Source organism: Silurus meridionalis, chromosome 21, assembly GCF_014805685.1.
Source record: "Silurus meridionalis isolate SWU-2019-XX chromosome 21, ASM1480568v1, whole genome shotgun sequence".
Classification (NCBI taxonomy): Eukaryota; Metazoa; Chordata; class Actinopteri; order Siluriformes; family Siluridae; genus Silurus; species Silurus meridionalis.
Window position 1 is genome coordinate 8323694 of NC_060904.1, and position 144179 is coordinate 8467872.

At 38.0% G+C, this 144179-nt stretch overlaps 4 protein-coding genes across 5 annotated transcripts in view; 3 read left to right on the forward strand and 1 right to left on the reverse strand.

Annotated features, from left to right (window-relative positions):
• Window positions 1–34300, forward strand: part of tmem108 (transmembrane protein 108) — a 72494-nt gene extending 38194 nt beyond the window's left edge. Inside the window, exons 3-6 of the mRNA XM_046834064.1 lie at window positions 6457–6540; window positions 25603–26664; window positions 30162–30316; window positions 31817–34300. Coding sequence (XP_046690020.1) covers window positions 6501–6540; window positions 25603–26664; window positions 30162–30316; window positions 31817–31933 — 1374 coding nt within the window. The 5' untranslated portion in view covers window positions 6457–6500 and the 3' untranslated portion in view covers window positions 31934–34300. The remainder of the gene's footprint in view (window positions 1–6456; window positions 6541–25602; window positions 26665–30161; window positions 30317–31816) is intronic.
• Window positions 34301–56033: 21733 nt separating this feature from the next.
• cdv3 (carnitine deficiency-associated gene expressed in ventricle 3) lies at window positions 56034–63753 on the forward strand. The gene is made up of 5 exons (XM_046877733.1): window positions 56034–56685; window positions 58285–58361; window positions 58459–58589; window positions 61039–61201; window positions 62315–63753. The coding sequence occupies exons 1-5, from the start codon at window positions 56461–56463 to the stop codon at window positions 62439–62441; spliced, it is 723 nt and encodes a 240-aa protein (XP_046733689.1). The 5' UTR covers window positions 56034–56460; the 3' UTR covers window positions 62442–63753.
• A 362-nt stretch (window positions 63754–64115) lies between these two features.
• Window positions 64116–111143, reverse strand: vps41 (VPS41 subunit of HOPS complex). Its single transcript, XM_046877732.1, has 29 exons — window positions 110912–111143; window positions 109481–109519; window positions 99979–100086; window positions 95104–95181; window positions 94865–94939; window positions 90339–90401; window positions 89867–89932; window positions 82154–82273; window positions 81347–81493; window positions 81189–81255; window positions 80977–81074; window positions 78298–78427; window positions 77797–77912; window positions 77653–77709; window positions 77500–77561; window positions 77339–77420; window positions 76815–76907; window positions 75197–75324; window positions 72821–72965; window positions 71849–71890; window positions 71699–71749; window positions 69769–69906; window positions 69626–69680; window positions 68509–68649; window positions 68143–68279; window positions 66470–66569; window positions 66340–66384; window positions 64650–64729; window positions 64116–64302 (listed from the first exon to the last, which is right to left on the reverse strand). Exons 1-29 carry the CDS (start codon window positions 110930–110932, stop codon window positions 64222–64224), a joined length of 2565 nt encoding a protein of 854 aa, XP_046733688.1. The 5' UTR covers window positions 110933–111143; the 3' UTR covers window positions 64116–64221.
• Window positions 111144–136329: 25186 nt separating this feature from the next.
• The window catches only part of pou6f2 (POU class 6 homeobox 2), an 83916-nt gene continuing 76066 nt past the window's right edge, over window positions 136330–144179 (forward strand). Inside the window, exons 1-2 of one of the 2 annotated variants that reach the window (XM_046877493.1) lie at window positions 136330–136491; window positions 137463–137622. In XM_046877493.1, the coding sequence (XP_046733449.1) occupies window positions 137469–137622 (154 nt within the window). In that variant the 5' untranslated portion in view covers window positions 136330–136491; window positions 137463–137468. Of the gene's footprint in view, window positions 136492–137377; window positions 137623–144179 lie in introns of those variants that run through there. The other variant, XM_046877494.1, reaches the window with a different exon arrangement.

Here is a 144179-nt window from a genome sequence, read left to right on the forward strand (position 1 = left end):
TGCTGTAATAACCGACAATAACTGATGTGTGAACGGGCAGTTTTTATGGTCAGAAATACGCTGAAAGTGATTTAGACTTGGCCTCAACTGTACATTCCACACAGCTAACCACTACCATGTAACATCCTTTTACACACACAGCAACAGGAAACACATGCACAGGGGTGCTTTATAACCCTCACATTATCAGCTTATCTACAGGTCAGCATTACAAATGCAGAGCCTTCTGTGGTGACCCCTTGGGATGCAAAAGCCCAATGTGTGTTTTCCCTCCAAATCTTTTTGCCCTGATGTAATAAATTGGTTATGCTAACATTACAAGGGTTTAAAATAGCATTCATAGATGTTTTTGTGATAGCTAAATGGGTGTGGGGGAAATTCTCTACAATTGCTAAAACCTCTTTGGAACATATTAGCTTAACAGTATTCTTGCTTATCTGGACTTTACTAACCATGTTATTTATTTTAGACATTTGTCTGGTGAACTGCAACACTACAAAATGGAGGAAATGTTATTTCCAAGTGCTGGGAACATGTTCATTAAGAAGAGACACAGACCTAATCTTTAACTCAAGAGGATGTTATTTAACATACAGCACAGTAATTCTGCTATTAGTTCAGTGTAATTTGAATGATAGGCTCCTGTAAACAAGTTAGTGGTGAATGCGATCAATGCAATTGATTAGTCATCTGAGATTACAGGAAACAGGATGTGGCTCCTGTCACTGCAAAATACCAACATTTCGTTTTTTCTAAATACTTTATTTGTCACTAGACAAGCAAGTGCAGTCGTATTTCAATGTTAAATCACTACGTAATTCCTTACATAAAATTCTTCAATTCAAAATGGAATTTTTGGAATTGTGTTGTATGAAATAAGTGTCTACAGGTTGTATACTGCATTTACTACTAGTGGCAAAGATTCTTCAGAAACTATGAACATTACACAACTGACTCCTGAATATAGAACATATTTAGGAAGAACAATAATGTATTTTTTAGCATTCTGTCGCAAAGCAGTGGAAAGATTAAAGTATATGGGCCTTTCATCTAATTTCCTCTTCTCAGAGAACAAGCAGCTCTTGAGGAGCATCGTCATTTCGTAATTCCCATCTAACATAAATACTTTGGAAACAAAATTCTGTTCCTGAATTAATTTACTGCTGATATTAACATAACTAAATGAACCCAAAGTAAATAACATTTTACATTTTACACTTATCTACATCATAAAACAAAAGTGTTCCTGAAGACCACCAAGACTTGGACCAAAAATGCAAACACAACTAATTGTTTTCTGACCTAAAAGAGAAACACTCTGATTCAAGATCTCCTCACGTACTGTCTGCTGCAATAAAACATTATTTTGAGAAAGTAATCTAGACATTTTATGATTAATCACAGCAGCAATAATACTAATTTCCGTCAATATTCATCTAATGAATGCATTATACAACCGAACATCAACAAATAAGAAATGCTTTTAAAGACTGTAGATAGACATGGAATTTATAGTAAGTCTTTTTTTTTTTAGATTTGCCTTGCAGTTGCCATCATGAGGAGATGCGAGTATAATGCTCTGTTAACGTTGCCATGGCAACAAAATGTGGACTCTGCATGTGTCAGCTTCCATAAAGTGATTTGTCAGCTAGCATAAAAGGACCTGGGACTACAATATTTTTTATGTTATAGAGCAGAAAGAATGGTTGAAGCAGAGGTGAAATAGGGTTAGTGAGTTATTCTGAGTCTTTTTTGTGTGATTAGGTTCGGCTGAAAGGGCAGGAGGCACTGCAAGACACAGCAGTGTCACTGAAAGAGGGCTGCCCTTTGACTTACCTTCATAAAGAGCAGTAATTATGAGCATCATGTTGAATTTTATTTAGCTAATCTGCAAACTAAACAAAATAGCTTTATTTCTTGTACAGTTGTGGGCTAGATTATTATTATTATTATTATTATTATTATTATTATTATTAGTAGTAGTAGTAGTAGTAGTAGTATATTTATATTTAAGTTTATTTATTACATGTACATGGATTATTTTTGCTTCTTTGTTTATGTATTAATTGATATAATTAACATATAACTATAATTATATATATGTTATATTGTTCATTTCATATTAATTCATTTAGTCAAGTGCTTGACTCTGGTCAGACAGAGTAACAGAGTAATAAATAATAGTAATAAACAGTATATATAAATATATACACAGTATCTCACAAAAGGGACTACACCTCTCAAATTTCAGCAACCAGTATTTTATGTAGTAGTCAATGTGCGGTTTGTATAGCAGTACAGATTTACTGTCCTCTAAACATTATTCAACACACAACCATTATTGTCTTAATATCTGTCAACACTTCGTATGAGTACCATTGATATCCAGCATCCAGCCGTAATCCTCCTGGGCATGGAATTTACCAGAGCTGCACAGGTTGTTGCTGGGATTTTCTTTCACTCCTCCATAATGACATAATGGAGCCGCTGGATGTTAGACACACAGAGCTTCTCCACCGTCCGCATGAGGATGCCTCACACGTGCTCAACAGAGTTCAGATCGGGAGACATATTTGGCACAGCACAGGAGTTGTCATCTTGGCAGTGTGTATATGGTCCTTATTATGTTTTAAAAACTGCCATTCGGACCAGTTTCTGAAGGGAGGGCATCATGTTATGCTTCAGAATGACACAGTACATGCTGAAATCCATGTTTCCCTCAACGAACCTCTGCTCCCCAGTACCAGCAGCACTCATGCAGCCCCAGACCATAATGCCACCACCACCATGCTTGATTGTAGGCAAGACTCAATTTTCTTGGTAATCCTCAGCAGGGCATCAGAATACATGCTGGATACCAACTGAGCCAAGAAAGTTTATCTTAGTCTCATCAGACCACAGGACATGTTACAGTAATTCATGCTTTTGGACAGATTGTCTTCAGCAAACTGTTTGCAGGTTTTATTGTGAGCCAGCTTCAAAAGAGGCTTCTTAAATCCATAAAGAATTCTTTGCCATGATCTGCCATGTTGAACATCCAGTGGTCAGGATGAGAGAATTTTACTCAAAGCACCAAATTTTAGCTGCTCTAATACAAGATATACAGATTTGTATGATCCTGTCAAACAGACAAAAACATGAACATGATGAATGGGGCTTTCAATTTTAGGGCTCCTTATTTTTCTCTATGCTGATATAGTTCTTAATGACAGTGGCTGTATATTTGGGATTGTTGTCATTGTCCAGAATACATTTGGGGCCAAACAGACGAATCCCTGAAAATGCCGGAAAAAGCCTTTATTTCTCAGCACTGAGGACACTGTTATTCCTGACCTAATCTCCAACTCCATTTGCAAAAATGCAGCCCCAAACTTGCAAGAAACCTCCACAATATTTCATTATTGTACCACTCTCCAGCCTTTCAGCAAACAAACTACCTCATCATGAGTCCAGAGCACCTGCTGCCATATTTCTGCACCCCAGTTTTTATGTTTTCATGCATAGTACACCACATAGCCTTATTTCTACACCTTCATTCTACAATGAAGACCACTTTTGGCCAGACTTCTCCAGACAGTAAATAGGTATACCTGGATCCCACTGGTTTCAGCTGATGGTTTCTTTGCTCATGGCACCTTGCTGGACATCTTCCGATGTTGGAGGGAAGTAAGCATGATGTGGCTTTCATCTGCTGCAAGTTTTCTTAGCTGACCACTGTGTCTATAGTCCTCAACATTTCCTTTATGTTTGTGCTTATTTAAAATAGCTTGAACAGCATCTTGAAACCCCAATCTGCTTTGAAATCCATGCCTGGGAAAGACCTTGCTGATGCAGTATAACTTCCTTGTGTCTTATTGCTGTGTTCACTCTTGCTTTGGTGTAGGACCTGTGACTGTCTTCCACTACCTCATCTTAGTGGCAGAGTTTGGCTGTTCCTCTAACAGGTTTAAGCCTCTTATTCATCTGTTTCTCTTTCAGTTAATGACCATGTTTCAACCTACATATGAAATTGATGATCATCAGATAAAAGTTCACCTGCTTGATATAATTGGTTAATCATACACTTGACTCCAATACTTCAAAATATATAAAGTATAAAAAATAATAATAATTTATATATATATATATATATATATATATATATATATATATATATATATATATATATATATATATATACACACACACACCGACCCACACACACACACACACACATTTATGCAATTCATCTTTATTTGTATAGTGATTTTAACAATGAATATTGTCTCAAAGCAGTTTTACATAGATATGAACAATAAAATAATGTACTGTATAAGTTTTTCTTTATTACTGTGGTGAGGAAAAGCTCCCTGGGATGGCATGTGGAAGAAACCTTGAAAGGAACTGGATTTATTAGGGAACCCATCTTCATCTGGGTGGAACCAAATGTCCATTCAAATATATAAATTTTTTTGTCTTTAGCCATACATTTACTTCTAAGCATTTTCTGTCTACCTCAGCACCTCCTATCTTCTCAACTTCACTGTAGCGGATGTGGGCGTGCCCCAAAACGTATTCTATTATGTGGACATGACTCACAAACCTCCTCACTTCCCACACACAAAATCACCATTTAGTCATGCATCACAAAAGCAGCATTATTGGTGAGTCATTGAAGGGCTTTTTTGCAGGTGATCTGAGATGACCCTCTACTTTCCTCAGCCATACTAATGATGTGACACACACACACACACACACACACACACACACACACACACACACACACACACACACGCTGCACTTTCTCGGAGTAAAGTGTAGTTCTGCCATTGATTCTGCCAAACAATAATTGAGGAGTGTGTATTGTAGGCTGAGTGGGGAGTATACACCATGTTCAGGGTGATTACACTGGGAGAGAATGTGACTGAAGGGTTTTCCTCTTTAAAGCCACTACTTGCTTGGAAGACCTGTGGACATAGTATAGCCAGTGGTGTAATTATATAGTAAAGCAGTGAGAAATGATGCATTTATACTCAAAGAGGAGCTTGCATGTGTTTAGCTATGTGCTATCATTGTAATACTTATGTTTAACCTCAGAACAGAAACCTTGTAACTTAGCTAGCAGGTTTCTAAAGAAAAAGCACTTTAAAAAAGAAAAAGCTTTTCTCTTACATGTGACTAAACGTCTCTTTGCAAAAAACAAGGCACAACAAAACCCATATGAACATCTTAACTAGATAGCTATCGAGCCTACTGAGGTAAAAGCAGAGGTACAAACTACATCTGGGGTTATTAAATGTTTCGCACACGAAGTGACCACAAAACCAATCATTCAATATTCACATCTTTATAGTCCAATTCTCTTTTTTTATTTTTGTAATTTTCCGACAACCAAATTTATTGAGTTGATATTATTCATATGCCCACTTGTTTTTGGAGTGAACTAAACCCACTCAATTCAAGTGTCCAGACTATAACCAAACAATAAATATAATAACTTTGATCACCATGAATTTTATTTCCAGGTCGCAAACATTGCAGACCTCTTGCCTATGTTTCATGCACTCTAGAGAGCTCCTGGACCTCACTTCAAGAACCATTGATCTACAAATCTGCTTGTTCTGAATACTGAATTTATTATATATTAATAGTGTATTTAGGATCTCCCTCATTAAGCACTCGAAATATAACTGCTTACAAATACCCCAGTTCACATAATCATTTACTCTATATGTACATGCTATTTTTAAGATTATACATCTGTTAGTTTTAGTAATACTATAATATTATATATAACATTTCATATTCAACCTACTCATATTTAATATAAACTGTTATTTAGAGTCCTTTTGCAATCTTTATCAGTTATCTGTATATTTATTCAGGGGTGGCTGAAGCAGGCTTGTGGTTATGTCACCTCTACCCAGAGGGACATAAATCCTATTTCACATCTGCCAGCCACTTCATATTTATTATAAAGTGGGTCCAGTATAGATAGTGAATCCAAGTAGCCCAAGGACACAATGACATGACAGTTGTGACACTTAGATTATCAAGTTTTTACACACATGCATGCACACACAAAGCTCTCTTCAAATAAAAGCAACATGTATGTGCTTACTGTTTTTATATGGTGTTAATAATTATATGGTGGGTTGTCTGGAAGATTAATAATGTATAGTGCTATAAACTATATATGAGATATTGACACATACGCAGGAAGAAATAACTGACATTCTTGACATTATACTTTATCAGTGTGATTTCGAATGTCTAGATCGGTTTTGTAGCTGTCAGAGAAGATTTAAATACAGCATGTCTGGCACATGCGTTTGCAGTTTGACGACTGTAATCGGGTGTCTAAATTGCAATATTTGGTGGTAACACTGACTGATATCTTTAATTTCCAATCATGATTTAAGCAGGAATATTGATTGGGATTGACGATTGCATGTGTGTATGTTTGTTTGTCCACAGAGAATCATGAGCACTGTGGAGGAAGACCCGGATCACATGATACCATGAAGAGAAGCCTGCAGGTCCTGCCTAACCAGCTTCTGAGTATGTTTTTTTCTTTGCTCTGCATGAGCTTATTATATTCAATTGTATTTCATGTATTCAATTGTTGAAAATAATCCGTGCATCTGAAAAAAAATTTCAGTACACACAGAAAGTGTAGCTAAAAGACTAATAAGATAGAGAAATGAAAAAGTAAATATCCAGATTAAACCAGAAGTGATGATGACACGTCCTATCATTCAACAGTCCATCTGACGTTCATTGTCATTTCTACCTTTACTCTATTCATTTTTATTTGTTGCACTCTTGAGTCCGCACTACTTTCAGTATTTTAACAACCATGGCTGGCTGCACATGCACCACACGAGCCTGGCAGACCTCCAAAATGAAAAGTGCAAAATGGATCAGGAACACGAGGTCAAGCGATGATGTGTCTCTCTGAAGTAAATTCGCTTTTAGGACATATCCTGTCAAAGGCCTTATCGTTGTTATGAGAAGCTACCTGCAAGGACGGGCCTAAGAGCTAGCGAAGGAGACTTGCTCTAAAGATTTAGATGAAGAGCTGGTACATTTTCTCAGGTGCAGATTGTTGAGATGTGGTTCACCACCTAGAGATTTCAAGCATTCTTTTTATTCATGTATGCATTGCATTTTCCATCTGATATCTGCTTTAAAGGAAGCTATTTGGAATCACTTGTAGTTTAGGGGGATTTTTGTTCTATAATATTGCTACAAGTAAATAACCACAATTCCCCAATATTTTACACAAATGGACATTGAATGATTGACAATGGGATCTACATGTTAATAAAATCAAATGAATCTATATTCTTGAAAGAAATTGTTTTCAGAAAGTGTTTGGAATGCCTTGAACAGATTTGCTAATTATTAACATGAAGCAGGTTGCATTTATTTGTTTTATGCATTTTATATGTTCATTTATGTTTGAACTACCTGCATTTATGACTCTTGTTATGAATTTTGTCATGGAAATGGTCTATATTAAGATTTTCAGAAAATCGAATGAACATAATAGTTAAACTTCTGTCTTTCACAGGTTTTTTGGTCGATAAGTCAAAGTCATCTTTGTGGTCATAAGTTTGTCATCTGTGTTTGAACCACTCCTTTAAAATAGATTCTTGACACAGAAGAAAGTTGAAAAATAACTCAGGGAATAGAAAATGTAGGCCGATAAAGCAGTTTTGCTAGAATTTAGTAATCTAGTAATTTTCCGATTAGTCCATCGATTAATTAAGTATTTTTTTTCTTAGTTAAAGAGCAATGCTACATGTACAAGAGAAAATAAGACTCTTAAAATGAACAAGTAATTTGTTTCCTTTTTTAGAAAAAATAAAAGTTTTATTGCTGAAATAGCAAACAAGAATATCTTTAAAAACTAAACCCATTTAATGCATTTAATTGCCAAATAACATCAAAATGCAAATACAAATATATAAATAAATATATAAACCATAAATAAAAATATCAAAATACATTTCAAATTACTTTTAAAAAAAGGTAAACGCATAGAATGGTGTTTTCTTTATGATTTTGTTTGAAATTTTTCCAAACTTTGGAAACTTTCTATTGTGTTCTTTGGCCTGAATCTTCTCCTCGCCCCTCGCAGTTTTCTCTTCGTTCCTCCATTTTTCATTCTGCAGCATCTTCTGTGTTACTTGTCCAGGGAAACGTGCGTACACCACTTTCAACACAAAGGTTGTGATTTATGACAAAAAAAACTTGACAGGAGAAATTGCACATCTGTAAGTAAATTCTGAGCCTGCGTACACACAACGTGGAAACACAGAAGGTGAGAAGGGGAATTGGTGACACCGATAGTACACACAACCTTTGAGTGGAAAGTGGCATACGCACAAAATGGGGCTGGAAATGTGCGTACGCCACTTTCCACTCAAAGGTTGTAAATGAGACCCCAAAACGATAAACGAGAGTTTATCAGGTGGTGTGTCTGTAATAATGGTCTGTGGGGAAACACAGTGCTCCAGGTTTAGTTAAATGGACCAAACCAGTGGTCCCCAACCCCTGGGTCAATTGGTACTGGGCCGCACAGAAAGAATACCTAACTTACATTATTTCTGTTTTATTTATTATCTGATTCTGAATGATGTTTTATTTTGGAAAATAAGCGGATTCTCTTTGCCATCTGTCTATGACTTACTCTTAAAACATGTGAAGATGCCTCAGTCATGTCTTCACTTCATCCACTACCTTCTTAAAGAGGCTGCTCCGGCCACTAACGCATAATACATTACTGCTAAATTGAAACGCCAAGCTAGCAAAATTAACAAAAAAACAACACAGTGGATTCGTGATTATTATTATGTTTAGAAAATACCAGTTTTTATGCAGGTCATGTCATTTTATTTTGTTGTATTTATCCGCCACACCTTAAAGGCCCGTCTGTGATAATATTGTCTGACATTAAACCGGTCCATGGCGCAAAAAAGCTTGGGGACCGCTGGACTAAACGAAGCATTGAGGCAAATAATTTTCTGTCAAATTCAAATGGCATTTGTTGTGGGTTTTTTTTATTCTCCAATCTTACTGCAGTTGCATACATTGAAAATGTATGTATTCTTGTCTCTTTATTGAGGCAGATTAGCCACCCTAATGTTGTTAGCTCCTGTAAGAAATTGTAACAAAATGGGATAACCAGCAGTCATCAGTACTTAATACATAATGCTGCAATTCTGAATTTTAAAAATCCTTTAATCGTACGTATTTATGCTGCATGTTTACTTACAGATATTATTTAAAATATAGGTCACTACATGAACACCACAAACACAAAACTTACTCCCCTACACACAGCTTCACAACAAAACAAATGTTAATTCAAAACTGCTTTTTAACTTTAGACTTTAGGTGTAAAAAAAAACTGCACTGCAACTGTTTTCTAAATAAGTAAATTCTCTCAAGATTTATATATTTTTCAATATTATATTAATTGTTTTTGCTTAAATCTTACAATATTTTAGTAAACTCTTTAGTTATATAGACGTGTGCTTAAAATGTGTGTGTTGTCTGGAGAAAATGGATGACACTAATGATACCATTTTTCGTTTTTCTCAGGCTTTTGTCTGTGCTGCTAAATAAGACCCAGTACCATGCTGTAAAAGAATTCCTACTGGGTTGTGAGAACGGTTTGGTGAAATGTTTATAGACTTAACATTGTATTATTTATTGTGTGTTTTGCTCTTTAAGAGCCACTATCTAAATTTACATACAGCGTGATTTCAGAGAACTTTATATGCATACTTGTAAGAGGTTCAGCTAATCATTAGCATGAATGTTAAATAAACATCCCTCCAAAGTATCTTTAGTGGAGGTGGTAACTTTAGTGGAGGTGGTAAGAAACGACTACATGATAGCAGAGCTAATAACGAGGGGGAAAAATGCCTTTAACCAAAAATATGAAGATGTGTTTATATTATTGTTTTGGATAATTTGCATACTTCAAACCCATGTGTGTAATATGTGTAGATATTTGGACTCATTTGCTAATTAGTCGATGAAGCCCTCAAAATTGCTTCGACGTCTTGTAATGGAGCGCTCAGCATTGAGAGGCAAATATTTTGTTTCTTACCTGATATACTGTATGTGTATATATATATATATATATATATATATATATATACACACCCCACCAGCAGGTGTGAAAAAGTTTGGAGACCCCTGTAATAAAGCATCAGTCATATTTTTAATTGGTGATTAAAATGAAAGTAAATTAGGTCTCACCATCTCTGGTCTCTGCAGTGTTTCCCTGAAGTGCAGACATTGAGAAGCAGTTGAAACATAGTAGGAGTTCTGCTCTGAAACACCAACACTCCAAATGTGTCAGCAGTCCTGAAACTGCACCATCACTGTAACACTCTAACACTGTTATATTAGTCAGTATATTGTTTCACGTCCCTAAATATTGTATTTTTATAATGACTTGCATGTTTAAAGTAAAGACTCAATCATCTGTAGTACTGTTTAACATTTATTTGAAATCTCTAATGGTAGTACATGATTAAAGTTTTACAACATTCAGTACCTTTTTTGCAGCAGGAAATGCTAAAATTTTCTTTGTAACTTTGGACCAATACCATAAACGCAACACTTTTGTTTTTGCCCCATTTTATATGAGCTGAACTCAAAGATCTAAGAATTTTTCTATGTACACAGAAGGCAAATTTCTCTCAAATATTGTTTACAAATCTGTCTAAATCTGTGTTAGTGAGCACTTCTCCTTTGCTGAAATAATTAATCCACCTCACAGGTGTGGCATATCAAGATGCTGATTAGACAGCATGATTATTGCACAGGTGTGACTTAGGCTGGCCACGATAAAATGTGCAGTTTTACTGTATTGGGGGGTTTAGGGGGTACGGGAGGGGTTCTGAAAACCAGTCAGTATCTGGTGTGACCACCATTTGCCTCACACAGTGCAACACATCTACTTAGCATAGAGTTGATTAGGTTGGTGATTGTGGCCTGTGGAATGGTGGTTCACTTCGCTTCAATGGCTGTGCGAAGTTGCTGGATATTGGCAGGATCTGGAACACACTATCGTATACGTCGATGAGGACGACGAGCATGCAGATGAGCTTCCCTGAGACGCTTTCTGACAGTTTGAGCAGAAATTCTTTGTTTATGCAAACCGATTGTTGCAGCAGCTGTCTGGGTGGCTGGTTTCAGTCAATCTTTGAGGTGAAGATGCTGGATGTGGAGGTTCTGGGCTGGTGTGGTTACACGTGGTCTGTGGTTGTGAGGTCGATTGGATGTACTGCCAAATTCTCTGAAACGCCTTTGGAGATGGTTTATGGTAGAGAAATGAACATTGAACAATTAACAACATTAACAACAATTAATTAACAACATTCACGGGCAACAGCTCTGATGGACATTCCTGTAGTCAGCATGCTAATTACACGCCCCCTTAAAACTTGCGACATCTGTGGCATTGTGCTGTTTGATAAAACTGCACATATTAGAGTGGCCTTTTATTGTGGCCAGCCTGAAGCACACCTGTGCAATAATCATGCTGTCTAATCAGCATTCTAATATGCCACACCTGTGAGGTGGAGGATTATCTTGGCAAAGGAAAAGTACTCACTAAAACAGATTCAGACAGATCTGTGAACAATATTTGAGAAAAATAGGCCTTTTGTGAAGTTCAGCTCATGAAAAATAAAAAAAGGAAAGTTGCATTTATAATTTTGTTCAGTGTATACATTTATTTTCTTTTTTAAAATTAGTTTCAGTCAAAAGTGTCATTGTCAAGTGTCAGGTGTCAATCATGATACCTGGTCCTGGTATTAAAGTGAAAATCCTGGTGTTATGTTAGCTGTAGTTAGTTAATATTGTTTTCTTAGCTGTTACAGTAAAGCTGTCCCAATAGAATGGTATACACGTCCTCTTGTGCATACCAATCTAACAGAAAAAACAAACATCTCAACATTTCTGTGATGTTAATTATGCGTCTCAGTAAACAAGCCCGAACTGTGTGTTTTTTCATTACGGTAACCATAGACATAAAAAGGCAACGCAGAAATGATCAGAGCTCAACAAACACGAACAGGAAGGCATTATCAGATGGGCATACTGCTTCCCACCTTATCTTTAAGCTCACATCTGTCCCACCCTGACCCTCCCTCAACACAGGAAGTGCTGCATCTGTCCCACAATCCTTTGAATCAGCCACTGTGTCGGGCTTTGCTGCCTGGCCCTCCCCAAATAGGAACCAGTAGAAAGGACTATTGCTGTGATTCATTGTAAATATTTTACGTTTACAACCCGGGATATTCTCCTGTGGGATTTTTGCCGGCTGTCTTTTGTTTTAGCATGTTAACACCAGAAATATTCAAGGGATTGTTTTTCAGTAAAAACATAAATACAACTATTAGAGTTGCTTTTCTTTTTAGATGAGGACCAATAACCAGGATTTATCACTAGCATTGTTAGACTCTAAGGACAATTTGCACAGTCCTTCTTCTTTTAAACATAGTCAGTGTGACATGGAGTACAATATACAATCCACTGAAGGAAGCTACCTCTGACTGGGTTTATTAATAACTCTTCTGAGCAAAACTCTGGTTGAGACAAATAAAAGTGATGCAGCTGAGACTGAGGAACTGTCAGATACAGTCATTGTCATTGTATTATACCCCTGAAGTTCAGAAATATTCTTAAAGTATCAACACATTCTGGATGTGCGCAGTCATACAGTGAAGGCATGTGAGCTCTAAATACTGATTAATGGTGTTTTGCCCTATTTTGGAAATGTTTCCTAAAATACGGTCGTGTTTATTTGTGGGCATCTTGTTGCACAGCTTAGTCACATTTGTAATTTTTTCCCCCGTGCCATTTTGCTGTATATATTTTTCCTTGAGGAAGCCAATGCTTACATTTGGTGTTTCTGGAATTGATCTTTAGGCACCTTGAGGGAGCACCTAGAAATCTATACTTCACCAAGCGATAAGTGGACTTCCTGGGTTGATTGATTGGGTCAGAGATCTCAGGCAGTGTTGGCAGCCAAGGCCTAGTGCAAAATGAATTAAATAAGTCAAGCTATTTCAGGATCCAGGCTCCCTGGCAGTTAAACATAGAAACAGTAGGCCATTTTCAGTGCCAAAACCATACGGGTTATAATTATAATACAAGTAAAACACTAGGGAAAGATGTAGGCAATGATTAAGTTTCTATCCCTAAATTATTAACTTTAAATACTAAGATTTGACATCTTTTCCAGGTTGGTGTGTGTTTAAAATGGGGGAAGTCAAATAAAACCTTCATCAGACAAGTTATTTTTTTTTTGCAGAAGAATTTGTTGAATTTGAATGATCAGAAATGAGTAAAAGATTTTGGGTCTTTGACCAAAGATTGATAACTTGGCAAATCATGAGTTACTCTGATCTACACAGGATTTCAATTGAAGTCTGAACTTAATACAATACATGTGATTGTTTAACACAACCAGACCCGATTCGACTCAACCCAGTCACCCAGTTATATGTTAAGCCCACTTGTCATATTTCAACCCAACCCAAAATCAGTTTCTTACAACAAATTTTTTTGCAATATACAGTATTTTAGGATTAAATCATGCATGGAAACAAACACATATACAGGTGTCAGCATGCCACAGCAGCCCACTCAGCACACAAGAGCAATAGGGGGAAAAACATGCAATTACCAGTAATGAAACTTTGCTGAGTGCATTACAGGTGTAAAATCACATACATTCCTCCTGGAACCTGAACTTCTTCAAAACAAAGTTCCACAATAAAAAAAAACTTCCATTGTACTCATATATTATTTAATTTACCTTTAGTGTACTTACAATAAATGTTACACTATAAATCACTTTAAGATACAGCTATTTCTGTCTGATCATGTACACTAAGAATCACACCATTTTCTTATCTGCCCTGACCTTTTCATGACACACTTCAATTTGTCTACAGTTTCTAACTTGAGGCTGAAAACTGCTGGCCCTATCTTAGTAAAATGTGTGCTGGAGTGAGCATCCATAGAAGGCATAAAAGCAATCTAATCTGATAAAGAATTTAAGTAAATTATGCTCATTTTATAGCTTATTATATGGCTAAATTTACTAAGTTTGGCTAAAGGCAGTAGTCAGATGGTAAAATGGTTTTAACAAACAGGTTTAAAACAAAAATATTGAAAATATTGACAACAAAAGTACTAAAAGAACACCAAAAACCCAACTGTTAGCCATTAGCCTAAGTTACTGCACTAGCTAAAATAGTTTAGAGGGTAAATAGACACAAGTGATTTCAATATTACAGATGCCAAAAACAACCAAAAATTAATAAAAGTAATCAATTAATTATTGTTCCTCATCAATAAAAAAATGCAAAACACTAAAACCTTTATCCTTTTGTAGTTCAACATCAGACTCCTTCAGCCTCTCATTGTTAAGCTGGCACTATCACATGCAGTATAAAACTGATTAAACTGAGCAATTCTGAATGTATTGACAAGAAAATTAAGAACACAGAGATCCTGTGGTGAATGTTTTTTGTTTTAATTGTAAAAATGAGCCAAACATTGAATACTAAGTGGTAACCAGAATGTACTGAATGTTCCTATTCACATGAGTTATTGAAAGCATATTATTGCAAGACTTTATAAATGTCACAGGCTGCTTATATATTACATATTCTATACTGCATGGGTTTCTCTTCTAATAAAAATGTTCTCCCTGTGCTATGAATATGGGTTGGTCCAATTGGAAACATAAATCAGGTTGTAATTTAATCTCTGCATGAAACTAACACATTGGAACATGCTATTTGCCAAGTTTTTAAAATATAATTGATCCTCAGTATGTGTTTTATTATACCCTTTTTCACTTATAATGGATTTTAATTATGGCTGTCAAAATTTTTGCATTAATAACGCATTACGCAAATTAATTTTAACAGTACTAATTTTATTAATACGCGATTAATGCAGCATGAATTTCTGTGACCATTTTTATTTTAAATATAAATATAAAAGAGGTGAAATTAAAACCTTCAACGCAACACACATTTACTCACGACATTCTTTCTTTACTCAGATATAAAATATTAATAATAAACTCCACCGAAAAATAATTTTTAATCAGTTAACATTTGTTTTACTGATGCACGAAGTCTCAAATCAAGACCAATATCTGCATGATGCACACATCCGGCAATTATAAATGTCCATGTGGAAACATAGCAAAAGTTAAGTACGGTGTCCTGATGATTTCTGTAATGTAAAATACCATAATTACTTTGACAATCGTGCCATTAATTGCGATTAAATATTTCAATTAGTTGACAGCCCTAATTTTAACGTAAAAGCTTGTTTATTACCCCTGGCCACAGCTGTAATCACACTCTGATCTTTTTTTACTACATAGTTTTCTAATTTTCCCAGTACACCTTCATATACAGTCCCCTCAGAAAATATTAGAACAGTAAAGCTAATAAAAAAAATTCTTTTTTTGCTGTACATTAAACACATTTGATTTTTTATATCATAAGATGATATATGTTAATGCAGTAGATCGAAATTTCAGCTTTCATTTCCCAATAATTACATCTGGATGTGGTATATAAGCTATAATTTTAGCACTTTTGTTGTCCCCACCTTTTTTCAAGTTAATACAAAAATTCTACTGTGTTTCTTGTTGCCCGGGTGTGACCTGTTAGATGAATTGTATAAACAATTAAGAGCTCTGAAAGTCTCTTATTGGTTTGGGTCTTGGTTTCACCTGTGAAGACTGCATTTGTTGTTGGAAAGGATAAACCCATATGAAGATCAGTGAGCTATCTTTGGGAAAATGGCAGGCATTGTGACACTGAGAAAAAATAGATAAAGCCAATGCAAAAATCAACACAATGGTTTTGAATTTGCTGAAACAAACTACAATAATTGCCATTTATCGTGGTGGTTACGTTCCAAAACCACCCGCGATAAAAGAAAAACCACCCCAAAACTGCTATTTTATGTATACAGTACTGTACTGTATTAACATTTTACTTTATTTTATAATTAATAATAATATTTTTATTAATACATTTCATTGTTTCCACATAAAACTCCATAAAAATAACTACATATCCAACAGGTAATACAAGGAAAACAACAGTTGTTGTAAGAACATAAACAATCTTTGAAAGAGAAGAAATGCTAAACTGCATTGGTAATATGGATTGGGAATGGTGCATGCATTTTTTATTTTTTTATTTTACATTTACTTATTATTTCACTTAACAGTAGTACTGTTGCCATGGAGATGCCTAAAGCCCCGAGAAATATCTTTCCTCGCAACCTTCACAGTCTGATGTAAGGGTCAGACATGACTAATCAGTAAACGCACTTGTAGTGTTCAGGGACTGAGTAAGCACTCATTTTTTCTACCTCCCCCATAGTACAGGGAACATGAGTCAGAGGTGTGTGAGATAGTGTAGCTCCAAATGGCAGTGTTGGCACTGGAAAATGAGTCAGCCATTGATGGATGAGAGAGAGAGGTTTTATGCTTCAAAAACTCTCTATTTCTCTCTCTCTCTCTCTCTCTCTCTCTCTCTCTCTCTCTCTCTCTCTCTCTCTCTTTCTTTCTTGCTCTGAAACACACATTCACACACACAGAAACATGCAATCTTACATCCATACACTGACACCTTGTTTCTGCTAATTCTGTCTCTTGTACAGAATTTTGGGTTCTGGTGTCACTTTGGTAGAACAAATTGGATTAGGTTGCATGGCAAATTCTAAATGATGAACAACATTAGAGTTATGAATAATGCTGAATAACATTATACTGTCACCTGGTCCCAGATGTTTTTTGAGACCCATGGGGTTGAAAGTGATTTTACTCCCTTTAACTAGATGCATTTTTGTTAATGAAACATGATTTTCCACATGGGATGCGACAATAAATATTAATACGTTAAGCATTAGTTACGACATACAGACATAGGATATTTCACAGCTTTCTACAGACTCCTGGCTGGACCTCAGTATCCCATGTGGACAGATTGTTTAAACACTTGTTGAATCAGTGGCATTCCATACACAGGGAATTTAGCTGACGTTGTGTGTCCTGATATATATATGCACCACTTTGTTGTGTATTGAGGAACGTTTTATATTTTATTCATAGAGCTGATGTTTTATTGATGTGGTTTCGGATTTCCAAGTATATGGAGTAAGAGCTAGAGGGAGTTAGTGCACTGATTCAGGTCAGAACTGTAATGTAGCCAGCAAGACTGGCTCTTATTTACTAATATAAGGTGGGACATAGACAGCTGAAATGATACGTTATCAACATAAAAGCGTGTTTCACACAAAAGTATCTTCTATGTGACCAGTGAATCCTGTCAGTGTTTTGCCTAGCAATTTTTTAATTTTGAAAATGAACTTAATCAAATTAACTGGACTGGGTTTTAATTAGTTAAGCTGTCATAGACCTTTTTATGTATAGCCAAAAAAATGTTTAGTGGTATTTCATCAATTATGGCTTCTTTCAATTAAAAAAAAAAACATTTTGGGCTTTCAGCTTGTGCTTTTATAAGCAAATAGTGAACTAGTTGAAATGGGTTTAGTAGAATGAGAGTTGTTTCCCTCTCATTTTATACACTGATATATTCTTATTTATTTACTTATTTATTCTCTTATTTTGCACTGTTTTTAACTTATACATATAAACCCAAAACTTTTTTTTTTTTTGCACATTTTATTTATTTTATACATATATAAGAATATATATATAAAAATAAAGTTGAACATCTGTGCATTTGTATATTTGTTTGGTCAAAATTCAAACTGTTGGTTCCCAGTTTGTTACATATAAACAAAAGGAAAATGCACGTGTCTCAAAAACAATGAAAGACTAGGTGTTTTGATCTGTTTGCTTTAAATAGATAAATGTATGGATTGAATTAGATAAATGCAACCTCAGGTGAATAGCACATAACATATTACACTGTGTTATTACACACCAACACACATCTAAATACTGTATCCACAAAAAAAAAACACACATGGCTGAAAATGTTTCAGTACTTTTGCCCATATAGTGTAGTTCATAACTGCAATGTATTTACATTTAAATAAACTTTAAATTAAGAATTGTGCGATACTATGGCCCCTTTTAAACAGTTGCTTTATTTGTTCGATTTTGTTTTATAAAACCTTTAAATCACAAGTGTTGTTAAAACTTCTATTCCATGATATTTATTACTGTCATCATTTTAACTTATTTGGACGCAAAATTCCTTGATATGTATATCTTTTTATTACATTTATATGTTATTTCCACTCCTAAGAATAAATGAAGACAATTCCTTAATATTCATATCAGGATCATATTCAGATCATATTTTGATCATTTGAATTTGTACTGTAACTGTATGCACTTCGGTGTATTAGCAGTCATTTATGATGTTTCAGATGACTTCCACTTTAGCTTACTGGCTAAAGATACAGCTACCATCTCAGATACAGTTTTCAAAATAGGATGCATAATCTAATATCAACTAAATAAACTAAGCCTGTTTAATTGACATACAGCATACAGTCTTTAGCCGGGTTGAGAAAAAAAAGGTCTTTGAAATTTCTAATGAGGATTTAAAGTGACTAAATAAAAGTGTACGTTAAAAAGTGTAAGTAAAAATATCTTGTTTTTTGTCCTTGAAATGTAATTATTTAACAGAACAAGTATTCAAAAATATTTACAAATATACACATATAGATATACAAAAAAAAAAAATACTTATGTGACAAAGTGAAAAACTTGTGTATTTTACACCCTTGTATTTTACAGCCTTTTCTGTCCTCTAGATCTAACAGTAGATTTCTTGTTACTCATACCCAAACACCAGCCAGTAGAACATTTATTGTTAATAAAGCTTGGTGATTCCCAAATCTTGAAATTCAGTATTTAAATCAGCATGGCTTCAGTATTTATATACTGTACTTATTACAGAATGTGGCAAAATATTTATTGCATTTTTGGATTTGGTATTAAATTCCTTTGAAATGTTTACTGTAGAAACAGTTGCCATACATCCACCAGGGATAACATAATGACATTACATAATGATTAATGACCGAAGACTTGAACACAATGAACACTGATTATTACTTCATCATGGCACATGTTAGTGGTGGGATATATTAGACAGCAAGTGAACATTTCGTCCTCAATGTGCAAGTGTAAGGATTTCAGTTTGACAAGGGCTAAATTGTGACGGCTTGACGACTGGGTCAGAGCATCTCCAAAACTGCTCTTGTGGGGGGTTCACAGTCTGCAGTGGTCAATATCTTTCAAAAGTGTCTCAAGGAAGAAACAGTGGTGAACCTGTGAAAGGATCATGGGTGGCCAAGGCTCATTGATGCACGAGGGGAGCGAAGGCTGGCTTGTGTGGTCTGATCCAACAGATGAGCTCCTGTAGCTCAAATTGCTGAGAAACTGTTAATGCTGTTAATGCTTTACAGATCAGGACTGTTCTGGCAGCAAAAGGAAGACCAACACAGTATTAGGCAGGTGGTCATAATGGTGTGCCTGAACGGTGGCCATAAAGTTATGCCTGCTCAGTGTATTTGTCCCTAATAAATAAATAATTCTAATGAAAAAGTTCTTATGTAAAGTCAACCACTGGATTAATCATTTTGTGTGCTAATATGCCATAATTTAGGCCGTATGAGGTACGTTTGGCCTTTGATAGCAAAATGTAAAAAACATATGACATGCAAGTTGCTGAAAATTTTACTGCATATTCTATTTGTAATGTTTAATGTCAGTAAGTTTGGTATGTTAATATGATAACACTAATATTTAAATGTTTTATTTTAGTATATAATTAAAGCCGCAAGCAGCATTTTTTGGGGCCAAGCACCCAGAGTTGGTGAGCCACACATTCACAGATGTGCTACAGCTGTTGCCTTATCACAGGAAAGCAGAACCATAATTTTAGGCGAAGGAATTGAGGTTTTACTTATGGTGCGTATGTTGTGACCACAGACAGTGTTGGAATTCTCTGATAGCAGTAGGAAACGTGTAGCTAAACAAGCAGGGTGTCAAGATGATGAGGAGAAATAGCATTAAAGACAGTAACATGTAAGCATTTTTGGCAAATTAATTTTGACCAGTGCCATACACAAGAACTTTGCCTTGGGTTATAGTCCTGAAGATGCTTACCAGGCTTTGTGTCAGTGTGTAAAATTGTTGCTGAGATATCTTTTAAAACATTTGTTAAATGTATTTTGAAGATGATATGTGCCACATTTGGTGGTGATTAGAGTAAATTAGCTGGAAATTGATGTTATATGGTGCATGAAACTCGGCTCAACAAAGAGATTTGGACAGACAGTGTAAAAGTTATGATTATAATGTACAAATTTGACCCACTGATAGAGCTAAGAGTGTTAAAAATTGGTCAATCTCTGTGGCAAATTATACGTTTTGTTTTACCTAATGATTCTATGGGCTAGACAGGTAGAATTATAATAGGCCCCTATTGCAAGTTTGATGCATAGCCCCCTAATAATAATACCAATAACATTAACAATTACCACTCCATTTATATGAATAATTGCTACATGGATTTAATCTTTGCCTATAGTCAGAGAGTAATGTGCTTATCAAGGTGTATGGAGTAAAGGCTAAAACTGAGCTTGTTTCTCTTTTCTTAAGGTGGCAGGGATGGACAGGGTAGTGCTGAGGCTTGGGGGTCATTTTAAAGTGTCCTCGCTTGTCTGTGTGTTATCTCTTGGCTACAGACCTGACCCCAGCCTTAAGTATTACCAACCTGACAGCTTCTGTAAATAGTACTCCAGCACACACACATACAGAAAGAGAGAGGGGAGAGAGAGAGAGAGAGAGAGAGAGAGAGAGAGAGAGACACTGAGAATGGCTGATCTCTTTGTGTTTTTGTGTATAAGTGCTCAATTAGAGATTTGGGTATTTGACTTTGTGTTTTAGTGGATTCTCTACCGATACACATTTTATCAGGAGTGAGTAAAGCAACACAAAGATGAATGATGATAAGGGTGGGATGTTACCTGACCTAAAGCTGGAATTTTAGTAGCATCAGTAAAAATAGTTTGACAACCTAATCTCAGCTCTCTAAATTTTGTGGTTACGAGAGAGTTTCTTCCTTTTTTAAGTGTTTCTTCTGGAATGGCTACTTTTGCACGCATAATAAAATTTCCTATTATGTGCAAATAAATCATCATGGTCAGAAGTATACTATGAGTTATTAGAAATAACAATGCATGTGGGAATATGTGACAGATATGTGAACATTATTGGTTCATAACCTTTGATAAAATACAACTTTTTTTGTGTCTTATTATAATGTTTTCAGAATTTTCATGAGCATGTATTCATCCTCTGCCTTCAATGCCATCCATGGCTTTAGTAGCCTTCATGCCTTCTTCACCTTTTTCTATAAAATGTTTTCCTCTTTTTCAAATCTCCTTCTCTCTCCTCCTCTCTCCTCCTCCTTGTTCTACTCCTCTGAGAGCCAAGGCTTGGTCTCCATAGCAACTGAGGGATCTCGATTAAACAATAGCATAACTCCAGGGTCACGGCTTTGGGGATGTGTATGAACCCACGCATGTCTGCGTATATCAGTGTATGTGTTCCTTTAATTATCCTAAAGTGCTTTTCTCTTTGCTGAGGGATTCGCTGTAACATAGCAACTCTTGTAACATTCGGATGTCATTCAAAGCCTCTTTCATTCCTCTGGATTGCTTCTCTTAGTTCTCTTGTGTCCAGAAGCCACTGAATTTAAACTTCGGTTTTAGATGCAGTTGCATGTTTCAACACGTTTCGGAGCACAGCTTGCTGGAGTGCTCCCTTTCTGTTCTTTTGTTCTTTCGAACTTCTCTTCTGTATACGCCAGCTGTCCTACAGAGTCCTTTCTCTGTTTCCTGCATTTATTACAGTAAATTACATATATGTCCAAAATTGAGAGATGGCATTTCACCATGTTGTTAAATTGGCTTGAATAGTCTATACACAAGAAATATCAGCTAAATATTTTTGTACTAACATGACCATCAGTGGCTCAAGCCCATGGATCTCAAACTGGCAGGATGTTCAAACTCTGCATTACATCTAATCAATTGAAAATATTATTGAATATTGTGATCTATCTATCTATCTATCTATCTATCTATCTATCTATCTATCTATCTATCTATCTATCTATCTATCTATCTATCTATCTAATTATATATTTCATTACAGTAGATATGAAATTATTAAACCAAAGACCTCAGGCTTAGAATTTTTTTTATTTTTGAGCATTTACTTCTAGAAAGAGGCAAACTTATCTGCAAAAAAATTTAAAGCCTGAAATGTGTCATTTATCATTTAATCATTGAGACCTGTAGCATTGCTAAGACACTGTAAACACACAGTCTCGGGTCCTTGTAACATCAGTAGATTCACAATAGTACCAGCTCACTGCCAGCCACTGTGTTCTTCTTTCTTAATGTGGTGTTGCACCACTAATAACCTTTTTCTCATTTATTTTTTATTACTGTCAGGTGGCCAGGTGGCATCCAATTATTTTATTGTGGGGAAAAACCTGTTACAGAGAGAAAATCTACAGCAAAATATAATTCAGTTCTTTTAGGCTTTACTTATTTGGTTCAGTTTAATTCAATTCAGTTCAATTCAGTTTTATTTGTATAGCCCTTTCAACAATGGATATTGTCCCAAAGCAGCTTTACAGAAATAAAGAGGTTATAAGTCCAAGACAGATAACATTACAAACATCAGGGTTCAGAATAATAATTAAAAACATCTGTCAGTTTGGCAGGTAGAGAACCAATAGGTCAAGTATATTGTACAAAGCTTGTGTGCCACCCCAGCACAGAATTTCACTAAAGCTAAATTTGATATGCTATCTTTTTATTTATGTTATTTAAAGCAGTAGAAATAAAATGAAAAAAAAAAAAGCTAGTTCTATAACTTTGATGCAGTCTGTCTTTGGCCTTATATAATAAATTCAATTAACAAAAACGTAATACTGTATATCACTTATTGAACACGTATTGAACAGCACTGCTGCCTCCATGCCTAAAATGCATAAAAAGCATTTATATGTATTAATATTTATGTAGGTTATGCTAAATTCAAAGCAAATTGCACATGCAACAAAGTTCATTATAAATATCGTATATTTATATCATATACTGCATTAAACTTGGGAGTATGCCTATAAAATGCATTGGTCAGTCCTAATACCAACCTGCAGTCTGGCTTAGCTTTTTAAGCAGTTTCTCTTCTATTTTTCCATGTTTTTTGTTCATTTATTGTTATTTTGCGTTTTGTATATATTGTTCAGGTCATACATATATTTATCTGCATCCACACCCTGCTTACTTGTACCATGTATTACATGAATGGAAAATGTTTCTAATTACAGTGGAACACACTTATCTCGTCCTCGGTTAACTCGACAACCCTATTAAGTCGACGTTTTTGAACTGGAACCGCCAAATTCTCGCTTTGTCTAAGCATTTTTAATCGGTTATGTCGACTTTTTTATGTCGACGAACCCTAATATCTCGAGCACAAGGGGGGGAAAAATTTGCCATTTAACGTCAGTTATGTCGATCGGCGCTGTGCAGCCGCAGAAGAAGTCGCGAAAGTGGCAGAAAAATCAAGCCTTACAGATGCTACAGGTGTCGTATTGTATACTGGTGAATCTCTGCTGTTAGTGCACATATGCCTTTTGTTGTTAAATGTTATGCGATGAATGGGAGGCGAAAGCCGGGCTTGGTAGGAGCGCAGCGCGGAAAGTGGAACGGACAGCAAAAGCATAGAATGAACAACGGCAGGATCAGGGAAATCCGCGATGCGCTTTGGGAAGAAAAGCGCAGCCATTGAGAGAGTGCCGGTGTTAAGGCACGTACCGGGATACGCATGAGCGATAACAACGACCACCGTGAACCAACATACACCAACAATAACGGACGGTGAGAGTGTGGAAGTTTAAATAGGAGCTGGTGATGATGCTAAACAAGCACCATATGTGCACGATTGAAGCCGGGAGCTTCAGAGAAAGCGGCTGAGAAAGCACCTGCTACGCGGAAGGGGGCGCCGAAGGGGGTGTGGCAGGTGGATTCCTGACAGTTAACAAACATGTACTGTATGTATTTTTATAGCATGCCTTCATCAAACAAATCGCGGCAACGCTGTTGTGTAAAAACCCCTCCAAAAACACGTGCATGCACATTCTCATTTATTAACGCACATCATGTACATAAAGAAATTTCAAGCACGTTAATATATTGCCGCCATATTGATTTTCGTTTATCTCGATCATCGGTTATCTCGATGCTTTTTGGCGACCCCCTAGGACATCGACATAACCGGGTTCCACTGTATATACAGTACTCTACCTTTTTTTTCCAATTTAAGGGCCATTCTGTATTTATTAATTGATTGGTCATAAGTGATAACGATAATGAAATAATTAATGAAATTATGAAAATGTACAATACATTAATTACATTTTCAATTAAACAGCCGTGCAGTTCTTATGTATACAGGCCAATGTTAAGCTCAGTATTACAAATACAAAAATTATTTGACGTAATGCTTAATTGTTACAGACCTTTGTTAAAGAGATTTGTGTTGCAAATTGTGTTTTTCATATATATATATATATATATATATATATATATATATATATATATATATATATATATATATATATATATATATATATATATAGTAGTTACTACCAGTATATAGAATTTTAAAAGCACTGTAGTTCACAATTACAAATCTTTATTATCCCTGCAAATAATAATATTCAGTTTAAATTTTCAATGAAAAAGTTTTCCTACAGCTCAAGACGACTGTGTTTCACTGTCAGTTAAGGTTTTTTTTTTCAGAGATTGCAGAAATGGATATAGGTTAAAGATGGAAATACAATTTTAAATCAATGTCCATTTCTAGCCAAAACTGTGAAACTTAAACACATTCCAAAAGCTCCAGTTAAACCACAAAAAATGTGCAGCTGTTGAACATGCAAATGTTTATACTTTTGATACAATTTCTGCATACATCTGTATAAAAAATATAAGACTTTTTTAATGTAATTACTACATAACGTGCTCCTATAAGTTCAAATGATTTGTCTGCTGACACCGTGACAGTATATAAAGAACAACAGTGGTGCCATTGAAAGTAGCACAGTGCAACACACAGTGGTTGTGCTGGTAGTCTGCAGTATTCAAAGGCAAAAATAGAACAATTGAAGTCAATGCTCATTGACATCTGCAATTAAATATAAAAAATGCTCAGTTTGACACTGTTTAAACATAAAGCCTTAATAATATATAATATTTAATCAAATTCGCAAATGTAAATATTTTTCGGGTCAAAGTTTTGGTGAATATTGAATTTGGTGATGATTGCATTATAATATAATATAAATATAATGCATATAATTATTAGATTTTTTTTGCTTAGTGATACGAGAAGAGTTGTACTGCACAGGTCATTATTTAAAATATGATTATTATTCCAATGTTTTTCTGACTTCACCTCTCTCTCCATTGCCCCTTTAGGCATTCTTCTGATCCTGTCAGTACCAGAGAAGCTGGTGTCCTTTGCAGAGGAGCTCTCCCCAAGTTGGAAACCACGGAGCCTTGTCTCCATGTTACATTCTTCAAACCCTCCTGGCTGGTGGAAGGAATCTAGTAATGGAGACCAGCCCACTTTCATGGGTCATGATGCCTCCATGCCTCGCATGGGTCACACTACAACAGTCAAGTCTAGTTTTGGACTAAGTCCAATGCTTAGTATTAAATCAAGAGACCATTCTTTGATTCAGAACTCTGTTGGACCTGATTCTAAAAGAACCAGCTCCAGATCCATGACTGCATTATCCATGTTGTTGAATTCCAGTGCTGTTTCTGAGAATCTGGCTGCTGAGGGGCTTCAAAGAACTGAGCATTTCCAACCAAGGTCCAAAAATAATTTTGAGCAATTGAGGTCCACTGAAAAGACCCAAGGGATGAGAGTTGAAGAGCCAACCGAGCCCAGTTATGCCTACTCTTCAATGATGCCATCAGGGACATCCATCCATGCTGTGGCACTGGAGAAAAACCATGGGCACCGTGCTCATGCCATCACACTACGTGATGCTCCTGAAAACCTTGAGGTTTTAGAGAACGTGCCTGTGTCCACATCAGAGTCTCCCAGTCTGCCCACCTATGTTCCTCTTGACACAACTAAGCAGTCAAAAACAAATAAAGTTACCTTCTCAAATGGGGCTGTTAGCATTTCTGTAGATGGCAGCTCAACAAAGACATTAGGTGGCACAAATACCCCTGTCACCATAACCAGTGATGGTTTCATCTCCCAGACTATTGTAACAGACACAGGCACTGGCTCCATTAATAGCAGTTTAAATATATCAATGAAACTGTCTCCCCGTCTCATAAATGATTCACGTGCCAACGAGTTAGTCTCGAGTAGACCACCTCCCACCCCAAGAGGACACTGGGGCTCAGGGAACCAATCACACCCTGATCTTGACTCAGCCGAAAACCCTGCCACCATTTGCCTGACCAAAATGGATATTGTATGGGTGGTGCTTGTTATCAGTGTGCCTGTCTCCTCCTGCTGTGAGTATCTGAGCATTGGATGCCCCTCAGTAAACTACATTGACTCCACTGGCCTAATACTGTGTGTGTGTGTGTGTGTGTGTGTGTGTGTGTGTGTGTGTGTGTGTGTGTGTGTGTGTGTGTGTGTGTCTGTTTGTGTTTGTGTGTATATATATATATATATATATATATATATATATATATATATATATATATATACAGTGAGTAAAATAAGTGTTTGAACACCCTGCTATTTTGCAAGTTCTCCCACTTGGAAATCATGGAGGGGTCTGAAATTGTAATTGTAGGTGCATGTCCACTGTGACAGACATAATCTAAAAAAAAAAAAATCCAGAAATCACAATGTATGATTTTTAAACTATTTATTTGTGTGATACAACTGCAAATAAGTATTTGAACACCTGTCTATCAGCTAGAATTCTGACCCTCAAAGACCTGTTAGTCTGCCTTTAAAATGTCCACCTCCACAACATTTATTAATTCTAAATTAGATGCACCTGTTTGAGGTCATTAGCTGCATAAAGACACCTGTCCACCCCATACAATCAGTAAGAATCCAACTACTAACATGGCCAAGAACAAAGAGCTGTCCAAAGACACTAGAGACAAAATTGTACACCTCCACAAGGCTGGAAAGGGCTACGGGGAAATTGCCAAGCAGCTTGGTGAAAAAAGGTCCACTGTTGCAGCAATCATTAGAAAATGGAAGAAGCTAAACGACTGTCAATCTCCCTCGGACTGGGGCTCCATGCAAGATCTCACCTCGTGAGGTCTTAATGATCCTAAGGAAGGTGAAAAATCAGCCCAGAACTACACGGAAGGAGCTGGTCAATGAAAAGGGCTGGGACCACCGTTTCCAAGGTTACTGTTGGTAATACACTAAGACGTCATGGTTTGAAATTATGCATGGCACGGAAGGTTCCCCTGCTTAAACCATCACATGTCCAGGCATGTCTTAAGTTTGCCAATGACCATTTGGATCATCCAGAGGAGTCATGGGAGAAAGTCATGTGGTCAGATGAGACCAAAATATAACTTTTGGCTCATAATTCCACTAAACGTGTTTGGAGGAAGAAGAATGATGAGTACCATCCCAAGAACACCATCCCTACTGTGAAGCATGGGGGTGGTAGCATCATGCTTTGGGGGTGTTTTTCTGCACATGGGACAGGGCGACTGCACTGTATTAAGGAGAGGATGACCGGGGCCATGTATTGCGAGATTTTGGGGAACAACCTCCTTCCCTCAGTTAGAGCATTGAAGATGGGTCGAGGCTGGGTCTTCCAACATGACAATGACCCGAAGCACACAGCCAGGATAACCAAGGAGTGGCTCTGTAAGAAGCATATCAAGGTTCTGGCATGGCCTAGCCAGTCTCCAGACCTAAACCCAATAGAGAGTCTTTGGAGGGAGCTCAAACTCCGTGTTTCTCAGCGACAGGCCAGAATCCTGAATAATCTAGAGAAGATCTGTGTGGAGGAGTGGGCCAATATCCCTCCTGCAGTGTATGCAAACCTGGTGAAAAACTACAGGAAAAGTTTGACCTCTGTAATTGCATTGACTTTCTTAGGTGTTCAGGTGCAGCTGTAGCATACAAATAGATAGTTGAAAAATCATACATTGTGATTTCTGGATTTTTTTTTTTTAGATTATGTCTCTCACAGTGGAGAGACATAATTTAAACTGTGTCCACTGTGAGAGACATAATCTAAAAAAAATAATCCAGAAATCACAATGTATGTTTTTTCAACTATTTATTTAATTGTATGATAAAGCTGCAAATAAGTATTTAAACACCTGAGAAAGTCAATGTTAATATTTGGTACAGTAGCCTTTGTTTGCAATTACAGAGGTCAAACGTTTCCTGTAGTTTTTCACCAGGTTTGCACACACTGCTACATGATGCTACCACTCCCATGCTTCACAGTAGGGATGGTGTTCTTGGGATGGTACTCATCATTCTTCTTCCTCCAAACACGTTTAGTGGAATTATAACCCAATAGTTATATTTTGGTCTCATCTGACCACATGACTTTCTCCCATGACTCCTCTGGATCATCCAAATGGTCATTGGCAAACTTAAGACGTGCCTGGACATGTGATGGTTTAAGCAGGGGAACCTTCCGTGCCATGCATGATTTCAAACCATGACGTCTTAGTGTATTACCAACAGTAACCTTGGAAACAGTGGTCCCAGCTCTTTTCAGGTCATTGACCAGCTCCTCCCGTGTAGTTCTGGGCTGATTTCTCACCTTACTTAGGATCAATGAGACCCCACGAGGTGAGATCTTGCATGGAGCCCCAGTCCGAGGGAGATTGACAGTCATGTTTAGCTTCTTCCATTTTCTAATGATTGTCCAACAGTGGACCTTTTTTCACCAAGCTGCTTGGCAATTTTCCCATAGCCCTTTCCAGCCTTGTGGAGGTATACAATTTTGTCTCTAGTGTCTTTGGACAGCTCTTTGGTCTTGGCCATGTTAGTAGTTGGATTCTTACTGATTGTATGGGGTGGACAGGTGTCTGTATGCAGCTAACGACCTCAAACAGGTGCATCTAATTTAGGATAATAAATGTTGTGGAGGTGGACATTTTAAAGGCAGACTAACAGGTCTTTGAGGGTCATAATTCTAGCTGATAGACAGGTGTTCAAATACTTATTTGCAGCTGTATCATACAAATAAATAGTTTAAAAATCATATATTGTGATTTCTGGATTTTTTCTGGACATGCACCTACGATGACAATTTCAGACCCCTCCATGATTTCTAAGTGGGAGAACTTGCAAAATAGCAGGGTGTTCAAATACTTATTTTCCTCACTGTATATATATATATATATATATATATATATATATATATATATATATATATATACAGTACAGACCAAAAGTTTGGACACACCTTCTCATTCAAAGAGTTTTCTTTATTTTCATGACTATGAAAATTGTAGATTCACACTGAAGGCATCAAAACTATGAATGAACACGTGTAATTATATATGGAATTATATACATAACAAAAAAGTGTGAAACAACTGAAAAATGTCATATTCTAGGTTCTTCAAAGTAGCCACCTTTTGCTTTGATTACTGCTTTGCACACTCTTGGCATTCTCTTGATGAGCTTCAAGAGGTAGTCACCTGAAATGGTCTTCCAACAGTCTTGAAGGAGTTCCCCGAGAGATGCTTGGCACTTGTTGGCCCTTTTGCCTTCACTCTGCGGTCCAGCTCACCCCTAAACATCTCGATTGGGTTCAGGTCCGGTGACTGTGGAGGACAGGTCATCTGGCGCAGCACCCCATCACTCTCCTTCTTGGTCAAATAGCCCTTGATGCCTTCAGTGTGACTCTACAATTTTCATAGTCATGAAAATAAAGAAAACTCCAAACTTTTGGTCTGTACTGTATATATATATATATATATATATATATATATATATATATATATATATATATATATATATATATATATAATATTTATGACTCTCTTCTCCCTCATAGCTGTGTTGCTGACTGTGTGCTGCATGAGAAAGAAAAAGAAATCAGCCAGTCATGAGAACAACCTGAGCTACTGGAACAACACCATCACCATGGACTACTTCAACCGCCATGCTGTGGAACTCCCTCGCGAGATACTGCCACTGGAAACTGTCGATGTACGATTCTCAAACCAGTTGCACAACTAGAACTACACATTCCTACTTACATCTTTCCTTAATCTTAAAAGATTAAAGTAATATGGTGAACTAGTTTAATGACTATAAAGGTTACATAGGTTTTGTAGACACGACTATGTGCATATGCATAGGTTCTGTGGACACAAATTTCTTCCTAATCACTAGCTTCTCTAAATCACTAAAAAGTGTATATTTCTAATAATGTATATGAATTCTTGATTTTTCATAAGTTCATGTCCTTCTTAAGTACATTAATTGTAGCCGACTGGCAAGGTATTTAGAGAGATTGGTATGAATTTGATTGGAATGTAAATATACAGTAGTTCATACATATAGTTCATACATACATGTAATTCTCTCCTGGGTTTGATTATCGGAAATAACTTTTTTTCTAAGTGTACATTAATTTGGGTAATGGTACGTGAGCATGAATTTAGACTCCAAAATTACAAGGTGAATTTACCCTAGCTATGTTGCTATGCCCTGAAAAAACTGTAGAACCTGGATGAAAAGCTTTTTATTAAGTCCTTGATCACTAATTCCCAGGTGACCCTGCGCTGCTCCCAGGTTGAGCATAGTGAAGATTGCTGGATTGCTCCCATACAGTGCCCTTCTATAATAAATATAGTAAATATGAGCATGGATGTCTGCTAATTTGTCTGGGTTTTTTTCAGTTTTTGATCTTTTGTTTAAATTAAATTACAAAAAATTACAGTTTTATTCACCATTCCTCTATATTTTGGTTTTTGCCTATTCATCCACAAGAGCATTAGTAAGGTTGCGCGCTGGAGTCAGTTAAGAAGGCATGGTGCAAAGTCATCATTAAAATATATTCCAGAGGTTTTCAGTTGGGTTTAGGTCAGGGCACTTGTAGTGGTAATTCAGTCGATGTCTGATTAGAGGGTTGTAAGTTTAAATCCCACCATGTCCAGGCTTCTATTGCTGGCCCCCTGAGCAAGGTTTAACTCTTAACTGCTCAGTTGTATATATAAATAATACAATTGTTATTCACTCTGGATAAAGACGTCAGCAAAATGTAAATGACTTGGGCAACTTGGATTTTTCTACACCATCATGCTGTGTAAAAGGGCATTCTCTAAGGTTTGCTGCTCATATTGAAGTGACGTGAAGGCAATTGTAATGCTACAGCACATAAAAGATTTATTATTACTCTATACATTTTTATTGTACATATTATCTACTGTACATATTTGTGTGATAGTCTATTTTAATGACTTGTCTTGTGGCATGTTTGTAGTGTACAAGGAACTGAAACAGACTGTAAGCTCGCTTTTAGGATTGCTCTCCTGGTCTTTAGCACCACCTACTGTACATGCTGCCATCATCTTTCCCCTCCATATTCTTATCCACAAACCTTCTTTAATCCTTGGCAATCTACGTGTGCATACACAGCCGCAATGTCAGTCAACACCCCTGAGTTTAAATGCAATAACTGAATATTGAACTCCTATATTTCAGGAGCGGGAGACATGCTTACCCCCTAATGGTGACTTCAGCGACAGTGGGGTTGTGCTGGTTAACCCTTTCTGCCAAGAGACTCTCTTCATCAACAGAGACAAGGCCTCTGACATCTGAGCATGTCACCATTATCAAAGCTTGTCTGTTTTCTTTTTTTTCTTACTCAAAGTTTTTTTTTTAATATTATATATATTATATTATAAATATATATTCTTTGGTGAACCTTCAGAGACTGAGCTTTATATATATATATATATATATATATATATATATATATATATATATATATATATATATATACACTAAGATATATATACAAGTTTAAAAAGACAAACGAATGAATTAAGAGCACTCTTGCTGTAAGGGTAAGGCCCCTTGCATATTTTTTCCTGATGTACATTTTCTACAGATGCTTAATTGTGATAAGGGTTTTTATGTCTTTTTTGGATAAAAGCAGTGTGTGTGTGGTTTCTGTGGTGTTCAAGTGGCTTGGAATATAAAGCAATGCAATGTATGCTGTAAAGATGTGTGTGATCTTACCCAAAACACTTAAAAACTTAAAAGCCTGATGAACTTGAATTGCCTGTGTGTGCGAGTCGATGCGAAAGCAGGTGGCATTTGGTATGTGCCTGGGTTCAGGGAGGCACCTAAACCTTGTGGTGTCGGAAGAGGTGTAGTATGGAGTGTCATGAAATAAAGAGAATTTTAAAGAGATTTTGTCCTTATGAGTCACCAGCGCAGGGATTATTTGAAAAGTCTATAGTCCCCTTGTAGACAGCACTGTGTTACTGTGTCCATTTGCATGTGGCATCACTGGTTTCTCACATATTTATTCAGTCCATTTTTCGTAATTGTGCCTCTGTATGGCCACAAAATAGGTTCGAAGTGAAGCGGTCAAGATGTGATTGACGTGTAGACTTTGTTAGCTTTTTTTCAAGGAGTTGAAAAAGTATTGCATTAACTGATTATGAAATATCTGCATTTATATATTCAAGTTTCAATTCTTATTTATATCTATAGCGCTTTTCACAATGGACATTGTCTCAAAGCAGCTTTACAGAACAAAAAGTTTCAATATAAGTGAATTATGTGTATTAATCCTCGATGAGCAAATCTGTGGTAATCTTAGATTGTATTAGAAACCTTGATAGGAACCAGACTAAAAGGGGGAAACCATCCTCATTTTGGTGATATCAAGAGGTCTTAAAAATATTAAAAAGTCTTAAAAAAAAAAAACAATACAATACACCGGTGAGTGAGAAATACCCTAAGCACCAGAGTGTGTGATTATGAGAAATGTCCTTTCTACAGTCTTATACAGTCAGTTGTGTGACATTTAATGTACATGTAAAGTAATCAGATGAACTAGCAATGCTTTGCTAAGCATTCAGTTGCTTACTTCACAAAATGCTAAGGATTTGAGTTATGGTCTCCACTTCAATCACATCTTGCTTGCTTAATTTCAAACCCACTGTGATGGTGTATAGCGGCAAAATCACATAAAACATGTCACCGTCTAAATACGTATGGACCTGGCTGTAGGAACGTGTGACAAACCTGAGATCATGTCTGTCAGAGAATACATCTGTCTGTGTGTGATTAGGGATCATATTATGTGTTGCAGCATTCGTGGATACCACTGTTCTAAATTGTTCCTATAAATTTCATGTTTTTAACACACAATGATATTAGCTTGATAGGTTGAGCTTAGCTGTGTTGGCAAATTTTGTATTCTTACATGCTTAGTGTATTGTTTCTGCTGAGCCATTAAACTGGGTTCCTTTATCAATACAGTGGCACTCGTATTAGCTCAGAAAATGGTGGTAGATAGTGTCTGCAATCCCTAATGACAAAAAGCAGGTGCTTTTAAAAAGGAAAGCTCCATAATGTGTGGAACGAGGAAGCCGTTTTGTCTGTTCATGTATGTCTTCTGCCTTTAAAATTGTTTTCTTGTGAGCGTTGAGGTTTGTCCAGTCTTGGACAGCATTGTTTTATGCTGAAAGAATAAGACCAAAAGTTGTCACTCTGTAGTTCTCCTCTGGTGTTTATTGCTGTATTGTACAGGTTTTTTCTTTTGGATGATTATGAGTATTAAACAAAAAAACACTGGATGTAATAGAGTAAAAGTATTAGAATAAACTGATCAAATCAGAGAAAAATATTTTATACTGCAATATTTACTTTGAGCATATGTATGAACATGGTATTCAGTCAGTCTTTTAGTAAATGTACCACATATTGAGTCAGCTCAGTAACGGTTTCTGTTGTCATATACCGATTTTATTGTCTGTGTTTTTCTTTTAATCTTTTATCATCTTGTTATTTTCAATTTTACATTTAGGAAGGATTCGTAGGAAAAATATTGGGTTTATCGTGGACTGCTTTACACAGTTTTTAGGAGAGGGAATCACATGTTCAACTTATTTTGTATTGTAGCACATACACTGTACTTTTTACTGCTGAGCAATAAAAGGAAAAATGCTTCATGCTGTTTTATGTCTGGTTTCTCTTCCAGCAGTCATTGTTGTTTCTATGCATTTTGAAATGCATGTTGTTAAACATGCTAAGCAGACTAGTTATAGCCTCAGACAGGCAAATATTGTAATTTTTACTTACTGTAATTTCCGGAATATTAAGCGCACCCAAATATAAGCCGCACCCACTGAATTTTACAAAGATTTTTATTTTAAACATAAATAAGCGGCACCTGTCTATAAGCATGTCTACACTAACACTAATGAACTTTACACAGGCTTGAACGAAAGACAGTGTCTGTTACATGGTATAACGGGTGAAATAAGTTTATTTGACTAACCCGTTACGCTGTTGCCAAGAAAAATAAAAAAGCACGAGTTTTGGAAACCTGTCTGTGCTTATATGATTTCTGTTGCAACTGGAGTTCTCTTTCAAACATTCGTTCAGTATCTCACTATGGGAAACACCTCGGGCGTGACCAATCATGGAAGCATCAATCACACCACGTCTGTCGGCTGACAGACCAATCACGACAGTGATGCGGGAGTCCCGCCTCCCTATATACGCCGCTGCTGGCGTATATAGGGCGTATATCGTTATCTTCCCCGTGAAGATCCTTTTAGAAAGCTATCCTCAGCAGATCCTCTGGGGGCGGTCGCTTAACTGTTCACAGACAGGCCGTTAAGGTACGTCTCCGAGCGCGGCTGCTTCTTGGGGAAAATATCCACTGTCAAAGCGGATATTCCCTTCTGCTGTTTTCTTTTCACATTGCGTCAAGGGAGTATCAGAATTATCGTTCGAGACCCGTTTCGAGAAGCACGTCGTGGTGATCTTGTTGTTTCCTTTTTTTTTCCGGTGATTGCACCTCCGTTATGGCGACTGCGAGTTCATCCGGGTGCACGGCGGGGAAAGTTCAATCCCGACCGTGTGCATGCGGGTCTACGATCTCGGCAAAAGACTCTCATCCCCTGTGCATCGTGTGCTTAGGAGTTCGGCACGCTCAAACCGTGCTCGCTAACCCTGAGTGCTGCCCGCACTGCACTCTTTTCCCGTCAAGGGTTCGGGAGCGCCGCCTGTGAGTCGCGGCCGCGAATAAAGGAGACCCATGTCTCTCTCCGCTCCCTGCAGAGAGGGACGAGGCTGCTTCGCAAGCACAGTGCAACTGGGGAGAGTTGATGGACGAGGTTTCTCCTGTCCTTCCTTCACTCTTCAAATCAAACTCTCTACTGGATAACAAGGGTGAGGAAGAGGAAGATGATGAGGTCGCTCATTTTTTGGAGGAAGATTTGGAGGACGATGAGGAGGATGCTATCCTCCCTCCTGATCTTCTCTCCAGGCCTGGAAGTGCTACGGGCCCTTCCCCCATGCCAGGTGAGCTGGACCTTGTGGAGGTGTGTAGGAGAGCAGCCAAAAAACTTTACATCGAAAGGCCATCTCAGCAGGTGCATCCCGACGCTGAGAGGGATTTATATGATGGGAAGAGGCTGCCATCGCGCACTTCCCCAGTTAAGCAGCTGATTCCTGCTGTACCGGCGTGTGTCACAGAAATGCGTCGTTTTTGGGACAAACCCTTCTCGCATAGAGTGCCCGTTAAGGGTTTCTCTAGACTGGAGGTGCACGATATGGAGGCTTTGGGGATGTACAAACCCCTCCCAAGAAAGCCTCCTGCTCGCCCTCCCCAACCCGCACAATCATATTTCGCCCCTGCATCCAGAGAGAGACAGCCTGGTTTCAGGGCCCCTAGGCAACCCCCACCCCAGCAGTCAATGCGCGGGGAGGCTCGCCAGAAACAGCCCCAGCCCAGGAACAAGACCTCTTTTGCAGCGGCAGCTGCAAGGCATCGCCCAGCGGACCCTCAGGGAGGGAAGAAAAGGCGGGCGACCTAACCTGTGGTCTGATTTTGGGTCAAAAGAGAGGTGGCAGCACTCTCGGAGTTTCTGTAGCACCCCTTTACTCATCTCAGGAGTCTTGTCCTCCCCCTCCAGCGAAAAGGCGTTGGGGAGCGTTTCAAAGACTGTGTTCGACGAACAAAATTTCTCCGGTTGGAGTGTTGGCACCAGTTCCCCCAGTGCCCGGAAAGTTACTTCTCCCCTCTCCACCTGCGGGGTTATGCAAGAGAGAGAGCAAAATGTGTCATGTTTGTTCAAAAATATTAAAGATTTGTTCTGTGCATCCAGGCAGTGGGCTGAGGGCACAGATGTGTGTAATAAAGGGAAAAGTGAAAAAATCCACACACACAATAAAAGAACTCGAATCAGAGTTGCAACCCCCGGCTCCGCCGCCAGATGGTGCCACCGCGCCGTCTGTAAGCGAGAGCCACAGAGGCCCGCTCTCTGCTCGCGCGGAGAGTTGGCGCGCAAAATCTGCTCAGGATTTGAAAGATGAAATAACCTCCTTACTGAGCAAAGGGGTAATTCGATCAGTGCTGCGAGAGGACAGCTGGCTCGGCTTTTATTCCCGGTACTTTGTCGTTCCCAAGAAAGGGGGGGGGGTCTCCGTCCCATTCTGGATTTACGGAACCTCAACAAACACCTCAGAAAGTACAAGTTCAAGATGCTCACATTGAAAGCTTTGTACAGTGTTATTCATCCCAGAGACAGAGGTTTACGTCAGTGGATCTGAAGGACGCGTATTACCACATAAGCATTTATCCGGCACACAGGAAATATCCTATCTCCTTCTCTGTGCTCCGTCACGGCAGCAAGCGGAGGTGGATACGAGTGTGCTTCTGTCTCACCTGACTGGCTTAGGTTTCAGGATAAACGAGACAAAAAGCTGCTTGGTGCCCACACAGGAAATAATATACCTGGGTCTCAGATTGAACTCAGACCTGTATCAGGCTTTCCTATCAGAAGAGCGCATCAGGTCGATTCGCAGTTGTCTCTCTCTTTTCCAGAGAGGAAGGAAAGTTCCATTCAGACTCTGTTTACTCCTGCTGGGGCTGATGGCTTCGGCAGTGTCTGTCATACCGTTGGGACTGTTGCAAATGAGACAGTTTCAGTGCTGGGTTACGGCACAGCGCTTATGTCCGAAGCGCCACCTCAATCGCAAGGTGATCGCTCTGTTCTTTTCTCTGGCGAGAAACGGTGCACCTATGGGTGTGGATGCGTTAGCCCACCCGTGGCCAAACATTCTGCTTTACGCATTTTCTCCACTAAGTTTGATCGTGCCGACTCTACAAAGAGTAAGAGAAGGCGGTCACTCTGTCATACTAATTGCTCCGAACTGGCCAGGGAAAGTGTGGCTGACGGAGATATTCCAACTCCTGCACGATCGACCCTGGCCTCTCCCGTTGCGCAGGGATCTCCTCTCGCAAGCGCTGGAGAGATTTTTCACCCGCACCGACAGAGTAGCTCTCTGGGCCTGGCCCGTGAGAGGATGAATCTCAGAGTCACTGGTTTGCCTCCGAGGGTGATTAAGACGATTCAGAATGCAAGAGCAGCTTCGACGCGCTCTGCATATGATAGGAAATGGAATGTGTTTGAACTATGGTGTGCTCAGAGATATATCATCCCTTTTCACTGTTCTGTGGCAGATGTGTTGTGCTTTTTGCAAGAACTTTTGGATAAGGGCAGGGCTTTTTCAACCGTTAAGGTTTATCTCGCCGCTGTTTCTGCATGCCACGTAGGGATTGACGGTAATACTATTGGTCATCACCCGCTCGTGTGCAGGTTTATGAAGGGGGTGCAGCGCCTGAGGACGTTCTCAAAGCCACTGGTTCCGCCATGGGATCAGTCAGTGGTCCTGAGCACGCACTCTCAGTCTCCTTTTGAGCCGATAGGGAGTATTGACTTAAAGCTCCTGTCGCTTAAGGTTGCTTTGTTATTGGCTCTTTCTACCGCGAAGTGGGTTAGTGAACTTCATGCTTTGTCAGTTCATAACTCCTGTATGCGGTTTGCTTTGGATTTCTCGTGAGTGGGCTTCGCCACACACTTTTGTCCGTTTTTAAAGGCTGGATGTCACGGAGATTTCGCTGGCTCATTCCGTCCTGAGTGTGTAATATATATTTGTGTATATATTGTATGTATGTATGTATGTATATATATATATATATATATATATATATATATATATATATATATATATATATATATATATATATATATATATATGTATGGATATGTTTATATAGATGTATTTTGGTCATGTATACGTGTATATGAAAGGGAATGACAACAGATGATGGAAACATCGTGGATCGGATGTTTGTCATTTCTCTCATTTTTCCACTCTCTTCAGTGAGAGGGATTGTCTCTTTTTATCACATCACTGAGTTGGTTGACACCTGCTTCGGACAGCATATCTGCAATACGGGAGTTGTCTATATCCCATAGTGAGATACCGAACAATGTTTGAAAGAGAACTTTAGGTTACTTACGTAACCCCGGTTCTCTGATAACAGGAGTGAGGTATCTCACCACACTTCCCTCCTTGCAGTGCACGGAGAAGAGATATGTGAGAATGAGGCAGGGACCGCCAGCAGCGGCGTATATAGGGAGGCGGGACTCCCGCCAACAGACGTGGTGTGATTGATGCTTCCAGGATTGGTCACGCCCGAGGCGATTCCCATAGTGAGATACCTCACTCCTGTTATCAGAGAACCGGGGTTACGTAAGTAACCTAAAGTTAGCGAGCTATCCCTTGACCCAGACTCAATGCGTTACAACGGCTTGTATCTAAACAGTAGCCTACCAAGAAAGTCATTGTTCACTGTCTTCCTACTTCCTTTCACAACAATTTATCTCGAGAGTTTATCTTTTGGCATAGTCGTGCGTTTAAAAATCACCATCTGTGAAGTTTTTTCTCCCGATGGCGTGCAGCTCAGAACACAGGTGAAGTGTGGTTTTTCTTTTCCATTCGGAAATTTCATTGGTCTAATGTTATGTCGCTCAGTTTTTTGGCTTGAAGTTTATGAAACCAGGAAAAACCCAGGAAAAATTCATAAATTAGGCGCTTCGTTGTTTAAGCCGCGGGGTTCAAAGCGTGGGGAAAAAAGTAGCAGCTTATAATCCGGAAAATACGGTAACTACATTTTACAAAATCAGTCGTTCTTTTTATTTATAAGTGGATACAAATTTAACTGGTCAAGCATGCAACAAGCCACCAATCAGGGTAGAGTGCATACTTGGTTCTGAACTTGTATGTACACTTGCTGAAACATTTTGAGAGCAATAAAAGATGGAAGAGGCTCCTGACTCTAACTTGCCACAACACCTGTCAACTTATTTGCGTGATTTTTCTGAAGTAATAGAATTTCATGGAATAAAAATTTAATGGAAATGTAAATATGTATATATCAATCAGTGTTTGACTCATTAATATCATTCTATTAATAGATTGGTGTGCTAAGAGTAACTTTAGAGTCTTTTCACATACAGTGAGTTGATTAAGCAACAGTCTTGTGACAAAAATAATTAGTAATATTTAACCTACTGTAGTTTATGTCCTTCGTCCACCACTGGAAGGAGGCTTAAACCTCGGTGAGGGACAGCCAAACTCTGCTACAAAGGTGAGATTATGGAAGACAGTCACAGGTTATACACCATTGCAAGACTGAGCACAGCAATTAGACACAAGGTAACAACATAGACAGTATCCTCACTAGCACATTAGACAGCTCCCACTCGATTAAAAAAGGTTAGAGAAAAAACACCTGCACCATGGTATAATAGTTATACGCATGCCCCCAAAAGAGCAGTCCATAGTCTGGAAAGAAAATGGAGAAAAAATAAATGGTAGGTATTTATAATTGCATATAAACACAGTATGCTCAGCTACAGACAGGTGCTAAACGCTGCTAGAGCTGAGCACCGGAGCAAACTCATAGAAAAACAACAAAAACAATCCCAGGTTCCTTTTCAATCTTCTTCTTCTTCTTCTTTCGGCTGCTCCCATTAGGGGTCGCCACAGCGGATCATCCGTCTCCATACCACCCTGTCCTCTACATCTGCCTCTTTCACACCAACTACCTGCATGTCTTCCCTCACCACATCCATGAACCTCCTCCTTGGCCTTCCTCTTTTCCTCCTACCTGGTGGCTCCATCCTCAGCATTCTTCTACCAATATAATTCATGTCCCTCCTCTGCACATGTCCAAACCATCTCAATCTCGCCTCCCTCACCTTGTCACGAAAACATCCTACATGCGCTGTCCCTCTAATAAACTCATTTCTAATCCTGTCTATCCTCGTCACTCCTAACAAAAACCTTAACATCTTCATCTCTGCTAACTCCAGCTCCACCTCCTGTCTTTTACTCAATGCCACTGTCTCTAATCTATACAACATTGCAGGTCTCACCACAGTCCTATAAACTTTCCCTTTCATTCTTGCTGATACCCTACTATCACAAATGACTCCTGTCACTCTTCTCCGCCCACTCCACCCTGCCTGCACTCTTTTCTTTACTTCTCTAACACACTTTCCATTACTTTGCACTGTTGACCCCAGGTACCTGAACTCCTCCACCTTCTCCAGCTCTTCTCCCTGCAACCGCATCACTCCACTGCCCTCCCTCTCATTCACACACATGTATTCTGTCTTACTCCTACTGACTTTCATTCCCCTTCTCTCCAGCGCATATCTCCACCTCTCCAGGCTCTTCTCAACCTGCTCCCTACTCTCACCACAAATCACAATATCATCCGCAAACATTATAGTCCAGGGAGACTCCTGTCTGACCTCGTCCGTCAACCTGTCCATCACCACTGCAAACAGGAAAGGGCTCAGGGCCGATCCTTGATGCAGTCCAACCTTCACCCTGAACCAGTCTGTCGTACCTACTGCACACTTCACTGCCGTCACACTGTCCTCATACATGTCCTGCACCACCCTCACATACTTCTCTGACACACCTGACTTCCTCATACAATACCACAACTCCTCTCTTGGCACTCTGTCATACGCTTTCTCTAAATCCACAAACACACAATGCAATTCCTTCTGTCCTTCTCTATACTTCTCCGTCAACATCCTCAAAGCAAATAAGGCATCTGTGGTGCTCTTCCTCGGCATGAAACCATACTGTTGCTCACAGATGGTCACCTCTTCTCTCAGCCTGGCTTCCACTACTCTTTCCCATAACTTCATGGTGTGACTGATCAACTTAATTCCCCTGTAGTTACTGCAGGTCTGCACATCTCCTTTATGCTTAAAGATCGGTACCAGCACACTCTTCTCCATTCCTCAGGCATCTTCTCACCTTCCAAAATCCTGTTAAACAATCTGGTTAAAAACTCCACTGCCATCTCTCCTAAACATCTCACGCTTCTACGGTATGTCATCTGGTCCAACCGACTTTCCACTCTTCATCCTCTTAATCGCTGCTCTCACTTCCTCCTTACTAATCCTATCTACATCCTGCTTCACCAACTCCACATCATCCAACCTTCTCTCTCTGATTTTCCTCATTCATCAGCTGCTCAAAATACTCCCTCCACCTTCTCAACACACTCTCCTCACTAGTCAACACATTTCCTCTCCATCCTTTACTGCTCTAACTTGCAGTACATCCTTCCCAGCTCGGTCCTCTGCCTGGCCAATCGGTATAAATCCTTTTCTCCTTCCTTAGTGTCCAACCTCATACAGCTACTCATATGCCTTTTCCTTGGCTTTCACCACATCCCTCTTTACCTGCTGCCGCATCTCCTTGTACTCCTGCCTACTTTTCTCTTCACTTTGTCTATCCCACTTCTGTTTTGCCAACCTCTTTCTCCTTATGCTCTCCTGCACTTCCTCATTCCACTACCACGTCTCCTTGTCTTGCTTTCTATTTCCAGATGTCACACCAAGTACTTTTCTAGCTGCCTCCTCATCACTCCTGCAGTAGTTGCCCAATCATCCAACACCTCTTCAACACCACCGAGCCTCTGTCTGACCTCTTCCCTGAACCTCACACTACACTCTTCCTCCTTTAGTTTCCACAATCTTCCTCTTCTTCTTCGCCTCCAAAACATCCTACAGACCACCATCCGATGCTGTCTAGCTACACTGTCCCCTGCCAACACCTTACAGTCTCCAATCTCCTTCAGGTTGCATCTCCTGCATAGCACATAGTCCACCTGTGTGCACCTTCCTCCACTCTTATATGTTACCCTATGATCCTCCTTCTTCTTAAAATACGTATTCACCACTGCCATTTCCATTCTTTTAGCAAAATCTTCCACCATCTGCCCTTCCACATTCCTCTCCTTAAAACCATACCTACCCATCACCTCCTCATCCCCTCTGTTTCCTTCACCTACATGACCATTAAAGTCTGCCCCAATCACCAATCGTTCTTTCCTAGGTACACCATCTACCACTTCATCTAATTCACTCCAGAATCTTTCCTTCTCCTCCATCTCACAGCCAACTTGTGGAGCATAGGCACTGATGACATTTATCATCATCCCTTCAACTTCCACCTTCACGATCATCACCCTATCAGAAACTCTCTTCACCTCCACTACACTCTTACTGTACTCTTCCTTCAGAATCACCCTACACCATTTCTCTTTCCATCCACACCATGATAAAACAGTTTAAACTCACATCCAATGTTCCTGGCCTTACTCCCTTTCCACTTGGTCTCCTGAACACACAACATATCTACCTTTCTCCTCTCCATCATATCAGCTATCTCTCTTCCTTTACCAGTCATAGTACCAACATTTAAAGTACCAACCTGAACCTCCACTCTCCTACACTGTTCCTTTTCCTGCCATCTCTGTAGACGTCTTCCTCCTCTCCTTCTCCTCCTTCGGCCAACAGTAGCCCAATTTCCACCAGTACCCTGTCGGCTAATGATACCTGTGGCGGTCGTTGTTAACCCGGGCCTCGACCGATCCGGTATGAAATTCTCATTCGTGATCCGCAACCCTCCCAATTTACCCGGTCTTGGGACCGGCACTAAGAGTGCACTGGCTTGTGCATCCATAATGGCTGGGTTCCAGGTTCCTTTTCAATACTGTGGCTAAATTAACAAATCAGGTATCTGAAAAATGTATTCCATCACAGTTTAGTAGTGAGGACTTGAATTTCTTTACTGAAGAAATTGTAAGTATTAGAAAAACAATTGTGGAGGTCCAACCTGTAACCGCATCTCCTGATTCCAAGCTCACCTAAAACTCCACAACTATACTGCTTTACACGTATAGGACAGGAAGAGCTGTATGATGTTATTACCAAAGCCAAATCAACAATATGTCTGTTAGATCCCATTCCAACTAAACTACTGAAATAAGTGTTACATACAGCTGTTTAAGCCTTTTCTCAATATTATTAACTCCTCACTATATTTAGATCACGTCCTTAAATAACTTAATGAGTTATTAAGCCCCTAATTAGGAAACCTAATTTGGATCCAAATAAACTTGCGAATTACAGACCCATTTCCAATCTTCCGTTTATGTCAAAATTTTAGAGAAGATTGTGTCTGCCCATGTTCCTTCTTACAAGAAAACAATATATTTGAAGAGTTTCAGTCAGGTTTCCAGCCCCATCATAGCACAGAAACTGCTCTAGACAAATGACCTGTTTTTAGCTTCAGAAAAAGGCTATATTTCTCTGTTAGTGTTACTACATCTTAGTGCTACATTTGACACTATAGGTCATGACATCGCTTACAGAATTACATCAACATTCAGGGACAGGCATTAAGCTAGTTTAAATCCTACCTGTCTGATCGTTACCATTTTGTAGATTTGAATGGAGCGCTAGCCAGGGTTCCCTGGTGGTCTAGTGGTTAGGATGCGGTGCTCTCACCGCTGCGGCCCGGGTTCGATCCCCAGTCAGGGAACCAACCCCAGCCATTAGGGTTGCACAACCCAGTGCACTCTTAGTGCCAGGGAGTGTTGCGTTAGGAAGGGCATCCAGCGTAAAACGTGCCAAATTGAATATGCGGTTTATGAATACGGATGATCTGCTGTGGCGACCCCTAATAGGAGAAGCCGAAATAAAGTATAAATGGAAAACTATCCAGGTTAATGCAAGTAAATTATGGGGTGCCACAAGGTTCAGTTCCAGTTTAGCTCATCCTTGCATTCAGGACCTCCAGACTGGACTATTGTAATGCATTACTAGGTGGTTGTCCTGCATCCTTAATCAGGGTTGAGAAAATATGACTATTTAACCCCAATCTTATCATCCCTACACTGGCTACCTATTAAGTTTCGAATCGACTACAAAGTATTGCTACTTACCTATAAGGCCCTAAATGGTTTAGCTCCCATGTATCTATCCAGTCTTCTAACACGCTACAATTCGTCATGCTCCTTGAGATCTCAAAACTCTAGACTTTTAGTAGTTCCTAGAATAGCAAAGTCCACAAAAGCATTCTTACATTTAGCTTCTACACCTTGGAATAGTCTTCCGACAGTGTTCGGGATTCTCCAAGTTTAAGAGCAGATTAAAAACTTATCTTTTTAGCCAGTCCTACAAATAACACATATCATAACCTTGTGCTCCTGTACATCTGATCAAATGCACATGATCAACTTGTGCTTGTTAATATTATATTATAAACAGCAGCTATGCTTTTTTTCTCTACCTATCTCAAAGCATCATGAGGTTACCCCTGCTCCAGTTGTGTGCCACCTCATGTAGATTGTGGACCTTTATAGAAGTAGATGCCGACCCCACAAACATCACAAACCATCTAGACACGTACCAGCGCTATTTGGATTTCACTTCATGTAGTGTTTGGACATTGGACCTCTTTGAGTGTTTAAATGCTCTGGCATGGAAAAGCTGGTGTTGGATCTATGATGATCTCAAATGTTGTGCTATTTTTTAAGTTGCTCCTGGTTACAGAAACAGTACAGTAACTGACTGTATAAGACTATAGAAAGGATATTATTTACAATCTTACATTCCAGTGCTCATGTTAGTTCTCACTCTCCGGTGTTTTGTATTGTTTTAAAGATTTATAATCACACTCTTGATCTCACCCAAATGAGGATGGTTCCTCTCAAGGTTTCTTCCTCATAACATCTAAGGGAGTTTTTCCTTGCCACAGTCGTCCCAGGCGGCTCATCAGGGATAAACACATGATTCACCTTAATTCTTAAAATTCTGTAACAATGCTTTGAGACAATGTCTATTAAGAGAAATGCTATAGAAATAAACTTGACTTGACTTGAAACTTGACAAGGTAGTTACTGTGTACTGCATCAGCAAGGTCTCTCCCAGTCTATGATTTTAAAGCAGACTGGTGTTTTAACATGTGCTGTTCAAGGTATTTTGAAAAAGCACATACTGCAGAAACAGGCAATGTTGAGGACTGGATGGACTGCATCTACAGGACTGTTATTATCTACAGGATTGTAATTCAGTAGATAAAAGACACTTATGTACACAAAGAACTGGCAAAAACAATTGGTACCCATCTACACTCATCTACCTCCTTGAGAAGTTTTACAATAAGTGGTCTTAATGGAAAAATCGCAGCGAAAATGCCATACTTCCGAAACATGAAAAAAGTAACTGGGTGCAGAAAAATGGTAGCAGATTAGCATGGACAAATGAGTCAAAATCCAAGTGTCTGCAGGCAACAGTAAAGTAAACTTTCCAATACGTAGCATCTCTGGACGGTCTTTCTGTCTCAGTGCGTACAGCAGTCAAAGACCTTGGTGTGATTACACTCAGTTTTTTCTTTAACTTACTTTTACATATTTAGTATTTAGTATTTTGTAGTATTTATTGCATGCCTTATTGCCTAGCAGAGTGGCTCAAGCTTGAATCCTGGTGTCAAAACTGTAAGAGCTCGAATCAGAGGAAAGAGCAGAGACGTAAGATGGTGCAACCAAGACCAGGCCCAGTAGCAAAGCCTAATCTCGCTTCTGTTCTGCATGGAGCTGACCGACCCCCAGAGGCAGCTCCTCAGGTGCTGACCAGCACGGAGATTTGAACAGTTCAGAGTTCTGTGCCCATACTGAGACACTACCGAACATTACTCAAGCCAGTGTACCACTTTCCAGGTGTTTAGTACAGAGCAGATAATCAAATGGATCAAAGACAACAAGCGTTGTTGGAAATGTGGGCGATCACACGTAGCTAAAAATTGTACCCTAAAGAAGCCCTGTCGTCTGTGCAGAGGGAAACACTTTCAAATCCTTCATGAGGTTAATAGCCGATGTCAAACAGAGATTAACTTTCTAGTGAGTTCTATGGACAAAACCCTGTATCTAGACAGGCCAGAAGGTTCCAAGCATGTTCTGCTGAAAGCAATTCCTGTTGTATTACAACACAATAATGGAACCCTAAACACCTATGCAGTACTCGATAATGGATCCGAAAGGACCATGCTACTCTTGGATCCGAAAGGACCATGCTACTCTTCAGAGATTAGGGCTTCAAGGACAGACAGAGGATTTAACATTAAGAACAAATCGACAAGATGTAAAGAAACTCAGTGGGGCAGCAGTTTCCTTTAGAGTACACTCTACATCGCAGCCCCAACAGAGTTACCAGATCCAAAATGCCTTTAAACACTTAGGTTTGGCTGAGCACTATTATCCCATTGCAGAGATATCAACACCTGAAAGGCATTCCTTTACAGCCCATTGACAAAGTACAACCCCTTCTGTTAATAGTAGCAGACCATACTCACCTTATAACACCTTTTGAGCCTGTACACCTTGGGCCCCCTGGAGGTCCAGCAGCAATCAAAACTAGACTAGGTTGGACATTACAAGGCCAACACACGTTCTGCAGCAACAACAGCCTCAGCAATGTTTACATATCTCTATCACCTCTCAAATTTAAGGACTATCCCAGAACGTAGAGAGACTTTAGCAAGGTGATACTATTCCACACAGAAATGAGAATTTTGCCACACGATCAAAGCAGAATGACCAGGGTGATGGTAGATGGAGTAAATTGCTATCCAACACCCCTATTAATGAAAGCTAATATGCCACAACTTTGTACCTCTAAGGACTTCGTTATGCCGAAGTTAAGAAGCACAGAGCGACAGTTGGAAAAGGATTCCATAAAGGCAGTTGCATATAATTAAGAGATTAAGAAAATAAGTCAAGGCCCACCCTTCTTCTCATACTTCAAGCTCAATTAGAGTGGCCAATTCTGCAATCCCTTAAAACCCCTGAAGATAAAGTGGAAAGGAAAACCAGTCTATTCTGTGGTGTCACACAATCATCAAATTCCTTAGATCCCAGTGAGTACAGTTCCTGGAAAGACCTTGTTGAAGACACAGTTCAACAAATTCAAAGTGATTTAAATCAAACTAGTTTACCTACAGCTAAGAACTATGTGACAGCAGAACATCTTTTGTTCCGTAACATCCAACAAGACAGCTTTCCTGAGGAATATGAACAACAAAAGCCTGGTAAGCATGTATACACTACAAGCAAATTACTCACTTTAGAATTTGACAAAGCCAGTCAGCTTATATGGGTCGAAGGGAATCTACGTCTTGCCGAAGGCTTGGAACCCGAGACAGTTCACCTATTATCCTTGATCCTCATCACTGAGCCACCAAACTTCTCATTCAGGACTATGGTAGTAAGTTGTGTCACCCAGGACCGGAACGAGTATTTGCTGAAATGAGGAGAAGTGTCTGGATACTAAGAGGTCATGAGGCAATTCGAAAATCCCAACATAACTGAATGGAATGTCGTAAGTGGAAGGCTGAACCTAAAATTGCTGACCTTTCTCCAGCATGCTTGAGACTCCACAAACCACCCTTTTACAGTACTGGTATTGATTGTTTTGGGCATTTCCAAATAAAAAATTGTTCCATATCCAGAGCCTTTGGTCTCTGGGTCCAACTGCACAGTGTCCTTAACTTTTATACAACAATAATACTTAATAATTTATATCTTGCTTTTCCTGTCACCCCTCTTCTCTCTCTCGGTTGAGTTAAACATGTTCCTGAGGTACTAGTGACCAATGTTCCTTGTCCTCTCCTCTCCTCGGATCTGTCCGAATGGTGTCCTCTTTGATTGGAGGCCACTCAGTGCAGCTGGGCATTCCTTCAGTTTCTCTCTGTAAATGTAGCAGATTTGGGGGGCTCATCGCCTCCCCGGAGGCTCCTAAAACAGCTTCAGGGCACTTTAGGCATACCAGAGATCTGTCTTGAGAGACTGATACCATTAAGAGATTGAGAGAGCCTGGAAACTCCTGCCAAACATGTCTCCATGGGTCATGCGCTCTGTAGAAAGAGGCTACACTATTCAGTTCGGGTCTCGTCCAACTTGATTCAACGGGGTGTGCCCCATTCTGGTAGGGCCCGAGTAGGCTCTGATTATGGAATAAGAAGTAGAAACTCTCTTGAGAAAGCAGGTCATCGAGATTTCTCTCCCCCTGACAGAGAGTCTGGGTTCTACATCCAGTACTTCATAGTTCCCGAGGAGGATGGGGGGCTGCATCCCATTTTGGATCTGCGTTAGCTGAGACGCTCACTAATAAGGCTCAGGTTCAAAATGCTCACACTAAAACAAATCGTGTTTCAAATAAGTCTTGAGGACTGGTTTGTCACGTTAGCTCTGAAGGATGCGTACTTCCATGTAGACATCCTTCCTTCACACTGGAAGTTCCTGAGGTTTGCTTTTGGAGCTGAAGCTTACCAATATTGGGTCCTTCCCTTTGGCCTTGCACTCTCACCCTGCACCTTCACGAAGTGTGTGGATGCGCTCTGGCTCCTCTGAGACTTCGAGGCATCCGCATACTGAACAATATCGACGATTGGTTGATATTGGCTCAATCAGAGCACTTGGTGACGCAGTACATGCTCGCCCACATGCATGAATTAGGGTTAAAACTGAATGCCAAGAAACCATCATGCAGGAGCAGTTCCTGCTCAAGTCAAGTCTTTCCTCACAGCCATCAAGAGAGTGAGAGAAGGCGAGTCAGTCACTATAAAGCAGTTTTAAAGACTGCTGGATTTGTTGGCAGCTGCAGCCGATGTGGTGCCACCTATACATGTGACCCCTGCAGTGGTAGCTCAGGACCAAAGGGTTCTCCTGAAATGGATCCTCCTGTGGGCCCAAGGAAAGCTGCTTTCACTGAGGGCAGTATACATCCCAGAGCACTTGAACCAAGGAGCAAATGCCTTTTTGAGGCAAAGGCTAAGGCCAGGGGAGTGGAGGCTCCACCCTGATGTGGTGGAGCAGATATGGGGGAAGTTTTGTGGACCTCTTTGTGACTAGAGAGACTTCACATTGTCCCATCTGGTTTTCCCTCACTCACCCAGCTTCTCTCGGACTGGACACTAAGGTGCAGGCATGGCCGAGGCTACCCATGTATGCCCCCCCTTCTGGAGTTCCTGGGAGTGTTGGCTGGGATGTAGTCCGTCTCCTCCTGGTAGCTCCATGCTTGCAAGCAGGAGGTATGGACCATGGTTCACCGACCTGGTAAACCTTCTCAAACACCCTTCCTGGGAGATTCCTCTCAGGTGGGATCTTCTGTCTCAGGCAAGGAGCGCTTTGCTTTACCCCTGCCCTGAGCTGTGGTGGCTGTGGCTCCTGAGGGTGTACAGCTTTTAGCCACTGGTCTCGCAGCCGAGGTGGTAGAGACCATTCTCCAATCCAGGGCTCCCTCCACGAGGAGGTTGTATGGCTCCTGTTCACTATATGGTGCGAAGGTCACCAGTTAGATCCAGTTAACTGCCCAGTGCTGGAATTTCTACAGGAACAGTTCACCAAAGGGTTGTCTCCTTTAACCCTAAAGGTTTACGTGTCCGCTATTGCGGCTTATCATGCTATGCTTACTAAACAGTCGCTAGGTAAAAATCCACTGGTGACATGTTTCCTCCACAGTACCCTGAGGCCTCAGGTGCCAACTAGAGCAGGGCCATAGTTCTTGAGGCCTTGTCTAAGCCTTCCTTTGAGCCCTTACCTTTCTACTGGCCATCCTGTCTCTAAAGAGAGCTGGGAACCTTCACACACTTTCCATGATGATAATTGTTAAAACCGCTATAGAAATAGAAATGAATTGATTTTAAATTGAACGACCCCACACATACAGCCGATGTCATTTCAAACTATCTTGAGCATAGAATGAAACAAGAAGTCCTAAAGGTGATTGATTTGGTCCTCACAAATTTCAGATCTCAACATAATTGAGTCTCGCTGGGATTAGATGAAGAGACATAAAGATTTGATGCAACCTACATCCACACAAGATCTCTGTAAAGCTGCTTTGAGACAGTGTCCATTGTTAAAAGTGCTAAACAAATAAAAATAAATTGAATTGAATCTGTGGTTAGTTCTACAAGATGTTTGGAACAACCTACCTACCTTCAAAAACTGTTTTTGTATGCTGTTTTGTGTGTTGTTGTGCCAGCAAAGTGTAGGCACACCAGTGGAGGCTTCTTAAATTCAATTTAATTAATTTTTATTTGTATAGAGCTTTTAACAATAAACATTGTCTCAAAGCAGCTTTACACAGATAATGTGTGATAAAAATGAATAAGATAAGTTTTGTAAGTTTGTGCCTGATGAGCAAGCCGGTGGCGACTGTTGCAAGGAAAAACTCCCTGAGATGGCATAAGAAGAAAACTTGAGAGGAACCAGACACAAGAGGGAACCCATCTTCATCTGGGTTGCACCGAATGTCCATTTATTACAGACTACAGATATCACAGATTTTGCGGGGTACAGTGATGATGATCAGAACAAACTGTAGTCCTGAGTCAGTGTAGCAGACTGTTGACATTAACTACAGTCCAAATCCATCCTCAAAGCTCCTGTTCTTACTCCGGTATTTCATGGAACCGCATTGATGAGAAATCGTCCCCAGCTGCAAAGAGTGGCCTCCAATCGAAGGGGACACTATTCAGAGGCAGGACTGGACAAAGTGGGAAAATCCGCAGAGGGAAGAGGGGCAGGAACAGTGGTGACTGGAACCTCAGGAGTATGTATAACTTGACCAAGAGAGAGAGCGAGAGAGAGAGAGAGAGAGAGAGAGAGAGAGAGAGAGAGAGAGATCAAATCAAATCAAATCAATCAAATCAAATTTTATTTATCACATCCACATACATACAGGGTACGACATGCAGTGAAATGCTTTTTACGACGGTTCGGCATGAGGGAATAGAATGGGGAGAAAAATAAAACAAAGAAAAAGAAGGCAGATAAATAAACTATAAAAACTATAAGAATATATAAAGAATATATAAAGATGTATATGAGAGAAAAAGATGTATATACAAAAATATGATTATGGCAGTAAGCAGTAAAACAGTATACAACAGTAAAAGATAGTAAAAAATAGTAAAAAATTTAAGGTGGTTTTTGATTGTCTATAAAGTGTCCGTGTGCAGTATGATGTGGTGTAAAGTGTCCGTGTGCGGTATAGTGTGGTATAAAAATAAAAAGTGCACTGTGCTGTGCGAGTCCAGAGTTTAAAGTGTCGTAGTGCGAAAAGTGAGATATGTGCAGAGATAAAGTGTGATGATTGAGAGAGTGGGCCAGTTTTTAGATCCTTGGTGTTTCCTGGTGTTCCGCCGAATGGCCCGCGGGAAGAAGCTCCTCCTCATTCTCTCTGTGTTCGCTTTCAGGGAGCGTTTCCCTGAACGCAACAAAGAAAAGAGTACATTGTTGGGATGGCTGAGGTCCTTTATGATCTTCCTGGCTCTGGACCTACACTGCATGCTGTAGATATCCTGCAGGTTAGGGAGCTCGGTGTGGATGGTACGTTTAGCTGAACGCACCACCCTCTAGAGGGCTCGCCTGTCCTGCATGGTGCTGTTCCCGAACCGGGAAGTGATGCTACCCTCTCAATGGTGCAGGTGTAAAAAGTTTTTCGCTCCTGAGAGGGTAGTTTAAAGTCCCTTAAGCGTCTCAGGTGGTACAGACACGGCCGGGCCTTCTTCACCAGGGTGTTGGTGTGACAGGACCAAGACAGGTCCTGTGTGATGTGAACACCTAGGTACCCAAAACTGTTCACTGGGAAGAAACTGGGAAGGTTGTTCTCCTGGCACCATCTCTCCAGGTTTTTAACCTCCTGTCGGTAGGCTGTCTCGTCGTTGTTGGAGATCAGGCCCACCACAACAGTGTCGTCAGCAAACTTGATGACGGTGGTGGAGTTGGAAGTGGCCACACAGTCTTATGTGTACAGTGAGTACAGCAGGGGGCTCAGAACATAACCCTGGGGAGCTCCAGTGCTGAGGGTGAGAGTGGATGAAGTTTGTTTGCCCACCCGTACGGCTTGTGGTCTGTCTGTCAGGCAGTTAGAGATCCATTGGCACAGCGGCAGGCTGAGAGAGAGAAGAGGAGTGACAGGAAAAGAAGGATATGGATTATTATGTCTCCTTATTGTTTATTAAAGTTAAGGACATTGTGCATTTGGGGACTTCAGCAAGATTTGCTATGGCAGCATTAATAAAAGGGAGAACCAGAAGGTAACACAAACATGAGGGATCTCTGGGAAAAGAGATGACCCACCACACCACCATCAACAAACCTAAGTGAACGTGTGAGAGTGAGGGGACGACAGCATACAAATATCCCAGTTCACTCTCTATAGCCATGATCCCTCCAGATCTGCTTCTTTACCTAAGAAAACTATACTGATTAAAGACATGACTAAATAAATATGTTTTCAGCCTTGACTTGAACTCTGAGACTGTGTCTGTGTCCCAAACACTGATTCCATAACTGTGGGGCTTTATAAAAGAAAGATCTGTCCCCTGCTTTAGTCTTCATTATTTGAGGTACCAACAAATAGCCTGCACCTTTTGATCTAAGTTGGCATGGAGGATCATATGGCACAGAAGTTCACTCAGATACTGCAGCGTGAGACCGTTAAGTGCTTTATATGTCAGTAGTAGTATTTTATAATCAATACGAGATTTAATTGGGAGCCAGTGTAGACTGATTAGAACTGGTGTGATGTGGTCATATATTCTAGATCTAGTAAGAACCCTTGCTGCTGCATTCTGAACTAACTGAAGCTTATTTATGCATTTACTCAAACACACAGACAATATTACTGTCATTACAGTAGTCTAATCTAGATGTAACAAAAGCATAAACTAGTTTTTCTGCATCCTGTAACAACATCATATTTCTAATTTTAGCAATATTTCTAAGGTGAAAGAAACTTCTCTGCTGGCCTAAACTCTCTCAGAATCACTGACATTTAAATATATTTTTAAATTGGTATTACCTGTACATTATTACAAATACTCTATTCTCTTCTCTTCCTAGCATTTCTCTTGTGTGCTTCTTCAAGGAGCAGCAGTGTCATTTTATGTTGAAAATTCTATTTGTTTATTTAATTTAGATTTAAGCTGTCACATCACATATTGCTGTAAAGCCAGCAGAAAAGAACAGCGCATACTCTTAGTTGCTCCGAATCTATGTTGCTTAATGCTTTTGCTTTAACCAATCAGATTGCTACTTGCTGACTCCAAGGCCTCTAAAGGCATAGAATCATGTAAGCATTTTACCAGTCAGAATTCGCAACGAGCAACTGAAGAAAACCGCACAAGCTCATATATATTTGGTGGATTTAATAGCTATTTTTTCATTCCACAATGGCTCATAGAGAAGAAGAAATTGATTTGATATATTTACAAGACATTGTGAGAAAAGGTCAGCCAAAACTGGTTAAAAACAGTTGTTGAGCTTTTTCTTGAACCATTTCTACTTTTGCATTTTCTCTTTTAGATAACTGTTTGTGATGCAGTTATCTGTTATATTGTGTTTCTGTATAAAATAGATTGTTTCTATAGCTGTTGCTGGTGGATTGATTTAGGTAGGAGACCACTGAAGAATTGGCTGTGAAATGCATGACCCATCACTGAATCAGGTTCAAGTTCAAGTTTATTTTTTAGCGCTTTTCACAATGGACATTGTCTCAAAGCAGCTTTACAGAACTTTAGAATTAAAGAGAATTATATGTGTTTATCCCTAAAGAGCAGCCTGGGGCGACTGTGGAAGGAAAAACTTCCTTAGATGTTATGAAGAAGAAACATTAAGAGGAACCAGACTAAAAAGGGGAACCCATCCTCATTTAGGTGATATCAAAAGTGTGATAATAAATCTTACAAATAATTGAAAAAACCAAAACACGGTAGTGAGAACTACCATGAGCACTGGAGTGTGAGATTATGAGTAATGTCCTTTCTACAGTCTTATAGAGTCAATTCACATTGTGGAACCAGGAGCTACTGAGCAACTCAACATCTAAAATCATCATAGACACAACACCAACTCCTTTATGCCAGAGCCTTTAAATGTTTAAAGTCCAATCTCCAAATTCTGGATGAAGTGGGATCCAAATAGTGCTGTTACGTCTCTAAATGGTTCGGGATGTTTGTGGGGTCGCATCTACTCTTTAAAGGTCCATAATCTTTATGAGGTGGGACACAACTGGAGCTGGCGCAACCTCAGGATGCCTCGGGATGGGTAGAGAAAGAGAAGCAAAGGAGATGAATTAGCAAATGTGCATTTGATCAGATGTACTGGAGTACAAGGTTAGGATTTTTGGTGTGTGGTATTGCTAAAAAGATAGGTCTTTAATCTGTGCGCAAACTGGGAGAGTGTGTCTGAGCCCAGAACACTGTCAGGAAGACTATTCCAAAGTTTAGGAGCTAAATGTGAGAATGCTCTACCATTTTTAGTCGACTTTGCTATAATGGGAACTACTAGGAGTCTACATTTTTGAGATTTCAAACAGGATTGTAGCATGTTAGAAGACTGGATAGATATATGGGAGCTAAACCATTTAGTGTTTTGTAAGTAAGTAGCAATAGTATGTAGGTGATACCAAACTCAAAGGCAGCCAGTGTTTTTTTTTTTTTTACTTGTATTTACTAGTATTTACAGTACATCCTTCTAAATGCAAGTTTAATTGATGGAGCTTCTATCTACTGGTTCTTGGGCCGATGAGCAAAGTCTCTGTCTTATCAGAATTTAATAATATAAAGTTATCTTCTAAATATATTTCCCAAGGGAAGCATGTATATTGTGAAAAGGAGAGGTCCTAGAACTGAGCCTTGAGGCACCCCATAATGTACTTGCATTAGCCTGGATTGTTCTCCATTTAAATCTACAAAATGGTAACGAATAGAAATGTAGGATTTAAACCAACTTAATGCCTGTCTATAAATGCCATTTTAATTCTGTAAGTGATCCAGGAGAAAATCATGATCTATAGTGCAGCAATAAGATCTAGTAAAACTAACAGAAAGATGTAGCCTTGGTATAAAGATAAAACAGGTAATTTGTGATTTTAACTAGCATTTGTGATTTTTCTGTGCTATTATGGTGCGTGAAACCTGACTGAAACTTTTTTGTTTTTGTTATATTGTTTTCTTGTAAGAGGGAGCATAATATTTTCTAAAATCTTTTAAATGGGTCTGTACTTTGATAATTAATTTGGGTTTAGGGATGTGACCTAAAGACCTCACATAAAATATTGATTTATTTAATTTTTTCCCCATTTTGTTATTTGATAAAAATAAACTATTAACACTTCTACTTTTTAAAGCATTCTCACTTTCCAGCATTTCTTCAGCAACTAAAACTTTTGCACCGTATTGTATGATATAATAACAACAACAGTAGCAGCAGCTATAATGATAATAATAATAATAATAATTATTATTATTATTATCTTTATTATTATTATCATTAAACGTGCTAAATGCACATTAGAATAATCCAATCGATTTATAGCAATAAATATATTTTACATTTTAGGTGGATGTGTTTGGAAAAGTACAATTTCAGATTACTTCCAAGATTCAGCTTTTAAAATAATTTAAAATTTTTATTTATTTTAATGTAATTTGTACTCTCTGAATCTATGAAAGTCGATAGCCAGTCACTTTTCCAATCCGGGGTAATCCGTTTTGGGACGAAACTCCATCCGGTTGGCTCGCTGGATAAATGGTTTCGTCCAAAACCGCGTACTAGCGTGCTAAAATGTGTATAGGCGCACTTCGGTCTCGCGCTGTTTTGGCGCACTTTGTAGTAGGGTAGATTGCGGTTTGAGTCGCGAGTCAAACAGCAGCGTCAAGTCCCACTTCCAGCTGGTCAATGTGGCGGCAGCAGCGCGAACCGGGGCGTGTTTGACGATTTGAGTGTGTGACATACGCGTGCGGTGGAAATCTATTTAAAGAAATCGCCTTTTCCTGATGTAGAAAGCGCTGCCTGACAGCCGATAGTTTTGGCTCGGTGAGAGAAATTGAAGTTGAATTGAGATTGAGAGTTCTTTGAGAAAATGGCGGAGGTTGCGACACCCGGTGCGGAAAAGAGCCTCGACGACTTCTTCGCGAAGCGAGATAAAAAGAAGAAGAAGGAGAAGGGAAAAGGAAAAGAAGCAGGCCCGGTGAGCGCCCCGGCCTCGGCCTCGACTTCGGCCTCGGTTTCGGCTTCGCTCAAGAAGGCCAAGAAAGACAGGGAGAAGTCGACGAAAAACGAGAACCAAGACGCGAACATTGAGAAGGTAAACTCGGTCGTGTCTTCAGTCCCGCACGCGTGTGGCGCGGTAGTACCGCTGAGGCCGGCGCTAGCTGCCACTCGATGAACTGGTTGCTAGCGAGTTAGCTTCGGTTCTAAGGTTAGGATCAGGCTAGCAAGCTAATTCAAGAAGTCCACATGGCGGCTGCGCTCGCCACGTCCATTTCCATCTCCATGTTCATGTGAGAGTTCGAGTGTGGACACTGGGCCTTTTCTTTCTCCTGATCTCACCCTGGCTGTCCATCACACCGCCTGCTGCAGAGTCATCGTGTCATTTTTACAGCCTCGCTAGCGGGGGTTAGCAACGTGATTTAGGCAGGACATGTGGACGGACATCTGATCTGATTCAGATTCCTCACAGGTTACTTCACACTGTCTAAATCCGAGCACGTTTTATTCCTGCTAGATTTCCCCCCGATTATGACTCACGTGTTAAATATTTAGCTCTTTAGCTCGTTTATACATGTTCGAGAAGTGGAGCGATCATCAGCATACCGCGTTTACACCAAATACATCCATGAAAGAAGTTATGAGATCATTTTTAGAGTAATTATTAAGTCGAAAAGTAAAAAAAAAAAGCTATTTATTAAAGAGAGTTTGTAATTTGTCATGGGATGCTAATGATCTAGCTGATTACTCAATTATAATATTTGTAATATACATGTGTATGTATGTATGTGTGTGTATATACATATCTGTAAGTGTTTTGTTTATGAACATACAGAAATGTTAAAATCACATCTTAAAATCACTGATAGTGTTTTTTATTTTATGTAACCATATGGTTGTGCTGGAAGAATCCCTCTAGGTTGCCAGGTCTCAGAAAAATGTACAGCTCCATTATCTCTCTCATACAGCACAAAGAGCTGAAACTGTCCCCCAGAAACCAGATACTGAAAAAAAGAATAGTGTTTTCTTTGTGTTTTGCATATTGATCTTGTTTTCTAGTTGTGTTTGTGTGTTTGAAAGCCACCAGTGGGATCTTGGGGTTCCCAGTTCTCCTTTTACAGGTGGTGGGTGCAGTTGTGTTCACTGCATGCCAGCAGATATAAAATACTAAAGAATTAAATAGGTGGAAATTTTATTAATATTTTGTGGCCCTGTGAGGAGCCATGTTAAGCAGATGGCTGACCGATTTTAAACCAGTTACTGACTAGCACAATGCAAACGTGACAAACTGCTGCGAAATACAATCAAACAATTGGTTACAAAAGAGCGGTTATTTTCCCTGTGTATTATGAAGCGTTAATTGGATTGGACAGGATAATGGAGTCGGTTTCTGTACGCGTGTAACACATTTGGAGTGAATAAACAGAAGCATTGTGGAAATTGTTCATTCTTTCTGAGGGAAATAATGACGAATTTTGTGCAAATTAATTCTGTAAAAAAAAAATTACAAAAAGTTTCTCACCAAACAACTGAAGACGGGAAGAAAAACTGCCCCCTATCATATTTTTCCAAGAGAGAAGTGTTTAAGTAATTTTCTAAAATTGAAAATGTATTTGTAAATGTAAGGTGCTCCAACTGGTTAATTTCTAACTACATCAAGTTGCCTGCATAAAGTATTTTGCTTTTCCATGTGCAGGAGGATGAGGAATGGAAGGAGTTTGAGCAGAAGGAGGTGGACTACAGTGGCCTGAGGCTTCATGCTCTGCAGATCAGGTAAGGACTGAATGTTTTTCATATTAATCCATGATATAATTTAAGTGTGGTTCACTTTTTTTTTTGTATTAATGGTGTGAATTTCCACATTTTATAGTGATGAAAAAGAAGAGGAGGAGTATGAAAAAGAAGAAGTGGGCGAGGATGGTGAGATCATACTAGTCAGTGGAGATAAAGTATCCGGCCCTTGGAACAAATCTGGACCTCCTCCACCGACTGCTCCTGTGGGTGAGTGAATGCGCACGCACGCACACACACACACACACACACACACACACACACACACACACACACGGTTTAAATTTTGCCATTTTTCAAGCAACGTGCCACAAAGTAGGGTCCAATTGTAATACCTTTTTCCCTTTCCGTTCATGCATACAAGTAACAGCTACATCATGATATGCATATACAAGAACATCACTTCTCACCTGCAGAATAATTTTAACACCTCTTATACACAGTCCTGCTAAAGAGGGTCTCAGACTGTGAAGGGGACGAAAAATTGTACATGGATTAGTTAAAAAAAGCTTTAATTTAGTCTATTTTGTTGTATAATTGCTTTAAAAGAGCTTTACTATTACACTATATTTTAAATTAATAAATTATTACAAAAAAGTCCCTCCCCCCTCCCTCCACATAAAATGAAATAGAACGGCCGATCCGGAGATTATTAGAGGGACAACACATCTAGGTGGTTTTGGAGACAATGTGAGGAAGGTGAGATTGAGATGGTTTGGACATGTGCAGAGGAGGGACATGGGTATCGGTAGGAGAATGCTAAGGATGGAGCCACCAGGAAGGAGGAAGAGAGGAAGACCAAGGAGGAGGTTTATGGATGTGGTGAGGGAAGACATGCATGTAGTTGGTTTGAAAGAGGCAGATGTAGAGGAGGGGGGGGGTATGGGGACGGATGATCCGCTGTGGCGACCCCTAATGGGAGAAGCCAGGAGAAGACGACGACGACATTAAACGAAATAGAACAGGAAGCATTTAGCACAATGTGAAAGTAAAAATGAAAAGGGCTTTGAGAATTTGTGGCACTGTGAAGTCTGGAAGTCATGTTATACTCTTTGACTTGCATCCGTTTAGAATATATCATACTATAGACAGACGATCTCCCAAACTCGACCTACATTTTTTTGTAGTCTTTTCTGTTATGTTTAAGTAAATTTAATAACCAGATTTGATTATTTGATTCTGAGACATTCTATTTTGTGTGTATGTATATATTAGGGCTGTAACTAACTATATTTATTTTGATAATGGATTGTTTGGGCGATTCTTTTTTTTTTTTTTTTTTTCTTCCAATTAATCGGATCATTTTTTAAATAAGTTGTTTTGCTCATTATAACTATATGAAACTAATTCAGGGTATTGATTTACAAAAAAGTGTACTTTACAATGTTTAAAAATCAAAAGAAAATATAACACAATTGTTTTGACAGTTTTTGTTTAAAAAAATACAAAGACATTTTGTTCACTTGTGAAGATATAAGCATCTAGAATATATAATGAATACAATTTTGTATGATAATTAAGATATTTGCATAAATTTAATATACAACCATTGTAACCAACCAGAAAAGCTAGAACTGTAAATAGCTAAAGCAAAGCAGTGTTTCCACCTGCCACGATCATTACTAACTGATACAGGTAGCTTTTATAATCATGTCTGCTAAGTTGCAAAGGCTAGAGCAAGAATGACCACTTACGTGTTCTGTTTTTCTTTTCCGTGTGCTCGTTCACTAAGCTAATTAGCCAATCAGATTCTCTTTCTCTGCCGCTGATTTGAACCAGCCGAGAACCAGCTGATGCCGTCCAAACAGAGCCATCAGTGCAGGAGAAAAAAAACTAAAGCCATCACTCAAAATCCCCCTGATTTTCTCCAATGGCCGACCATCAGCTTAGTGTGTGTGTGTCCCGGGTTTTAAATTCTTATAATTAAAAAAAACTTAATCTAGCTTTATATATTTAATTGGTTAAATATGGAGCTGCTTTTGGAGAGAGAACGAGAAGAACATTTAGAGAGAATGAGTAACATGCAATAGCATTCGCTAAAAACCACAAGTGACTAAAAATGTAATTATGTACTGCTTCTGTTATTTGCTGCCGCTTTTAATTTAATCCATCCTGATCGAAGTGATTGCGCAACCTGATGCTCGCGAGTCACGACAGAACAATCCAGTGTGACTGTACCGAAGTTAGCAAACAGTTTACACAACAGCACTTCATTAAATGGTACCATTTTCACACGATGAGGATTCTACAGTTTTTCTTTACCCTGCTGATGTTTCACCAGTGTGTTTTCTTTTCACACGCTCGTGTATCACTGTGGTACTTTAATAGCACACAAGCTCAGCTTTGCATAACCTGCTGGTTACAGTGTTCTTTGTTGCGATTAATATAAAATGCTCCCATGACTTGGGACGCACACTTTCTCCTGCTGCTGATTGACCCCAAACTTCCCGCCATTTCACAAGCGGTTGTGTTCTCTTGCTGTCTCACTCACCCGTAACTCTAACAGCCCAACTAATCGATAACGCCATTCGTTGACCACAGATTTTATTATCGATTATTAACGTTTAATTGTTGCAGCCCTAATGTGTGTGTATGTGTTTCCCTAAAAACTTTGAACTTTATTAATATCAATTTTTCAACTGCTGTTTTTTGTGTCTAGCCGAAGAGAAAGAAGTTCCTGAGTCCAAGCCTGCTGGTGTATATCGTCCCCCTGGGGCTCGGTTAGGTGTAAAAAAGGCACCGACGCAGGGGCCTCCTGAGATCTTCAGTGATGCGCAGTTCCCCTCGCTTTCAGCAACTGCCAAACATGTGGAGACCCGCAAGTAAGAGTGCTCATCTTTTATCCGGATCACTAACAGTCCTAATCAGTTCAGCATCAGGTTACTGCAGCACGTTCGGGTTTGAGGCACAGACACCCTATTAAAATATCTTTAATCACTAAACTGTAAAATCACCCATACCACAAAGTTACCAAAAACAGGAAGTGAGGGCATTTCTCAGCAATGGTGGGATTTATTCAGGACAAACTTTGTATCCTAAGGAGTACTGGAGTACTACAGGACTACAAGAATTTATTTCTGCAGAAAATCCTCTCTAATAGGGTTCACTGTAGTTCACATATTAGTAAAACTGCTTATAACTTTAAACAGCTCGAGGTTAGATCATGATTTGTATTTCTCTTTATTCTCAGGAAGGCATCTAAAGTGGTTTTGATGTGAGAATGTAACTTGACAGACAGGTTATCTGACTTTGGGGATGTTATAACTTTACAAAGCAGTAAAACTGCCCCTAGCTTTTGATTCTGGATCACGAGTCTTCTTTTCAAAGTCAATCAGGAAATTGCTTGGGCCCCTTAGTCACTGCTTGCTGCTATAATAAAAAAATATAGGTTATTGTGTGACTTAAACGTTGTTGAAATAGATTGAAATAGGCTTGGGACTCACTCGCTTTAAACTTGGATTAGTCCTTTTAGCCTACATAGAATGTGATCGTTGGTAGGATTAGATTTGTGTACTGAATATGGCTGTACAGGAAGCAGTTAGAGACGCTAACAATTACTAACAATACAACATCCTTGCAGGGAGAAATAAACCTGAAATTCTGTTTTTTTTTTTTAATTAGTATGGAAATAGTACTCAACACTCCACCAAACAAGACAAAAATGCTGCATTCGACACTGTTCACATCAGAAATGCTCCAGGCAACTGGGGACATTTCATATCTTTGCAATGTTGCCAGCATTTGATAGCCAATGTTTTTTTTAGCTAATGCTCAGGTGAGATAATGTGGAAAAGCAAGTTAAAAACAAATGTGATCATTTATTTTACATGATTTAATCACCACCTGATGTTGATGATTCTGGTAAAAGAAAAAAAAAGTTGATTCTGTTTTAGATCACCAGTGCACAATAATGAGCCAGTGTGTTTCTGCTTTAGGGACCGAGAGATTGAGAAGACGTTTGAGGTGGTCAAACACAAGAGCCGTGCCAGAGAAGGGGAAGGTCAAGGAGCCGTGCAGCATTTACAGTTAGACAACCAATTTTCTGTTCTAGAGGATAAATAAGCAACACTGTCCTGACCCCTCAGCCCACCACCAGTGGCGCAGTCCGAAACCACAGGGCGAGATGACCTGCCGTTGTACTGATGCAGTTCTGATCATGCTGGAGATGCCACACACACACGCGTCTATACTACATGGTTAATTATTTTCCCTTTTACACCCACAGCTCTCTCTCTGACACTGACACACAATTCCTCTCTCTGTCTGTCTCTCACACACACACACACACACACACACACACACAGACTGACACACATCTCTCTCTGTGACACTGACACACACACACCTCTTTCTGACACTGACTGACACACACCACACAGACATTCGTACAGTGCCCTCAAGTACTTCACTCACTTGGCTGGCCAAGCTGATCTCTTCTTGAACACATCCAAAAGGGCTGCGGCAAAGGGGACCGAGTGACTAATTTTTCCTTCTTATGACAGTGAAAACAAGCAAACTTCTCTGATGGTGGATTTATTTAGAGCAGTGGATGGTTGAAGAGCTGCGAATAGGACATCAGCTGACCCCTGAGAAAGCCTTTTCTGAGGATAGACTCTTATATGATCAATTGAACTTCTGTTGAAATTACACACATCTGTATTTTTGTTTTTTTTTTTTTTTTGCTTTGCTAAAATCAGCAGAACTCCTGAAAGTGAAGTTGTTTTCTTTTCATGACATGAGCACAGGGAGTGTTTAGGTCAGGCCAGAGATGAGGGTAAGACTATTTTAGTTGCAGATCTGTGGTTAAGAGTCCTTGGGCCTGATCACAATCCCAGCTGAAGAGGAGCATTTAACACTTCATCTTAGACTTGAATGTTCTTTTTTTCCTTCCCTCCCCCCTTTCTTCTGCTTTTGGGGCTCTAAAGCTTATGGTATTTGAATCGATTCTATTAAAAGTGGCCTTACTGTAAAGAGTAAACACATAGAAGAGTGATTTGAAATATATAAATATATATAAGTGAGAAATGTCTATCATCCTCTGGAGAGATAATTGCTGAGTGTGTGAAAGTCTGCTGCTTGCCTCAATCGTTCCACTTTGAGGAGTAAAAACCACCTCCCTGCTTCCTTTGACTGGATTGTAGTGCTAAATTGTAGTTGACATTTTTTTTTTCTGGACTTCTGCTTCAGCACAGATTGTTTATTGCAAAAAAAACATTTATTTGGTGCAAGGCTTACCGTGTTCAGAAAAACTGACCTTATTTTGATTAACTGCTTCCATATGTTTTTTCCCTTTTCCTCTCTTTCTACCCTTTTCAGTATACTTTTTATCTGATTTCATGATTGGCAAACCAGAATTAAAGCATAACCTTCGAAAGTGTCCACTTCTTTGTGCTGCAAACTGACCATTGATATTCCACATGCGGTCAGGGGACAAGGACTCGACCGAAAAACAGTGTTCGTGATTTCGTTGTATTGACTTCATGTTTATTTAATCAGGAACCAAAAACAATATGCATTGAAGACACAGCGCACTACCGATTCATTTCATTGTTTATAGAATATAGATTAATACATATTTGCCTGTCCTAAAAGAGCCCCCAGGCTCCCAATCTTAAGCTCCTGTATGTGTTCCATTGCATCACTGACCAATAATACGAGAGTGGAAATTATTTTCATGCCAAATGAAATGGTTTACACACACTGCAAAAAAAAAAAAAAGTGCATTACACAAAAAGCTTAACAAAAATACAAATTTTAGTGAACCTCAGTTTGTAATAGTCACCCAGTGTTACGAAATGAAAGCCTGCTCTATGTATGCAAGGAGTCACTGGGTGAAAGGAGACTATTTCTTCATCTCTAGAATGCCGCTGCCTGGGCCTCTTCTCTTGGCACTGCAGATGTTGCAGTACTGTCCACCTGGAATCTAGAAATTGAAAGTTAAATGAAATGTGTTTCCATGCCCCATTTTCTAGATTGATTGATAATTCTTAACCACATTAAATCATCTGCAGCATCTACACTGCCACTGTTTTATCCCAGCATTAAGTTCTAGATTTAAGATTAAACATTGTGCCTTATATTATCATTGTTTTCATATGATTATAAGATGATGCCTAAACCCAAACAACTAGTTACTTAAGAGAAGAAAAAAGAAAATGTTTATTAGAAAATAAAATTAATTTAAACATTTTACACTGAAGATGAATGTAGTGATCTTGAACCTGGGATCAGACACATGAGTATTCAGTTTTAAAGGAGAGAAAGTCTTACCGTTCCTGGTGAGGGGAGACACTCTTTATGGAACATATGCCTGCAGTGGAAGACTACGACACTGAAGGTCTGAGCCGTGTCTGAAACACAACGTGGATTTTTAAAAAAGCGTTAGACGTCGTCTGCGTTCTCTAGCACGAGTTTTACTGTAATGTTTAAGCCAGAAATAAGATGTGCTCCTATTTTCTGTTAAAGGTGAAGAGGTGAACAGATGTTGCACTGCATTTAGACAACAAAATGTTTTTTTATTTTTTATATTGTAATAAAGAGCAAGATATAAACTAATCTGCCATAGTAGATGACAGTATGAAATGTCTCATCGCATTTTAACATTAACATTGTCACAAAGCAGTTTTATAATAATCTAAATTATAAACCAAACCATGCTTTTCTGGGTAACACTGGAGAGTGAATTAATCATCTACACGTTTAGACAGATCATAACACGTGACTGAACTGGGGAGAATATGAGGATTTCTTTTTTAGGTCCAGGGAAAGACAATAGCGGTTTTTAGTACCGTGGTTTAGGGTTAGTGGTTAGGATTCGGCGCTCTCACCGCCGCGCCCGGGTTCGATCCCCGGTTAGGGAACCAAACCCAGCCATTAGGGTTGCACAAGCCAGTGCACTCTTAGTGCCGGGCCCCAAGCCCGGATAAATGGGGAGGGTTGCGATAGGAAGGGCATCCAGCGTAAAAACGTGCCAAATCGAACATGCGGAACACGAATACGGATGATCCGCTGTAGCGACCCCTAATGGGAGAAGCCGAAAAAAGGTAAGTACAAGTCTACAATCTAAACAGTGGCAAAGCCTCTGCTGGCCTGAACTCTATCAGAATCACATTGAAGTACCTAGTCCATGAATATGTATCAAATTGTTCCCAAAAGTCTATTCTCTTTATTTCATAGCGTTTCGGTTAAGAGTTTCTATCTAATCGGATTTCAGCCGTCACATCATGTATTGCTGTAAGGCCAGCAGAAATGAACGATGCGGGCACTTGTTTGATTTAAATACACATTTAAATATGATTAGGCCGCTCCAAGGCTCCCTAAAAGGCATAGAAGCATATCTGCAATTTTACCTTCTTTAATTGGATAGTCAGAGAGTGGACTCCTGCAACCCGCGTCTGTCGCAAACTGCTCAAATATATTTGTGTGGCTTGAATAGCTGTTCTTTTGTTCCACAACGGCTGACAGAAGCAACAGATTTAGACACAGATCCACTTACAAGGACATTTACAAGACAGGCTTTTTAAAGAAAAGTTGGATGTCCTGAAGAAAGGTCAGCCCAGCCAACTTTTTCCTGTAGAATTTGCACAAAAACACTATTTCAGGTCCCCAGGAAAACTGTAATGTGCGGAAAAACTCACCCTGGGGGATCGTTTTAGGGGGTTCATATCGATACTACTGTGAGAGATGATGTATGCGGGTGGTGCAGCTGTGGCTGCAGTGAAAGGAGACTTGCTGAATTGTATACGTTGGGTTTCTTGCTTTAGTAATGGCATTCATTCTCACTGTATGCGCTCTGTTATACTGCGTTTCTGCATAATATTGATGATTTCTATACCCGTGGTGGCATAATGATAGTATTAAGAGGATTCTAGGGAAGTCCAAACGAATGACAGTTGTACTGGTCCTTAAGGAGCACTTACTGACCATATCGGTCTTCAAGGATTCAAGCTGCAAAACATACCTGATGGTAATATTGTGACATGGCATGCCTCACAGATGTTCTCCTCTACATCAAAGAGAAAAAAAAAAACAGTTAATACGTATTTTCTGGACATTTCTGGATTCTACGAATGCTGCGAATGGTGTTTTACCGTCCACTCGAACGCCTCTCATTTGTGTTCTGTGCATCTTTTGCAACAGTGAAAGCGAATCTGCTACCAGGATCTTCTTACAGCCTTCACGCAATAAAATCTAAAGGGAGATCCATGAGGAAAATTACAAACTTCAAAAGTAAAGGTGTTTTATACCTGTCACATGTTACATTACAGCACAGTGAAGCACTTATTTTGCATATTACAGTGAAAGGGTTAAGGGCCTGGCTCAAGGGCCCAAGAGTGGCAGCTTGGCAACACCGGGACCTGAAACCCCAATCATCCATTAAAATCCATCCATTGAAACCATTTGCATGTAGATCAAAATTTGCCCAAACATTTACCCAGAACTTAACAACTAATTATTGGTCAGGAAATTAGCAACAATTAAACAAATAGCAGAAGTAAGTTAGTTGTGAAAAAGCTTTTTCCTTTGGTTTCCCTAAGACAAAGCTCTGTGTGTGTGTGTGTGTGTGTGTGTGTGTGTGTGGGGAGGGATCGTGCAGACAGCTTTTTACAGAAAGTAGATTCATTGATCCATTCAGAGTTGCTGAGTTGAAATAAAAAGCTTTGAACCCAGGCGTGCGTTCAATTTCACATCACTTTTATCTTTGTGTACAAGACCACCACATAAAAAGACCACATGAAATTCTCTGTTACTAGCGTTTCCCAAAACAGTCAAAGTAAACGAGCAAATGGTGGCACAGGAGGTTCCAGGATTGCCATTGTTTTAACTCTGGCTAAATTCCTAAACAATCATTTTACCATTAAAAGTTGAATATGTAGCATTTTGGACTCTGCCATTTATTATTTTTTGCCCAGGAGTGTATAGTAACAGGTTACACAAGAAATAGTATGGAAGCTGTGCAAGATTTAAAACTAAGTTTTATCTGTAAGTTTTGAAATATAGCAAAAATGTAAAAAACAAAAAAACAAAACAGGATTTCCTGTTTCTCTGTAACATGACAAGCTGTGTTTTTGCTTTTCTTTTTTTCTCATTTTATTTTCTAATTAAAAGGAAGAAAATGAGGTTGGAGTGGCTCTTATAACAAGAAGCCATGACAGAAACGAACTAGTTACACATATTTTCCACAACATGCAACTTGCCTATAAATGAATAAAAAGTATAATGGTGTTGATTTTGTGTATATATATATACACACACACACACACACATACATACATACATACATACATACATACATACATACATACATACATATACACACACATCTATATTTTATATATATATATATATATATATATATATATATATATATATATATATATATATATATATATATATATATATATTATGGACTTTGCTATAGATTAAATAACGTCAACCAACATGAGATGTCCCATATTAATTGAGATTCTGGCTTGAAACTGTATTTCATGTCGTCCTAATGTGATGAAAGACATGTCAACGCTTACTTCACTTAACCGGGGTGATCTCAACACCTCATTAATGTTTATTTTCCTCTAACAGCACTGTCTAGCTTTCATATTTACCTGGAAATTAAAAAAAAAACTCTTTTAAGGCATCTTAACATTAACCTGAAGCACAAACATTACCACCTTTCAATCTCAAGTATAAATCCTGTTCTTATACAGTTCACTTTACGGTGTTTTGCATAGAGGACATTCAGCAGTGGAACGGGCGACTCTACCTGTAGATTGTAATCGTGCAGGATTTTGACGAGTGAGTCTCTGAGATTTGGGATCTCCATGCCTTCTTTTATGCGGCGGATTAGGAGAATGGGGTCCACATGGGTTCCTATGTTGTTTAGGAGACCAGTGATGAATGCTGGGGGAAAAAATGTGTGCGGTTGAATTAGTAATACTTTCCAACTCTTATTGAAAGCCATTATTTTGGGTATTATAAAACCTTTCAAACGTTTACCCATATGCTTGAGTTAAACCATTTAATTAATATCAACATCGTAAACATGTCTGGTCCTGTTAAATAAACAACGCTGATAGATTTGGACTTTCAAAATGAAAACAGCATGGCAGCGAGCTTGGACTAGACGTACGTGGTTTATCTATAGAGTAAGAGATAAGATTCTCCCACAGTTCAGCATCATCCTGCTCTTTAGCAAACTCGATGGCTTTATCCACGTCTCCCAGCTCCTCCATGATCATCTGTAATGCTCGCCTGCAGTTCCCCATGCGACCTGCAGATAGAGCAACGACGACATTATCAGTCAACTCAGGCACAAAAGCTTAGGATGTGCATTTATCAAACCTTGTGCTAAACTAAAATCTTCTTCTAAACGAATAATTATACTTAACATCAATTAATACTTGAATAATTGCTAAATTATTATGTTTATTGTGGTAAAATGTCCTCAAAAACAAGCGTGTTCCTGTTTTCATGTAGAACTGCTTTAATCTGCCTTTCCATTCTTTTCTGTAGTTAAAAAACACACATGCTTAACATGTTGCTGGGAATCTGCTAACCTCTAAGTGTCCTAAAGACATTCAACTCTCAGAAAAGCTTTACATGATTGTTAGGCTCTGACATTGGAGGCTCCAATCCCACCCCAAAAAGAAATTCAGAAAAACATTATGCTAGAGTGAAATGTCAAAACCTTTCACCATTGAAAGTGATCGTCAGAAACTTAAAAAAACCCACAAAAAGTACTAAAGTATATGATTTTAACTGATGAATTTGTCATTTCTTTCTTATAATGACTGTTTTATGTAAGCTTTGATTTCTTATTTGAAATACTTGCTTATTATTGAAAATAAATAAACACCATTTTGCCTGAAAACATCTACTTTTTAGTCATGTGCATCATTAGTAATGCTAAATAATTTACTTCTGATTGAATAAGTAGTAAAATATTCTGTAAATAATCTATATATAGTAGCTATTAGCTACAATCTCATTTGACTACTAAAACAGCAAAAGCAATAAGGGTATTTAAAAAAACATCTACTGTTGTCGAATAAGCTCAACTTACATAATAAGATTTTTTATTAGATTTGATGAGGATGTGAAAAACAATAAGCACAAAAAGACCCTTTCCTTAGAAACAAAGCCCAGATCAGATCGGATATTTTGTGTATCTGCTCCCTGTTTGCTTTGACATTATGTGACTTGAGACTTATATAATTATAAATAAGACCACAGAAGGATGGCCTCACTGAGCAGAAATACAGTTTCCTCCACAAAGTGTCTCTGCTGGCAGATCTCTAGGGCCTACAAGAGAAGAAAATGTTCAGAGAGCAAAGATCAGACATGTATATAATAAGAAGATAAAAGAGCTGGTCATGTTTTACAGTTGTACCTTCTCCAGTGGACAGTGAGTGCTGTCTCTGAGGAAGGGGAGAAGGTTGGCTCGGTCGTACTCGGCATACAGACTGATCTGCTTCTCGTGATATCTCTGGCCCTTGTGGTGGTCTCGTTTAAACAGCTTGTGCAGGTACTGAGAGAAGACAATGCAGAGGCTTCGTTCAGCTGTGGAGGTGAACTACTACTTTGAGCAGATTTGATAAGAGGCCAATTGAGAAAAGAGAAACAAGATGGAGGTCGTCAAGCCACAGCTTTCCCATCTGTTCAGTTGGAGGACTTTGATATGTTACTAAATTTTAAACTAGCAAAGAAATACCAGTTAAATTGGTTACATTCTTGGTTAAGCTACAGAGCCTGTTTAAAGTGTGGAAACACCAAGTCTTTTTATAGTTTTTGTGACACATGCATGTTCCTTCCAGAGAAAGATCTGTAGATAGAGGAGTTCATATTTGACATTTTCGACTAACAGATGAACTCGGGTAAGAAGGAAAACAAGACAGATGTTTGTTACCACACTGTCTCACACCCACAGTCAAACATGGAGGAAATATATTTTTTGTTGTGGAGCAGGGAAGGTTTGAGCCTGGCTCCTGGCTCTAGGTGAAAGGAATACTGAACCAGCATGGCTACCATTATGTGTGACACCTAATGTGTCACACATAAAATTACATAATGTGACACCATGAAATTATGTCTGGACTGCAGCTAATTGAAACCAGCTTCATCACAGAACAAGACGTTGACCCAAAGCATACTGTACGTCCAAGTTATATAGAGAGAAAAAAGGTCTGGATTGTTATCGGTCACCAGACATAAATCCTATTGAATTCTACTGAACTATTACAATGTTTTTGTTAAACTGTACACTAATTATAAAGTTGTTTGTTCTTAATGATTAAAGCATGAAGAACATTACGTTTTAAAAGGAAAAAATAACAACAATACGAATAATAATAATAATAATAATAATAGTTTGCACATGTTTATATTTAAAATGTGATTTTTCAGTGATGTCAAGGTATTAATTTGTAATTAAAAATTGTATTGTACAAAATTCTTTCATAAATGTTTTGGTCTGATAATTTCCTGCAAAATATTGCCATTGGACTGCTTGCTGATTGTGGTGCCAATGGGATTTATCCCCTTGTTCCATATCTACAGGTAGTCGTCGACTTACGACCACGATTGGGACTGACAGACCGGTCGTAACACGATTTGGTCGTAAGTAGAGTAGGCTATGTACAGTACTGCGAAATGATGCCGGAAGCTGGTACGCACTGTCGTACGCGGCGGCTAGCGATTGTGGTCGTAAGTCGACGACTACCTGTATAGAGCAAAGCAGATGCTCTCACTTCCTCATCCGTAAACAGTAGGATAGATCAAACAGATCAGCCTCCAAAACTTCAACATTCATGCTAATAATGCAGTAAACACCATCACCTTATAGAACAGAAACAAGGCATGCTGAGTTTATACAAACGTGTTAGTATAGATTTACTGCATTCTAAAATCTAGAGACCAACTTTTTATACTTTGACGTCTCACTGGATTATAGTGAGTGAAAGGAAGCTTGTGCTTTTGTTTTCAGGAGCTTAAAGTGAAACCTGAATTTTGATTCAAATTATGAAAGGAGTATTCCAAATCAAAGCCAAAATCCTCAAAAGCCTAATAGGGACAGTCAACTGCACTTAATCAAACTATATGTCAGTCTTTCAGTTCTGAACTCTTTGAGAATAGAATTCCCTCATGTGTAGCTGATGCACTGCTCACTATACAGTACAACTACTCAAATTCTCAAAGTCTGAAACACTGCTAGTGAAATTATCGTTATTTATTTTTCTTGATATCGGTTAATTCCAGCATTAAGTCTGTCATTAGTAAATTCTAAGAACAAAAAACCCTGAATTTGCATAGTTGCTGCTTACCACATGCAACAACTCAGGTCTGTCTTTCAGCTCTTCAACCACTATGTCCACCTGAAGATTGAGAGAGGAAAAACAAAAAGTCAAGACACACCAGTAAACAGACTTTGTGTTGTTTTAATCCAAAGACTGAGAGCAGTGGGGTGAACTCACGGATATTTTATCTTCATTATCCAGCAGCATGTCAACAGCTTTCTGAAAAGCGGAGAGAAAAAGGCGGATCTTTCAGACATCTGTGACAAGTAATCAATGTGCTCTCCCCATGCCGCCCAACTACACGGCATCAACAAAGCCAATCTATAACTGCGCTGAACATCAGTTCAATAATACATATCAATTCACCACATCAGTTCTGAAACAAAGCCCTTTAAATAACCTTACCAATTATTATTTTTATATCTGTACTATTAATTGCTTAAAACTACAGTCTATCCTGAACTAAATTTGTTGTCTTATTACCAAATATCTCAGTCACAATAAAATCAAAATACATTTTAAATTAAAAAAATGCAACAAAAAAAGTTAATTTTTTGAATAAGAAATTTTTTTTTTATTTAGACTCTTCCACATATTAGGCTCCCGTCATGATGGTATTAATGAGCTTCATCTTTGTCTCTTTGTGCAACTGATCCCAGCTCACATTCACACAAGTGAGGAAATAATCACATATTAATAAATTTAGTTTTTACTACTTTTTTATCGGCTCATTGATCTTTTATTCTAATAAGGTGAACATATTTTAAAACTTGGCCAAACTTGCCATCTGCTTCATTCATCTGTTCTGAGATGGCATGGAAACCTCAGACACTTTGATCAAAACCTGAACTAAACCCTGAAAAACATTTACAGCTACGCTAATTAAACTGTCTCTTTACCCGGAATGATCTATGCACAGCGTTTTGGTAAAATATTTGTACTTAAACCTCATAAAAATCTTGTGGTAAAAACAGTCATCTTTCTGACTGGTTTCTCCAGACAAATACTTAATACTTTTTAACTAGGATTCATTCATGTTTTACTACATTGTCAAACAATATTTACAGTTTCTTTGTGTTTTTAAACCTGAAAGAAAAAAGCGTCTGTCACTTTATTAAAAATCTGTAGACCAACATGATGATGGCTCACCTCCTTGTCAAAGTCCATGAGAAGGACAATTTTGTCCTCAATGGAAGAAAAGAGGTTGTGTTTATGGATAAGCTGGAAGACGTCTTTGTGTCTCAGCCTCAGGTAGATATCCAGAGCACGGTCATAGCGCTGGTCATATGTGTATCTAACGACAGACATATGGCATTTTGATTATATTTGGAAATTTCAGATTTACTGTTCCAGAGCAAAAGTCTGCCCAGTAGAAATGGCAAGTGGAATTGTGGTTTGTCTTGAACCAATCCATTCGCCTTAAGCAGAGAGCACATCGTTTTATTTTGGATAAATCACTTCTCTCCATTATTTTATTATCAGGTTCTGGTACATTGCAGTACTCATCTAAATGAAGAATTGTGCTTTTATTCGGCACACCTTCAGTTAGTGGAGTAGGATTTAAATATATACTGTATGTCACATATACATTACAGCACAGTGAAATTCGTTCTTCCCATATCCCAGCTTGCTCAGAAGATGGGGTCAGAGCGCATGGTCAGCCATGATACGGTGCCCCTGGAGCACAGAGGGTTCAGGGACTTGCTCAAGGGCCCCAGTGTGGCAGCTTAGCGATACTGGGGCTTGAACCCCCGACCTTCCGATCAGTAACCCAGCGCCTTAACCACTAAGATACCACTCCACTCATCATTATGTCATTATAACATTATTACTGGTGAAGTAAATAACATTGATTATCTCTTCATCATGGCACTTGTTAGTGAGTGGGATTTATTAGGCAGCAAGTAAATATTTTGTCCTCGAAGTTGATTTGCTAAAATCTGAAAAATTGGTAAGAGTAAACATTTGAGTGAGTTTGACAAGGGCAAAACTGTGATGGCTAGATGACTTGGTCATAACATATCCAAATCTGCAGCTCTTCAGTTCAGTTCAGTATCTAATGAAAGTGGTCCATGGAAGGAACAGTGGTAAACAGGCAACAGGGTCATGGGCGGCCAAGGCTCATTAATGCACATAGGTGGGTGAAGGCTAGAGGTGAAGGCTAGAGGATTAAGACCGGTTGGACCAGATGACATACTGGTAGAAGCATGGAGATGTTTAGGAGAGATGGCAGTGGAGTTTTTAACCAGGTTGTTACAGGTAGTAACAAGATTTGGAGGGTGAGAGGATGCCTGAGGAATGGAGAAGGAGTGTGCTGATACAGATCTTTAAGAATAAGGGAGATGTGCAGACCTGCAGTAACTACAGGGGAATTAAGTTGATCAGTCACACCATGAAGTTATGGGAAAGAGTAGTGGGAGCCAGGCTGAGAGAAGAGGTGACCATCTGTGAGCAGTAGTATGGTTTCATGCCGAGGAAGAGCACCACAGACGTATTATTTGTTTAGGAGTGTTGCGGTTGCAGGGAGAAGAGGTGGAGAAGGTGGAGGAGTTCAGGTACCTGGGGTCAACAGTGCAAAGTAATGAAGAGTGTGTTAGAGAAGTGAAGAAAAGAGTGCAGGCAGGGTGGAGTGGGTGTTGAGTGGCAGGAGTGATTTGTGATAGAAGAGTATCTGCGAGAGTGAGGGGGAAAATTTATAGGACTGTGGCGAGACCTGTGATGTTGTATGGTTTAGAGACAGTGGCATTGAGTAAAAGACAGGAGGTGGAGCTGGAGGTAGCAGAGCTGAAGATGTTGAGGTTTTCGTTGGGAGTGACGAGGATGGACAGGATTAGAAATTATTTTTTTAGAGGGACAGCGCATGGCGGGCGTTTTGGAGACAAAGTAAGAGAGGCCTGATTAAGATGGTTTGGACATGTGCAGAAGAGGGACATAAAGTATAGGAAGGAGGAAAAGAGAAAGGCCAAGGGTCTTTAGATGCGCTATAATAATATTTTGCCTTCACTTGAACTTGGAAACCCAGACCTGTTCCAGCATGGTAATGCCCCTGTGTACAAAGATCTGGTTTACATGCTTTGTAGAGGAAGATCTTGAGTGGCCTGCTATAGAGCTCTGATCTCATCCCTAATGAACACCTTTGGGATGAATTGGAACGCTGACTGCACCCCAGGCCTCCTCACCTACATCAGTACCCGCCTTTCATAATACACTTGTGGCAGATGAACACAAATATCCATAAGCACACTCCAAAATCTAGCTAAATATCTTCCCAGGAGAGTGGAGGGAATTATGTGTGTTAATATCTGTTTATAAAGACACATGGTAGGTCAGACCTGAGTGATACGCCTATCAAGACTATAGCAGAATACTGTACTATTTTTCTTGTTCATGGACATGATTGAAATAGTTTGGCTATAATAACTATAAGCTCCTCAAGTGTCTTGACTATTATAACAGAAATAAAAACATGACCGCAGTATAATCAAAGATGAAATCCTTGAAAATACTTCACATCATGTTACTCACAATTCAGCCAATGTGGTGAGCAGGATGCTGTTGTTGGGGTCCTTTCTTAAGTGGTCTGTCACTGCCTGGACTATAGTCATGTTGTTGTAGAGCTCTCCTGGCCACTGTCGGATAAGCGTGGCAAAACCCTGCAGGAGATGAGCATTTAATTTTAAGTTTATTGTATAAAAAGTTTAACAAGAATTTGGAATTCCTGAAAAAGATATGAGTAATGAGTCACGGTGCAAAAACAGTCACTGAATGCTCTTCGTTGTCTGTGAAAAGTGCGAGATGCAATTCTCCTCATTAATACAAGTGATTTGGTATGTCATGTCAGCCGTTATTTTCTGTATGTTTATTTATTTATAAAAAAATTATATTTAGAATATTTTGGTGTTTAAGGAGTACATGCTGACATGTGACATCACTATATTATAACTGCCTGTCTGTTATATTATATACGTTATATATGTGTCCGCACATATGTGACATGTATATATTCCTATAGTTTTGGAATCTTCCAATTTTGTTATCCATAATGCTCTCAGGCCAAACAGAACTGTGGAACACAGGGTATATGTGCACGCCTTGCTCCATACAAGCCAAGAGTGGATATGCAAAACAGGCATGATGAGAGTTGAGCTGTGACACTCGTGTTTTTGTCCCCATTCATTTTCTATGGGAAAAAATTTGTCTTGTGATTAAAAACTACTTATTGGAAACCTTATAATAGTAATAGCACACGTCGCACAAACTCGAAAATCCGGCTGAATGGATGTTTAGTATGAGCATAACGTGAATAAATCTCGGCTGAGAACAAGAGTTTTTATGCGTACAACAGCAGATTATCTCACACTGATACTAGTACTAGGGGTGTAATGGTACACAATATTCACGGTTCGTACGCACCTCAGTTTTTAAGTCAAGGTTTGGTTCAATTTCAGTCAAGTCAGGGGAAAGAAATGCAAAACATAAAATTGCTTGCTGTTTTTTATTTTTTTATTAACGCAGTCCATTACAAGGATCCAAGGATTTGGAAATTCGAATGCAAAAGGAATTGCGACTCTATTTCAGTTATAGCAGGCTACACACGTGGTGCAGAGAAAGTGAAAAATCAAACATGGTAATTAATATTGCTATTTAAATCTGATGGTCAGCTCGAAAGACATGGGAAATTCAGTTACAAATTGACTTCGCTTTTATGTTTTAAAAATTTGGCAGTCATTGGCATTGCATTTGCAAAAGTGTAAACGCAAATGGTAATGCAAGATTTGCAATTGTGTTTGGATTATGTATCAAATTTATGTGTCAACAGCAATGCAGAGACTAAAAAAAACTTGCGGTCCACCACTTAATGTTCAAGAGGAAACTTAGATTTTAACTATGTTAAAAACATTATAGAAGAGGTTTTAGACTCGGCATCAGACTCGGCATCAGACCCGGCATCAGACTCTGTTTTTTATATTATTTACTAAATTATATTTTCTCTTGAAAATGGTACACTGATTTATAAAGTTGCACAACTTTTGCACAGATTTATTTAGATTAGTTTAGAATTTAAAGACTATTAATCAAGTAGCATTTTATACTGATCTAATGAAAATCATTCAACCTCCCTAACGTATATGTACACACTCACCTCATAGTCAGTCTTGAGGAATTCATGCAGGATCATCTCATAAATGGCAGGTCTGAGGCGCAGATCTCCTCTGGGTAAGTATTGACTGATGGCCTGGAGTCAGAGAGAGGTTTTAGAAAAGCAGTGTAACAGTCGTATGGCAAAAGTGTAACACGTGGGACTGAGCAGCAAGGACCTTTTATTAAAGCAAGAAAGGTAAATCATAGGTATAGCAGTGTGGGACCTCTGAAAGGCCTTAAAGCCCTCAGGAGATGTAATAGGTCAGTCTGCTCTACTAGAAAATGAAAAATGCTGCCAGTGTAAGGGGACTGATATACTGGGCAAATGCAGTGCAAACATTGTCTTTACAATTTTTTAAAAATGTACTTTCATCCTAAAAAATGTTTTTGTCTTACGTGCAAAAAAAAACCCAACATGTCCCTAATGAACACATCCAGACAATATGCAGCTTCGTTTTGAATGTTTCTGTGTAAATCAATGGCAAACTCTTGTGTCAGTTTCCTTCACTGTTCAGAATAACGTACCTTCAGTTGTCCAATTTCTTTGAATTTGTACACCTCCTCCTCCCACAGCATCATATTCTTCCCTAGCACTTTCTGGCACTTTCTGCAAGTAGAACAGAGAGTTACTGCATCATTTCTCATAATTATCTACCTTCTAAATATAACAGAAACTGTTCAAGAACCTCGCTGCAGCATCATAGTCTCCTTTCTCTACCAGGTGATTGATGTAGTCTCTTCCGATTTTCTGTACAGTCACGCAGACAATCAAAGTATTAAAATATGTACATGGATTGTCTGATTCTATAACAGGAATCAAGGATTCGGATGGCTTCTACCTGAACATCATGTCTCTTGATATTCTTGAAGCTGATCTCGGCTGCCATTAGTGCCTCCTGTAACACAGACCAACTTCAAACATTACTATTTTAACGATATATAACAACAGTTCCCAATATTTCCTAATCTGCTACTACGCAGACCTCATATTTCTTCTTGTTGAGCAGCCAGTCGATGTGGTCATCTTGGTCTCGTTCTTTAGCCACTACAATGTCTTTAGGGCTTATGATGTAGAACAGCGATTCTCCCTCTGAGTGCTCTATAGACAGATGATAGTTGGATTTATGGCTGGCTCAAGGCAACATTTTAACTCTGTGACATTCCAAAAATGGTTAAAAAAAATCTATTATTATGATATTAATAAAAGTTATATTTCTAATCCTTAAAAAAAAAAACCTGGGATATATTTAAACATTTATACTGTGCCGAAAACATAAATAAATTGTTCATATCAAACAAGTGGGTAAGTGGCGTTTCCATGTTTGCATATTTAATGTATTATACCAAAATGATCGAAACAAATTGAATTACGGTAAAAATGTCTCGGTATACCGGATCACTTAAACAATCGAATAAAAGATTGGATGAACTCAAAATGGTTTTCGTAAATGATTTAACTTTCCCTCTAGCCCTCCTTCCATTACCAAGTCTGTAGTCCCTGCATTCATTCTCCTGAAAGTTGCGGACAGTGAGAGCATCTGAAGAGATCTCCTCACAGCTCTCAGGCAATGGCTGGAGGATGTCTAAACGTGGACGTGACCTGAACTCTTCCTCCTGTGACAAAATCAAACACACACCCACTTCATACTTTATGTACGAAATTTCCCTATTGCATTTATACTAATCATCTTAAAATACAAGTTCTTATTATTGTAGGACTTTTTTCACTCTGGACAAACAGCCTACGCAAAACTGGATCTTTTTTGTAAACTTATAAAAAGATATCATTTTGTTCTACCAAAACTGCTAAATCCAATGCATTTAGGTACCTTATAGCAGCGGTCCCCAACCTTTTTATCGCCACGGACCGATTTAATCAGACAATATTTTCACGAACGGAAAATAAAATGATACGACCAGCATAGAAACTGGTATTTTCTAAATATGATAATAGTCATGAATTCACTGTATTGTTTTTTGTTCATTTTGCTAGCTTGATTGTTAAAATTTAGCAGTAATGTATTATGTGTTACCGGCCGGAGAATCCCCTTTAAGAAGGTAGCGGATGGAGGTAAGACATGTGACTGAGGCATCTTGACATGCATCAAGAGTGAGTCATAGACAGATGTGGCGGAGAGAATCTGGTAATTTTCCAAAATAAAACATCGTTCAGAAACAGATAATAAATAAAACGGAAATAATGTAAGTTATGTATTCTTTCTGTGCGGCCCGGTACCAATTAGGGTTGGGGATCACTGCCTTATAGTACAACAAAACAATTTCTTTCGGCTTCTCCCAGTAGGGGTCGCCACAGCGGACCATCCGCATGTTTGATTTGGCATGTTTTTACGCTGGATGCCCTTCCTAACGCAACCCTCCCCATTTATCCGGACTTGGGACCGGCACTAAAGCTTGTGCAACCCTAATGGCTGGGGTTGGTTCCCTGACCGGGGATCGAACCCGGGCCGCAGCGGTGAGAGCGCCGCATCCTAACCACTAGACCACCAGGGAACCTGCCTTATAGTACAATATAATGAGTATAATCTAATCCAATACACAATATAATCAAACATGAAGCACATTCACGCAGTTACAAATTTAATATCAGGGATTCAATCAGGGATTAATATCAGTGATTAAAGACTTTATGCAATAAACAAGACTTGTGCATACACAGATTTCATCCAACAGTCATGTAGTGAGAGAATTTTTAATAAGCATTCAGCAGTCTTATAACCATTGCCCCCATTTTCCTTCTTCCCCGAGTGTCTTTGAAAGTACATGAACACATTTTGTAGCTGCAGTTTTCTTAGATTTCACTCATCTCCTTTTTCCTCGAGTCAGTTTTTTTTTTTTTTTTTTCCAAAATTCCTCATTCTCCAAAATAGTTGAGAGGTTTTCACTTGACATACCAAGCATTGTTTATTGCAAATGTTTCACACAATATACTTTGCAGACAGATTGCTCTTACACTGTATGCTAGATTGCCAGTTTCAGTAAGTGCTCACAGCTTTAGAATTTGCTATGGATCACACCTACGCAGAAGAGCAAGGAAAATATGCTTCCAAATGGCAGATGTTCCAACTCAAAGACTCTTTGGCCTTTCCTTGGCATTACAGCTGTTTTCAAAATACATCTAGGCAGCTTTATCTCAGTGATGGTCACTGGACTCACCTCCCTGGAATACTTGGGAGGTGGTAGCTCAGTGGGTAAGGTGCTGGGTTACAGATTGGAAGGACAGGGGTTCAAGCCCCAGTATCGCAAAGCTGCCACTCTCTTGATCAAGGCCCTTAACCCTTTGCGCTCCAGGGATGCCGTATCATTGCTGACCCTGGGCTCTGACCCCAGCTTCCGAGCAATATGCAAAAAAACTGTGCTCTAATGTATATGGGACAAAGACTATTCTATTTATTGATCCCACAGGGAAGATGCGATATTTTCGCATATCCCAGACATATAAGAAGCTGGGGTCAGAACGCCAGGTCAGCCATGATGCAACCATGAGGGTTAAGGGCCTTGCTCAAGGGTTCCAAGAGTGACAGCTTGGCAATACAGGGGCATAAACTTCCGATCTGTAACCCAGAGCCTTAACCACTAAGCTACCACTTCCCTTCTTCCTGTCTCTGAACAACTCCCTAAGACAGAAGCACAGATGCTAGATTCGCTGTGATTGCCAGCCACTCCCTCAGCCCATCAATATGTGATGAATATATTACACTGCATACCAATTCAGGTTTAGATGTGTGGTATCAGAATCTCTTTCTCAGCCTCTCAGTATCAAGTTAAATGTTAAGACAATTGGCATATCAGCCTTGCTGGGGTTGTGGGCATTCCAAAAGCGAGTTATGAGCCTGCGGCTGGACCTTAAATGCCACAGACTGAAATGTGCCCTTGTCTCAGTGAAGGGCGCTCAGGAAATAGCTCAATGACAATACACTAACAGAAGGAGACCAGTTGGGAGTATTGTCCAATTGTATTTCACATTACAAATACAGCATCATGTCATATTTTGTGACTGTATTGGAGTCTGTGAGCATCTATATGCATGTGTAGAAGATAAATCCTAGATTAATCCATGCTGCCCCTGGGCAGTTACAAAGGGCAAAACAGAACAGTGATCTTAGTCCCTTTATTACACACAGAGTAGAAGTAAGGAATCTTACCATATGCTCAGAATTTTCTTTAACAAAGTAAAGAGTGACAAGCTGATCAGCCAAAGGTGCCAGTCCACTGATGAAGAACTCCGTCTCGAATGCTGACACTGCAAGAGACCATGACAATGTTGTTTTTTGTTTTTTTTTGCAATGAATATTTTTTAACAATATCTCAAAATGTTTTGGGTTTAAATGAGCTAAGAGTGAAAGCTAAGGCTTACCAATCTCAACATAGCGACTAGGTAAATCTCTCATTTCAGAAGGGTCACGGTCCTTAACAACACAAATCTAAACCAAACCAAAAAAATAAAAAATAAATATATTGATTTTGCCTAATACAAAATGTGGTACAGTAAGTCTTCCACGAACACATACACACCTTGACTGAAGTTCCCCAGCCGATGATTAGTGTAGTGTTATTTTTCCAGCAGAGACTACAGGGATACATGTCAGGCCTCAAGCTGGAGTTGTCCCGTAACACATTGGTGATTCGTTGCTTACTGCTGATGTCGTAGATCTTCACTCCCTGAACGAGAACAGAAATACGACCATCATGGTTCGATCTGGACTGCAAGCTATCTTTATTTTAACTTTCATTCACCATCCACATCATTAGGAAAACTAGGACACCTGCTCATTAGAAAGATCTCTAATCAATCATGTTGCAGCAGCACAACATCCCAGTGTGCTCTCTGTGACTTTAACAGTGTCCTCTCTGTGTTACAGAAACTGCCGATCTCCTGTAATTTCCACACACACCACAGTCTGTAGAGTTTACACAGAATGGCGCGAAAATAACTAAAAATACTGAGCGTGCGACACTCCTGTTAGTGGAAATTCCCTGTTGAGTCAGTTATACAACCAACAATCATGTTTCTTACACATACACACGTTCTGTTTTTGAGGAGTAACATGCTCACATCCAGATTATACAAAAATGAAAAAAAAAAAAAATTAAATAAAAAATTTCTCCACTTACAATTCAAGAAGCAAATTAATTCTGCACTCAACAAATGTAATGCAATAAAAATTCCAGATCATTCTAAATGCACAAAAGCTACTATTATGTTGCTGCAGTATTTTAATATATTGTATATATTCTACTTCTTTACATACAATTACACACCAACATTGTAATATTCCCAATGATATGAATTTATTCCTACAGTGTATGGTGTTATCGTACCACGTTGTTTGCCCAAGCGATGAGATTGGCCCTCCATTTGACGTTGGTAATGGTTCCCTCTCCCTCATGCAGGATGGACGTCTTCCAACGGTTCAGCCAGTTTCTCTCATACAGCTGCAACTAAAGGTCCAGAGAGACAAAGATGACAATTTCACTCAAATGGTTACCATTTCACACAAAAAAAAACCACTATAAAAATTTGTATTATAACTAATAATAACTAAGGTTAAGCTAATAACTAATCACCTTGGCTGATTTAATATTATGCAATTAGCTGAACCTATAAGATGCTCAGCATTTGACGATTATTTTACTAAAACCGGCACATCTTACTGCCTTAAAAGGTGAAATGTAAATCACAACAACTAAATTAGTTACGGTGATTAGTCTGTGTTGGGACTAGCTGAAGAACAGGCCATCTCATTAAACTGTGTTTTGTAGGTAATTCCAGCAGAGGGCAGGAGAACACAAAGTTTACACCTCGCCGATCTAATATACATCTATCTGCAAGGTGCTGATCTGGATCTATTGAGCATCGTTCATCATTTAAATGTACAATAAATTGTTTGCTTATAAAGTTGTTTCAACATTAGGCAAGAAATTGCGATATAGCAAAATACAATTATTGTTTAAGAATAAAAACAGTTTGCTGGTTTGATAATTTGCAAAATACTATAATTTACATAAGTAATAACGTATTAGTGATAAATAAACTGAAATCACAATTAGCTGCTTGAGAATTTCCCACTTATTCATATGACTTCAATTTAATAATGTTCAAAAATAAAATATTTAATTCAACTGAAACAAAATCTTTAAAATAAATGAATGAAATAAATAATAATAATAATGATAATAATAATAATAATAATAATAATAATAATAATAATAATAATAATAAATATTTATATTAATTAATTAAAAGAAAAAATGTTGCTTGTTTTCTATCTCTGGATAACAGAATTCAGAAAACTGAATATCAGTTGCAAATTTCTGTTTTACACAGTCATAACAGAGTATATGACTATATGCAGTTATAAACTGTGTTGTTCTAATCAGAATTCAGATACTGAAGGTAACGAAAAAAATATTAAAATATATTACAAATAATATTTTATCATTTGTGATAGCAGAATGCGTGGACGGTTGAAGTGAAAGTCTACATATCAGTCTGTGTCAGATAAAAATGCCAGTGCTAATGCCCCATGATAGAAATGAACCATTAAAAATATATATTTATATATTTAAGGGTTAAAATCGTTGTTTGCTTTAAACAAAAGTATCAGTTATACAGCAACAGTGACAACAGCTTTCTCAGTCCTCATATGTATTACATATGTGCAGTGTAATAGCTCGCTGTACACTGCACACTATTAGCACTAGTGTACGAACGGCTGGAGTTCAGTTAGTAATAAGACGTGTGCGATGGCCTTCTTGAGACAAGTGGTAGAATCGAATTTAGACCAATGCCACAACCTTGGACTAGCGTTACTATATTATATAAGTACGCTCATGAGAAAAGATTATATAAATGACCTTTCTTCATCATAAAGTGATTGGAATATTGCCCCAGACCAGACATTACTTTCTTTGCTTTTAACCTTCAATACATAAAGCTGTTCCATGGACACACTGCTGTCTGGTCTGGGACTCATAGACTTCATAGATGTAATAGCAAATTAAGTGGAAAAGATTCTACAAGAAAAACCAGTGGGCATGCCACAATGATCCAGCCCACTTAAATGAGAAGAACAAAGACGTTCTAGTGCACGTACACATACGTGACCTGACCTGTCCTGTCCTGTCTGTATCCTGACACAACATAAAGAATAGCTCGTTCAGAGCGGCTCCGATTCTGCACTTTGAGCTGTGTTAACAGATCACGGCACAGCAATGGGAGATGACACTTCAGGAGCCCTGCTGACGGAATTGAATTGCCTTTGAAAAGATGTGTCCTCAGTGGAAGCTGTATTGATTTTCATGGCGAGGCAGCATTATGGGAATCTTAAGCCGGCGAAACACAAGGTAATCAGCAGAAACGGGAAGCCAAAGGCAGCAGACACACTCAAACACTGGTTAAGACCGAGTTAGTGGACAAAAGCCATCGAGCATTTAATTACTTCTTATACGTGGTATGTGAAACGTATGTGCAGGCGTTTTTATGTGATCGGACTGTTTAGTTACGAATTGAAATGTTTGCAGATGCATAAAAAAAAAAAGTTTTTCGAGTTCTAATTCTTAAACGTATTTATCATTCTCCAGTGCATGTGTAAAGAAAATTGTGGTAAGCAACAGAGGTTTAGAAAATGCGCAGAGGACGGCATTATTGACGTCAGTCAGGTGATAAACATTGAATATAAGAAGTAAGTTGAAAATAGAAAATAGAAGTAAGAGCATTTAAATGCAATGTTACATTGCAGAATATAATGTATAGGAAGGGATATAATACATATTATATTTGTTTTAATTAATGCATTAGTGAATATTTAACATTAAACATTCATTCATCTTCAGAAAACTGTGCTGTCTTTATAGAATTTGAAATAAAACTTTATACTATGTGCTGTAAGAGAAAAAAAAACAATAAATATTGTGTAGTGTGGTGTGATGAGGCCTGTTATGAAAAAGTGTATTCTTCCACACACAGTATTTAACTGTAATTCTTACTGATTATATTTGAACAGATTTATATTTGATAGTCGCACTAACACTCGAGACTTTTACATTTAAAAAAAATGTACTTACCTAAATTTTAACCATAGCATTATATGACCATTACTATATTTTTTAATTGCCCAAAAATGTATTTTTTTTGTTAGCTGTTTATATTTAGGTAAATCTTCTAGTGAAAAGTGATCTACATTATTGTTTGTAATGTTGATTTTATGCTTTTTTTTCCCCCATGTGAAGCCTTGTGTCATTTAATACAACTAAATACAATGCATCGGTTCATGGTTACAGCAGATTCTCCTTGTGACTTACAGAAGTGCTTAGTAGTTTCCATCAAAATCCCTGTCACTATATTAATGCTATTAAATAAATCTTATTAAATGTAAATAAAAAAAGTAAGCGAAAATGTTTGGAGACTGGTATGATTATTATTATTTTTTTGCAGGATGAAAGCTGGATTCTAATTTAGCTCCATTTGCTACCATTTAATGCTGTGCAACACTTTAGATCCAGCACATCGTTCGAGGCACTTAACGCAATTTTAAAACCAGACGTTTTCCTGAGTGATGTGCTTGTTGTCCAGGATCATCTGGGTACAATACAGATCTTTTTTTATGTCGAGCCAGTTTGATTTCCCCTCACTTAATTCATGCCTAATTCAACTTTTTTGTAATTTGTCTTTAGATATTTGGTTATCTTATGTTATTCCAATTGTTGATATTATTTTATTATAAAAAAATATGTTAATCAAATAATTGTATTTTTTTTTAGTACTCACCCATATCAATAAAATCGGTATTTGTCTGGCTACAACCATTTAGACTTTATTTATTTATTTATTTTTAATGCTTTCAATCTTTGCATTAGCCTTATATATGCATAATTATCCCGAATCTTTTTAATAGAATTTTATTTTAACTTTTTTAATACAGTGTGTTTACTTATAGATTGAAGTCTTTAGGTTTTTTACACAACCACTTTTTGCCCAACCCTGGCAAAAGATACTTTAAAAAGTATTGTAAAATAAAATGCCAAATACCTGCACTTTAAATGCATAAAAATAAACTAGTGTATTATTATATTTAAAAAATAAAAAGTAAACACTTTTACATGGGAGCATGACTTTTTTTGCAAGCCTTCAATGAAAATTGGCCTATTTGATTTGTTCACTTCACCATTACACTCAGTTGATTCAGTAAACAATATTTGATAGCAACATATGCAACCTGTTAACAGATCAAATATTCCCATACAAATCCCTGTGATCTCCCAGGTGAAGTTAAGTTTTAAAGTAACCAACAGTTTAACGTTTAACAGTTTGCGAATGACTCATAATTGAATCCTAATTTAGTTACTTGGTGTTTGAAGGGTGACTTTACATCAGCAACACTGACTCAATGACAAAGAAGTCATTCATAGCAACTAGTTTCTAACTAATTAATCATTTGATTGTGTCAGGCAGTCATTCATGCAATGGTATACAAAATCCTGATCCTACTAAACAGCCACTTTAATTAGGATGCAATATACAGCAATCAAATATTTATTTTTTAATCACTGGACACCTATTCGAAAGCTTAAATCCTGCACACCTTCACCACCTTCTTCCAAATGGATCAATTTTCTGTTCTGATCTCATACAAGTCACCGTATTTGTATGATGTCATCATGTCGACTTCTTACAAATTATTTTTTTACAGTATTTTAAAACTAAAAAATACAAAACACTAAAAGTTTTGATACGAAATATGAAGCTATTTTCATCAACCCTACAAATACAAATGACAAAAATACAATTTTAAATTTAAAAATACCTTTTTTCAAATGCATGCATCATAAATACTGCACATCCCTAAACGTAGCATGAACAGCAATTTGAAAAAATATTCAGTAGTTTAAAAAAAAATGTCTTAAAGTAGGCACTAGATACAGTGAGGAAAATAAGTATTTGAACACCCTGCAATTTTGCAAGTTCTCCCACTTAGAAATCATGGAGGGGTCTGAAATTGTCATCGTAGGTGCATGTCCACTGTGAGAGACAAAATCTAAAAAAAAAAAAAAAAAAAAAAAATCCAGAAATCACAATGTATGATTTTTTTTTTACTATTTATTTGTATGATACAGCTGCAAATAAGTATTTGAACACCTGAGAAAGTCAATGTTAATATTTGGTACAGTAGCCTTTGTTTGCAATTACAGAGGTCAAACGTTTCCTGTAGTTTTTCACCAGGTTTGTACACACTGCAGGAGGGATTTTGGCCCACTCCTCCACACAGATCTTCTCTAGATCAGTCAGGTTTCTGGCCTGTCGCTGAGAAACACAGAGTTTGAGCTCCCTCCAAAGATTTTTTTTTGGGTTTAGGTCTGGAGACTGGCTAGGCCACACCAAAACCTTGATATGCTTCTTACAGAGCCACTCCTTGGTTATCCTGGCTGTGTGCTTCAGGTCATTGTCATGTTGGAAGACCCAGCCTCGACCCATCTTCAATGCTCTAATTGAGGGAAGGAGGTTGTTCCCCAAAATCTCGTAATACATGGCCCCGGTCATCCTCTCTTTAATACAGTGCAGTCGCCCTTTCCCATGTGCAGAAAAACACCCCCAAAGCATGATGCTACCACCCCCATGCTTCACAGTAGGGATGGTGTTCTTGGGATGGTACTCATCATTCTTCTTCCTCCAAACACGTTTAGTGGAATTATGAGCCAAAAGTTCTAGTTTGGTCTCATCTGACCACATGACTTTTTTTCCATGACTCCTCTGGATAATCCAAATGGTCATTGGCAAACTTAAGACTTGCCTGGACATGTGCTGTTTTAAGCAGGGGAACCTTCTGTGCCATGCATGATTTCAAACCATGACGTTTGAGTGCATTACCAACAGTAACCTTGGAAACGGTGGTCCCAGCTCTTTTCAGGTCATTAACCAGCTCCTCCCGTGTAGTTCTGGGCTGATTTCTCACCTTCCTTAGGATCATTGAGACCCCACGAGGTGAGATCTTGACAGTCATGTTTAGCTTCTTCCATTTTCTAATGATTGCTCCAACAGTGGACCTTTTTTCACCAAGCTGCTTGGCAATTTCCCCATAGCCCTTTCCAGCCTTGTGGAGGTGTACAATTTGGTCTCTAGTGTCTTTGGACAGCTCTTTGGTCTTGGCCATGTTAGTAGTTGGATTCTTACTGATTGTATGGGGTGGACAGGTGTCTTTATGCAGCTAACGACCTCAAACAGTTGCATCTAATTTAGGATAATAAATGTAGTGGAGGTGGACATTTTAAAAGGCAGACTAACAGGTCTTTGAGGGTCAGAATTCTAGCTGATAGACAGGTGTTCAAATACTTATTTGCAGCTGTATCATACAAATAAATAGTTTAAGAATCATATATTGTGATTTCTGGATTTTTCTTTAGATTATGTCTCTCACAGTGGACATGCACCTACAATGACAATTTCAGACCCCTCCATGATTTCTAAGTGGGAGAACTTGAAAAAATAGCAGGGTGTTTAAATACTTATTTTCCTCACTGTAGCTCTGAAACTCCTGGATTTGGCAGCTGTTATATAATAGGCGAGAACTAACTGGTAAGTAGGAATTGGCCAAGGATAAAATTAGGGAGAAAACAGACATAAACTGACATTAAATCAGAAAATATAAAATATCTATTTGCTGCAAGCTCAGCCAGACAGCTGGTTATTTCTACCACCAAAAATTTAACGAATCTAACTGAAGAGTTAATTGTATGCCATTATGAAAATGTCACTGTGCTGCAGTGAGGTCTTCAAATGGAAAAGGAGAAGCTGACTTGATTAGATCATTGGAGCCTACTTTACTAAACCTCTTATTACAGTCATTAAAACCTAACCCTTTCTTTTTTGACATTTTTGCAGCCCCCATGGATTAGTTGTTAGTATGTTTCAAAAGAAATGCATTAATATAAATCTGTGATTAATCTAGCAGTTGATACTACTGTCAGAACTGCTATTATAGAATATTAATCAATCAGATGAGTCAATACACTGATACTTGAAAGCATTTGTGCAGAACATATCACAATATTTGGGTTTGATCATTTTGAACAAAAATAAGTAACACAAAATGGACGTATCTGCTGCGATATAATTTAATTGAGTTTCCTAGGATTGATGTGTGACCCAATTTGTTTTTAGAATCAGGTGCAAGTCTACTTTAATTTGTGAATAACGAATTGGAGAAGGGACATTTTAAACCAGTTAAAGGGTAATCACCTTTAACCTATTTTTCATAAATATATGCATTTTATTTATTGTTTTTATAAAGAATTTTTTTACAATTATTACAAAAAAATTATTCGTATTACAATTGATAACGATCAATTTATACTCAGTAATACTAATCATTTACTTATTTATTGTTGCCTTGAAACATTTTAATCACTTTTAATTCAGTCCACTGATTGTGCTATTAGTAATAAAGCAGTCTGTCAGTGGTATAAAAGACTATCACTACACTTATAATGTATAATCACATTTCCCTAACCCTACAATATACAAGACTTATCCAAGGCACAAATGCATTATTTTGTTTGCAAAAATGTAAAAAATATGATTCTCTATTTATGCTATAAACTCTGTATTTTCAGGGTGACACGGTTTCCTCAGAAAAATAAGTGTGTATTTGTTTTAGTCCATGTTCTACATGTTGCAGACACTATGGCACTCTGGGTAATGACTGTTATTTGTTCCACACAGGGAGACAACACCTCTCCCAGTGAACACTTTGAGAAAATGGACCTCTTTCTTGTTTGCTGTCTTTCTGTTCTTTCTATCTTTTTGACCCTGCTACAAGGCCAAGCTGTATTTTAGCTCAAAAAAGCCAAAGATTTGGAAGCTGTAGTGTTTAGAGCTTATTCTTTAGATGGGAAGGAACGGCAAAAAGATAGAAGAAATGTTGCCTGGGTGAAAGTGTTATTTTGTATTATTTAATACTTGAAAATTACAGGAAATATACATGATGAAAGTTTTGGCTTTTGCTAATATGTAGTTATAAATCAGGTAAAATACTGTACCTTGTTTCCACCGGTTACAAACTGTTTGTTGTTTGACTTGCTGAACTGAGGATGCAAAGCCACCACCTGGAACACATACAGAAAACTGACTTCAGAACATGAAAAGGTTAACCAACTGGAATTAATACCTTAATCTGAACTGTATTATTTAATCAAATGTGCATAAAAGATAGAACTGAAAACATCATGGACAATGTTCAATTCACATAAAATGAAGGTTTTACTTCTTCTACTCCTAACCCCTTTTGCCATTCTTATATTAGACACAACTGAATCACTTGAACATTATATGAGAGTGATCCAAGCTAAGGAAGCCCCAGAGAAATCAATTAAAACTGATGAAGAACTGAAGCATAATTTGAAAAACCAACAGAGCGATTTCTGACACGACGTCAAACTTTAAGGGAAAACGTCTACTGACACCAGCAATCTGCTAGAAGAAAAGAAGTGGATGTTACCCACAAAAACTTACTTTGACAGGACAGTCAAAGTTCTCATGGAAGCCTTCTCTGGTGTAGAGACCAAGCACCTGCACCTGAGAGGTCAAAGATAAAGAAATGTCAAAAGAAAAATAATTAAAAGAATAGATAAAATGACTGGTTTTACTTATGAAGTTGACCTGGACCACATATCACAAACACATCACATCTTTCAGCAGACAAGTTATACATCCACTAGGCTCCCAATTAGTGGACAGGTCAACTCCCTATGCCCTGACAAGACATCATAAAGCGGTCTTAATCTGCAGCTCTGCAGTACTCCCTGAAGGCTACAAGAAAACCTTAACTTAGCAATTCAATTACACCTGTCTGTGTGAGCTAAGGAAAAAAAAAAAAAAAGTGTGTGTGAAGTCTGAAAAGAAAGTTGTTCCCAAATAATAACTCAAGCAGGAAATATCATGGTTATATCATTGTCATATCATGGCATATCTTAGTATATCTGCTTGCTATCAGGGTTAACAGGTCCAGGTGTGTGCTGAAATAAAACAGAACCATGGTCAGATCCAAGATAAACCAGTATGCATGTGTTCAAAAACATATTTAAGAAAATAAGAATTGAAAAAATTAAATAAAAAACTTTGAACCACCAATCAAGGACTTTTGTCTCATGCCTGACATATCTCAGTTATTGAAGCAGAGGATAAGTGGCACCAACGTTAACACCTCTGTAGAGTGAACAATGGCTGGTGCATCGATTTTAATTGGCACAGTCACAGCACCGGCCTCAACGTTGTCGTTTGTCTGCTATCTGTACTAAAATCAGTCTGAGAAAGCCACCCGCTGTGGTGCCGATTAGCCTGGTCAACCCTACTAAATGCTCATGTCTAGATCAATGAGCAGATATAGGGACAAAAAGTAAAGAAAGCATAAATTGGTGGTTGAGAAAAAGATATTTTATTTAATGTATTTTAAATACTTTGGTGTCTTTCATAGATGCAAGATTCAATCTTATTATTCATTTCATCAAGAATATGTTAAATTAAAAAATAATTATTCATAGTTATATTTTATACCACAGTGTTGCTGAATGTCTAATTGTGTTTGGTCAGATATTAATTTTTTATTATTTTATACATTTATTTATTTTACAGCTTAACAGCTCTGGAATTAGTGCTAACTAAGTTGCTACGAAAAAGACTTTATAGTCACTACAACACCAGTGATAACTAGATCAGTTACTGAAACAATATTAATACGTTTTAAAAATAAATACATGTTCTGCATTTTTCCTGGTATGTAATGCAATCTATTAGATCAAAAAGTCTTAAACCAGTCAACAGGAAGTCCACTGAACAAAATCCTGCCCATGCCTGCACATTGGAGAGATTATTTCCGTGTTACTTCACCATGACAAAATAACACAGACAGCAGTAATTACTGGTGATAAACCTAGGTTATTGTGTGGTGCAGGGACTCTTGGACACTGAAAAAGGACTTGGCATCTCGCTCAGTTATCGTCCTCCTCAAGCAGGGCAGCCCCCAGCCGGTAATGTGCAATCCCGTCACAATCGGCCTTACTAGGTGCATAGGGCTTAGGACCAAACTGAAAAAGTACCAGAATGTATAACTAAACAGCAGACAAGGTAGAGAGAACATTTGAACTAGCCGACTAACAGAAGATTGTTAGCCAGGAGACAGAAATGAACAGTTAACAGAAGACATAAGATTAAGAAGACAGCAGTGATCCATATAAAGCCTGTTGATAAAACTACTCTCAGAGACCCCTTGTAAAAGACATTATACTATCCTTTGGCAAGAAAAAAGGTAAGACAATACCAAAGAGCATGGTGTTGTCTTTGCTGTCAAGTTGAACTTGCTGCTAAAAATAAGTGATCTAGGTTAAAATCGAGATAATCCAGAAAATCTTGTAACTGATGGTCCCATGTGCCGATGTTTCACTCCTATTAGATCAAGACCAGTATTAGATTAAGGATGAATTATATAACTAGATGAAGGTTGTCCTATAGGCAAGAACAACTAACAATGCTCTAACTTTAAAGTCAGAGAGGGTGCTGATCATGACCCCCTGGCCCAGGTTTCTCCACCTCAGAAATGCCCTCATGACACTTTCATGGTCTGAGGGCTTTGTAAAACTAATCAATCACTTATCGCTGTGAAATCAGTCCAAAAATGCTTACTTCTGAATCACTAGGAAAACCATCCATAGATACAAATAGTACGGCATACCCAGTGTTCAATGTGCATATACAAATCTCTGGGATCACAAACACTCAATCACCCCAAAACCATTACCACCCCATGCCAGAGGGAAATGCCAAGCAGAGATGGAATCAAATCAGGTTCACTCCTTACATCACTGCATTCTCAGCTTTTGAAAATAATGAGAGTATGACTCTTGACTTGTGCGAAGCCAAATCACCCAACATTAATGTCATTACAGCTTAGCACTGCTAGAACATAGACACCTCACTTACACAGAGGCAGAGAGATGCAAAGTCCAAAAACAGCGCCAAAACTTTGCACATGGTCCTTCACTTGGAGCAAAGTGGCACTGCTACTAGGGAAAATCTTAACAGCAAAGGCAAAGAGCTGGAAAGGTGTAGGGTGGGGTCGCTGCAACTTATGGTAAACCATCATGTTGGACACTGCTTGACTTTATTGAGTGGTTCAAGATGCCAATTATTGAGGAAATAAGCGAGGTCTTAGGCAACCTGCACCAGGAATAGATGGAGCACCACCAAAGGTCTTTAAGGATGCCTTAATCACTTTGCTGACCCCCTGCTGTGTTAGTGCCGGGTAGACATTAACCTATTGTGGTTAAGGTGTTTAATCACTTGACAAGGTATATCCTAAGCAGCAATGTGGTTTCAGGTACAAAAACACACTCTGCCACTAAAGAGCAGAGGCAGCTTCAGTGCCAAGACTGGATGTCCACCCTATTCATACAATCATCTTCACCCTCCCAGTCTCTTCACACTGCTGTTGCAATGTTTGCTCCAATGGTTTGGCCATGTTCATTGATTGTCAGCTTGGTGAACTGCCTCTGGAAAGAGAACAGAAGGTTTTGGCCCTACCTCTGTTTCAAAACTATTACTGTTAAAGATACTTTAAAGAAAACTTGGACAAGCAAGTCGTCAACTACAAGCAAAGGAAGCAGGAGCTGCAAGATAAGTTTCTAAAAGGAGAGGCCAAGCTAAAATGAGGTGCAGAGGAGAAAACTATAATCAGAAAAATGACCAAAGAATGACTCCTCCTGATACAAATTTTCAGTGCACAGATTGATGGTCATAGAAAGCTGACAGATGCCAAACAAACAGAAAAAGTACTGTTCAACAAAAAATGTAATTACTTTCAACATAACTGATGGAACTTTAAAATGCCTAATAACAATAATGAGAAATTGCCAAACTATTTTTTTTTTTATATAGAATTTTATGATTTAGTCATTTAGTTATTGACATCTTTTAACAGTCATTCAGAAACCTTTACTGAATTTGAGCATGTAACCAACTGGCTCAATCAATAGAATATAGATATAAATAAATCCACCCCAATTCTAAAATAGTTGGGGCACTGTAAAATGTAAACAAAAATGGAATGCAGTGATTAGCAAATCTCATAAACCCATATTTTATTCACAATAAAACATCCATTTCAATAGCATGACTTCGTAGTAGAAGAGTCTGGGTTTTGAAGTGATTTGCCTGAAGTCTAGACCAGGGGTTTTTCAGGTCAAGGACCCCTTAGACGATAGAGACATGGGGCAGGGACCCCTGATGCAAAATGTATCAAACAAACCCACTGATAATAATAGAAACCAATCATATTACACTAGTTATATTATGTCAAAACAATTAGAACTATTTTATTGTACATGCATCATTGTGTGTATATTTTCAAATCTTTCAGATTTATGCATCATAACAGTTTATGAAGTTGTTCGCAGTTGTTTTTATTTTAATAGATTTGCAGTTTAATACATTTTCCTTTTACTATGAGGTGAACTATTACACAATTATATGAACTTGATTTAATTTTAATAGAACTTACCATTTGATTTTACTGTCAAGTGAACAATTACACATTTAAATAAACACCAGCTATAAGTTGAATAGAATTTAATGTAATAATTATTCTTTAATTACATATTTTAACCTTCACAGATTTACCCATGTTTTTTTTAAATAATTATTTGCGATTCAACATTAATTAGCGGACCCCCCTTGATTACCGCTGCAGCCCTCCGGTTAAAGACCCATGGTCTTGAACTTCTTCCGTTTAAAAACATTTGCAGCATCATGAAACAAAAAAAACAACAAAGGACACCCATTTGACACCCACACTGTTGAGCAGGTAGAATCCTGTACCAGACACATATGGGACAACATTCCCAAAACCTCAGCAACTGGTCTCCTCAGTTCCCAGATGTATATGGACAGAAGACGTGATGTTACATGGTGGTAAACATGGCCTTGTGAGAGTTTGTCATTTATCTGGTTCAACCCATTCTAATGCCAGCAAAGAAGACACAGCTTACCTTTCCATCCTCTGAGCAGATCCCCACATACTCTCCACTCTCATCCAGACTGATCTGATTTATCTTCACTGAACTCTGAGAGGTCAAGAGACAGAGATTGATTAGTTACTCTGGTATTTCCAGCCAAAACAATTCTCTGCAAATCTCAATACCACAAAAAACAGGGCATACAGAAATAAATTAGATATAAACAGTATTAACTTGTACAAGGTTGCCACAAACAATTCCTCTTTACTTACGATTTCATACTTCTGGGTGATGTTTCCTTGGATATCGAGTAGGAAGACCTTCCCGAAGTGAGTCCCAAGAGCCAGAAACTGGAAGCCACAAAGAAGACACAAACTTTAGTATACATGAGATCGGTAGACAGTTGTCAGGAATTTGAACTTTAATCTGCTGTACTGGAGTATTAGTGTACTCTCATGAGTGTGTTTGAGGGATTGTGTGTGTGTGTGTGTGTATGTGTGTGGCTTCAGCTTGTCCCCTCAGGGGCAAAAAAGTGTGAAATTGCTGGAGGCCAGAAAAGCCTATTTATCAGAGCATGCCAGTGTGAAATGGCATTTTTTTCTCTCCAAAATATCAAAATGCTTCAACATAATATATGCACCGTGGATCACATCCCTGAACCTCCTTAGCAAAAACCAGACACTTTCTCTGAGAGGACAAATGCATAACAAAACAATAATCATATATAAAACCATGATTATATATATAAATTAATTAATCTATCTATCTATCTATCTATCTATCTATCTATCTATCTATCTATCTATCTATCTATCTATCTATCTATCTATCTATCTATCTATCTATCTATGTCTTTTACTTTTATACAAACTAAACTTTTTGTGTATAAACTAAATTTACCATTGCATAGCGAACTAAACCAGTTTGTTTGCGAAAATTTAGGTGTTTAGTTTTAGTGAAACCATGCACTCTGTAATTCTACTCCAAATTTGGCATATTGCGCAGGCTGAGATGCTTTTCTCTTCAAAAATAACTTCGAGTGTTTTAGTTGCTGTAGTATACTGGTCAGTTGAAACCAGTCTGGCAATTCTGCTCTAAACTCACATGGTGTTTTTGCCAATAGAAAATAGGGACATAATGTGGAAAAAATATAGAAGGAAGTTCATATTTCAAAGACTACACAATCACTCAAGTTGTTGTCAATAATATGACTTTCACTAATGTTCTCAAACTTTTGAACCCTACTGTACATACAGAAAGAAATGTTTAGCTGAAACAAAAAAATGTAATGGCACCAAAGACATGAATTATTTCCACACTGATTCAGGTGAACTATGAATTGAGCATTTCGAACACAGCCAAATGTATGACACAATAATACACTTTATGATAAATAGACACATATAGCAGTGGCATTTTCAGAATGACACACAATTAGATTACTATACCTAGACTGGACATTAATAATGTAGACATAGTAATAACCTGCTAACAGACGCTACTCATTTTCCTGTCTTCCTGTGCACTTTTGAGAGTGTTTACTCCTGTATAAGCCTCTAGGACATAGCATTTATATTGGCTAATATATTGTCAATAGGTTTGGTGAGTCTAGTATTTGGAAAATAATTGTTGTGTTACACATTTCAATCAACTTAAGTTATATTGATGACCTAATTGTAATCAGCCATCAACTGCCTCATTTACATTTAGTAGGTGGAGTTGTTTGTTCCTATTGTTTCAAGCATTATCAATTAGCCTCCTTAGATTTTAGTTTGTAGCGGGTTAATGCTAAAGTCTGAGAAAATAAATGGTAAATGTTATAAAATCAACAGGGTAGAACTTTCACTACAGATGTATTTCTGATCACAAAAACAGCGTTGGATATACCTGTTATTTCACTTACATAAATATACACAATGAAATATATTACAACGAATAAAACCAAGAAGATGCAGGTCAAGACAGGTCAAGACAGAATGGGTAATATATGCCATGGTTTTCGGTGCCAGATGATCTTGTTCGAGAGTTTGCTGAAAATGTTGATCTTCTGGGGTTTACACAGAGAACGTTTTCTACAGTTTACACAGAATAGTGTGGAAAAAACTCTCTGAGTGAAGGCTTTGAGGGAGGAAACATTTTATGAAAGAGATGTGAAAAGAATGGCTGACAGGAAGTCTTTAGCACAACTAACCACTCTTTACAACTATGGTGCACAGAAAAGCATTTCAACATATTGAACAAAGTTGGATGGCCAATAACAGCAGAAGACCACATCAAGTCTTACTAGCCAACATAAACTGTACAGTTTATGACTGAAAAGCAATTGAAAGGCTTTTTTTGATATATATATATATATATATATATATATATAATGTGTGTGTGCATGTGTGTGTGCATATTCACCTGCCCTGTCCTAACAAAGAATTTCCTAATTTAAATAAAAGAAACCGAAGCAATCCAATAATAAAAAAATAACTGTATACTAAAGCTCTGGCAGCAATAAGTAACAGAAAGCAACATAAATACAAGCAATTATTCCACAAATTTGACCTAAAGGAAAAAAAATCTGCAAATTAAGTAGTCTGGTGACTGGTGACTTTGTTAAAAACATCCATCTAATTTAAGAAAGCAGTGAAAGAACGTGTTAAAACATTGCATGCAAGAAGCTCTAACACACACACACCTTGCCCAGCCCACAGTGTGCTCCATGCTTCAGTGCAGTCTATAATGAAATGCTTATATTTACAGGCACAGCAGAGCATGTCCGACAGAGCCCCCCCTCCACCATCTGCCCAAATAAAATCAGCCAAAATAAATAAATAAACGGAGTGGCCCCAGCAGTCAGAGCAGCTCTTAAAGGGATTTATTGAAATGGAATGGTGCAAATGAAATTCTGATTGTGACCACTTAAAACATGAGGTTACATTTGGCCTGCTGGAGCGTGTGCAAGGTACGAGGATGTACTGTAGGAGACACACAGGAACACATATATAAGTATAAAAAGAAAGACACAAAATGGGACTATTATTGGAGATTCAAGCTTGTGATGCATCTTTTCTTTTTTTTTTTTTTTAAGAAAAAAGAGAGAGATCTCCAGGGGGCAAGAAAGGAGGAAAAAAATCAATAGCGGTTAATAAAACATCAGGTGAGGAGGCATTACAGGGTATGACTATTCCTCCAAAGCGGGTGTGCATGAGTGAACTTGCTTGCCATGACATATTTTTGGTCAATATAAATGATCATATATTGCAAAACGAAAAAATAAGAACAAAATACATTAGAATAGAGGTGGTAACTGGTTAGTGTTTCTACAAGTACAGTACACACCGACCAGGCAGAACATTATGACCATGTGCCTAATATTGTGCTGGTCCCCCTTCACAAAACAGTCGTGACCTGTCAAACATTAACAGCATTAACTTCTACAGCAGTTTGAGCTACAGGAGCTCGTCTGTTGGTTTGGACCACACAGACCAGCCTTCGCTCCCCACGTGCATAAAAGAGACTCGGCCGCCCGTGATCCTGTTCACCACTGTTCCATCATGGACCATAGTGTCTGACCACTGCACACCAGGAACCCTACAAGAGCTGCAGTTTTGGAAACTATCAGACCTAGTCGTCTAACCATCACAATTTGGCCCTTGTCAAACTCACTCAATCCTTACACTTGCACATTTTTCCTGCTTCCAACACATCAACTTTGAGCACAAAATGTCTATATGCTGCCTAATATATCCCACCCACTAACAGGTGCCATACTGAGGAGATAATCAGTGCTATTCAATTCACCGGTCATAATCAGTGTTGGGCAATAGTAACTAGTAACACGTTACTGTAACGCAGTTACTTTTGACAGTAACTAATACTGTAACGCATTACTTTTTAAATAAATTAACTCCGTTACCGTTACCCTATGGTGCGTTGTACGTTACTTTTTTTAATTAATATATTTTGGCTGAAGTGTAGCCCACAGTCTAACCTGTTTACAGCAGCGACGCATTGTAGGATTGGAGGATGAACCACTGTAACGAAGAAAACGCATTGTGGGCGTGTCTCCGTTTATTCAGGTCTGTGTGGCAGTACTGGCGAGTCAAGGCGAGAGCAAGACCAATTTGAGTCTTGCTCAAGACCACTTTGAGTTTCTCAAAGTGGAAACATGCTCATTATTTCACTTTAGTTGAGCATAAAGACCTATTAGTCAAATGTAAGCTGTGTCTTTCTGGTTCGAAGGTCGTATCTACTGCGATAGCAGCAACTCCAATCTGTTAAAGCTCCTCCAGGAACTCCATGCCTCAACGAAGCTAGAAGCTAATCCGGTGTTTTGTTCTACATTGTTGATAGTTTTCATACTTAAGCTGTAAAAGGAACATTTTTAAGAGTTCAACACAACAGCTTTTATGATGCAGAAGCCACTTTAGTTTTTTATTCTGAATATATTATTCAGCTTGTTTTGTTATTTATTTCAGAAATCCTTGTGATATATTCAGTTTGTGCTGGTCTGACTTAAATAAAATAGTGTTTAAAAATTACTTTGTGTTTAAGTCAGTTTTGTGTTTGTATAGACCATAACGCATAAAAGGGCATTAATGGGAACATTAAAGAACGTTCTTTAAAAAAGTAACTAAAAAATTACTTTTAACAGTAACGCATTACTTTTTGGTGTAAGTAATTAACAAAGTAACTGAGTTACATTTTGAATGAAATAACTAGTAACTGTAACTAGTTACTATTTCTTAGTTACTAGCACAACACTGGTCATTATGTTATGCCTGGTCAGTGTATATTAATATAGTATTAATTTGTTCCTAAGAAAGAAGAAATGCTTTCAACAAGAGGAATATAACAAGTAGGGAAAAATGTGAAACAGTAATAATGGAGAGTGAGTAGTTTTGAGAAGCACTAATTTAAAACTAAAATTGTGTTCAAATTATTTATTAAATTTATTACAGCGACTTACATTTATCCTATTCATACAACCGAGCAGCTATGGGATTAAGGGCCTTGCTCAGGGACCCAAGAAGGGCTGCTTGGTGTGGCTGGGATTTGAACTCATCACCTTTAGATCGAAAGTCCAATGTCTCAGTCCAATGCCTTAACCACTAAGCTACCACCTTCCCCCCCACCTTATTACTGAAGCAAAGTAGTACCTTGTCATGCACGGTCAAGCAGCTGGCTGCGTCCTTTTGAAGAATATCCGTCACGCCATTGGTTAATCGCTCGTATTTTACTTTAGGTTCCTCCTCGCTGTCTTCTTCCTAAGGGGAAGTGCGCACACATACGCACACACACACACACACACACACACACACACACACACACACACACACACACACACACACACACACACAAATGAAGATATGATCCAAACAGCTAAAAATCCAACACTATCACTGAGACTCTTCATTTGTTTCACTTTGTGAAACTTCTACAGCAAGTTTGTGTGAAACTGAATCAAACATGGTTTGCTGGCAGATTCTGAGCACCTGAACCAAAGCTGTCCTGAGGCTGCTATTTCTTCATCCTTAATAAGAACCTTATCCCTTCACAGGGACTCGCACTGTCAGAATGCCCTCACCCACATCTTAGCAAATGTCCTCAAAATCTCAGACAATGAACAATAAAACTTTCAGCATTATACCGAGTTCAGGTCTTTAACTCGACTGTTCATCACAACTGTTCATTCTATCTCTGAAAAAGTAGTTCAACCATTAACCATTTAAAGTATGTGAAACAAAACAAATTTTGCTAGAAAGCCACAACAGAATTTTGAAGAGATATAGGCATTATGTTGGGGAACAGTAAATTATACAAAGCGTCTACAAATAAAAAATAATGACAAGAACTGGATGTACAAAGTGGATGCACCAAGAAATTCAAATCTAAAACAAGGCTTCAAATTTTTAAAGGACCAAAAGTAAGAAGTGCCTTGGTGGTGATTGGTTGGTGTCCTGGGCGTATTTAAAATAATGAGAAAATATGAGAATATGACGACAACTGGCTGTATAACATCTCAGTGAGAAAAGATTTGCCCTGCAATCTAAGAAAAAGAAAAAAAACTGATCTAAAACAGAGTGAAGGATCCAAAAGCTGCTCACAGTGATGCATTTTTAATATGTCTTTAATACACTATATAGGAAAAAAGTTTGTGGACACTTAAACATAAGATTCATATAGGCAGAACATCACATTCTACTGTACATTTAGTCTCCATTTGCTAGTTAGTAAAGTCAGGTACTGATGAACGGTGAGGAGGCCTGGGGTGCATTAGGCGTAACAATTCATCCCATAGGTGTTTAGTAAGGTTGGAGTCACATCTCTATAGCAGGCCACTTAAGATCTTTCACTCTATCCCATGTAAATCATATGTTGCATGGAGTTCACTTAGTGCACAGGGGCATATGTTTGGGTCTCCTAGTTAAAGAGAAGAAATAAAGTAATGCCTCTTCATCCAAAGACATCTTATACAAAACAGGGAACCAACCACAGCCATTAGGGTTGCACAAGCCTTAGTGCCGGTCCCAAGCCCGGATAAATGGGGAGGGTTGCGTTAGGAAGGGCATCCAGCGTAAAAACAAGTGCCAAATCAAACATGCGGATGGTCCGCTGTGGCGACCCCTAATGGGAGAAGCCGAAAGAAAGGTTTTTTCTACTCTAACATGCTGGCGGAAATCCGTCATGTAAACTGAAATGCATGTAAAGAAAAAAAATAAATAAAAAAAAGACAAAAAAAAAAACCTTAAAGACTAGCACCACCTACAAAGTTTATGTTTTTCACATAAGCAAAATAGCACAAGCTTTAAATCAAATTTTAAAAAATCATCAGAATGATTGAATATTAGATATTTGCTGCACATTTGAATATTAAAGCTAACAGCATTTAGATTGAGATTCTAGAAATATACAGTACATTTATATTTAAACAGCATGACTAAACGTTTGTGGGCCCCTCGACATTCCATTTGGTTATAATAACCTACAAGGCATTTCACTAGACTTTGGCTTGTGGCTGTAGAGATTTATGGTCATTCACCCACAAGAGTATTAGTGCTCTTGTAATTGGCTGGAAGTGGGGAAGTCTGTTTGAAAGGTTTAAATAGAGGAGCAATTAACTATCGGTGCGGATGATCTGCAAAACTGATGAATCGGCACCGATAGTTAACTGCTGGAACTGTCGGTAAAAAATCCACACATAGTTTTTCCGGGTTGTGTCTTTTGCTGGAGTGGCTGAAAAGGTCTGCTTTTAATTAAACAGCACGTGAATATAGATGCGAATCACTGACACTCCATGCTGTTTTTGAGACACAAGTTCAAAAGTAAATTTTCCTCAAAGTTTCCACAATAATATATTCATATTGTTTTTCATTTATTTTTAAGATTCAGCACTGTTTTTTATTGTTTTTGTAATAAAGTTCAGTACTATTTTTACATAGAGTGGTGGTGGGGTTTTTTCTTCAGTATCCATTTTAAAAAAAAAAGGTTTTTTTCCTGATTTACTCACAAATATCTAAGCATCTTACTTTCTCTGCAAATATTCTTTGGCTGTACAGTTTATCAGATGCTACCTGAATACTTCTTGTTTGAAACCTTGTTATTTGGACCTAAGCATTTTGTTTGCTTAAACTTGTTATTTCAAAACTCAAAAATGAGTCAAACTTACTCATGCTTTTAGTGGAATTTTTTTTTTTTATAAACTTCACAGGCGCTAAGGCAAAGCTTTTGATTCACCACAGTGTGAACTTGTACTTGCTACTGCCAGTATTTGGTGTCCAACCAAATACAACAAAATTAGCCTTTATCTTTTTTCCATTCGACCAAATGATTCAATACTTCCACTTCCACTTTAGTGTTGTCATTTTAACATCGTATAGATGATATACAAGAACTGTAATTTGGGCTTTTACAGTTGTGTCAAATCCTACGTTTTCCCCACATTGTTCCACTCATGGATGTTTGTGGAAAAGTGTGATTTGTAAGTACAGAGCAGCTCCTTTTATTTCTAAAAGGTGTTTTCTCCCCTCATCGCCTGAGCTCCCATGTCCATTTCCTGTCTTCTCCAGATGTGAAATTTCGAATACCTGGACATTTGTCATGGTCTACAAAGCCATTATAGTTGTGGAGCGAGGAAAAAAGATGAGGGGAGGAAAAAGGCACAAAAACTTTCTACATTGGTTGTGTGTGTTTGTGTGTGTGTGTGTGTGTGTGTGTGTGTGTGGTTGGGGTGAGGAGGGGGGAGGGTGTTGTTAGAGTGATAGCTCTGCCGTTTCATATCCCATAATTTCTGCTTCTTGTTAGTGTTTGCCGCTGTGGCGGATGAGTGTTGTGCTGGTGTTCCGTGCCGCTCCTAATTGGTGCCCTGGGGAGAGGGGGATGAAGGGGAGTCTGTCTTTAATTGCCCTGTTCTTGGAGTGGTGTGACCAAGCACACACTCTTCTGCCTTTCACACACAACTCTATCTCTCTCTCTCTCTCTCTCCTCATTCTATCTTCCTCGTATCTCTCTCGCTCCTCGGATTCTCCAGATTGTCGACGCAGAGCATCAAACTGACACTCAGATTAATGTCAGTCTAAGCCTGCATCCTCCTTCGATTCCCTATGTGACATCACGTCTCGAGAATGCAGCGTTTTTTCCCCCTCCCAGCTTTCCGTATGGGATATAATTCTTTGCTGGCAAGAAATTTCTGAGCAGCAGATTGCGGCTTTGTGATTGTAGGGCATGCCAATAAATACAAAGAGACAGAGACTGCAGGTTAGAAGTGAAACTGATGATTATTATTGTACAAGTCAAAAAAAGAAGGAAAACAAAAATTCGCTCTGATGTTGCACTTATTGATTATCAAAAACATGTTACACGTTCTAATGAATAGCTGTTTCAAAACAAGCTTTTTGCATAAGTTATATTCGCATTATAGATATATAATAGAAGTTGATTTATTTATAATTTATAGTCTTCGCATAATAAAGGCATAGTTAAAATAGTCCTCCATGTGATCGAAACTAATAAATGTATAACTGCTTTCAAGGTTGAAACTGATTCAAGAACCGAAACTCAAAAAGACAAGAAAATTTATTTTGCCACACAGAAAATAAAACCCACAACCAAATAAAAATCATCTTTAACAGTTCTGGAAGAGAAATGATAATTTTTTTTAATGCTGAATAAATTCATTTGTAAAAGCAAACTGTTGTTGACTGTTATAACAGCATGTCACTTTGGGTTTTATTCACTAAATAGCGTAACACTGAATTGCAAAGTGCCTTTAAGACTTCTACATACAGGAGGTTAAAATTTAGCCAGTGTGGATACTTACAAGAAAAGTGTACAGGAAGAGCGAGAGGGAAACAGGTGAAATAAAGCAAGCAAGCAAGCAAGCAAAAAAAAAACCTGAATCTGAAGCAAGACTGTGAAAAATTATAATAAATCACTCCACACACTGAGGTTTTACTGTGAACCCACAGATAGTTTTTATTATTTATTTATTCATTCTACATTGTAAGGAGCTGCAGTGGAGGTATTCAGTGACTGCTTGACATTTCATTCTCTCTATCACTTACAGCCTCCATCCCATCTCAGCCTGACACACGGTATTTTATTTATCCGCTTGCAGGCATGTGGATACTCTGGTGACAGAGAAACCTTTTCAGAATCATATTCATCTGCCTCCTACAGTCGAAACCAAATTCACATTACTCAGGAGTTACGGTTCTGTCCTACTGACCAATAGGCTATGATGGTTATGCGATAAAAGTGTCTACTTAATAAATACATATAAATATCTATAAACTGAGTAACACATGGGTCAAGAATTACATAACTGTACCATAAGTAAAAGAAAAATAGCACAAGAATATTTTTATTAATAGACTACCTTATATTTATGCCACTTCTTATATATACACTGTACATACTATATTGACAAAAGTATTAGGACACCTGACATCTCCAGCCATATGTGGTTCTTCCCTAAACTGTTACCTCAGAGGAGGCACACAACTGTATATTGCGTTTTTGAATACGGTAGCAGTACATTTTCCCTTGAAGACCCAAACCCGTTCCAGCATGACAATGCCTATGTGTACAAAATGAGCTCCATGGAGATAATTATAATAAGGGTTGGAGTGGAAGATCTTGAGTGGCCTGCTATAGAACTTTGACCTCAACCCAAATGAAAACCTTTGAGTCGAAACACTGACTGCAACCCCAGAACTTCTCACCCTGCATCAGCATCTGACTTTACTAACACTCTTGTGGCTGAATGATTACAAATCTCCACAACCACACTCCAAAATCTAGTGGAACATCTCCCAGAAGAGTGGAGGCTATTATAACAGAAAGCACAAACTACTGTATATGTAGTCCATAAAGCCCATATGAATCAGGTCAGGTGTCCATTAACTTTTGTCCTTATAATTTATAATACATTTGAAGACACAAGCTGCATTACAGCAGATTTTTATTGTCTTTACAACTAAAATTTTTTCATCCTCTTTTTCAAGCTACTCTAGCTGCCTTAGTGTTGAACAAAAGTATTTTCAATGATATAATAGCTACATTTTAATCTGTGCACCTCATCTGTCTATTTCTTTACTGGCAAAAAATTTCAGAGCAGCAAATTACAAATTTTTGTGACTGTACAATACAATGATAAATATAAAACAGCAGGTTAGGAGTGGAACAAATTCAATTCAGTTTTATTTGTATAGCTCTTTTAACACAATATTGTCTCGAAACAGATGAAGATACCGTATTTTCCGGACTATAACCCGCTACTTTTTCCCCACTGTTTGAACCCCACGGCTTAAACAACGAAGCGGCTAATTTATGGATTTTTCCTGGGTTTTTCCCGGTTTCACAAGCTTCAAGCCAAAAAACAGAGCCCCTTAAAATTAGACCAATGAAATTGCAGAACGGGTTCAGGTGAACCATTGAAACTCTTTATATAAAATCAGATGTGCTCCCACTGAATCGGGCCGCACCACATCATAAATATAAATGAGGTTCCTCTGACGTTTGACCTGCCGCTCACTCGGACTGTCAACAGGAAATGCGAATCATTTGTCACGCTGAAAACAACCGGGCATGAAAAAAAACACACTTTACCTGTGTTCTGAGCTGCACGGCATCGGGAGAAAAGATTCACCGATGGTGATTTTTAAATGCATGACGATGCCAAAAGAAAAACTCTCGAGATAAATTGTTGTGAAAGGAAGGACGAAGACAGTAAACAATGACTTTCTTTGTAGGCTACTGTTTAGATACAAGCCGTGTTACAGACACTGTCTTTTATTAAAGCCTGTGTAAAGTTCATTAGTTTCAATGTAGACAGGTGCGGCTTATTTATGTTCAAAATAAAAACCTGTCAAATTCAGTGGGTGCGGCTTATATTTGGGTGCGCTTAATAGTCCGGAAATTACGGTAGTCCAAATGTTAGTTTAGGGCCTACAAGTTTATCCCTAATGAGTAAGCCAGAGCATGGAAAATCTCCCTGAGATGGTATAAGGAAGAAACCGTGAAAGGAACCAGACTCAAAAGGGAACCCATCCTCATCTGGATGGCACCACATGTTTGTTCTTTATAACTAACGATGTTGTTTACGTGTACTCCAGAGTATATAATAATTTTTAACACCTGACTCTCAAAAAGAAATAAAAGTAACCCTATGAAGTCAAACTGATCACTGGCAAAATCAAAACACATGCTGTAATAGTATGAGTCATTTCATACAAAATGCTAAAAGCATGAATTACACAATCTTATGTGTTATAAATAAGAAAGAAGTTATTTTAGTTATGAGCTGTAATAATAATACACCTTATTCTTGCCATTTACAGCACAGTATGGTTGTAAAAGATACAATTAGTAAAAGGTGCCCGGTGTATCCTTACGGCTCAGACAGTATTTTACACTGTACCAGGAATGAGGTAAAAACTATTGTGCTCATTCCAAAATGTTATTAATAATGATGAACTTGTTTACCTTGGGTATAATAGAGAAAATATCACAAATATGATCACATCACATGGAAAATGCTAATTAAATAAATCTGTTAAATAATGAGTTACAGAAGTTGTTAAGCTCATGGAAGACGAATGCAAATGTTTTGCTGCACGACAAAATTCTCAAAAAGACTTTCAGAAGCGGAAAAACAACTAATACATTAGAAAATGCTGGAAGCGTTTGAAGATTCCCTTGAAACCTTTAAACCCACCACAAGCATTCAAAGAAGAAAATATATCAGTGGATCAGATCGGAAAATAAGTCAATCTGATCCAATACTGACCCAGAATTTCCTTTTCTGCTCCAGTACCAATACACAGGATTGGTCCGGGATCTTTCTAACATACACATCAGGTTTAAGATGACCTTCAGATAAAAGACATTTCACACCTTGTGACTTTTTTCCATTTTACACTCATTTTGAACTCACAAATGTAATATGATAATGATATATGTACATTTTGAAGTGTAGCTTAATATAAATTAAAAAAGCATTATTTTACGATAGCAAGAAAGTTTTCAAATCAGTTGTGAAAATTGAAGACTAGATAAAATGAAGTATATTTCAATACATGAAATGCTTTACCCATTGTCAGTAGCTGCTATGCTGAAACCAAACTCGAAGGAACACGGACATTATGAGGGAATATACATTAAATGGGACCACGCTTATTCAAGTCTGTTTGAACCTAAGGCAAAGGAGTCCCATGAATTGGGGACATGGCAGAATCTCTTCTATGGATTTTGTTCAAATATTTAAGTTCATATTAGAAATATTGTACACACATAATATGTACTAGTTTTATCAAATGGTACCGAAAGTCCAATTCAGATAATATTGAATGTACAAGGCTGGTAAAATCGTTACACATATAAAGCTGCTGTTCATAGACTTTAGTTCAGCATTCAACACAATCATCAGACAACTCATAAGTAAGCTGAGCATGCTGGGTTTGATCACCCTTCTCTGCAACCGATCTTCAGGAATGGCACCACCACATCCTGCACCACTACACCGAACACCGGTGTCACACAGGGTTCAGGGTTAAGTCCACTGCTGTTTACACTGGTGACTCCTGACTGTGCTGCAAAGTGCAGTTCAACTCAAATCATCAAGTCTGAAGAGAGTCAGACTCCCCCTTTCCTGTCCTCAGATCAACAGGGTTTTTCCTACTAACCATCCTCACATCTTACAATAACACTTAATCTGCAAAGCCACCAGCATCACAGGTGACCCCTTTAACTCCTCTCAACCCTCCCACAGAATCTTCACCATCTTACCATCTGGCAGAAAGTACCAGAGTATCCATGCCAACACCAGCACACTCCATTTCTTCCCAGACATAGTTGGATTAATCCACAGCCTGCTGCCACCTAACACAAACCTCGACCAACATCTAACCCCATAAAGTCACACTTTACAAAACTCTTTCCTGTCCATACTCAGTGCTGCTTGTCCATTGTGCAACAGCTTTTCAATCACAACATTATTCTTTTGGCCTGTGTATTGTTCTGCACGTGTTTCACACTTTATGTAGTCTTGTGTGCTGTTATGTGTTGCACCATGATCATAAAGAAAATATATTTCATTTCAGTGTATACACCGGGTAGAAAGCAATAACAATAAACACCCACTGACCTAACAAAACATGTTTAAGTGCTAATTTAGTCTTTTTCATTGCCCTGATACTGTCATAACAGTAAATAATGCCATGATTAATTCATATATTTCCCCATTAGAAAAAGAATGTGCCACAATTCACATACACTGTTCTAGGCTGCTACTGAGATCATAGCACAGTATGTCTTATAGTGTGTTTTGTGTACCAGTCTTCTAGGTTTTCTACAGAAATTTGTGATGCAGTTCATGACATTTGGTAAACATTTTACACACTAGGAAACCCGATAAACAAAGATGTTTTGGCTCTAAAACTTGTGTGAGTTGTTTTGCATAATCTGAATGTACATTAGGTACACAGCGATTGTGTGAATAATACTGCAGCTTGCATTACTTCTGCTTCTGAAAGTGTGTGAAAAATAATGCAGCAAGTGTAAAGCTTCATACTTCATACTGGGCTGAAATGGCACCAGCACGCCCTGTTTTCTATTTCCTGTAACAACTACTAGTATGTCAGCTGTGACAGAATATATACTGCATGACAATCAGATGTGGTCCTATATTGTAAATCTGGAATAAAAAAAAAAGTAGAGTGAACATTGATAGGGATCACAGAAAATGTATTATGTCCAATTGAGGTCGCACAAGCATCTTTATGGGAATCTCTGACCAACCGGGATACATTTGGGAGATGGAAGGAAACTGGAGAACCAAGAGGAAGCACAAGCAAACACAAAGAAAAACAGAGGTAGTGATCAAACAAGAAACCCTGGACTGATAAAGTATTGCTACCCACTGCACCAACAACAATTCAAATGTTTTTGCATTCTTCTGCTCAGTCATCATCATCGTCAAAATAAAATAATGCCCATATCTGTAACACTAGCAGTCATTAAAAAAAAAAAAACAGTTGCTAATCGCTCCATGTGTCTGTGACAAAACACACTTTAGCCTGTCCAGGACAGATTATAAACACTGCTATTTGATTTGTGGCAAATATAATCTCTAAAAGAAAAGCAACTACAAAATGCTCTTACCTCTGACTCATCTGTGGACTCCTCACTGGGTTTCATTCCCTGTAAAATACAATTAATCTTTTGCTAGTATATGTACAATACCAGTCATAATGTTTGTACATGCCTTCATTTTCAATGGTATGCTTTATTTTAATTGTAATCAAAATTATATATTTATACTGGACATTAAAATTATGACTGAACAAATATGGACTTATGTAGTGAACAAAACCGTGTTACATAACCCAGAATATGTTTTATATTTTCAATTCTACAAAGTAGCCTTCTTCTGTCTCTTCTGAACAGTGTATGTTAAAATATGTCTGCCACCTGAACTCCGAGAAGTATTAATGTAAATCGGTGGCTTCTGAGGCTGGTAATTCTAATAAACATTTCTTCTGCAGCAGAGGTAGCTCTTGGTCTCCTTTTTTTCCGAAATGGTCCACATGAGAGCCTGTTTGATGGTTTTGGAGACTGCACTTGGGAGTACATTTAAATTTCTTGAGATTTCTCAAACTGACTTTTAATTATTTATTTATAAATTTTTATAACGATAGACTGTCTTTTCTCTTTACTTCACTGAGTGTTCCTAACCATAATATGGATTTGTACAGTAGCTGTTGTAACACTAAAAGGGGTATTGACTGTACTCAATCTTTACTCTGTCAACTGATAGTCTAAAGCACATTTAGAAAGCAAGAAATGTCAATGTAATTCTTGACTAGGCCAAACTGTAAAGTGAAAACCATTCTAAGTGACTACCTCGTGAATCTGATGAGAGAATGCCTCGAGGCTTAATGTAGATACTTTAGACAATCTAAATTGCAAAACATTATACATTTTTCTAAACACTTTTTTGTTTCTACATAACTCTACATGTTTTCTTTCATAGTTTGGGTGTATTTAGTATTAATGTTTTTTGTTGACCTGTACTGTATACTGTATGTTATGTCAACCTGTTTTTATTTTTATTTCATTTTAGAAAGCCTGACAGACAGATGGACTGAATGAGAATTGTATAAGTCTTAGATCAATATAAAATGTTTTGCAGACTTAAATATATAATATACATAACTCTTCTAAATAAATATACAATAAAAAGTCCAGCAGTACATTTATTAAAGCTAAAATGGTACAGTCTATTTTAGGGGGAGGTTACAAGAACACGCTGAGAAAACATAATTAGTTGATTTCATCCAATAAATTATTAAAACCTGAAAATAAATTTAATCATCCATTTGCACTCTATCAACTATTTATCTGCTACATATTTATGTGAGTTAGCGAGTATAAACAATTAGCAATTACAGCCCTCCCCCTTCAGTCATTTGAGATCATTTATGTCATTTAAGATGCATTTTGCTGAAAGTAACTGTACATTTACATCCAGTCAAACTGATCAAATATTTTAATAAATGATAAACTGAAGCTTTTCAGATGGACACGCGTTACCTGCTCCTCCACTTCCGACATAGCTTCCTGCTAACCGCTAGCCGTCAATGAATCCAAAAGAGCCAATGAAAGTGGCAGTTCACTGAATGTAATAAAGAAGTCAGTGGAGCTCAGTCACTGCAGAGATTCTGTACAAACACACGGATTTAGAGCAGTTCCCGGCTCGTGAACCCCTCATTTACAGCAATGAGACTGGAAACACTCAACACTGGTCACAAGAACACAATTGTCACATGACCAAACCTCAAGCGCATCATGGGAAATGTAGTTTTCATCTGTAGTTTAGGTCACGTTGAGTTGTTTGGAATAGAGCCTGCGGTAGAGCTTATGTTCTTTTTGATTTAGAACCAAATTCTTTCAGGTTTATGTCGATCCAATTATATAACAAGTATAAAATAAATAATAAATACATCCATCAATATGTATATTCAATAGATTACAATAGAATAAACATTAATCTTTTGAATAAGCGCTATTAATCAAACAAACTACATTCCTTCCTCTTTATATATTTTTTCAATTCGATTCGATTCGTTTCGATTCGATTCAATTTAATCCAATTCAATGTACAATGTTTTTTTTAACAATACACTTTTAACAATACACTTTGCAAAGCAGCTTTACAGAATTAAATAGATTATAAATATAAATGTAATTCATTGTAAATTAAATGTAAAGTCAGTCAATTTAAATGTATCCCTTATAGTTTAAAACACGCAATGTCATTGGCTAGGCTACACAAATAATCATTTGTTTTGATAAGGTTTTCCTCATGTCTTTAAAATGCTGACCTCAGTAAGTTTAAGATTATAATTTAATTATAAACTACTCACATAGACACACAGACTAAATCACCCAGGACAGTATTATGTTTAGTAATTTATTTACAGTAAAACACTGACCCACTGTATGGCAATTTTGCCCACTCTATACAGTAAAATATGGAGTAAAATGTTATTTTTCTAGCTAGACATAGACATAAATGTCCTCTTCAACTAAAACAATATAATCTATAGATGTAGTAATCTAAATCATATTGTCTATTGCATTTAAAAAATAAATAAATAAAAATCAACAGTGGAAGTAAAAGGGACAAACTACTAATTAAAAAGAATAGTAAACCTATTCAGTGTTATTTGTATGTTTAAATTGTATTTATTCAGTAAATACAACTGCACAATTTATTTAAGTATGAAGTAGACTATTGTGATAATGTTAACATTACCAACTTATTTAAGAAATAACAAAAAAAATGCTCTAGCATAGCTGCGATTGCTTTATTTATTTTAACTTTAAAAATACTAGTCGTCACAGCGCTGTTGTGAAATCAGAATAAACCGATAGGGCATCAGGATGATGAATCCAGCAGAGCCAAAAAGAAGAAAGGGACAGGATCACTGGTATCAAAAGCATATTTGACTTGACTTGACTTGACTTGACAGACAGAGAGAGAGAGAGAGAGAGAGAGAGAGAGAGAGAGAGAGAGAGAGAGAGAGATGCATTACTAGGTATACTTATTGTTGCATAATAGGTAAGTGTAATGTGATTAGGGTGCAAGAAAAAGGAACAAGAAATTATTGACTGAAAGCATTTTCCCCCTTGAGGATGTTTCTTCTTCTGCTTTTGAATACATTCTCTCAGAAGGTACAGATGACGCAGTGATCCTAAGCTATATGACTGAGTGACAGATTGCTGACTTGTGTGCACGATGAACTAAGGCTCAGCGGATGAAGAGATTCCTATCCATGTTAAGTAAATATTAAACTCTCTTGTTTAAAACTTCCAGGTAGGCCTGATATTTCATGAGAATGGATCTCAATACAACACTATCAAAAGGATCCATACGTTAGAATCACCAAAGCATCTCTTCTTTGGAAAGTCATTAATTGTGTGTTGTAAGAACATTTTTTAGAAACAGTTCATTTATCGGGTGCGCTGCTGTGCCCTGTAACACCTCTGTATGATTGATTATAGTGTAGACCAATAGTGAACTGCACGAGGACACTCACATGAGCTAAAAGTGTAGTGCCTGGGCTAACTTTGAACAATAGGGGCTAACAGTGAAGTGAAATCCACCAAACTGTTATGCATGAACACTCACATATGGTGGAGTCTTTATGACTGTGAATGGTTAGTGAGCAAATCCACTTGGATTGGTGTTATATGAACAAATCCCAAATAAAAGAGTCAAAACAAAGGTGATTTCTGTGTTTCACTGTAGGATACTAGGATAATACAAATAATGATGTGGTGAAGGTATTATCTTTGTGGTTTGTTCTTAATGCTGAGATACAGTCAATATAAAGCTTCCCATTTTATATTTGTGTATAACATACCATGATTCTTGTTTTTTTGTAAATATATCCATTACACAATAGTTATTTGTGGTCCACTAATGGCATACATGAAAAACAATACTTTTCATGAGTATATCTTTTGTCTTAAAAAGTAAGAAGAAATTCAGGCAACTTTATTGTCAGCGTTTTTAATAGAAATGTACTAATCAGTGGGACTTATCACACCAGCCTGCAATAAAGTGAATGTGGATTCCCTCGGATCTATTTGATGTAACTGCACTCCAGCTAATGCAATATTTTATAATTATACAGTATCTGGTATATACACAGTGTTATGTAAACATGAAATGTAGGGAACGCAAGCTATTTTTTTTCATAGCTGATGTGAGAGTTTTATCTTAAAGAAAACATTTTATTCAAGCCATCAGCCGAAAAATCTAACTGTGTGTCTAAAGTAAAAAAAACAGATGTTTCCACTGACTCAACCAAGCACAAATCCATGTCACCCAATGAGTGTTCACTTGAAAGTAAGTGGATGAAAAGGCAGTGACAACATCATAGACAGGTACAATACATAATTGGCTTTTAGGTGACTGCATACAAAAACATAAACATCATTGACCCCTAGGGAAAAGCAAGTGAAAATATCTTAAAATTAGAAAATGTATGTAATATTTTGTATGAGATTATTACAAATTGAATCAGAGATTACTCCACATTTAGAGAGCATGCATAAAGTGTTTTAGGGAAAGGACCAAAGTCAGACAGAAAACAGGAGGAGTCAAAACCAGAAGAATCACCATAACCAGAGCAGTTCCAAAACATTGTCAAGATCCAAAGCACAAAATAAAGCAAAGGCAGTACCAGGCAGGGTCAAGCAGCATCAGATTAAAATAAAAGGCAAAGCTGAAAAGACAAGGCTTGGTCAAATAGAATTTTCACAGGAAATTTTTGTTTATAGAGAAGGTTGACTTCTGGTGGTCTGGAGTAGAAAAGTCAGGGCCAGATGTTACGAAATACTCACATTAACCATTAGAACACAACTCTTTAGAATGGGCATAGTAACTGGGGCAAGACTGATACAACTGGAGAGACGCTGGGCCTCACGTTGTACATGCGCCGCCATCTTGGTCCATCACCGATGTTGATATTGGGTCTTTCGCAAAGCCTCAGTTTACCCAGTGGCTAAATTAAACACCACGAGGACGAGTTTCAATGGTTTAATTTGATAATCTTAGACTTTCCTTTGAAAATGAATGTAAGGGGGTGGCACCAAAGTGCAGCAAAATAGAGGATTTGTTCTGTTTTGGTTTGGGAATAGATCAGGATGCCATCTATGCAATAAGGAAAATAGCAAGAATTTTCAGAGTATCCATATGATACATATGGTATGACTAGGAGCTCTAGTGTTTAGTGTTAGTAATTAAAGCCTGTTTTATGCACTGCCTAGTGCAAAAAGGCTAAACAGGCCTTAAAGAATGTGGAACTGCATGAATGGAACATTTGAAGGGTGTCCCACTAGTCATGGTGCTGGACTGGGAGTTGTATGTATATTCTATCCAAGGGAGCTGAGAGCTCCAGGTAGAGGGGTTTTTAATATTGATACAGCAACCTCCAGATTACATGTTTCATCTGACTCTTGGTTTGGAGATTAAATCCTGAGGAGAGACCCCAATGCCCCTCTACACAGGATGAAAGGATGTTGGTTTCGGAACTCAAGAAGGTTTCTTCAGGGGTCTATTAGCAAGAGAGAGCATCTGGCTTAAAATGTTTTAAGCCAGGAAGATACATGATCCCAGCATGCCTGATGGGAGTCTCTGTGTTTATAAATTTAAGCCAGGTTCTTATGGCCTTACAAAAAACAATGAACAGGTGCTTGCCCCCCTGGAGACAATGCCTCCATTTCTCCAGGGCTAACTTCACAGTTAGAAACTCAAGAGTCCCTATTTGGAGAGAGTTTGTTTGGCAAGAGAATCAGATACAGTGGTGCAAAAAAAAGTATTTAGTCAGCCACCAATTGTGCAAGTTCTCCCACTTAAAAAGATGAGAGAGGCCTGTAATTTTTATCATAGGTACACTTCAACTATGAGAGACAAAATGAAAAGAAAAAAAAAATCCCGAAAATCACATTGTCTAATTTTTAAAGAATTTATAGTGGAAAATAGGTATTTGGTCAATAACAAAAGTTCATCTCAATACTTTGTTATATACCCTTTGTTGGCAATGACAGAGATCAAACGTTTTCTGAAAGTATCCACAAGGTTTTTACACACTGTTGCTGGTAGTTTGGCCCATTCCTCCATGCAGATCTCCTCTAGAGCAGTGATGTTTTGGGGCTGTTGCTGGGCAACATGGATTTTCAACTTCCTCCAAAGATTTTCTATGGGGTTGAGATCTGGAGACTGGCTAGGCCACTCTAGGACTTTGAAATGCTTCTTACGTGTGGCTGACTAAATACTTTTTTGCCCCATTGTACATGGATAAAGTTTCTGGTTTCAGAATTCAATTCAGGATTGAATGCTAGAAAAGGGTGGCACCCACACCTGTGTTTTATGGGTCTAATTGCATGAACTGCGATGACAGGTTGGACTAAACTGTTACAGGAGCAGAGGTAAACATTTTCTTGAGTTTGTTAAATATGCTCTCTGCTTTAGGGTCCCAACAAATTAAGTGGATGTGAGCTTGGTAAGATGTACCATTACTCAGCTATAGTTCCTGATGTATGGGGGTGAAAAATGAACAAATCCCAGGATCCCAGGGGAGTTTATCACACAGTTATGGTGGTTTGGATTTTCTTGGTATTGGCTCTAACTAAGATGATCTCTAACAGAATCAAGGAAAGAACCTGAGAATGGGACAAATGTTTTTGGTTTGGCATACTGCTGTTTTTTTTTTTAAGCAGGTCTTGTAGAAGTTAGTGAATGTGATAGGGATGCAGTAAAGATAAGAAGTATATCAGGTCAGTACCTTTAGGTCATCATTTGGCTCACGAGTAGCTGCTTTACTACCAACAAGCCCCCTTTGTTTTTTTAAGTTAAGCTCAAGGGCAATGATGTGTGAGAAATCGGCCAAGGTAGAGGTTGATCATAGGCCCTGTGGCCCCTCTCCTTGAATCACTCCCACATGTAGTTATCCAATCTAATGATGAGGCGAGTGATTAAAAGGTGTCAAGTTTGTTCTAAAGGGGCTAGCTTCTTCCCTGGATTATTGAAGCTATACAAAAAGTTCTGCATCATTCCACTTGAAATTTATGACAAGGAATTGGAACTCTATTGAACACCCTGCCACACACTGTAAGGATGCATTTGGCAGCCTAGCTCTGTTGTGTAGAATGGTCAAATATCTTTATTATTTTGGCAGTAAAAAGGATATGGTGGTCCACAGAGCCAGCTGTCCATCTCAGACTGCAGAAGCCTAGGCCAATTCATCTCCACTCAGCTGTCTGGTGATGTGGGCTAATGATCTTGACTTTATCAGTAGAGTAAGTTGGAGGATGCTCGGTGAACAGAAGGGTGCAATGAAGGAGAAGAGTCTTCATCTGTGTAGTCTTTGGGGCAAGGCCAATGTGCTTCAAGCTACAGAGACCTGAAGGACAGAGCACTGGAGGCTGCTGGAGCAGGATGACTGGGCTGGGAGCTATCAGATATCTGGGCCAATTGGGGGAGGAGTTCCCGATAGAAACATTAAATCTGTGCCACTGTGTTACAGTTGCTTGTAGCAAGCTACAGGAGATTGTGTTGGCAAAGGAGTGACCCTTAGCTGGAGAAAGTTGTGCAGGTGGTCTGGTCCAATCAAAGTGTTTGAAGACAGGGGATCCAATTTTGCTTGGTCCATGATAGCTAGATCTTTCTGATATGATCACAATACTAAGGAAACCTAGAAGCAGAACACAGAACCAAGTGTTAATGTTTAAATCAAGGGAGACACATTTACAGTTCAGCCGGTCTGGGCATAGCAGGTGGTGAGCGGGCAGGCTGGGTGGGCTATGGACCTGGCGCACGAGGAGAAACAAAGAAAAGAATGATTAAAAACACAAGATAAAAAAATAACACTGCAAAACCATTGGACAAAATGTTTTAGCCTGATGAGTTGGCAGTGGAAGCTGGAACAAGCTGGTGGATGAAGAACCATTGTTTAAATACACTGCTGATTGGCAAGCTGATGAGGAACAGGTGTGTTCGATAATTCTATAAAAAAGACTTGTGAAGTGGAGCGCTATGCCCACACACACACAAACACAAAATCAAGGGAGGGGAATAAAAAAGAAGCTAACTCGGACCATGACAGATTTCCTTCTATTAGCGCTTAAAAAAAATCTAATATTAAGGTTATTCAACCTCAGGTAAATGAACATCAGGCTCCATGACACTGTCCAAACATTCTGTCTCCGGTCTGTATAATCCTAAGAGGCCTGAGGAAAGCCAACCATTTTTATCTCCATGCAAAAGATGTTCTTATACAATTGGACATATGATTAGATTTATTTAGACGTTTTCACATTTTGATTCGTAAGAGACTGCTACAATAGATGGCCTTGGGAAATGCTCATTTGTGACAGGCTGTCAATAAATCCAATGTGATTATGTTGATGTGGTGTGACTGAACAGGGGCAAGGGTTTACGTATTTTTCCACAGACATAGAATCATAACACACAACAATAAGTGAACAAACAACATTAATACAATGCAGACGGTGACTTGTAACCTCTGCTAAAGATTGGAATGTGACTAGATTGGCAAACAAGACAAAATCCGCTGGGAAATAGAAGATGGGACTCTCAAGCTTATCTTATAGAACAGACCTGAGCCCTGTAGAGTGTACACTATCAGTCTTGTCTTTTATTTTATGAACCTCACCAGAAAGTGCCATTCCGGTAAAGTGTGTTAATATCCAGTCATCCGTTATAGCTATATGTTTCTTCTATGTAATTTTCTTCCAAGAAGCATGGCAATCAGTTGAAAGGCCCTGAAGTGCAGGAGTAGGGGTCACTTCATCAATCCATTATCCACAAACTACTAATAATTGATGAGGAGAAGAATATTGTTCCCCTGATTACCACATCATTGGTTTTGGTCAGTCTTCCTTTAGGCTGTTGATGAATTATTCAATCACCTTTCTCTTCTTTTCACTATATGGTTTTCACACATGGGATATTTCTCTTAGGTTATGTTGAGTTTTACCCCTTTTTTGACATTAAACAGATTATTATCCAATATGCTGAGCTTTATTTTTATTTATTTTTATTCTTAATGAAATATAAAACAAGATATTCCGATCTCAACTGTCAAGGCTAGAAAGGGCTATGATATTTTCACAGTATAAATGATTGAATATGATATTTAATTGTAACACATTTTAACATGTAATTAAGGTTTGTGTAGACATATTAGCCTGGATCATTAGGTTATTGAACATTAAGAGTTATGACATTTTATGAACGGCTATAAATTTTAAATGAAGCAGTATGTTTCTTTAACCTCCTGAATGTCCAATATTTCAATATAAAGGAAATACAAGCACATTGGGTGAAAGACAATCTGTTATATATTTTCCTTTTACAGTCAACCTGCATAATTACAAATAAACAGGGCTCGTTTTATATAAAATGTCTCTAATCCCTCTGTTACACAAACCGTAATATACTATACTGGTAAAGAGTCTTTATGTTATTAAGCATTTTTATTAATAAGTGTGTAAGTTAACAAGTTCATAAGTACAAGTAAATAATTAAATTAATAATAAAAAAAAATAAAATATCTTACATTTTGTAAGAATGATTTAAAAACCATGGTTCAATTTCGGTACAGTTAGGGAAAAGAAATGCAAAACATAAATAATATATAAATGAACATAATAATATATACATTTAATTAATGCAATATACTTTTTAATCATATTGGTCCAATTGAGTAATCGATTAAATTGGCACAAAAGAAATGTATTAAATAAAACTAAATAAATAGAAATTTATAAATTGAATAGTTTATATTTGGTAGACCCCATTTGGGTAATGCAGGTGTGTACAAACACGATTTCCCTGAATGAAAAAAATAATCTAGGTATTAAGAAATGCAGAATTCCTCCATATGTGGAATTGTCAGGATTTTTTCCTTTTAAGAGAGATTCTTGAAGCTGTACATAAAACGCAAAAGAATCCATTTTGCTTGACTGATGTAAAAACATTGCAGATGACATGAAGTGACACTGTGCTCAAAGTGTGAGGTGGAGACTAAACAAACTTGCAGTCCTCCACTTAATATCATTCGTAAGGGAACTATTTTTTGCACATAAAAAGAATTCCATTCGGTACACATGTGCACAGAACTAAAAGCCCTGTACCAAAACGATTTGGTATTAATGCATGTTACACCCCTACCATCTGTAGAACCATTTTTTTAACAATAAAACAAATCAGCCATGCTGAACTCAGTCATATTCAAACATTCTTTAAGTGCAGTTAAATAGCAATATAAATAACGCAATATAAATTCCTTTTTTAAAATTATGGGCATGATCCTAATAATAGTTTTTTAATACAGAAATCACTGAAAAATTTCAGTGAGTTGTATATTACATCTGCCCTATAGTCAGATACTCAGGCATCACTTCATACATTAAAGGTCTTCCCTCTCCTGAGGAATAGTCTTTTCTACCGCGAGAGAGCAAGAGCACTTCCTCAGTCATCTTCCTCAGGAGCTGACCTTTAAGCTCTATTTGGTGAAGATGTCGTTGCAACGCCCAATCTGATTGACACACACTGACACACGCACGCACGCACGCACGCACGCACGCACGCACGCACACACACACACAGTATGCACAAACACACAAACACTCCTGCATTAACCCCCCCTGCAGCTGCTCTTGCTTACATCAAGCAGCTTTGTCACTCTGCTATCACTTTGGTGCATGATTTATTAATATCTCCCTGCTGTTTTTAAGAAATATTTTTAAACTTCAGTGTGCTGAACTGAGAAAAGTAGGATAGAGAAAATTGTACTATGTGATTTCAGAATTATTTAAAAGTATAAGTATATTATATTTTAAGAATGTTATTACCTGTTTTACATAAATCTTATGTTCCATTAACTTTAATATTTAAATGTATTATATTGTTATTGTAATTGTAATTTGAGGCCTGATGACACCACAATAATCGGAAAATTATCTGAATGGATTGTTATTTTTTTCATTTATATTCCTATTTATATTCCATAACATTTATTTCTGTCACGGATAGACCAGGCGTCGGAAACCAGGAGTAACACAGAATGTCTTTTATTGTCTAAACATGCACACATGAGAGAGGTGACTGAAGCAAAATGGTACACTTAACTGAGTGCTTCCATATATGCGTGGTCAGGAGCATGGAAGCACAGGGAACAAGAGCGGTAGGAAGTCCGGGGGATCTATGGTCGTAACTGGTAGATTGGACCGTGAGTGAGGGAGAATGGGGACCTTATACAGGGGATAGGTAAATGTGGAACAGGTGTAGGTGATTAGTAGGAGTAGGACAGGTGTGGGTGATTAGTAGCAGGGAGAGGCTGAGTGAAAGTGTGAGCCTTGAAGGGAGGCATGGCTGGTGGTTCTCTGACATTACCCCCTCCTGCAGGGGTGGCTCCTGATGCCCCAATCCCACCTTCGGCAGGTGGACCAGGGCACTCCGAGGAAGGCCTCGCAACCTCTGGGCCAGAGCGAGGCCCTCTGCGGAGGTCCGGGCCGGAGCGACGCCCTCGGAGGGACTCTGAGGAGGAACGACGCCCCTGGTGGAGGTCTGAGGAGGAGCGGCGCTCTTGGTGGAGGTCTGGGGCGGAGCGGCAAATTTGGCTGAAGCCTGGGATGAAGCGATGCCCTCGGCGGAGATCTGAGGCACAGCGGTGCCCTCAGCGGAGGTCTGGAGCGGAGCCCTCGGCGGGACTCTGGAGCGGAACGACAGCCTTGTTGGGGCTCGGGGGGGACGACGGCCTCATCAGGTGCTCGGGACGGGAGCAGCACCCCAGAATTAAAAACCCCGGTGGAACAACAGCCCCAGTGGAACTCAAGAACTGAGCGGCACCCCCAGTGAGGAACAATGGCTGGGCGATACTCATTGGGGCTTGGGGACTATGGATTTGGTAGGCTGCAGGGACAGCCAAACTGGAACCCTGGCTCCTAGCTTAAACCAGGATAGCCTGAGCATAAAGTACTCTGGAGACCTGCAGTCTAGTCTGGGCCCCTTCCTGAGCGGTGAAGGCTGTAGTGTTGGTTGGCCGTTGCAACACCAAACACCTCAGCGAAGTGCCTGGTGAAAAGAGAGTATGCACTGATGAAGTCCTGACTGGCATTCCACATTGTGCTCGTCCATGACAGAGCCTTCCTGGTTAGTAGTGAGATGAGAAAAGCCACCTTGGAGCATTCGGCGGGGAATCTGGCAGGTTGCATCTCGACGTAGAGACTGACTTGTCGCAGAAAGCCGCTGCACTCGCCTGCTTTGCTGGAGTAGGAAGCCAGAATGGTACACTTAACTGAGTGCTTCTATAGAAGCGTAGCCAAGAGCATGGAAGCACAGGAAACATGAGTGGTCGGAAGTCCGGGGGATCGATGTTCGTAACTGGTAGATTGGAACGTGAGTGAGGGGGAAGAATTGGGACCCTATAAAGGGGATAGGTAAATGTGGAACAGGTGCTGGTGATTAGTAGGCGTAGGACAGGTGTAGGTGATTAGTAGCAGGGAGAGGCTGAGTGAGAGTGTGAGCCTTGGAGGGAGGCATGGCTGGTGGTTCTCTGACAATTTATTAACATTTCAGTAAAATAATAGCTATACTGGGCTGTCAATACTCTCATTCAAAAGCATTGCAATTTATTTTTATCTAACCCCAATTCTAAAAAGTGAGAAGCTGTGTAATAAAACATGCAAGTTCAGCATCTTAGCCCTTTTATTATGCTGTTGTATTAGATACAGTATGTGGTTTAGCATTGTCTTGCTGAAATATGCAAGGCCTTCCAGTTCCATTGTCTGGATGGAAGCATATGTTGCTTTAAAACCTTTATAAACCTTTCAACATTGATGTTGCCTTTCCAAATGTAAAAGCTGCCCATTCCATAGTCACTAATAACTACTTTTAGAGATGCAGGTTTCATTGGTTTCCAAAAAATTATTTAAAATTTTGGTTCCTCTGACTGAAAAACAATTTTCCACTTTGGCTCAGTCCATTTTAAATGAGATCGGGCCCAGAGAAGATGGTTGCATTTCTGGACCATGTTGGCTTTTTCTTTGTATGACAGAGCTTTCACCTGCAGCTATGAATGGCATAGTCTTCTGTCTTCACAGGCAAATATTAGAGCCCATGCATTTATAGAATTCTTATTATAGAATCACACCTGTTTTAATGCAGTGCCACCTGAGAGCCTGAATATCATTTATTGATTTTCACCCTAGTCTCTTGTGCACAAAAATTTCAGCAGATCCTCAGAATCTTTTGATTTACCTGATGTACTGTAGATATATATTTAAAGTCTCTGCAAATATTTGTTGAGGAACATTATTCTTAAATTGAAAATTTGTAGTTGCACTTTCTTGATTGGTGAACCTCTGCCCATTTTACTTCTGAACGACTCTTTAAAATATTATTTTTATACCTGATACCCAAATGTTACTGACCTGTTGCTAATTGACATATGTAGTTGCAAAATGTTAATCGAGCTGTTTCTTTATAGTATGTTGCCCTGTCCAAACCTTTTTGAGACATGTTGTAGCCATCAAATTAAAAATATTTTTTTCTTAAAATTTCCTCAGTTTAAAGATTTGAATTTTTTTCTGTGTTTTAGAGTGGAAAAAATATAAGTTTAAGAGATTTGCATATTGTGCAAATTGCATTGTTTTTATGTCCTTTTGTGGAATTGGGGTTGTAGATTAATTATGTAGGATATATGTTAGGATTATGTTAAAACTATATAGGTGACATATGTATATATCATATATATATATATTTCAGTATCAGTCAAATCTATGCATTGATGTATTAATATAGCTATGGACAGGTTCTTAAGCAGGGGATCATTCTACTATGCAGACCAATGCTACTCTACAACCAAACACGTGCATCATGAAAGTACACATTCCTTATAAGTATTTAAGGTTCCTTGATAATAAGCAGACAGCAGTCTTAACTTAGGCTGCTGGATTTACAATACCTTATTCAGGAATGACTTCTTTGGCCCATTTGTTTTGTGGTTCATTTGTAAGCAGGCCTATTAAGGGAAATGAATGCGCTTTGGGTTTTTTTCCCAATGATGTTTTATTTGTACTGACACAATTAGTGTGTTCAAATGATTATGCTTATACATTTTTTTTGGTTTAACTTTAACTTTGGTTATAATATTACACTGCACACACTTCTGTTTCTTGCATTTATAAATTTTAATTTATAAATCGTGTCTTTACATATGACAAAAAAAAAGTTATCTTGAAAACAACAAATAAAACCAATTGGTTGGTGCCATAAAACATGCAATTTTACTTAAACCACCAGACACACAAGGAATTGTAACAGATTTCTGGTGTTGGGATTTGAACATAGAACCTTTTTTTTTTAAATACAAAGTCTAAATCTCTAAGCCAACATTACTGGTACAACTAGCTTGCATTGATTCAGTGCAATCATTAAACTGTGGGTTAATTCAGTGGTAGAAGTGGTTGAATCAATGCAATCTAACATGTGATGTACCATTTGTTTTTTTAGGACCTCATCACACATTGATTATAAATCCAAACCCATTGGCCAATAATTTTTCAAGAGTTTTTTTTTTATGTGTGATAGCGTGTAATGTCATAAACACTCCCTTCAAATCTGTGTATGTTGAGGGCCCCCCATGGTACGTGCCCAGTAATCCTGGCTAATAATCTGTCTTTGACTGTGTGGCAGTGTTGTATCCAGTGCTGGAGCATCCAGAAGGACCCCTACCACCCCAAATTATATAATCCAGTAAACAAATATTATTATTCATCTTCTTCTGCTTCTTTTGACCTCTCCCATTGAGGATTATCTGTTTCCACATCACTCTGTAAAGGTAAAAATGTGTTTTTTTTTTTACTTGTCACATGTACATTACAGCACAGTGAAACTCCTTGCACATCCCAGCAATGTTAAGACGCTTGGGTCAGAGCACAGGGTCAGCCATGATACAAGGGTCTGGCTCAAGGGCAAAAGAGTGGCGGCTTGGTGATACTGGGGCTTGAACCCCTGACCTTCCAATCAGTAACTCAGAGCCTTATCCACCCCCTCCTCTACATCCCTCTATATGTCCTCAACATCTGTCTCTTTCAAACCAACCACCTGCATGTCTTCCCTCACCACATCCATAACAACCTTCCTTTTTTTCTCCTGCCTGGTGGCTCCATCCTCAGCATTCTTCTACCGATGTATCCCATGTCCCTCCTCTGCACATGTCCAAACCATCTCAATTGTGCCTCTGTCACCTTGTCTCCATAATGTCCTACATATAATTAACTAATTTCTAATCCTGTTCATCCTCATTACTCCCAGTGTAAATTTCAGTATCTTTAACTCTAACACCTCCAGCTCCGCCTCCTGTCTTTTTGTACATAGCATGCAACATAGCAGGTCTCACCACAGTCTAAAAACAAATATTATATTTGTATATTATTATTACTACTGATTTTCTTCTCACACACAATACATTTTAAATTCCATTAAAATTCTATTTTTTTAAGGACCAAAATATAATAATACAAAATATAATAAGCCATTTGACAAAAATGTTTGTTTCATTGTTTAATTGTTCTCATATGTTTCTCAATGCTTAATAGTTATAATTGCATCTGTGGAACAAAAGCTAATGCAGGCTGTTTGGAACAGGATCCTCAATGACCCATGTTTGCCACTATGGACATTTTTAGTAAAAAGCAGAAGGACAGTTAATGAAAGTATAGACTTCACACCATATTTGGCTAGTTTAAAAAGACTCTATAGTCACAGAGATCATGTTTTATAGCAAGAATAACTGGAATATAGTAAATGTCTGTAAAGGAAGGCAAAGTGTAAGTTCACACAGTGTCTATTACATAAGCATTTTTTTTTGTGAGACTGTGAGGCGGGAAAGGGGGATTGTGAAATATGTAATGTATGTACAACAGAAATTGCAATCTTTTTTTAAGTTATTAGTCTTTGACGATATATAAAAGTTTGAAAATGAATTTACTTGTTAGCATGTAGCTGTAGTGATTGTAATTTGTTGTTGATTCTTGAAAATTTGACTTAAAATAAAACAATTAGGGTCATTTTTATGGAGTGCACTGCTGACTGGTAAAGTATCTGGGTAAACTATAAGTAATTAATCAAGTGATTTTATTCTTGCAATATTGTAATTTCTTTTCTAAGACAAACAGTCAGTTGAAGGATTGTTGATGCTTTTTAGGAAACTAAATAAATATGTAAAATGTAAAGATGTTAAGCATAATTATATGAGTCAATTGTTGTAGATGGATCTTAGACTCTTAAATGCAGGACATTTTTACAATGACAATTTGGTCTTGGTGAAGGTCTCTACACTTCCTTCTATAATTCAGACCATCGGTTTTTAGTAGGGTTTGAGTGCATGAACCAAAATAACAATTACAAATAATTGATTTTGTGCCTTACACCCATTTCCATATTTTATTGTTTACTGTATATGTTTTTGCGGTCCTGTGTCCTCATCTATGCATATTTTTGACAGACTTTTACCTCTGTTTTATTAATGCCCAATTTTAATCTTATTGGTATTTTTTTTTACATATATTTAAATGTTTATGTATTTTTATAATATTAGAGGACAAGAACCATATGAGGAAAACCTGGGGAAAAGCCAATGGGTGCTTTATTTGTTTGTAATTATTTTCATTCTTTTAGTTTTTGGGGTGTCAATAATACTGTTCAAAATAGTTTTATTGGTTCCTATTATACGGGTTTTAGATGCCAGTACATTATGTAAAATGTTTGAATCACTGTCTGCAATGTTTTCCATTGTGCTAAGCTTTGACAGTAAAAAAAAGTTAATAGTGAATTTGACAGAATAGTCGAAATAAAATTCAGTGTGTTGATGTTGTCTAAAATGTTCGGTATCTTTGGTGTGTCTCCCTTTATGGGCTGTTTGTTATTCGAACTTGCCCTCTGCTGCCCTTCAATAGCAATGCTGTGGGAACTCGAGGTGAGATCAGGAGGAGAAATGAAGAAGCATAAACCTGTTTCATCTCTCTTTGCCTCAGCTTGCCCTCTGCTAACTACCTCTTCACTCCACGTCCCTCTTTATTTTTTCCCTTCTTCCCTTTTCTCTCTTTCTCAACACAATCTGCAATGCCCTCCCCTTTCCATGTCTACTTCCTTGGACAGATCGATAATGGCATGCTGGGGCAGCCTGGTGTTGGCAGGGGGGGCAGCAGGGAGCGCCAGCTATTTCACTCACCCTCATCATCCTCCTTCTTTCCCGCTGAGCCTGGCGAAAACAATCAGTGCACATAGCTTAGGAGCAGATCCAGTTCCACCTGCTTGAGATACCATGCCAAACCTGCTTGTATCTTAGGCTTCATGTACACAGTATACAACATTTTCTAATCCTGTTTATGAACTGTTTTAGCTCTGCTTGTTTATAGATCTATATACAGTAATAATTACCATCGGGTCTAAAAGTCCAAAACCAACAAACAAATATGAATGCACAATTGTACTTTGTTTACTACAACACCAAAACCTCATTTAATATAATTCTAAAAAAAACCTTTGAATGTCTCTATTGCTGTACTGAATTATTTGTAATGAAACTTATCTCGGTTGTTATATCAATAAATAAATACCAATAATTAGCAGTATTTAATACACTGGATGACGAATGGAAAAACAACATAAGTAAGGTGTTTATTAGAACATATTTTATCATAGGATGACATTAATCAGACTTAATAGTTCAAGAATGAACCGTACACCATTTTTTTATATTTGCTTATATAAAAATGATACCCGTATGTGCTCCTATTCCAGAGTTGATTCAGCCTAAGCTGTAAACACAGACTCCACTCTTTGGGAAAGGCTTTGCACTAGTATTTTTAATGTGGCTGTGGGAATTTCTGATAATTCAGCCATTATAGCATTAGTTTATTCATTTTAGTTCAAGTTTATTTATTTCTATAGCGCTTTTGACAATGGACATTGTCTCAAAGCAGCTTTGGGGTGACTGTGGCAAGGAAAAGCTCCCTAGATGAATGAGGAAGAAACCTTGAGAGAACCCAGACCCAAAAAGGGAACCCATCCTCATTTGGATGATATCAAGGGTGTTATTATAAATCTTGAAACATTACAAAACACTGGCGAGTGAGAACTAACATGAACACTGGAGTGTTTGATTATGAGTAATGTCATTCTACAGTCTTATACAGTCAGTTGAGGTCAATCACTGATGTCAGTCGAGAAATACACATTCTACACATTCTGTGTTTCCAGTTTATTACAGGCCTCTACAGTTCTTTCACACCAACCATATCATCATGAACCTCTTTTTGTGCACACAGCATTGTTATGTTGGCATGGGTTTGGATTAGTCCCAAATGCCAGGAAAGGGACATTTTAAAGTTATACAAAAAAGATTGGTTATATTTATATCGCTTCTAAATAGAGAGTGGGAGGACTAATACCCATGCTTTATTAGATCAATCAATCAATCAATCAATCAAATCAAATCAAATCAAATCAAATGTACGACATGCAGTGAAATGCTTTTTACGACTGTCCGGCATTCAAGCCTATAAAGGAATGGAATATAAAAGGAATGGAATAAGGATAAAAATAAAATCAAGGAAAAAGAAGGTAGATAAATAAAAAGTATAAACTATACACAATATGTGAAAATAAATGTAAATACATAGATGCGTATGGTAGATATTGACAATAAAAATTAAAGTGTTTAATGTGATTGTCCTTAAAGTGTCCAAGTGCTAAGTGTCCATAGATACCTGCAGGACTGTCCCTGCAGGACCCTATCTTGCCAGGCTGCTTTTCATTAAATATCATAGGGCATCTTAACACACATGGGGGAGTTTGTTATGTGTAGATTACTATAATTTGCTAATTTCCTTTTGAAAGGATAAATGAGTAATGCCATTTATCTTTATTAGACAGTTTTGAAAACAGTAGTTAGTACCACACCAAAACACTCATTGTACTTTCCACCTAGACTGAGAGCTATAATTTATTATTCACTGGACCAAATCATAAATCTCACACAAGACACATGGCTGCAAGGTCAGAATGCTAATTTTCCATACAAAGAACAAACTAATGTGTCTCATAATTCTCATGTAATGTGGGAATCAGGCTTAGACAATGCAATTAACTCCCACAAGGGAGTGAAAATGACTTGATTCACTTGCTTTGCTGTCCCTAGTCATTAGAATGCTCTCATGCACTGCAACTGGCCTGTTGTCCTCAGTAGCAATTACTATGTATTACACAATTAATGAGCGTGGCATGTAAAACTCAGTCAAGTGGTAAATTCAAGGCAGTCGCTGAGTCACATTTGCTAAATTGGTGGGTTGGCACAGTGTATTATTACAAGAATTTTTTACCTGGTTTGTAGGTGTCCCCTGGAACACATACTATAACTCATATATGCTTTGTTTTGTATGCTTTTAAACTGGCATTTTTTTCAATTCAGCTTAGCTCTGATCATTTGCTCTACCCTGAACATTGTTTTTAAAGCATGATATGTGCAACAAAAAGTATTATTAAATGATAGAGTGTAATTGTTAAGATGCCTCTTCAAACCTTGTTTTTCATTTTGTACAAATATTTGTGAAAAAAAAAAAATCTATTAAGCCAATCATTTTGATATTAACCACTGTGCTTCAGATGGTATATTTAATGTTGTGTAGTTAATTCTCTTTGTCAAAATGGTCAAAATGTTCTTCAATCCCTTAAATTCAGCAGTGCAGACAAATTCAACAAATAAATGGACAACATCGTTTTTTTTTGGTATCTGATTACTGTGAAGTAGATAAAAAAGCAGACATACTTGGAGAAAAACATCATTTGTAATTGCAGAGAATCTGCCACACTGAAAAGCAAAAGCCTGCAATACTGTTAGGTTGCTCTGTCTTTTAGTCTGCTTTGCTGGCAGGCTATTGCTTTTTTAAGCAGTTTAGAGCTCCTGTACAACTAAACATCCATGCCATCACGATCTAGTATCTAATTAGTCAATAATATGGCAGCAATATAATGCAGATACGGCCCAGCAGCTTCAGTTAATGCTAAGCTCTTAAAAACTTTCTTTCGGCTTCTCCCATTAGGGGTCGCCACAGCAGATCATCTGTAAACATGAGCCGCATGTTCGATTTGGCATGTTTTTACGCTGGATGCCCTTCCTAACGCAACCCTCCCCATTTATCCGGTCCTGGGACCGGCACTAAGAGTGCAATGGCTTGTGCAACCCTAATGGCTGGGGTCGGTTCCCTGACCAGGGATCGAACCCGGGCCGCCGTGGTGAGAGTGCCGCATAGAAAAAAAATTTACCTCAGTGATTTTGACCGTGGTATGATGATTGTGTCAGAGAAGCTACTTTGGTTATTTCTATAACTGCTGAGCTACTGATATTTTCACACACAACAGTCTCTAGAGTAAAAAACCCAAAACATAAAGGCTACAGTAACTGTGCAGTTGTGGTGAGGAGAAAAGCATCTCAGAGTGAGGTGAATCAGCTACAATAGCCAAAGACCACATTGATTTTCAGTATTGTCAAAAAAAAAGGCAGAAAGCTGATGCTACTATAAACACAGGCTCAACAAAACTGGACAGTTGAAGACTGCATAAAATGTAGCATGAGCTGATTAGTCTAGATTTTGGAGGTACACACATGCTAGGGTCAGAATTTAGCACCATCAGCTTACATACACACATAGTACCTGCCTTATTCAATGGTCCAGGCTGGTTATAAAATGATGTGGGGAATGCTTTCTTAACACACTTAATCTGTTAAATCCGCTAATTCCATTCATATTGCTTAAATACCACAGCCTATATGAGCATTGTTGTTGACCATGTGTGTCTCCTTATGACAATTTACCCATCTTCGAGCTTCATAATGCATTGTGTCACTTAAAAAAAATAAATAATTGAAAGCTGGGTTATGTTTGATTCACAGCTTGAATGTTCATCTGAGAAAAAGTGTCAGCATGAACAGAATCTGAAAGGAATCCTTCCAAAATCTTGCGGAAATATCAAACCATGAAGAATTGAGGTTGGTTTGAGAGTAAAGGCAGTAAAGTAAATATAGTTATAATTATATAGTGGTATAATTACACCACATTAAGTGTATGAGTGAATATGGTGACACCGATTCATGAACACCTTAGTCCATCACAGTAACAAAATAATTTATAAATGCCTTTGTGTATTCTGGCTCATGTCTTGGCAGTCATATTAAAATCAGAGCTTCTCATCTACAATCATATAAATGTTTGTTCTCTTTGTTCCCTCATGTCAAACAGATTTTATACGGGATTAAACACATTCGGTCTTTTTTTCTTACGCTACGTGTGTGTGTGTGTGTGTGTGTGTGTGTGTGCAAGACATAATATCCCCTATAATTACGAACAACATATAGATTTGAGCATGAAAAAAAAATGCTTTCATTTAAAAAAAAAGAAAAAATTGAAATAATAGATTTTTTTGTTTTGTGTATGGATTTTTATTGTTGTTGTTGTAGTTGTTGTAACATGCAACAATGTACAATTCGGAAAATTATTCTTTCTTCAGAAAGGTGGATATTATGATATGGCCAGTAAATATCCAAACCTGTGTTTTTGTGAGTGCTTTATTGTGTCTATGTGTGTGTGTGCGTGTGTGTGTGTGTGCGTGTGCATGCGTGTGTGTGTGTGTGTGTGTGTGTGTGTGTGTGTGTGTGTGTGTGTGTATTTATTCTGGATGATGCTGCGTTGTTGCAGGTATTAAAAACTATTCGTCAGTGTCAGACAGGTCCTGGGTACAGCCTCGCCAGACCAATCAACACACAGACCTTGCAGCTGATGGCAACTGACCAACGAGGCATGAGGAAGAGAAGGAACAACTGCAAAATCCTGAAATACAATAATTTTTAGTATCATGTATCATGTATAAAATCCCTTATTCTCTCTCTTTCAAGTGTTGAAATGCAACTCCCTTATTCTTTCATCACCCTCATTTTTCTATCACCCCTTTTTTTATTACAGTCTTTCACCTTTTCTGTCCCTCTACCCTACAGTCTTACTCCTCTGTATCTATTTTTCTCTGTCTCTCCATGTTCAGGCTATAATACAGGGGTCAGATAAGCTTCTGAATCACCAGAAGGTCAGCTTGAAGATCGATGTACCAAGAAAGAAAGAAAAAAATATAAACTAAAAAAAAAAAAGAAACCAGCCACACAAACTCACTCAATCAATGGCTTTTTATATTTATCTGAGGAGAAGCAGTAGGGTCTTATAGTGTCTTGGGCCTCAAAGAGCTTTTTCTAAAGCTCAGCTTTGATAGTCAACAGCCAACGACACGATCTCTCTGTCTTTTCTCTGATCCCATGTGCGTGTGTGTGCGTATGTGTACGTGTGTGTGTGTGTGTGTGTGTGTGTGTGTGTGTGTGTGTGTGTGTGTGGCACGGATGGCTTCGGATTGCAGCAGCTATAGGTTTGATAAATGGTTGGTAGAGGTTTTATATTTGAAACAACGTTTTTTTTCATGTTCTGCTAATAAAAAACTGTCTAATACGATTGACCAAAATGAAAACAAGACTAAAGCTGTTGTGTTGTAATGCAATAAATACATAAATAAATGAATAAGAAAATTAAAAACTGTAAATAAAATCTGTAAAAAGGATGGTAAAAAAAAATACTTAATGTGCGCATGTTGTGTTCCTATTATTTTATTTTCAAACAAATGCTTACTGTATGTGTTTATGATTGCTTATGAAACAGATTGTAGGAGTAAACATTTGAATCACAGACAATTATGTGCATTCACCTACTGCATGAATGTGCATGGGTTTGGTGTGTGTGTGTGTGTGTGTGTGTGTGTGTGTGTGTGTGTGTGTGTGTGTGTGTGTGTGTGTGTCTGTGAGCATGTGCACAGCCCCTTGGCGGACACAAACCTTTTGCACTGCAGCCGAAGCAACATTTTCAGTCATTCATCCAAAACCACCTTGTCATTTTATCTGTTGCTTATTTGTCTTGTGTCTTATATAAAATATTTGTTCCTTGTTCTTGAAAATGATGCCACATACGAATCATTTTTGCGATATTTATTTTATACCTAATTATGAAATGATTTTTGTTGGTGAAAATGCTTTTTCTGAATAAATATTAAAACAACAACCAACAGTAGTTAAAGACTCATATACAGTAAACTTAAACAGTGTTTCATGGCATCCCTGTGAGAAACCCTTACTACAATCTTTATTTCGAAAATGTTTTAAATCAAATGATCCCATTTCATATATTGCCTGTGAATTATACCAAGTAAAAAAACTCAATAGCTGAATTGATTTTTCAGTCTTCCACAATAAACTGTGATAACTTAGAATGGCTTCAATTATTTTGTAGTTTGCAGTTGTATACCATTAGTGAACATCGATTTTCTGGCTTTTGTGCTCAATCAGATATCTGCTTAAAAATGTAAATAGCATAAGTTGAATAAAATAAACAGATTCTTGCTCCTGCAGAGAAAAGTAAATTCCTTTGGGGTTTCTTATAATCCAGAACATCCAAGACACAACTTTTCCACAGAAAACACTGGAGCACTTACTGAAAATATGACTTTTGAAATTATTATCTGACCACACATAATAATGGACAAATAATATAATAATAATAATAATAATAATAATAATAATAATAATAATAATAATAATAATAATAATAATATTAGTAGTAATAGTAATAATAATAATAATAATAATAATAATAATAACAACAAAAATAATAATAATTATTATTATAAATGATATATTTTCATGTATAGTTACATTTACACTATATCATCAAAAGTTTGTGGACACCTGACTATAAGATTTTGATGTGCTTTTTGAGCACCACTTCCACATGTAGTCCCGGTTTTCTGTTAACCCCCACTCTTCTGGGAAAATGTTCCAATAGATTTAAGAGATTTGTACTCCTTCATCCACAAGGGTGCTGGTAAAGTCGGTAAGTTGGTAAAAGGTATTGATGTAGGTGAGGAGGCCTGGGTTGAAGTCAGCATTCCAATTCATCCCAAAGGTGTTTAATGGGGAGAGCTCTATAGCAGTCTACTCAAGATGTTTTTGTGCATTTGGCATGCTGGAACAGGTTTGGGTTTTCTAAATCAAGTGAATAAAAAAATTATGCTAAATGCATCCTATACTATTGTGCATAAAATAAAAACTTAACTAAATATTTAATAATGTAATAATAAAAAGTGTAAAAATTTCAGAAAAAAAAAATGATAATACATGCACAAATATCTTAATTAAAAAAATAAATCTCATAAAATTGTAACATTTTAACATGCAATGTATAATATTGTTGTGGCATCAATTACATTATATAATGTTGTATTATATAATGTTATATTTTATTATGTTGTGGCATAAACTAGATCAATTATATATTTTTTTTACCTTTACAAAATAATTATTATATTTTTGTTAAATTGTTATTACATTGTTATTACTGTTTCTGTTGAAGATTTATTGACCATGCAATAACCATGTGTTCAACTATCCCTGTGCTACAGCTGCTTCCCTGTAGTGCAAAACAAGCAAAAGTACGATAAGAGGGAAATTAAGCCTGATGTTTAGCAGATGCTAGTGCACGAGTGAACAGGTCACTTGCTCGCTGCTCAAATCATCAGTTCTTTGCCTGTCCTCGAGGGACACTGATAGTCCTACAGCTAGGGCCATTAGCAATTAGTATGAATATGTTACAAGAGAGAGAGGGACAGAGACAAATCTCCGAGCAGGGAGGGAACAGGGAATGTGTGTGAGGCAGGGGGTCAACATTCAAGTGCTTTTTCCTGTTTCTCCTCTTGCGAGGCCAAAGTAGAGTCACTCATGCACACACACACACACACACACACACACACACACTCTCTCTCTCTCTCTCTCTCTCTCTCTCTCTCTCTCTCTCTCTCTCTCTCTCAAAGACACACAGTGACGTACTCACACCATCCATCCTTTTCACACCTCTGTGAGTATCTGTGTGTGCACTTTTATCTGAAGCCTCCACAGAAACATGTTTTTTATTATGTTAATTTGGATCCAATGTAAATCACACACTTCTTCATATAATACATGCACACATACACTCAAACACACATAGGGAGAGAATGAGAAAGAAAGAAACAGAAAGAAGAAGAAAGAGAGAGCCTTGGATGTTATATCTACACATTTCACTTATCTATATTTATCTTTCTTCATATGTTTTTATTTGTTGTCTTCCCTCATATTTATTTCCTTATTTGGACATTCTTCAACATTCTTAATTGTTGTGCTCTTAGATATTTTATCTATAATTTTAAAAAAAACTTAAAAAAACCATGATAAGTAAATCTGCATGTAAAATGATTATTAAAATTTCAGAATGCCAATGGAAATAGAAAAAGGGGATCTGGGGAGGAGCATAAAAGTGTATCAGAGTCACAGACTTTTAGTCTTTTCTAAAAAAATATTTAATGTACCAAAATGCAATACGCAAATTTTTCTCAAACACTTCTCAATTCTTTTTCTTTTTTTGAATTGCGACAATCAGATGTATACTTTTTGTCACCCATGAACATGATACTGATAAAAAACAAACAAACAAACAAACAAACAAACAAACAAACAAAAAAACTTTTATTATAATCTCAAGATTGCTATAAAAATCAAAGATTAATTAGTAGAAATGATGCACTTTAAGGCACTCCTATCCCTTTTTTTTATCCTTGTTGTGGAGAGAAAGATTCCCCTTCCTTGTCCGTCCTAAATTTCCCACTCTGCTCTGCCATAATTTACCTGGTTTTATTGTGTGTCCAGCCTGAGGTTAAAATTACACTGAGTTCTCTCTTTTTTTCTTCCTTCCTCTCTCTCTCTCTCTCTCTCTCTCTCTCTCTCTCTCTCTCTCTCTCTCTCTCTCTCTCTCTCTCTCTCTCTCTTTCTCTTTTTCTCTCTCTAGCTCTCTTTCTTTCTCCCTCCCTTGTTCCCTCAGCTCCTCTCAGCTCTCAACCGGTCAACAGACTGTAAAGAATAAATAATAAAAAAGTATTGATTATTTTGATGACTGCACTATTCAATTAGGTATTAATTTTGCCCTCCACTGGACCTATCCATGCAACTCAAAGAGAAGAAGGGATGGAAGGATGGATGGATGGATAAATGGAGGGGGGATGCTGGTTTAAATGAATGCAGAGCGATAGGCACTATCGTTCAGCAGCGGTAGAAAATGTGTTTACCTCTCTGGCAAGGGGACAGCACGGGGGGCATATTGACGCATCGTTGAGTTTCTTGTGCTTAAGTGCTCGGTGAAAAAAAAAAACGCAGAAAGAACTCCAGCAAAGCGATGACAAGCGACATTGTTGCTGCGTATATGAGTATTGACCAGACCGCTTCACCAACGGCAGCTTAAACTATTCCTATTGATTAACATTTTCATAGATTATCATGTGTCACATCAAAGTCAGAAGGGCTTGGGCTGATAAGCACATTTGCAGTGGCCCCTGAGGGCCCGCAATCATTTAAATGACTTGGGAGGGGGTAGATATGGTGATGTAGAGGTCTGGGTTTCCACATTACCCCTGCACCTCCCTCATTCACTATCTCCCCCACCCCAAACGCCTTTTTCGCTGCTTTTTCTTTCAGGATGGATTCAAACTGATCACCTGTCCGTGTTACAGAGCCACTTAAGCAGAAACTTCTTCCTAAATAAGGCAGTGGGAGGGAGAAGAGAACCCCCCCACCCCACTTCTCCACCCTGCCTGAATTTGTTTATGATGTGCTTCACCATCAGGAAACCAGGGAGGAGGTACATCTAAGGAAGGAGGGGCAGAACAAGAGGCAGAGAGATGGAGAGAAGAGAGAGGAAAAGAGAGTAGAGGTGACATCTCCGGCGAATCTCTAGAGGCGACCCCAGACTTGAACCAGCCGATGCTTTTCCTGTCAGATCCTTTTTTTGGCCTTCGTGAAAAGTCAACTGCTTCTGAATTTCTAGCCCTGATCTCTTGAATTGTTGGATATCTTTAGTTCTTCAGCTAATTTGTCTTTGATTCTGGAGACACCATTTTGGTAAGTTTATTAAAAAAATATATTATTTGCAAATGATCATGAAGTACCAACTGCCCACGCTGCTGTGGGATTTTTGCACTTGTGATTCAAATGAACGCATAAAAACGGATCATGGAATGCTACTGTTTTTTCATGTAGCCTTATGAAAGTGCTCTTTGGATTGAGTTACGCTGATTTCAGGAGTGGAAGAATGAATTGGGGCAATTAAGAGTATATGTAAATGTCTGTAGGTACTTGAATGAAGTGTGCCATTAAAATTCACAATGGCGCCTGTTGTGCCAACTCTTCCACTGAAGTGCTGCAATTCTTTTTAATAGAAATGTTTTAAGCTGCAAATTAAAGCGGTTATTTGTTCTATTTTTTAAACTCATTCTACCTGTAACTAAGAAGGAGCAAAATAAACAAATGATTCATTAGATGATTTGGAACAACTCAACAGAGTTGCATAATGAAGATTTATTGAAGTGTGATACACTTGAGTATAAAGTATGTAAATAAGGCCTTTGGGGCACGTGGGACATAAATGGAATTGTTGTGAATCTCTCCAGTCCATGAGAGCACAGAGAGAGAGAAAGGGAGAGAGAGAGAGAGAGAGAGAGAGAGAGAGAGAGAGAGAGAGAGAGAGAGAGAGAGAGAGTGCTGTGTGTGTGAGTGATCAGCTGGGAAGAGAGAGTGAGAGAGAGAGACAGAGAGAGAATACGAGAAAGAGAGCGTGCCTGAGTGTGTGTGTGTGTGTGTGTGTGTGTGTGTGTGTGTGTGTGTGTGAAAGAGAGAGAGCGAGAGAGAGAGAGAGAGAGAGAGAGAGAGAGAGAAAGAGAGAGCGCAAAAGGTGGAGAGAGCAAGAGAAGAGGAACAACAGAGAGCACATGCGAGTGTGTGTGTGTGTATTTGAGAGCGATAGAAAGCGAGAGAACCCCAAGTACTAACCAGTGCTTCTCCCCTCCTCCTTCCATCTCTCCTTCCTGCTCCAGGCACCAATGATCACTGGGCAGCTGAGCAAGCCGCTGCTCTCCCTGCGAGGAGAGATGGAAGGTGCAGAGCTGCACGAGGACGAGAGGGCTCCCAGTCCGGACAGCGAGACTAATGAGGAACCTCTCCTGCTGCCTCCGGATGCCGAAGACAAGCTGTATGGTGAGTACGTCTTCTACATCATCCTTACCTCTTTTGTCTCTGAAAATCTTTGACTTCTTAGCTCTTTCAATTTGACCACCAGGCTTTGGGGCCACACATGTCACAGTCAAGGGTTGAAAGAGAATAGCTGATGTGTGTGTGCATGTGTGTGTGTGTGTGTGTGTAAGAATGCATGTGTGTACGGTGCGTAAAACTGAGAGATGAGTTAAAAAGTTTCGCTTCAAGGAGTTTTAGCAAATGCTGATAAAATGCCAGCTGTCAGGATTGTAAAACTGTCAGATGATGTACATTAAAAGAGTTTTTGGTGCAAGAGAAAATGCACATCCCATTTGGATGATGTGGGGGCGGTTTCCTCACTTATTATTTGGCAATTCGGTGCTTCTGGTTTGCTTTTTGAATTGAGTGTTGTTGTGCACTGCTGTGTGCCAACATATGACATTACTACAAAGTTCAAGAACTAGCTGCATGTGTAGCGAGACTCTCTGGGCTCTGTTGATGATCATAATAAATTATATAAATTCTCATTGCACTAACCATCGTCTATCATGGAACTGTCCAAAATAAATATTTTTGGGATGGGGAAAGCTTTGGGATGCGGCCCTGCTGCATGTGAGGACATCGTTTTCTGTTCAGAATTTCCCCCCCAAAAAAAAGACAGAATCTGGGGCAAACTGGCAACAGGAGATGCAGATGCACTCATCTGTCACACTGGGTGACATTTCTTCACATTTGCAATCTCCTTGGCTGAGACTGGAGATAAAAATGAGAGAAAGGTGGGATGCCTAAGGGGGAGAGAAATGTGATTGTTGTGCGGAGAGAGATACATACACACTTTTTCCCCCATCCTCTAACTCTCTTTTCTTGAGCTGTATTCCTTTTGTATTATACAGTAATTTATAACAAATAACCTCTAATAAGTAAAAATCAGTTTTTATTTGTTTTTTTTAACTGAATTAGATTTTTTTATTGTTGTGTTGTAGGAACTCTTGTAATATTTAGTGTGCAAAGATTTGAAGTGCGCAAGTGCTGTTGGGTAAACCAATTCACAATCACATTTACAGGTCTAAAAAAATTAACATTAATATAAAATTGAGATTGCAGGTTCCTTAAAATTTCCTTCACTGTGATTTTTGCATATTTTTACTTGCTTATTATTGGATGAACAGCAAATGCGTTAAACCTTAATGATCTTATATTTTAACAATACATATTACGTATATAATATTTAAATATATATCCATTTAAATAAAATATACTTTTATATTGCTTTTATTTAAATTTTAAAGTTGAATAACTTTTTGCCATCTTTTCATTTTTATTCAAATGTTTTGTTATTTCTATATTATTTATCAAGTACCCACATATGTTTGTGTTAACCACCCCCCAACACACACACACACACACACACACACACACACACACACACACACACACACACACACACACACACACACACACAACAGTGTACCTACACACATATACAGTCACAATGTCAGTGTTAAAATGTATTGAGTAAAATATACTATAGTTAGAATTATTATAATTTAAACTGGAAAATGAAAATTGTTTCCACAAACATTCTGAATGTAACATAAGTGTTCAGCTAAAGATATAATAATATTAAAAACACTACCAGACATTTGGAAGTGTAATATCCTAATGCAGGGTTAAAGAATAATATTGCTGGTGTACTTGTACTCTTTCTTAAATATTCGTATGAAAGAAACAGAACTATTAACACAGATGTAAAATATATGTACTTTATATTAGTGGATTTTGTTGTTGTAATCCTGACTGCGCAAAACACTTTGGATTAGTATGGATTAGTAGGATCTATTTTATTTCAGAAATCTTTTCTTTTCTTTTCGTTCTTTCTTTCTTTCTTTCTTTCTTTCTTTCTTTCTTTCTTTCTTTCTTTCTTTCTTTCTTTCTTTCTTTCTTTCTTTCTTTCTTTATGTTCTCCTCGCTCTTTTCTATGTGGCGCTTCCTCCAAGTTCTCAGTTTTCTTACTACCATCTAAAAACATGCCAGTTGGTGGATTAGCTCAGTTGTGTTAGATAGGAATAAATGTGTGAATATGTGCATATATAATGCTCTATGATGAACTGGCATCTTGTTTAAGGTGTTTTCCCAGCTTGTATTCTGAACTATGAGGAAAGGCTCTGAGGCCGGAATGAAGTGCTGAACTTGCCATAGGTTGTAAACTTTAAATTGGATGAAGTTAAAATAGACTTTGGTTTTTGGAATTCTCGCTGATAGATTTTTTCAATAACTAGCTTAATGTTTCTAGTAGCTTAGCTGTAATTAATGAATAATTTATAGTGGTTTCTAAAGTAAATGCTGCAAGACTCATAAATAATAACTTAGTGTGTTCATTGTCATTTCATTATTTATAACGTTATTATTATGAATATATACTTGACTTGTGTGTATTGTGTTTCCTAAAGTTCGGTGCATAATTTTGTCCCCCCTTCATTGTGCGTGTCTATGTTTGTCTATGTGTGTTTCACTTTTCCACTCAACTCTCTTGCACTTTTTCCTCATACAGTATGTGGAAAGGTTCTAGAGAATTATGCAGGCATATCATCAGCTCCTTTACCAGCTTGTGTGAATTGTACCTTGCGTCTCTTATTATTTGCTTGAAATGAAAGACAAGTAAGGTGAATAAATCTAAAAAATTAATAAATGTAAATCTAAATGCATGAGCAGATTAGTTAAGTGAAAGATTTACAAGGAATAAATCTGTTCATCAGATTGTTGGCCAGCACACTCTCATTATTTGAATAGCACACTCGGTTTCACTTCTTTCATCAACGTTGCTAAGTAAAGTGCCGTTTGTTAAAAGATGTCGATGAATCTATCACAGCTAACAGCATTTCAGAATGTGGTAAATTCTCTTTCATTAGACTGAGGCAGGAATTCATGGCATTACATCAGACATTGAAAGAGAAGTATAAAGAGCATGGGTTGGTGTTTGGAGATAAATTATACATCAGACATCAGCAACCCCCCTTATGAATGCCAACCAACATAACACGAGTTTGTCTGTTTGCGTGTGTGTGTGTGTGTGTGTGTGTGTGTGTGTGTGTGTGTGTGTGTGTGTGTGTATGTTAGAGAAGAAAGAACATTTGGATACCCTGCATAAACATGATATATCAGTGAATTATTTTCTCTTTGTCTTTTGGGTTTGAACTGGGACTGTGATGTGTCTTGACATTAAGGAGATAGAGTGTTAGCATTGCAGGCCTCTGCTGATTTGGGAGGATTGGTTGGGTTTTGTGTGTGTGTGTGTGTGTGTGTGTGTGTGTGTGTGTGTTGGGGATCTCTTAGATCCCCATTTGGTCCTCACTGTCAGTGCCCTGATTGGTCTGGAGGATTCTGTTGTCAGTCTGATGAATTTTTAAGGATATCCCAAGGCAAGATTCACTAAGAAATAGAGAGAGATAAAGAAAGAAAGAGAGAAAGTAAGAAAAAACAGGGAAAGAGAGAGAAAGAGAGAGAGAGAGAGAAAGAGAGAGAGAGGTAACTACTTCATAAAGCCAGAGTTACAATTGTCTTTAATAAGCATCAAAACCTGCTTTTGTTGGCTGCCTCTTTTTGTCATTTTTCACCTTCATGTTTTCAACTCATCATCTGTCTGTCTTATAGTAGTTTGAGCTGTCATGACTGCAAGGGATCACACACACACACACACACACACACACACACACACACACACACACACACATATAGCGATACAATATTCAATCATTTAATCGCTTGATTATCATGAGTTAACTCGTGATTAATTGCAACTTAATCAAGCATTTTTATCTGTTCTAAATGTACCTTAAATTAATACTATAACCGTACTAAACATAGAGCAAAAAGTGAAAGAACTCTTGTAAATGTTTCATAGTAATTATGCCATTTTAAACTACTTAAATCATCATGACACCAACGTAACTTTTTATTTGAGACTATATATATATATATATAAATTTATTTATATATATATTTAATCAAAGTAAAAATGAGGACTATTACATTTTCATGATCCTGCACTATTTCTATGTTCCTATATAAATGTAAGCAAATGTATGATACTGACAACGTTCTTTGTACAAAAGGATGTTTCCTTATGTCTACTCTCTTTTACTAAAACATGTGTTCAGGCAATGCTCAGATTTGACAAAAATAAGATTTTGCACAAAGTTCTGGGGTCCATGTAAGCTCAAGTGCACACTGCCATTAAAGCAAAAAGGGGATGTACCAATACTAAATAAAAAATATTTTAAATATTTTGTATATTCTACTTTTGATTACATTTTTTCAGTAATAGAATTTGTAAGGAAATTTGTTGCATTTAAAATGAAAAGAGTGCATACTGCAAGCATTTTATTTTAGAGCTTTCAGGCTTTTGGACCTCACTGTACCTGCATGAACATGTGTGAAATTAATTGGAATTGGTAATTAGTGATCAATTTAGGACACCTCTTCCTATATATAGATTATATCATTTATATAGCACATATGGTATAGCATAGTGTACTTTAGAATTGTAATAATGTTTTAATCTGTGCAGATTAGCAATCAACCTGCATGTCTGTTGAAAGGTTGTACAAGATGATGTAATCAATGTGAATCAATGCTTTATAAAGCTTGTCATTCAAGGGTCTTTGATTAAAGATTTTGTTTGAGAGAAAACTCACAAACCATCATAAGGATAATATTTTCAACAATAATACTACTTAGTATTGTTTTCATAGCATTTAAGTCGGTTTAGGTAGAATTAAATAAATGTAATACATGAAAGCTTATAAATGATTTCAAAACAGGTCCATAGGTCCAGTGCTTCTAAAGTGATTCACTCAAGTTATATAAGAACAGAAAACTCTGAGGAAAGGAGAGAAAAGGCCTGGAAGGAAACTGCCGAGTTGATTGTTTCAATGCTGTCAGGGCTCTTTTCCCTTTCTGTGTGTGTATTTCTCATTCATACGTAACCTAAACTGTGTCAGACTTAGTGTACCCTATTTGTAAATATTATTTTCTGTGTATGTATATTTATATTTATTTACTGATTAGCACTCATTATCCTGGGCATAGTTACAGTGGATCCAGAGCCTACATCAGGAACACTGGTGCGAAAAACGAGAAGATAGAGATCTAATTCGAGTTCAGATATAGATAAAAGTCTGAACCCAAGAGTAAATACTGTATATGGAATATTAATAATGAATCTGAAGCTTAAACAGAAAGTGCCTTTATGTAATTTTTCTTCTCTTATTTTTAGCATTTTTAGCATTAAACTTTAATAATAATAATCTTTATGTGTATCATTCATATTAGCAAAAGATAAAAATGTTCATGCTACAGCAATTTTTAATAGAACAATATGTTACCTGTAAATTATTTAATCAACTCTACAATACAAAATACTTGCACGTTATGGCTAAATATATGTAAACACCTAGCCATCATTCCGATATGTGCTTGTTATACATTCCATTCACGTTTCTACAACTCATAGACACTGTTCGAATAACATCCGCTTTTCTGGGAAGGCTTTCCACAAGACTTTTTAACTGTGACTGTCAGGATTTGTGTTTATTCACCCAAAAGAGCATAAGTAAGGTCAGGCAATGATTGTTGGGAAGAGAGAGCTATTGCATAGGCAAAGTTCTACTTTATCACAAAACTGTTATGTGAGGTTTGGCTCAAGTTCTTCTACACCATACTGGTCAAACGCTGTCTTTACAAACCTCACTTTGTTGGATATGGGTATATAGTCATGCTTGAAAAGGTTTGAGTAACTTAGTTGCAGTGAAAGGATATTTTAATACTGCAAAATACAAAGACATTCTGTCTATAGTGACATTTACTTGAGGCTTTCTGTCATCTATTAGTTTGATAGAAGACTTATGTATATACAGTATCTGTAATAGCAAGGTGTCTATCCAAGTTTCCTTAGCAAAAAATATTTTGTTTATGTGGAGCAGCAACTGATGATGATCTAAGAAAGTTTTTGATTTATTCTTATAATAAAACAATGACTATTCAAATATAGACAAAATCGAAGAATTGTCAGGATTGACGTGAACAATACTGCAAAAGAAATTTGAATATGTGCATAGCAGGGCGGCAAGACGATGCCGGGTAGCACAGCTTTCTCACAGTTCCTAAAAAACATGCTGGCAGGTGGATGAAAATTGCCCTGAGGTGTGAATAAGTGTGTGATTGTGTGTGTGGCAGGTGTCCTGCGGTACACTGGATAATGCGCTGACATTTGATCTTTTAGCCTGACGAAAAATAAAAATCTAAATTTAAACTTACACTTTTATTTTATTTTTTTTTACATTTTCCATAATAAAAAAAAAAATCATAATGCTTGTTCTTACAGGTGTGACATAGTCGAAGATTTTCAAGTCATTTATTTGTGTGTTTGTTTGTTTAATAGTTTGAAAGTATCTCAGAATGACAAATTTTACTTACTTATTAATAAATAATGTCATTATTTTCTGTTTTATTGTTTTATCGAATAATATTCATATTGAACAAAAAGTTTATAGGGGTGAATA

What these genes read in the sequence shown, in the direction of transcription:
- cdv3 (XM_046877733.1), top strand. Translation starts at nt 56,461, where the DNA reads ATGGCGGAGGTTGCGACACCCGGTGCGGAAAAGAGCCTCGACGACTTC. An exon ending in CTTCATGCTCTGCAGATCAG is followed by an intron (nt 58,362 to 58,458) that starts GTAAGGACTGAA and finishes CACATTTTATAG; the next exon opens with TGATGAAAAAGAAGAGGAGG. An exon ending in TCCACCGACTGCTCCTGTGG is followed by an intron (nt 58,590 to 61,038) that starts GTGAGTGAATGC and finishes TTTTGTGTCTAG; the next exon opens with CCGAAGAGAAAGAAGTTCCT.
- vps41 (XM_046877732.1), bottom strand. Translation starts at nt 110,932, where the DNA reads ATGTCGGAAGTGGAGGAGCAG. An exon ending in ATAATGAAGATAAAATATCC is followed by an intron (nt 71,750 to 71,848) that starts GTGAGTTCACCC and finishes CTCAATCTTCAG; the next exon opens with GTGGACATAGTGGTTGAAGA. An exon ending in GTCTCCCCTCACCAGGAACG is followed by an intron (nt 64,303 to 64,649) that starts GTAAGACTTTCT and finishes TTCAATTTCTAG; the next exon opens with ATTCCAGGTGGACAGTACTG.